The sequence below is a fragment of the Bos indicus genome, chromosome 27, assembly GCF_029378745.1.
Source record: "Bos indicus isolate NIAB-ARS_2022 breed Sahiwal x Tharparkar chromosome 27, NIAB-ARS_B.indTharparkar_mat_pri_1.0, whole genome shotgun sequence".
In the NCBI taxonomy this organism is placed as follows: Eukaryota; Metazoa; Chordata; class Mammalia; order Artiodactyla; family Bovidae; genus Bos; species Bos indicus.
Genome location: NC_091786.1, coordinates 26,296,908 through 26,440,235, shown reverse-complemented (window position 1 = coordinate 26,440,235; position 143,328 = coordinate 26,296,908). Strand labels below are relative to the sequence as shown.

The 143,328-nt window shown below is 43.3% G+C and overlaps 4 protein-coding genes and 1 long non-coding RNA gene across 11 annotated transcripts; 3 read left to right on the top strand and 2 right to left on the bottom strand.

Annotated features, from left to right (window-relative positions):
- Positions 1–39,101: 39,101 nt before the first annotated feature.
- On the bottom strand, positions 39,102–60,821 carry DCTN6 (dynactin subunit 6). 3 transcript variants are annotated; one of them, XR_011564417.1, is made up of 8 exons: positions 60,696–60,821; positions 55,952–56,016; positions 46,025–46,130; positions 44,583–44,671; positions 43,193–43,240; positions 41,480–41,622; positions 40,193–40,285; positions 39,102–39,587 (listed from the first exon to the last, which is right to left on the bottom strand). XR_011564417.1 is itself a non-coding variant. In XM_070781330.1 (8 exons), the coding sequence occupies exons 1-7, from the start codon at positions 60,716–60,718 to the stop codon at positions 40,274–40,276; spliced, it is 486 nt and encodes a 161-aa protein (XP_070637431.1). In that variant the 5' UTR covers positions 60,719–60,821; the 3' UTR covers positions 39,102–39,587; positions 40,247–40,273. The 3 variants fall into 3 exon arrangements, 2 of the variants coding, with proteins under 2 accessions (XP_070637431.1, XP_019809132.1); XM_070781330.1 differs by having other exon boundaries at positions 40,247–40,285; XM_019953573.2 differs by lacking the exon at positions 40,193–40,285.
- On the top strand, positions 60,646–62,797 carry LOC109553518 (uncharacterized). 3 transcript variants are annotated; one of them, XR_002180057.2, is made up of 4 exons: positions 60,646–60,778; positions 61,159–61,315; positions 61,446–61,608; positions 62,457–62,797. It is a non-coding gene; the product is annotated as an uncharacterized lncRNA (long non-coding RNA). The 3 variants fall into 3 exon arrangements; XR_011564418.1 differs by having other exon boundaries at positions 61,443–61,608; XR_011564419.1 differs by having other exon boundaries at positions 60,671–60,778; positions 61,190–61,315.
- Positions 62,798–65,674: 2,877 nt separating this feature from the next.
- MBOAT4 (membrane bound O-acyltransferase domain containing 4) lies at positions 65,675–75,255 on the top strand. The gene is made up of 3 exons (XM_019953344.2): positions 65,675–65,845; positions 69,777–70,001; positions 73,779–75,255. Exons 1-3 carry the CDS (start codon positions 65,724–65,726, stop codon positions 74,740–74,742), a joined length of 1,311 nt encoding a protein of 436 aa, XP_019808903.2. The 5' UTR covers positions 65,675–65,723; the 3' UTR covers positions 74,743–75,255.
- Positions 75,256–89,012: 13,757 nt separating this feature from the next.
- Positions 89,013–100,886, bottom strand: LEPROTL1 (leptin receptor overlapping transcript like 1). Of its 2 annotated transcripts, XM_070781329.1 has the most exons (5): positions 100,755–100,854; positions 96,344–96,463; positions 94,734–94,809; positions 92,341–92,527; positions 89,013–91,358 (listed from the first exon to the last, which is right to left on the bottom strand). In XM_070781329.1, the coding sequence occupies exons 1-5, from the start codon at positions 100,768–100,770 to the stop codon at positions 91,242–91,244; spliced, it is 516 nt and encodes a 171-aa protein (XP_070637430.1). In that variant the 5' UTR covers positions 100,771–100,854; the 3' UTR covers positions 89,013–91,241. The 2 variants fall into 2 exon arrangements, with proteins under 2 accessions (XP_070637430.1, XP_019809050.1); XM_019953491.2 differs by lacking the exon at positions 96,344–96,463 and having other exon boundaries at positions 100,755–100,886.
- Positions 100,129–132,286, top strand: SARAF (store-operated calcium entry associated regulatory factor). 2 transcript variants are annotated; one of them, XM_019953520.2, is made up of 6 exons: positions 107,279–107,475; positions 119,965–120,143; positions 123,607–124,024; positions 125,874–126,003; positions 130,107–130,258; positions 131,472–132,286. In XM_019953520.2, the coding sequence occupies exons 1-6, from the start codon at positions 107,373–107,375 to the stop codon at positions 131,495–131,497; spliced, it is 1,008 nt and encodes a 335-aa protein (XP_019809079.2). In that variant the 5' UTR covers positions 107,279–107,372; the 3' UTR covers positions 131,498–132,286. The 2 variants fall into 2 exon arrangements, with proteins under 2 accessions (XP_070637429.1, XP_019809079.2); XM_070781328.1 differs by lacking the exons at positions 107,279–107,475; positions 123,607–124,024; positions 125,874–126,003; positions 130,107–130,258; positions 131,472–132,286 and adding an exon at positions 100,129–101,330 and having other exon boundaries at positions 119,965–120,106.
- The last annotated feature ends 11,042 nt before the right edge of the window (positions 132,287–143,328 follow it).

Here is a 143,328-nt window from a genome sequence, read left to right as displayed (position 1 = left end):
TCTCTCTCTCTCTTTCTGTTTTGCTATTTGCTTGCCTCGTGACTTTCCTGAACTAATTCTATAGAGTTTGTATTTTTGGTCATGTGTGGCCACTGAATTCTTTGCTCATTTAGCTTAGTGGTCAGCTAGTAATTGGATATTTTCTTAAATTCCCTGAACCAACATACACCAAAAGCAAAAATAAATAAGTGGGACTATATCAAACTAAAACATTTCTGCACAGCAAAGGAAACCATCAGCAAAATGAAAATGCAACATACTGAACAAGAGAAAATGTTTGCAAATTGTATATCTGATAAGGCACTAATGTCCAAAATATATAAAGAATTCATGCACCTCAATAGCAAAAAATAAGCCATCTGATTAAAAAATGGACAGAAGACCTGAAACAATATTTTTCCAAAAACTACACACAGTTTGCCAATAGATATGACATGAGAGATGCCCTCCATCATGCATCATCAGGGAGACACAAATCAAAACCCACTGTGACGTCACCTCACATGTGTTAGGATGGCTATTATCCAAAAGATGAGAAATAGCAAGCGTTGGTGAGGATGTGGAGCAAAGGGGACGCTTGTGCACAGTTGGTGAGGGTGTAGAGTGATGCAGCCACTAGAGTATGGAGTTTCCTCCAAAAAAAAAACAAAACAGCACTACCATATAATCCAACAATTCCACTTTGGTATGCCTTTAAAGAAAATGAAAACACTATTTCAGAAAGATATATGCATTCCCATGTTTACAGCAGCATTATTTGCAACAGCCAAATAATCTTAGGGTCCATTGATAGAGAAACTGTGTTCTATGTATATAATGAAATATTATTCAGCCATAAAAGAAGGACATCTTGCCATTTGTGACCACATGGATGGACTCTGAAGCACTATGCTGAGTGAAATAAATCAGACAGACAAAGACAGATACCATACGATCTCACTTATATTTGGAAAAGATTGGTGGTTGCTAGAGGTGAGGGGTAGAGAATGGGGGAAATGAGTAAACTGTTTGGGGTTTTTTGTTTGTTTGTTTAGTTTATTTGTTGATATAAATTGAATGAGAAAAGAATTCAGAATCCCACTCCTGGGCATATATCCAAAGAAAACCATAATCCCAAAAGATACATGCACTCCAATATTCATTGCAGCACTAAAGACATGGAAGCAACCTAAATGTGCATCAACAGAGGAATGGATAAAAACATGCAGTACATGCGGAATATTACTCAAGCATACAGTGGAGTATTACTCAAGCATTAAGAAGAATGAAATAAAGCCATTTACAGCAACATGGATGGATCCACAAACTGTCATAGTGAGTGAAGCAAGTCAGACAGGGAAGGACAGATATAGAACAATATCACTTATTGTGGAATCTAATAAAAATCATGTAAGTGAACTTAATTACGAAACAGAAACTGATTCACAGACATCAAAATCAAACTTAGGGTTACCAAAGGGGAAAAGTGGGGAGAAGCGATAAGTTAGGAGGTTGGGCTTAACATATACACACTGCTATACATAAAATAGATAATAGAGACTTACTGTATAGCACAGGGAACGCTACTCAATAATCTGTAGTAACCTACATGGGATAAGAATGTGAAAATATATATATATATATATGTATATAAAAGATTCACTTTACTGTACACCTGAAATTAATGCAACATTGTAAGTCAACTATACTCTAATTAAGTTTTAAAAGTTTTTTATTAAAATTTTCTTATTTGCTTTGATTTAAGGCTATATATATTCATATTTCATATATTACAGGTCATTTATTATAGACACACAAAGAATTCGGGAGCAGTTTGGTTGGGTTATTCTAGCTGAGGGTTTCTTATTTCGGTCAGATGTCAACTGGGACTGCAGTCATTTGCAAGCTTGGCTGGGGCTAGAGGATTCTCTTTCTTTTATATTCAGCTCTACTGAGGTATAATTCGTATACAAAAAGCGGAACATAATTAATGTACACGGCTTGGTGAGAGGATTCACTTTCACTGTGGCTCATACACTGAACCAAGTTGGTGCCAGCTGGCAGCTGGGAGCCCCAGTTCCTCTCTCTGTGGACCCCTCCTTGGGGCTGCTGGAGTGTCCCGACAACATGGTAGATGGACCTCCCTAGAAATCCAGGAGACCATGGTGAAATCTGCAGTACCATTCATGATCTAGCCTCGAAGGCCACATGAAGTCATTTCTGCCATATTCTCCTGGCCCACAGGACCAGCTGTGACTCCCCGTGGGAAGGGACCACACAAGGGCTAGGATTACGGGGCCATGGCTAGCACGTTGCCCTGTGGATGGGCTCAGTTCCTGGTCCCACGACTGTGCCAGCGCCACATCCTCTCTTAACCTCCTAGGTCTTGAGTGCTGTGGGGGTAGTTTTCTAGAGTCGCCCTGGCTCCTCAGGACTGCACCTTCCTAGGTGTCTTCAAGAGTTCTGAGAACTGTGCTTACTGTCAGCAAACACTGACCCCCATCATTGAGCTAACGCCAGGATGACTTACCTGCTTGCTTCTCTAAGGGCTTTTAATAGACAGAAACGAGTTAATGGCCTAGTACCTCATCTGTCTGTTACACTTTAGATAGGCAACATGGAAGTGTGATTTTTTTAATTAATTAATTTATTTTAATTGGAGGCTAATTGCTTCAAAATATTGTAGTGGGGAATAGTGATTTTTTTAAAGAAAAAAACACAGTATTTTTATTTAATTCTTCAATAACCACAGTTGCTTAATAATGGTATGTGTGTGCTTATTGGGCACTGAATGGTTTCTCAAAGCCCAGAGTCAAGTTTAATATTTCCTGTTCCATGTTGACTTTTACATAGTAATTTTATTTTTAAATAAAAGAAAAAAACTGATGAACACTTTGCTTTAAATATGGTACCATTACTAGCAATATTCCAAAGAATATCTCATATATTCTTTTTTTATTGGAATATAATTGCTTTACAATGTTGTGTTAGTTTCTGCCGTACAACAGCGTGAATCAGCTCTAAGTATACATATATCCTCTTCCTCTTGAGCCTCCCTCTCACCCCCATCCCACCTGTCTAGGTCACCACAGCGCACCGAGTTGAGAGGAGCTCCTGCGCTAAGATAGCTAGCTTCCTACAAGCTTATAGATGGTAGTGTATATATATGTCAATGCTGCTCTCTCAGTTCCCCCCTTCTTCCCCCCATGTAAGTAAGAAAGAGAAAAACAAATATCCTACATCAACACATATATATGGAATCTAGAAAGAACTTATTTGCAGGGTAGGCATAGAGGTGCAGATGTAGGGAACAGACTCATACATACATCCCTATTCACGTGTGCGAGTGGAATTGCTGGGCATACACATTTTCACTCTTAACAGACAACACTGCTCTCCATAGTCACTGTACTCATTTATGCTCTTGCCAGCCCAGAAGAGTTCCCCTTTTCTCTACATCCTTGTAAACTTAATAGTATTAAACTTCCCAATTTCTGCCAATCTTATGGGTGTAAGTACATCTCATTTATAAAAAATTATGGCAAAACACAGTTAAATTTTTACCTGGATCTCACTTTTAATTTCAACTTTAAAGGAGATAATTATAGATTCACATACATTTATAAAAAAGTAAAAGAGAGATCCCTTGTTTAATGAATTTTTATATATGAATATAACCACCACTGAAATCAATATATAAAATATTTCCAACACCTCAGAAGGCTCCCTTGTGTGCTCGCCCATCAATACTCCATCAAAGGCAAGTTATAGTGGTTTACCTTTTTATTTCATGGTAATAATATAGAGTATTCATTAAAAAAGGGGGGAGTTGGATCCAGTGAGGTTGAGAACCCTTGGGTCTAGAAAAACTTCCTATAGCTGGTGGGTTAGTCAGGAGACGCTCTTCCCACCCTCAACTTATCCCAGTGTCTGTCCTAGACTGAGTTTGGCATGGTACCCAGATAAGCACCACATTCAAAGAGAATGATTTTTTTTTATAAGAATTGATGATGGTCTTGGAACCCCACCACGACCGTCATGCTGTTTCTCATTTTTGTAGCTATTGTGCGTTTGGTAGCTCAGTCGGTAAAGAATCTGCCTGCAACGGAGACACGGGTTCAATTCCTGGGTCGGGAAGATCCCCTGCAGAAGGAAATGGCAATTCACTCCAGTATTCTTGCCTGGAAAAAATCCCACGGACAGAGGAGATTGGTGGGCTACAGTCCATGGGGTTGCAAAAGTCGGACACAACTTAGCAATTAAACCACCATATGGGAGAGGAGCCAGAGGAGGAACACTACCCCAAGAAGCCCATCTTAGAACACCAAGCAGAAACTGGGCGCCATGTGAGAGTGGAGTGACGCCCAGGCGCGGGGCTGGGACCAGCCGTGTTCTCAGTGTCATGGTTTAGCAGTGACTGGTCACTTCTGATTACAGAGAGAAGGCAATGAAGAGTTTCTGGGAGTGAACATGTCGACTGTGCGTAGAGAGTTCTGCTGGACACTTTGTGTTGATTTTCTCATGGGATTCTCACAACTATAAAGCAGGAGTCACCTCTCTTTTTCTCTGGGTAAAAAATAAGAGCAGTTCTTTTGAATCAGGCAGACAGGGATTGCATCCTGGCTCTGCCGGTGAAACAGCCGTGTCCTCAGCCGCATCAGCCACCTTCCCCAAGACACAGGCCTTGTCCACTCGCTGAGCTGTCTCCCATCTCAGACTGGATAACACAGGTGAGAGCTTTTACTCCATGAAGTGAATATATGTAATATCACCACTCACTGATAAATATTTAAAACGCAGCTTGAAAAAAGTTAAAGTGTTACTTGCTCAGTCGTGTCCAACTCTTTGAGACCCCATGGACTGTAGCCTGCCAGGCTCCTCTGTTTATGGGATTTCCTAGGCAAGAATACTGGAGTAGGTTGTTATGCCCTCCTCCAGGGGTTTTTCCCAACCCAGGGATTGAACTGGGGTCTCCTGCATTGCAGGTGGATTCTTTACCATCTGAGGGAAGCCCAAAACATGGCTTGCTAGAGGTCTCATAAGGGTGTCATGGCTTCTGTGAGCAGGACCCCCGGCTTCAGAAAGGAAAGAAAGCCTTCAGAGTCAGAAGCAACATGGGGCTACCCCAGCCCTGTCCTCTTCCTGGCCCTGTTCTTCACCAACACAGCGTAGACGTGAAAATAAACACTCCTTGCTTAGTAGAACTGCCACATGGGCCACCCCACCCTGGCTGAGGAGAAAGCCTGCTGCCAATCAGCATCTTAACACTCCAGGCTGAGCTACACTTGGGGAGCCTGGTGCCCCCTGCCTGTGGGGCCAACTAGCTCTGATTAGGTGTCCCTGATGGGGAGACAGCGTGCCTGCAGTGGAGAATTGTTCAGAGTCAAACAGAAAAAAGTGGTGAACGGAGCTTCCTTGCCTCTGCTCGTGACTCTCCCCCTCCTGCTCTGCCTGCTTCCCAGTGCACTCTCTGGTGGCGCCAGGCCCCTGCTCACTCTCCACTGGCTCACATCACTCTTCCCTCTGTGCCCTCAGAGCCTTCTCCTCATCACAGCACTCGCTCCACAGTGAATTCTTCTCTCCTACAAAACTAGCCCTTAACCAGGCCCTCAGACTTTCACGCTGGCCCTCTGAGTTCACTGATAAAGGCACTAACTCTGGGCACACGTGTCTGCTGCAGGATTTGCCTCGTTACACGTGAACCAGATGTCAGCTTAGGCTCGTCCCTCACTGGCACCTCTGGGCAGTGCACAACTCGCACAGCTGTGCAGGGAAGCCCTGGCATCAGCTGCTGTGCTTTACTTGCTGTGCACTTCCCACTGCCTGCCATTCGGCTTGTCTCAGTGAACATTCATTGACTGAATACGTGCATAAATCGATGACCTACTGAGGGGCACTACCAGGTTGATCTCAATGAACATCCATTGACTGAATACGTGCATAAATCGATTACCTACTGAGGGACACTACCAGGCTTGCCAGTCCACTCACTCTCACAAGCACGGTTTTGAACCTACTCTCCTCTCCTCAGATCTCCTCACTCAGGAAGTGATCTCGCTTCTACCATACAGAGACACAGATATGGCTGGGACAGCAACAGCCACCTCTTCTTCCCAACACCAAGTGAAAGCCTGTCTTTTCCTTTCTCGTCCTCTCGTTGTGGCAAGGATGACAACCCTCCCATGAAAGCGAAGTCCTTCAGTCCTGCCTTGAATCTTGGCCAAGAGCCCTCTGGAGGAACATAAATCTTCTCTCTCCTGTTTTCAGCCTTTGGCTTCTGGATCTTTCCTATTGATTTCATAACGCACACAAGTAATTTCCAATAAGAACAAAACAACAGGCACACACGCATACCTTTGCTACGTTATCTCCACTCACGGTCTCACAAGTCAAACGGCTGGGTCACATTCTGCACACTGGCTGCCAGGAGCCCACCCACGTACAGTGACAGAAAGTTTGAGATCTGAGTGTGGCTCTTGGACTGGGAAGTACCTCCAAAGCAACTGCTTTGCAGAGGAAAATCCAAGTTCCTTGGTTTGGAGTAGGAAGCCTAGCAATATCTGATTCTATTCTGTTTTTCTGTTTTCTCTCCTGCCTCCCTTCCCCATACACATACTCACGCCCCATAACCAATGTACCACTATAGCTGGCCTCTCTATGACTACAGGTCTCTCTCTATAGGTGCTGTTCACATTCTAGAATGTTCTTCCTCCTTTACCACCCGAACATTATCAAGAGACTAACTCAGATGTCATATCTTCTTGAGTGGAAAATAAACTGGATTTTAAGTTTCATTTCGCTGAGTTTTATCAACTCAGTTGTCATTGTGGTCATACTTTATCATTTCTGCTGGGCATGTAGGTATGTCTCACAAATATGAAACATGCATGGTAAACTGCTATTAGTCACCACAAATTCCCATGAACTAGCATTCCTAAACCCTGACAGTACAATTACTATTGACAGCAATATAGAAGATACATAAACTGTTTCAAGAATCCATTTAGGTTGGGGCTTCCCTGGCAATCCAGTGGTTAAGACTGAGCTTCCAGTGCAGGGACCACAGGTTCCATTCCCGGCAGGGAACTAAGATACCACATGCTGCAGAGCTCTGCTGAAAAAATAAATTTTTTTTTAAGTTTAAAGAAAAGTAAAGTTAGGTTGTATGAAAAAAGAGATGCTTTTGACCAGACTGATAGTTGCAAGTTATTGCTAGCTGGGCGTGCTGCTACCTAGATAAAGACTACATTTCCTAGCCTTCCTTGCAGCTAGATGTGGCCACAGGACTAGGTCCCTGCCCTGGAATGTGAATAAAAGGGTAGGTGCAACTTCTGTGTTTGCTGCTTGAAAGGAAATTGCCCACCCTCCTCTTTTTCTCTTTTCCTTTCTTAGGTTGAAGCATGGATATGGTTATGACCCAGCAGTGACTGTGCAATTAAGGATAATATCCTACCAGTCCATCCTAAAGGAAATCAGTCCTGAATATTCATTGGAAGGACTGATGTTGAAGCTGAAGCTCCAATACTTTGGCCACCTGATGCGAAGAACTGACTCACTGGAAAAGACCCTGATGCTGGGAAAGATTGAAGGCAGGAGGAGAAGGGGATGACAGAGGATGAGATGGCTGGATGGCATCACTGACTCAAAGGACATGAGTTTGAGTGAACTCCGGTAGTTGGTGATGGAGAGGGAGGCCTGGCGTGCTGCAGTCCATGGGGTCGCAAAGAGTTGGACATGACTGAGCGACTGAACTGAACTAAGGATAATATCCTACAGATGATGACACACAACAGGATGAGAAGAAGCCAGAACCCCAGCTGACCCACCAATCTGGACCACTGTGGTCTCTGGTGTGAGAAATAAATAAATTTAATTTAAGCCACTGTGTATGTGTATGTAGACAGATGTCTCTTTAACATAGCAGCTTAACCCTATGTTGCTTTCTGAGGTGGAGTAGGCAGAGAGCTTCTCCAAAGCAGAGATGAAATCTCTGTCATCTTTTTATCTCCAGCCCCCAGCAAAGCACCTAATTAAAACAACAAAAACAACAAAAATTCAATAAGCCTTTCCTGATTAATTGAATGGATGCCTGGACTGGTAAGAACTAAGGCCATAAAAAGTGAATTGGATTAAATCTGAAGGGCCTGGGATGTCCTGGTTAGGAATTGGGACTTTACACGGCCCATATTAAGGGTCCATGGAAAGTTTTCAGAGAAAAAGAATTTCACGTGTCTGTCGTCTCAGAATCGTGTTAGCTGGCGACACCTGCTGGCCACTTGGAACCCTGCACCTAGCGCAGGCTGCGACTCCAGGGAAGAAGAGATTAAGCAGTTGTCAAACACTGTTTAAAGTTACAAATGGGAAGACAGCAACCTTGTGATAAGTAAGAAAAATTTGGAACTGCTCTGGGCCAGTCATTGTGATGGGTCCTGTAGGAGGGAGGCAGCAAATTTTAGACATGGTTCTTGGTGTGGAAATTTTAGGTGCTTTTTTTTTTAAAACGTTTCTGTCCTTTACTCTTGATAAGCTTCTAAAAAATACCTGTTCAACAGCTGGTCCAACTGACACAACAGCTGGCCCAGACAGGGCGACACCTGAAGAGTCTGATGGCCCGGCTGGACCCCCTCTTTGAGTGGTGACTCGCCTGGCTGGAGCCCAACAGGAGCTTTTCTGCACATAAAACTACAAGTCATCCACCAGCTGCAACAAGACACCAGCCAAACAAGGGTGGAGGTTCTGCGCCCAGAGGCCAGCATGCCGTTTCCTGAGGACCTGCGCATAGAGGAAGAGGCTGGTTACAGTCAGGCCTGGGAGGAGCCCCTAATGGGGAGACAGGGACAAGGAACCTCACGACCCCCAGAGAAATGGAGAAGGGGTTATGGAGAAGATGCAGCAGGGTGCCCAGTCACAGCCCCCGCTGGGAAGGAAGGACAACAGCCGACTGCTTAGTAAAATGGTCTGTTCTTGTCGGGGTGGGGAAGCCTCTTGTGCCCTTTCCTGCCTCCTGTCTTTCTTTCTTGTCTATTTGCATTGGCTTATGCTTTTCTCAGGCTTCCCTTGTGGCTCAGCTGGTAAAGAATCCGCCTGCAAGGCAGGAGATCTGGGTTCAGTCCCTGGGTCAGGAAGATCCCCTGGAGAAGGACATGGCAACCCACTCCAGTATTCTTGCCTGGAGAATGCCATGGACAGAGGAGCCTGGCGGGCTACAGTAAATGGGATTGCAGAGTCGGACACAACTGAGCGACTAATACACACACACACACATGCTTTTCTCATTTCTATTAAAGGAGTAAGTTAGTTGAGCCAGCTTGTGATTTTGATTAAAAAAACAAACAAACAAACAAGGAACCACAACCAAACCAAACAAAAAGCCCACACTGTAATAAGAGATGATCCGTTTTCTCAGATGAGACAGTACACTGAGGTCTTTGGCTGGACCCACAGGGGAGATTTTTCTCAGTTTTGTTTTGAGAGAAGATGTTCTAGTCCTAAAAACCAGTCTGATCACCCCTAAGGGACACCGTGCGGCCCCTGCAACGGTCCTTTGCCCTTTAACTTCTGCCTCCAGGAAGGACACTCAGAGAAACTTTCTGACCCCTTTTAGCAACTGGATAAGACCATGCATTTCTCTGTGACAATATACCTGAGTTTTAAAAGTTTTTTCAATTTCATATTTTTGTAAGCCATTACAGATTTCTAACACAACATATAACTAAACTTCAGATGAATGCCCAGATAAAAAGTGCTTTGGGAATCACAGGAAGGGAGATGGATATAAGATGATGAGGCCTTTAGGAGGCGGTCTGTGCGTGGAGGAGAGCGGGCATTTGGTTAAGCCTTGGAGGGAAAACAGTTAATAGTAGGCTCCTACCCATTCCTATCCCTTCTCCCACCCTTTCCTTAAAACTCTTCTCCTGGCCTCTGCAAATGACAAAAGAACTCGTTTTTGAGATGATTTTTAAAACCCTTGATGAACTGGTAACTGACCACCCCCACTCCCCACGCAAGTCTGTCTAACCAGGCACCAGCGTTCTCTCCACCAGTCTCCATCGGACAGCCCAGCTGCATGAGTGTCTAAACTAAAGGGACTCAGCATTCCTGGAAGCAGGAGTCCCTGTCTGGACTGTGCAGAGTTGGCTTTTTGGGAGGGAGGGGTAGTATGGGGTGGGAGGATTCCTACAATGAATTAAATTACAAAAAGCAGGCAGCTGCAGCAGGAAGGGGCCTGAGTTTTCTGCCAAAGGATTGGAACCTGTTTTGACGGCTACGCATCCCTCGTGCACGGAAAAGGTGCTTTTCTGAGTCCTTGTTCCCAGCGGCTGGCCCTCGCTCACCAGGCCAGGCCTCCAGACCTGTTCAGGAAGTGAAGCTAGGATGAAGGCTTCCCAGTCAGTGTCCGGTTCCTTTTGCGTCATCCCAGACTGTTCCTGGGCTGGACTCTCTGGACCTCTCTGAGGTTGCTTCATCAGGTTGGCCAGACCTTTGGCCCATCGCTGGCTCTGTGACCCCACTTCTGGCCTTGTCCCTCACCTCCCTCCTCACCGCAGCAAGAGGCTCCTCACTGCATGCTGGCAACGTCCTGATGCAGAAGACCGGCGGACCCAACCAAGAATGTTCAGAGTGACCGGTAATGAGGCTGGCCCGTTACTGTCTAGAGCAAAGTGTCAATTTCTGCCTTGGGGCCAGTGAGCACTGGGGTTGAGGGACGGCTGGGTGGCTTGGGGTTGGGTGGGAGGCCCTGTCAGCTTTCCAAGCTCGGAGCAATGAGGCTGCAGAGCTGAGAAGGGAGAGTATCTGTACCTACACCTAGCTCTGCCCTGGGGGCGGGCGGGGTGGGGTGCTCCGCAGCCCCAACCTCACCCTGATGCACACTCAGAAGGTCAGGAAGGTGAAGGAGACGATCACACCCGAATGGGAGGCTGCTGGGCTTGGAGCCTGGTGACCAGCCACTCCACTCCCGCATTCCATACCCACATCGACTCCGAGGTAACAGACATTGGTCGTGCGAAGCCACTCAGTTCTGAGGTTGCACAGCAATTGATGAGCAACACAGAAAGCGACACTGGGACCTTCAGAGGACGTGAAGGCCCCTCTGGGGAGGTGTGGCCCGCCTGTCTGCAGTGAACCCCAGGAGCTCTCTCCTCCCACAAACCGCACCCTCCTTCCAGGTTTCATTCACAGTAGTCCAGGGTGACTGTTTTCTCTTGCCACTCTGACCCCATAGTTCAGAGGTCCCCAGCCTCCGGGATGCAATGCCTGGTGATCTGAGGTGGAGTTGATGTTATAATTAAGTGCATGATAAATGCAATGCCCTTGAATCATCCCGAAACCACTCTCCCTACTCCCGGTCCGTGGAAAAATTGTCTTCCACAAAACCAACCTCTGGTGCCAAAAAGGTTGGGGACCACTGTCATAATCGTAGGAAAAGTCATCAAGCCCCTTTAAGACTCTGCTCTCCAGCACCACCCCTCCCCCAGCCCTAAGAGAGGAATCCCTCACCACATACCTGCCTCATGATCTCCTGGAACCTTCTAGCCCCTTAAAGACAATGACTCCATGGACCCCTGAGACGTCACCAGGTCTCGCGTGCTGAAAGTTATCGACAGCATCCCACTCACACTTTGCTCACCAACCTTGAGCTTCAGCCTCTTATCTGAGGAGAACCTCTCCATCAGCAATCAGCTTTTACAGCAGATACAGCACCTGTCTTTTAAAGGAGGTTTTGTGACAATATTTTCCTTAGGAGAGTAATCTAAGATGATTTTGGAAAAAGTGAAAAATCCATACAGCGATCGCTGTTAAGGTGTGCGTGTGTTATCCAAGCAAATTCACTACAAATAGTGAATAAGAAATGAAGCGCCGAAGTAATTTATTTTGTCATAGCCAGAGCTTGGAAATGAACTGCTTTGCACCCTCGAGGCTTTGTGTAATTAAAGCATTTCCTGGCAAACAACAGCTTGGGTCTTCTAGAAATATTCTGGACGCAGATGTGAGGGAGGAACGGGATCTTTGTGGGCCTGTTTCTGCCTGACCAGAAAGAAACGGCCGTGAGGTGGGGAGGATTGTGGAGAAAGTAAATAACACGAAACACCTGCGGCCAGTGGGACCTTTGCTCACTGCCTGACGCCTGTGACCCCCAGCTCTCGCCCGCCCACCCATCCCCAGATATCTCACTGCCCCCACAGGGGAACCACGACCCCTTCCCCACTCAAGTGCCCGAGCTCTGCCTACACCCACCACCCTCTGAGACCACAGCCTGCTGGAATTAGTTTGCAAGCGCTGCTGTAAATAATGCCATCACCTGGGTGCCTTAAAAGAACAGAAATGTATTCTCTTACTGTTCCGGAGACTCGAGGTCCAAACTGAAGGTATCGGCAGGGCTCGTTCCTTCCTGGGGGCTCTGAGGAGCATCATCCCTTGCCTTTCTCCTGGTGGCCGCCACTGGCCCCTGGCGTTCCTTGGCTTCTAGATATGTCCCTCCAACCTGTCTCCACCCTCACGTGGCATTCTCCTTCCGTGTGTGTGTGCCTCCACGTGGCCTTCTTTCAAGGACTCCAGTGATTGGACTGGACTCCCACCTTAATCCTTAATGAGCATGACCTCATTTTACCATATTACATGAGCAAAGACTCTACCTTGAAATAGCATCGTGTTCTGGGGCTCCAGGTGAATCTAATTTGGGAAGGATGCTACCCTGTACATTAACGTTCAAACAGTCCACATTTTAATCATCAGTCTTGACAGCCCCTGAGTTATACCCATTGGATTACAAATCCTCCATCGTAAGAAATAAAGGCAAGGGAAGAGATCACGAAAAGAAAGGCTTGACACCCAAACTCTGCTGAGATATGTTGGATTAAACAAGTTTTCTGGAGGCCCCAGGAAGACCTGGATGAGGATTTTGAGGTCTTCCTTGTTGCTTGGAGATAGTAGGGGAGCAGTTCTTTGCAGGAGGAAAGTTTCTAAAATATGGAAAATGAAAGCAAATCTCCTGGAATCATAAGGGTGGACCACAGCTACCTTAGGCAAGAAAACAATGCATGACTGTTACACAACCTGTAACATTGTCTTTAAGAAGAATTTTAAGGACGTGGGAAAATGCTTACACTGTAACGCAAAACAAAAAAGACAGGACTCAGAACTGCACCGCAGCACGAGCTCGACTACACAAAGAGGAAACGTTTCCAGAAAATAAGGATGGTGCCAACTGTGAGGTGGGGAGGTGAGCTAGAGACCTATTGCCTTTTATTTCACACACTTCCGTGTTGCCTGAATATTTTTTCCCGAAACTTGGATGCAAGTGCTCAAAAGATATATAAACTTCCAGTTATATGATAAATAAGTACCTGGGATATAAAGTATGATTCATATAATTAACCCTGCTGTTATGTTATATATGAAAATTTGTTCTATATGAACATTTTTAAGAGAGTATATCCTGAGTTCTCATCACCAGGAAAATATTTTTCTTTTCTTTTGTATCTATATGAGTTGATGGATGTTCACTAAATTTACTGTGATAATCATTTCGTGATGTGAGTCAAATCATGATGCTGTACACTTTAAACTTATTTAGTGTTGCATGTCAATTATATCTCAATAAAACTGGAAGAAAAAATAAACTTTAAATTTGAAAATGGGTTTAGATTTACAGAAAAGTTGTAAAGATAATTCAGAGAGTTCCCATATATCCAGTACTCAGTTTCCTCTATTGTTAACATCTTGCATTTGTTACAACTAAGGAACAACTTTAGTTAACCAATGTCAACTTTTTTTGGCTTCGTGGCATGTGAGTATCTTAGTTCCCCCACTAGGGATTGAACTCACACCCTCTGCGATGGAAACACAGAGTCTTAAGCACAAGACCACCAGGGAATCCCACCAATATCTATTCTTTCATGGGATTTTTAAAGTGTTTCATCTAATACCTTTTTCCTGTTCCAGCAGGAGCCCGTCCAGGACATTAGAGACCGTGTCTCCCTGGGCTCCTTTAGACCATGACACTTTCTTAGGCTTTCCTTGTTTTTGGTGAGCTTGACAGTTTTGAGGAGTTCTGGTCAGATAATTTGTAGAAGGTCCCTCACTTTGGGTTTATGTTTTCCCTCACGATTAGATTGCAGTTATGAATTTGGGGGGAAAAGACCACAAAAGTTAAGTGTCATTCTCATCACGTCACAGCACAGAACAGATTACTTTAAAAAAAATTACTTGGTTTGTTTTTATTTGTTTTGGCCACACTGTGTGGCCTGCAGAATCTTAGTTCCCCGACCAGGGATGGAACAAGGGCCACGGCAGCGACAGGGCCGAATCTTAATGCCAGACCCCCAGACAACTCCCTACGTTACTTTCTGAATGAAACATACAATAAAATATAAATACGGATCACGCTACAAAAATAGCAGTGTCTGACTCTGAGTGCAGATTATGGGGGTCTTCTTAATATCTTTCTTTACAGTCTTATATAAAAAGCATAAAGTATGTTTCATAATTGGAAAAAGAATTAACAACATCAGAAATCCAAGTGCAAACATCCAGGGAGGGCAGCAGAGGGGCTTGGCCGTGGGGACAGGGCAGAAGGGTAGGAGGCGGGCCGGGTCTGGTGCGGGAACAGATGTCAGCGTGACGGGGAACATGCCAGGCCGGCTGCTGGGAGCAGTCAAGATTACTAATGGCAGGACAGAAAGTAACAGCAACAAAAGGAGATGAGGGCCGGGGCTGGGAAGACAGTGCTAATGAGAACACTGAGAAGCATTCCAGGCAAAAGGGTCACCCAAAAATGTAAGCAAGCCTGGAGCTAAGATTAGTTATGGCCAAATAAGTCTTGTAGGATTCAGGGGGTGCAGGCCTCTGGGTGAAGGCTCGGGCACCTCTGCGTCTCCGAATCCGGCAACGCAATGCTTTGTGTAAATACTGACTTTTTAGGGAAGACAGAAAGGAGCCTCTTTCTTTTTCCACTGCAGGGATTAAGGAAAGTTTATTGATTTTTAAACAGGCTGTTTCTAATCTGGGCTTATTTTAGATCTAATAAGACTGTTATCATTATTTTTTAATTGGGTACAGAGAAGGGAATTCGACGTCAATCCGTGGGTAAAGTATTTTTAATTGCTTTGGAAGACGTTACGTTAAAACTGAGATTGTAGGTCACACGCAAGTCCGAGGGCACTGGTCCCACAAAGATACTCTACTGGAAGTGGTTATGTCTCCCCAACTTTTTGGTCCAGCATTAAAGTGACTGGGCAGATGGGTTGGCATGCATATAATGGTGCAAATGACCATCACTTCCGGAGAAAGTGGCCTTCCAAGTATGCTTGGCAAACTCCTATTCCTTCTTCTGAAACCCAAATCAAGTGTTGTGTGACACCTCAAATTCTCTTAGGCTTCACAATATATCTCAGGTGGTAAAAATCACCTCCTTTTCTACCTCACAAATTATTCCAAGAGACAAGTGAGCCGGTTTTCATGAAAGTGGTTCGGAATCCAAAACGCACCAGCATTTGCTGGTGATGTTATTGTAAAGATATCTGCAGGGAATTCCCTGGTGGTCCTGCGTTCTCACTGGCAAGGGCATGGGTTCAGTCCCTGGTCAAACACCGTAGTGTTCACTGTAGCACTATGTACAATAGCCGGGGCATGGAAGCAACCTAAATGTCCATCCACAGAGGAATGGATAAAGAATACATGGTACCTGCACACAATGGAATATTACTCGGCCATAAAGAAGAACAACAGAATGCCATTTACAGCAACACAGGCGGAACTGGAGATTGTCATACTGAATGAAGTAAGTTAGACACAGAAAGACAAATATGATATCGCTTATATGTGTAATCTGAAAAAAAAGTGGGTACAAATGAAATTATTTACAAAACAGAAGTAGAATCATGGATGTAGAAAATAAACTTATGGTTACCAGGGGGTAAGGGAGGTGGGGAGAGATAAATTGACAGATTGGGATTGACAGATACACACTACTATATTTTTATGTAATAAGATAACTAGTAAGAACTTGCTGTATAGCACAAGGGACTCTACTCTGTTATGGCCTGTTATTCTTTAGAAAAGAATCTAAAAGTGTGGATATATGTGTATATATAACTGACTTACTTTGTTGTACACCCGAAACTAATACAACATTGTAAATCAACTATACTCCAATTAAAATTTTAAAAAAAAATCCCAGGTTGGAGAACTAAGATCCTACAAGCCACATGGTGCAGCCTAAATAAATTTTAAAAATCCTTAAATAAAAATATCTGCAAGTTAACGATATGTGCCCATAGGTAGGTAGCTGCACCTCGATGCAAAGATGCATCTGGGAGGGAGAAAGTTGACCAATGTCAACGATGGATAACACTACATATTTGAACCCGGCTGGACGTGTGGCTTGCATCCCGTCTTCCTGATTCCTTCCACCGACTGCTCAGAGCTGGGACCACTGACTTCTCTGATGCTCACCCTTCAGTGCAGTTTCCTGAGTCAGTGCTCAGGCAGGCAGGAATTAGAGTTTAAGCGCCTCCCCCCCGCCCCCAATTCCCATGGGTTTAGGGACCCTTGGCCTCCAAATGACCCCCCAGTTTCCATCTTGGTTCCACTGTGCTTGATGGCCAGTCCCATGGAGAGGGGTCTGGCCAGTCCTGGAGCCTCAGAGAAGCCCAGGCTTCACCAGCACCGGAAAGGGCTTCTGTGCGGCTGCTGACGGCTTTTCCTGAGAGGTGGAATTCATCTAAGGTACAGGCTAGGCTCAGGTTCGCCTGAGCCCTGGATTTCCTGGGCTGCTTCCCCCTCTCCAGGTGGGAACTTGCTGCCACCAGAGACCTAAAGGGGCTTTCTGAGCTGACCCTCTGTGGTCGGCCACTCCCTCACTCCCCTGTTCCACGTGCTGGGCCCAGGTGGACCCCCTCCTCCCCACCTTCTTTTGCCAAAGAAGTGCCCTATGTAGGCACTGGTCCTAGGTTTTAACAACTTTCTTTACTAATTTGTTGTTTGGCTCTAGAAATATTCAGGTGTGATCTCTCCCATTACACTCTCCAAATCGCCAAACTTCCACCAATAATTGAATAGTGTCCTGCTGTAATTCAGAATCTCTGCTCTCATTTCAGATATACTGAGGACCCACATAACAATAACAATCAGATAGTGACTGTTTCATTGCTATATTAAAAATGGATAACCAACAAGGACCTATTGGATAACACAGGGAACTCTGCTCAATCATGTGTGCAGCCTGGATGGGAGAGGGGTTTGGGGAAGAAGGGACACATGTCTCTGTATGGCTGAGTTCCTCTGCTGTTCACTGCAAAATCAAAAGTTTGAAGTTTGAAAGACAAATACTGACTGTTGAAGAGCACCCCCGCCCCGTGACAGCGCCCCCTCCCTGCGAGGCGTGTCATCTTCTCTTTACCCGTGAGGACACTGAGCCCAAGAGGCTAGCCCGGGGCGGACAGCTGGCGGGTGACAGAGTTGGGATTCCACCCAGAGCCGTCTGGACCCAAAGCCTGTGGTGGTGGCTGTGTGTGACCCAGATGAGCAGCTGATTCAGGTGTATAAACTGCCGTGGGACAGACAGAAACACAGCTGAGTTCCTGCGACGGACACAGGTGGTGACACGTATTTTGAAGCATGTATTACATTTCCATGTTATGTGTTATTTTCCTCCTCTGGAAAACCCATGTCCATGGGTCCAAAGGGCCCATGTCCATCCTCTCCTGTCTCCTCTGGCAACACTTTGCCTTTTGTATCGAAAGCATCCTGAGAGGAGCTGTGGGAAATTGAAAGAACAGTCAGATGTAGTTTCTGTCTTCAAAAGGTCTTAATAAAGGAGATAAATGGGAAATTAAGTGAGTGCTGAATGAAACTTTAAGCTAGTCCCTTTTCTGTTTCCTTTTGGCTGCCTAGAAACGGCACTGACTCCATTTATTCTGCGGAATATCTCAAATTGGAGAAGGGCTTTGAATTCAACAGCTTTGAATTCAACAGCCAATGGCTGCGTTTTAGGAGTACAATTTTTGTGTGTGCTTTAAGGGGCAAGGATAAGACTTGAAGGGTGCAGGGAGGGGTGTGATACTGTCCATTGCCATGAAAGGTAGTTGCAGTCTGCCCGGGGACTCGGAAAGGGTAATCGGTTTTACATTTGGTCACCCTGGAAGCCATTCCACTTCCCAGTTCCTCCAGCCTGCCTTAGAATTATTATTGGGTTCAGTTAGCAAAGCTTTATTGATGGCCCACTATGAAGCAGACAGAGTGTGGGGGAAAACAGGGTGTTAAAGTTGAGAGGGGCACAGTCTCTGACCTGGATGGGTTTATCAGTGAGATAGGACAGATTTGTAGGTAAAAGATGGTTGGCTCAGTGCGGAGGTCAGGATGAGGTGCTAGGAGAGTCCAGGGAAGGGATCTAGCCCAGTGTCAACGTGTGGTGTAGTATGCTCTGTGTGTGTGTGTGTGTGTGTGAACATATGTGTCTATCTCTGTGTTTGTCTATATGTATATCTGTATGTTTTGTAAAAATTAAGTAGAAACCTCAATTTCTTTTCTTTTTTTTCCAACTTTTTTTTTGGCTGTGCTACACAGCATGTGGGATTTTATTTCCCTGACCAGGGCAAACTAGTGCCCTCTGCAGTGAAAAGCGGAGTCTTTTTTTTTTTAATATAAATTCATTTATTTTAATTGGAGGTTAATTACTTTACAATATTGTATTGGTTTTGCCATATGTCAACATGAATCTGCCACAGGTATACACATGTTCCCCATCCCGAACCCCCCTCCCACCTCCCTCCCTGTACCATCCCTCTGGGTCGTCCCAGTGCACCAGCCCCAAGCAACCAGTATCATGCATCGAACTTGGACTCTTAACCGCTGGACTGTCAAGGAAGTCCCCTCGATTTATTTTAAATGGAGTTGGGAGAACGGAAGGGGGAGCTCTCAGGCCCTGTGATGACCGCAGAGCCCACCAGGAAGCAGAAAGACTCCTTTCCTGGCAAGCTCTCAGCCAATGGAAAGCCACAGACTCTGTGTTTACTCCAGCTCTCCTCTTCCTCTGCCCCCACGCCCCCCTTCCCACCCCTGCCACCAGAAAAGGGATCTCTTTCCCCTGACTCACCATGGCTCAGACCCCTAGTTGCAATTGTGAGGGTGCAAGAAATTCTCATCTACTCTGCCAGGTTCTTCTGGCTGGTCTAAGAATAAAATGCACATGAGACAGATTAACAAGAGACAATCAAACCAAATTTCAATAATATGTATTCATGGAGGAGACCCAGGAAAACTCAGCAAGTCATGAAAATGGGGCCAAGCCCTCACCTTGAACAGCCAAAGGCAAAAGAGGCTGTTGGGGGTGTGGTTTAGGACTTCAAAGGGGAGGAGGGCAATTCCCAAGGAGATGGAAATGCAAATGTTTGGTAAACAAACGTCTGTCTGCTGGGGCTGCGGAGACGCTGGGACCCAGATTGGACCCTGATCTCTAGGGGTTTTCCCTACCACTCTGGTCCGTACTTTCTGCTGAAGTCTCTGGGGCAGCTCTATTCCGGGAACAGACATCTCTATGCAAATTCTTTTAGGCAGTTAGTGGGAAGGTCAAAGTTTCTGAGTTTTTTGGGCCTTGATTGTTTCCAGCTTGAAATAATCCCCAAGACTGAGAGGCATGTTGTCTGTGATAGTCGCTCACTCGTGTCCGATTCTTTGAGACTCCATGGACTGTAGCCCACCAGGCTCCTCTGTCCATGGAATTCTCCAGACAAGGATACTGGAGTGGGTAGTCATCCCCTTCTCTAGGGGATCTTCCCAACTCAGGGATTGAACCCGGGTCTCCTGTATTGCAGGCAGATTCTTTGCCATCTGAGCCACCAGGGAAGCCCTAGGGTGGCAAGTTTTGCTCCCCTCCACAATTCTCTGCTGATCCATCTTTCTTGGAGAAATGACAGGCAGTCTGTTTGTTTTAGGTCAACAAGGTATACACACCTTCCTGAAGACAAGACTCCTGACCTAAATCTTGAAAGGAGATTCCAATCAAAGAGAAGGGCAGAGCCAGTACAGAGGTGATGGATGACAAGTTGAGACCCATCAACTGGAATGGGAGGTGAGAGGGGACAGGGGTTAGGACTGGGGGGCCCATAGTTGTTGGCTGAAGTAGACGAGTGAATCCTGTAATGCACTGGGCCCCGGGAAGCAGAGGAAAGACAAGGTTAGATTAGCCCCTTGGAGCATTGCTCTGGTGGCCACCTGGGGACCAGAGCAATGAGGGTGGAGGTGGGACACTGAACTTAGTCATCAAAGGAAACAGTCCAGGAGAGAGGCCACCAGGGCCTGAATTCCAGGAGGGGACAAAGCAGTGGACAGAAGGTCCCACACTATCCTGCTGTCCCACAACCCAAGTGACACTTCTGTCTCCTCCTCACCACCCTCTGTCCTCCCTGCCCCCCTGCCAGCTGTTCCCCAGCCTTCTGATGAGTCAGCCTTTGCAAGGCTCCCCTTAAACAGCAAGGAAGCCAGAAGTAGGAGAGGAGAGGAGACGGATCAGAGATGGAGCAGAGCCCCCCAGGCTTTCCTACCCCGAGTTCATATCCGATCACCACGTAATGTCATTTGCTCTTTGCAGTTGATTAAGACCATTACTTCTCTATTGGCTTAATTGAATTGCTCATCTAGACACGTATGAGGGGTTGTTGTAGTGTTAGTGATTCTAGTTTTTATTCTCCCTCCTTCCCTTGCCCTCCTCTGCCAGGCTCCGGGTTGTCCAGGTAAAGACTGACCGTTCCCCGGGGGTGGTGTCTAATGGCTCCCAAACAGGCTTCCACTGTGAGAGTTTCCACATTGAGAGCTTCTTCTTTGCTTTTAGAAATCACTTCAATAAGTACCCACCAGATTAGATTCTTATGCAGACAGTATCTGTTGTGGGGATGGAAGAGAATACAAACATAACAAGACTGTTAGGAAACGGATCTGTGGCTTTCCAGCTTTCTTACTCTCGTGGAATCAAAAGCACAGGCACTTTTGAGCACCTGGCCTGTTGAAAGCACCGCCCTTGGGAGTGGGGTTGGTGGTGGATGAGGGGACAACCTAACCGGGAGGTTAGGTCCAAAGGCCCATGGAGCACAGGGAGCTGCGGTGGACTCTGCCCAAGGGACTGGGGCTTCTTGTGTCTAAACTGAGTTTTTAAACGCTAAGTGGGTGTTTGGCAGGCAGAGCCAAGCGCATTTAGAGCTGAGGAGACAGCGTGACCAGTGGGATGGGGGGATTGGGGAGTGACCAGAATGCAGCTGGTATAGTCGCCTGCAGAGGCCCTGGCACACCACACACTGGAGTTCAGTTCAGTTCAGTCACTCAGTCGTGACCGACTCTTTGCAACCCCATGAATCGCAGCATGCCAGGCCTCCCTCTCCAACTCCCAGAGTTCACTCAAACTCACGTCCATTGAGTCAGTGATCCATCCAGCCATCTCATCCTCTGTCGTCCCCTTTTCCTCCTGCCCCCAATCCCTCCCAGCATCAGAGTCTTTTCTAATGAGTCAACTCTTCCCATGAGGTGGCCAAAGTACTGGAGTTTCAGTTTTAGCATCATTCCTTCCAAAGAAATCCCAGGGCTGATCTCCTTCAGAATGGACTGGTTGGATCTCCTGGCAGTCCAAGGGACTCTCAGGAGTCTTCTCCAACACCACAGTTCAAAAGTATCAATTTTTCGGTGCTCAGCTTTCTTCACACTCCAACTCTCACATCCATACATGACCACTGGAAAAACCATAGCCTTGACTAGACGGACCTTTGTTGGCAAAGTAATGTCTCTGCTTTTGAATATGCTATCTAGGCTGGTAATAACTTTCCTTCTAAGGAGTAAGTGTCTTTTAATTTCATGGCTGCAGTCACCATCTGCAGTGATTTTGGAGCCCCAAAAAATAAAGTCTGACACTATTTCCACAGTTTCCCCATCTATTTGGGCTTTACTAAAGTACAAGCAACTGGAAGTAGTTGAATGTGTGTAGAAGTGGTGGATTGTGTGTTTTCGGAAAAATAACTAGAGAGACATGAAGAGAGGGGAGTGATGAAAAGCAGTTTGGAAGCTTTTAGAGGATGCAGGTGATGAAGCCTGCTTCAGGAGATGGGATGGAGAGAAAGGGACAGTGTCTTGAAATATTTAGGATGTAGAATTGAGCTCTGTTGGCTGCTTACGGTGTAGGAAGGAGTAAGGCATGACAGAAGTTTGCTGGTTTGGGGGAGTAGGTCCCTACCATGCACTTGGATACCTGAGGAGAGGCTAAGATAAACTAGTCATGTTAGGTGAATCGAAGGATGTTTCTCTGGTGGCTTCAACAGTAAAGAATCTGCCTGCAATGTGAGACACCAGGGTTCAATCCCTGGGTTAGGAAGGTCCCCTGGAGAAAGAAATGGCAACCCACTCCAGTATTCTTGCCTGGAGAATCCCATGGATGGAGGAGCCTGGTGGGCTACAGTCCATGAGGTTGCAAAGAGTCGGACACGGCTGAGCGACTAACACTTTACAGTGTCGGGTGAATCTCAGGATGGAATTGCCTACAGATTTGGCAGAAGGGAAAAGGAAGAGCTCAAGGAGGACATGTGGAGAGAGGCTTATTCTTCGCGCCCAGGTGGACTCTGCTGGGTCTCCTAACGCCTGCAGTGCTGCCACTCATGCCAACCGCTGTATGAACTGGCACTGAGTCAAGTGGGACTCACTCCAGACCCCCACCCGTGAGGCACTTCTGGGAGGCTGGTCGGATGAGAGCGCACGCTGAAGGCAGTACTAGAGGGCCATTCAGTGGAACCTGCTAGAAGGCAGCTGGAGCTTGGATACCAGGAGAGACCCAGGTTGGAAATCCAGGCTGCAAACAATTACCAAATGAGGCAGCTGAGACCAGGGGTGTGTGTGAAATCACTCAAGTAGAGCTCCCAGACAGAAACCCAAGGAACAGCAGCGTTTAGGGAGAAGCTGGGGAGGTGGTAGCCATGGAAACTGCGGTGTGAAGAGGACAAGGGGAGAGCAGAGGCTGGGAATCGGCCGCAGGGTGGACCAGGCTGGTTAAAGGGCGTTTCACCAGTGAAGCCAACGAGGGGAGACCAGCAGAGTGGGAGCAAGCAGAACAGGGCAGGATGGGGCGGAGAGGAGGGTGAGGGGTGGTGGTTAGCCCAAGTGACCAGGACTCTTGTGCCCCTGCCTGTGCACTAACTTCTTTTCCAGGCCCAGCTTAGTTTGCTCTGGGCCCATCCTTCCCGGCTCTTGACCCTTGGGGGCTCCAGCCTCTGGGATCAGAGGTAAAGCAAGGAGGGTGTATAGCCTCCCTTTACTTGTCTCTGGATAAGAGCTTCTGGACCACTGGGCCAATTCCACTCTTTCTTGTTTTGCACTGAAAGAAAAAAAAAAATCAGTGTAGATACCACGCAGTGATATTTCCAAGCATGGCTTTGATCTTGAGGTGGAAACATTCCAGGAGAAAAACAAGAAAAAAGCTTCTTAACAATCTGCTGCTTGTTGGCTGAGAGACTGGGTGTTGGGCTGATTGGTGGAGGTCTCAACGCTCAGCAGTCAGGGAAAAAGGCTCTCCCATGGCCATCAGAGGACCTGAGTGGCGTGTTCTGAACCCGACCGCCCGCTACTGCCTTCTCGGCTAAGCACCTCTAACAACTACCATATGTTAGCTGGAGATTTTACTTAAACAACAATCCTGATAATGCCATAGAAGGCTTGTGTACCTAGGTTCACATCACAAGCATGTTTTGTTTCTTTTTTAAAAAGATTTCCTTTTTGGATGTGAACCATTTTTAAAAGTCTTTATGGAATTTTACAACACTGTTTCTGTTTTATGTTTTGGTTTTTTTTTTTTGGCTCCGAGGCATGTGGGATCTTACCTCCCCAACCAGGGATCAAAACTGCACCTCCTGCATTGGAAGGAGAAGTCTTAACCACTGGACCACCAGGGAAGACCCTGAAATCATGTTCTCTATGTGCAAACAAATTTAAAATACATTTGTATGAAGTTTGTAATTCACTTCTGAAGATTTTAATGTGGGGTTGTACTGGGGGATGGTTAGAGAATTTAATAATGATGGAAAGACTCCACAAGTCAAATTATTCTCTTAAATTTTCTGCTTTGCATAATCACAATGTAAATAATGTATATGTTCGTATTAATGCTCATTTCTTTGGTTAAATAAAAATTCCAGTGGACAGGAGGCAGCTTTTATAGATTCTTAACTATGAATGAAGTGAGATAGGGTAGTTTTTAGCCTGATAAAAATCCAGGAAAATTACATTCATTTTGGTGCATTGGAAGCAAATACAGTTTTTTGAGAAAAAGTAGAAAGGTATTGGGGTTTCTCTAGTGGCTCAGTGGTAAAGAATCCTCCTGCCAATGCAGGAGACATGGGTTTGATCTCTGGATGGGGAAGATTTGCAGGGGAAGGAAATGACAACTTATTCCAGTAGTCTTGCCTGGGAAATCCCATGGACAGAGGAGCCTGGCAGTCCCTGGGGTCACAAAAGAGTCAGACACAACTTAGTGACTAAAACAACAAAGACGCATTGAACCCACACATTTTCTTTTCAGGAAATGAGTATTTTTTAATTGGTCAATGATGCAAACTGTCCATGTCCACATTCCCTTCTTTATCTTTTCAATTCCGAATATATTCCCTCTGCTGTTCCTCCTCTCACCTCCAATCTTGTTAATCTCATTAAGATAGACTTACTAAATGATAATAGCCGATGATGGTTTCTGATAGGTGAGGAGGTGCGAATGAATACAGAGATGAAGGGACATCCAACCAGTGTGACTGAAGGAGGAGGACTCATATATGGGAAAATCTAGAGGATCTCATTTTGACAGTATTATTTTGACAGCTCATTCTCCTCTTTCGCGTTTTTTTTTTTCCTTCTGGACTGAACTTGAATCATTGGGGTCATTCTTGTTTGGATGCAGTTCAGTTCTCATTTACTTACTGAGCACATATGCGTCATGCACTGTGCTAGATGCCTGGGGAGAGGGCAGGCTTTTACAAACCACCTTCTGGTATCATCTCAGGTGAATCTCAGGATGGACTCTAAGGATCTGGCAGAAGGCAAACGGAAGAGCTAAAGGAGGGCAATATGAAGGGAGACTTGGCCTTCGTGCCCAGGTGGAATCTGCTAGTTTTCCCCTGGTGCCGGCGACAGCCTGCTGTACAAAGTGGGACACTCTCTCCAGGCTTCAACGCAAGACATTTCTGGGAGACCTGCAGGGACTGCGCTGGGGCCATCGGCTATACAAGCTGGTCCTTGAGGGCAGCGTCTTAGATCCAGATGAAGGATAACAGAAAAGTCCCATTTGGTTCAATTCTCTGTCTCTCTGACCTGCACTGGAAATACCGTTTGAGAGTCTCCCAGTTGAAACCTTCCATTATCGGTGATGGGGAAAATGGAAATTACTCTCCCCCCGACTTTTTAAGGGCTTCCCAGGTGGTGCTAGTGGAAAAACACGCCTGCCAACGCAGGAGACATAAAAGATGAGGTTCAATCCTTGGGTCAGGAAGATCCCCTGGAATAGGAAAAGGCAACCTGCTCCAGTATTCTTGCCTGGAAAGTCCCATGGACAGAGGAGCCTGGTGGACTACAGTCCATGGGGTTGCAAAGAGTTGGACACAACTGAGCACACGCATTTATTTGGTTGCTCCGGTCTCAGTTGCGGCACACAGGATCTTCGTTGCAGCTTGGGGATCTTTAGTTGTGGCATGTGGGAACTAGTTCCCTGACTGCATTGAACACGGGCCCCCTGCCTTGGGAGCTCGGAGTCTTAGCCACTGGATCACCAGGAAAGTCCTTTTTTCTTGTGTGTCATGGCTACCAAGAATCACGGAAATGTTTTTCAAACCAAAATACTGGGGACCTTATTGTCTCCAAACTTTCTAGTCAGAGATGGAAGAGCTAAATGTATGGGAAAAGCACATTGCTAATTTAATCATTCCTTTTTATTTGCTGAAACGCAAGGTTCAGATGATCCTGATTCAGAAGAGGGAGTTTGGTGTGGGGCTGTACCAGAAGACTCCAACCCAATGACATTTTGTTCCAGAATTATTTTAAAGCCTTAAAAATGAATGTAGCTGCAATTTCATGTGGCGAAACAAAATGGGTATTTGAGGGAATTCCCTGGCGATCCAGAGGTTGGGATCTGCGCTTTCACTGCCAATGGCGCAGGTTCAATCCCTGGCCGGGGAAATGAAATTCTGCAAGCTGCACAACACAGCCAAAAGGAAAAACAGGAAAATCTAAATTAAAAAATAAATAAAATGGGAATTTGAGAACAGAAATGTAATATTGGTTATGAATCATGATAACACTGGCCACCATTTATTAGCCCTTACCATGTTTCAGGTTTCCTGATAGGTGCCTTATAAACTTGCCCTCGAAGCCCAGGCTGATCGTCAGAGATTAGCTGGTTCTTGAGGTCAGGTTTTCTTCTTCTCCTCATTTTCCCGCTTGTCCTGTTCACATCTGCTTTGTTAATCTTAACGTGAACACATCTTTATCTTAACCCACTTCAAATTTCTTTTGGAAAAAGGCAACATCCTGATGAATGAAATACATTTTTAGAATGACTTTTTTAGAGTGATTGATTGATTTCAGTTTGATTCAAATGCTAAAGAATTTATGGCTTTACCGAAAGACAACCGCCATTCTTGTTCAATTATTCTGCTCATTTCTACTTTGTAAACAGTGTTCTTTTATGCAAACAAAGTTGGAAAGCCTGGATCTGGGCCCTGCAGGGGCAAAGGCCTTTCCTCTGTTACTAAGTGTACACTAGGGTCCTCAGCTTAGTTCAACTTACAATCTTTCGACTTTAGGATGGTGTGAAAGTGATACTCAGCAAGTAGAAATCGTACTTCGAATTCTGAATTTTCATCTTTTCCTGGACTAGCGGCCTGCTCCCTGGTGATGCTGGGTGGCGGGAGCGAGCCTCTGCTCCTGGTGAGCCCTGTGATCGCGTGGGTGAACAATTAGTACACTGACAATCATTCTAGACCCACAGGGCCGCCCTGTTTTCCTTTTTCGGTACAGCGTTCAGCCAATGACATGAGAAGCTTTGTGATACAGGATTTTGCCCAACTGTAAGCAAATGTAAGTGTTCTGAGTGTGTTTAATGTCTGATTCTTTGAAACACCATGGACTGTAGCCTGCCAGGCTCCTCTGTCCATGAGAATTCTCCAGGCAAGAATACTGGAGTGGGTTGCCATGCCCTCCTCCAGGGGATCTTCCCAACCCAGGGATGGAGCCCAGGACTCCCTCATTGCAAGCAGATTCTTGACCAACCAAGTCACCAGGGAAGCTCGACTAAGCACACAAGTTAAAGTATTCTGAGCATGTTTAATGTAGGCCAGGCTAACATATGATGTTCTGTAGGTTACATGCATTTTTCAACTTATGATGGGAGTATCAGCAAGTAACCCCACTGCAAGTTGAAGAAGATCTGTATTGTCTGGTGGGGCTTCAGAGGGAGGCTCTGGCATTTCCACACCTGCCTGTGCATCATAATCAACAGGTGGGGTGGATTGTGGTCTAGAATGAAGCTCACTCTCCTTTATAATACGAATAATGTGTCTTCACATATACATAATCTTTACACTTGTACTTCATGGACAATCTATATGTGTGTGCCTGTAAGTACAGTTATGTAGCTGATCATTTCTCTGTTTCACTTCTTCCTGAGTTGCCCTCCATAATTATGCAAAATACTTGTGCACAGTAACCTAACTAAAATAGAAACTATTCAAAGAGAATTCAGATTTCCAGAGAGGGTGGCTGCCCAGTGAGTGACAAGGACTCTTAACGAGGACTCCAGGAGGATCGGCCACACCTTCACTCGAGGGCAGGAGCCTTCTCTGGCTGGGAGCTCCCTCCTGTGACTCTGGCAGTGGTGAAGCGGGGACGGATGCTCCCTCTGGGGCTGGGGTCCCGTTGTCTGCCCCACGCATGCTGCCTTTGGGAGAGGCAGGGAAGGGACATCAGGTCAGGTCATGGCTCAAAAATCCATGCTGTTGACTTACAGACCCTTTCAGGAACTTCCAGGTACCTTAAAGCGAACTGCACATCAAAGCAAGTGGCCCTTAGACTCTGAGGGGAGGCAGCTCAGGATCCCTAAATGGAGCTCTGTTATCAAAAGGGCCCTTACACGGTGAGGTGCTGAGGTAAAACCAGTGCGTTCTGACTTGCTGTTGGCGTGTTTGTGTTTTAACACTTTGGTGAGTTCTTGTTCTGACCTGGAGAAGCTAGGAGTAAGATGGGGGGATGGACCTTAAAGTGATGGAAGGATTTTCATTCATTTTCTGATAATCCTACTGCCTGCCTTGCCTGGGAAAATGCTTCTTTGCAGTGTCTAGTAGTACAAAATAAAACCAAATAGTCTTTGTGTATTTACACTGGGGCTTCAGTTATTTAAAAACATGGATAGGAAAAAAATTAGCAGAAAATATAATTAAATAGTACCAGTGATTTCCTCATGTTGAGGTGGGTATCTTTTTTTCCCCAAGTTTTGTACTAAATGGGGCATATTTATAATGAAACTGAAATATGGGGTGGGGGACCACCCTGTTTTGCAATTTATGCTACAAATTTTGTCTGAAAATTCCACCAAATGGAGTATCTTCAAACCTGGGGGAAGTGTGTCACCTGGAAAGCTTTTAATCTTCAGAGACTGCGAGGTCTAGAATGGGGGTGCTGATGTACAGCCCAGGTAGAGGACCCTTGAGCTTAAAACAGATAGTGTAGGGGGTCCCTGGAGAAAGAGAACCAGGAATGGCTTTCTCAACATAAGAGAAGTCATTTTGGGCTCTAAGCCTAGCCACAGTGTTTGCCTTAACGTGGCTCAGTAATTAACGATGCTAAGGGAACAAGGAATACAGGAACCGAGAAAAGGCAGTCAAACAATAGTGAAATGATAAAGCAGAGTCCTAGCTCTTTCTCAAGGGATATACATAATATTGATTTATGTCTGAGTTCTGCAGGAACTAAGGCTCCTTTCCATGTGGAAGCCAGAAAGTGCTGACTCGACCCTCCTGATTTCAATCAACTAAAGCTTGGCCTCTGTCGATCTTTGCCCCATTCGATACTGAATTTTCTATTCTATGCTGAATTTTCCTCTGCTCAAAGACCTTCATGAGTATGTATGTGCCTTTAGCTTAAGACCTCCCCAGTTTTGCTCTTCAGAGAGAGACTGCTTTGGGAAAGATCCCTAGTGTTCTTACTTGCTGCAAGTAATACTAAATCCCTCCTTCTACTGATTAATCTGAAAGAGGTGAATCCCAACTTGTAGAACCACATATATATTTTATTTCACAAATCCTCTCCCATTTCCAAGAATGCTATGAGTTCTGTGTATATGAGTTCTGTGCTTGGTTTTGCTTTCTGGCCTGATGCCTGTCAAGAGAAAAACCCAGTTTTTAGGTAACAAGCTAATGGTTTCCAGACTCCCTCATTAATCTGGGTATGACCCTCCTGTGAAGGCCATGACAGCAAGACTCTGGCTGGAATCAGAAGCTGAAGGGAGTGTCAGCAGCCACCCACTACTGTGAATGGATAACAGGGCGTGGGTCCCCTGGGTGCCTTGGATTGAACAGATTCCCCAGGGTGGTTTCCACATCCTTTATTAACCTACCAGATACTGGAAAATAGTCAGTTAATTTTCAAAGCAATATTCATTTAAATTCATAAAAAAAACACACATACACACAAAACTCATAGCACTCTTGGAAATGGGAGAGGATTTGTGAAATAAAATATATATGTGGTTCTGTAGGTTGGGATTCACCTCTTTCAGACTGATAAAAATAAACAGGCTAACCATGACAACTTTTAAGCTAAATATTCAAGGAGGCAGTGGTAAAGAATCCACTTGCAATGCAGGAGACGCGAGTTTGATCCCTGGGTCAGTAAGATCCCCTGGAGAAAGAAATGGCAACTCACTCCAGCATTCTGGGAAATCCCACGGACAGAGGAGCCTGGTGGGCTACAGTTCATGGGGTTGCAAAGAGTTGGCCACGAGCAAGTTCTGGGAGATGGTGAAGGACAGGGAAGTCCGGTGTGCTGTCGTCCATGAGGTCGCAAAGAGTCAGACACTGAGCAACCGAACAGAAACACTAGCAACTAAACGACGACGTCTTTTCGGCTAGCGGGTGTGAGGGTGGGCTTGGCAGTGATGGTGATGCTGGCCAGGATCTGAAACTGTAACAGGAGAAGTGACGTAAGTCACTCAAGGCTTGGTTTGCAATAAAGATAACATAGTGGAGATTTTGATCTAAAAGTAAAATCAGTGAGTTTTCTCTCTTAATTATCTTCTCCACAGGACATGAGGGTGTTTCATTTCAGATTCTAGAGACTCGGATAAATGAAAAGTTCCTGAAAGTCAGGTAGACAGACAAGCAAATTGATTTTCAGTTGACTGGAGTATTAGACACAGACCAGATGTCCCTTGGCCTCTGCTCGCCTTTCCTGAGAGTTGTCTCTGCTCAGAGCCAGGGGCAGTCACACTTGGTCCACAGGATCCGGCCTTCCTGGCTAGAGTTGGATGGGACTAGCAGTGGGACTAAGAGTCTCAGTCCTGAGAGTTTTGCACTGGGGCTGTGAGATGCTATTTAGTCATCACCGCAGGGCAGTGAACGGAGGACTGGAAACTAGGGAGCGAGGGCAGGCACGCGGTCAGGGGCCCGCATCTGCAGTGGTGGTTGCTTTGCTCAGGGACCAGCCAAGCGGACAATTAGAGAGAGAACGAAAGCGAGGGGCGACGGCTGCCGGCTTTCTGGGCCAGTCCTCTGTGGGTCCCAAGGCAGGCTGGATGCCCTTGGATTCCATCAGCCACCTCGAGAGCCTTCCATAAAGGCCTTTTTGCTTAAACTAGTTTGAAGTGATGTCTTTACTTTGTGACCCAAAAAGTGTTGACTAGAAAAAATGGTAACCAAAGCAAAATGCGTAACTTAATCAGAACTAATAGTGAGAAAGAAACGTCAACAGAAGCAGACATTAAGAATGTATTAGTCATTTTTCCCTGATGAAAACTTTAAAGCAGTCATTTTTAGCTTTGGGGGGTGTTAATGGTTAGAATTCTTTAAGAAACTCATGAAAGTTACAGACCCTCTCTTCAGAAAAAAACCCCACATTTTGCATATAATCCATGGACCACAGATTAAGTAGGTTAGGTAATTAGGGTTTTGATTTGAGCCTTAATAAATGGGGCTTACAGACATGTTATTTTCATTATATCTCCCAATTATATTATAAGCTTCTTTGTAAAGGATAAAAGATTTGTTTCTCTGTAAATTTAGTTTATTAGCAGATGGCTCAAATGGTACTGTTCAATAAAGTTATTAGTATCTGTTAAACTACTGGATATATATTTTATCAAAATACTTTATAATAGGACTTCCTTGGAGGTCCAATGGTTAAGACTTGCTTCCAATGCAGGGGCTGCAGGTTTGATCCTTGGTCAGGAAACTAAGATCCCACATGACATGGGACACAGCCAAAAAAACACCAAAAAAAATCCCCCAAACTTTGCAATATTGAAAAATACTTTTTCAATTACTAAAATACTTTTTGCATACAAACCATGATTTGTACCCCGAACATCATTAGTCATCAATGAAATACAAACTCAAACCATAAGACACCACTACTTCACATCCACTAGAATGGTTAAAATAAAACAGACAAATATTACCAAGTGTTAGTGAGGATGCAGAAAAACTGGAGTCCTTGTTTGTTGCTGGTAGGAATGTAAATTGTGCAACCACTGTGGAAAACATTTTGGCAGTTCCTCAAAAAGCACAGGACTTCTCTGGTGGCACAGTGGGTAAGAATCCTCCTGCCAATGCAGGGGACACGGGTTCGATCCCTGGTCTGGGAAGATTCTACAGGCCACAGAGCAGCTAAGCCCTCAAGCCACAACTAATAAGCCCCTGTGCTGCAGCTACTGAAGCCCACGTGTCCAGAGCCCAAGCTCTGCAACTGGAGAAAACTCAAGTGCAGCAGCAAAGAGCCAGCACAGCCAAAAATAAATAAATAAAGCAGTGTGTACATGTCAATAAATAAATAAATAAATAAAGCAGTGTGTACATGCTGATCTCAGGCAAAATTTTTTTTTTTTTCAGGCAAAATTTTTAAAAAGAACCTATAAGATCTCTAAAAAAAAATAAAGCTAAATGTAGTTACCACATGACCCAACAATTCCACGTCCACTTCCAGGTATGAATAAGAGAAATTAAAACTTGTCACACAGAAAACATGTGCATAAATACTCATACCAGCATTATTTATAATACCTCCCCCCCAAAAATTGCAACAACCCAAATGTCCATCAACAGATAAATGGATAAACAAAATGAGGTATTATCTGTATGCTGGAATATTATTCAGCCATAAAAAGGAATGAAGTATCAATATACGATATAACTTACATGACCCTTGAAAACATTATGCTAAATTAAAGAAGCCAGTCACTGAAGATCACATATTATATGATTTCATTTATGTAAAATGTCTAGACCAGGCAAATCATAGAGGCTGAAAACAGATTAGTGGTGGCCATAGTTAAGGAGGAAGCACTGCTAATGAGTATGGGATTTTCTTTTTGTAGGATAAATTATGCCTCAAACTGCTCTAGAAAAATCTTCATTGGGGATCTCAAAAGCAGCTCTAACTCAGGAGTCCAACACTAAATTCTTGATCTTTCACATCAATCTTGTCTTCTTTCTATGCTCTGTGGAGCTCAGAATGGACCACAATGCATCTGCTTAAGCAAAGTGGAAACCCCTGGGGCATGCTTGGCATCTTGTCTCTGCCCTGCCTGCCTCCCCCCAGCAAGGTTTAGTTCATCCCCGAATCTTTTCATTTTTATCTCATAAATCTCTCCTTAGTCTTTCCTCTTGTCCATACCTTTATTGTTACATACCAAGCCTACATACAAACATCTCTTGCTAACAAAATTTCCTTCTGGTCTACTCACTCTTACCCCTCTTCAACCTACCACCCACGCAGTAGCTGACAGGGCCGGGTTGCTCAGTAGATGGACCAGGCTCGTGCTGGTCCCACAAAGCAGGCCACAAAAAACTGAGGCAGGAAGCCTGCCGTGTCGTGCCTGCTGTCTGTGGCACACAGTGGGCGCTGATCCAGGACCTTGCTTCAGACGTAAACTAAGAGCCCCTCCAGGTGGAGGCTTCCCAGGTGGCACAGTGGTAAAAGAACCCGCCAGCCGGTGCAGGAGACGCAAGAGACACGGGTTCAACCCCTGGTCGGGAAGATCCCCTGGAGTAGGAAATAGCAACCCACTCCAGTATTCTTGCTTGGAGAATTCCATGGAAGGTGGAGCCTGGTGGGCTACCGTCCATGGGATCACAAACAGTCAGATTACATACTGACCACAAGCATGCAGACCCCAGATTGGATGGAAACAGAAGACTGATGATTAAGATTCCCAAAACATCATCCTGTTATCTCACCACCAACCAATCAGAAGAATGTCTATGAGTTGATCACAAACCTGTAATCCTCACTCCTAATGCTGCCTTAAAAAAAAAAAAAACCTTTGCTCCAAAGCATCAGGGAGTTCAGGTCTTTTGAGCATGAGTTGTCCATTCTCCTGGATTTGTGTCCAGCAAATAAATGCTATACTTACCTTCACCACACACACACACACAAACATTGAGACAACTTTCTTGAAAAATTTTGTATCGGTTAGGATACAAAATTCCTGCAGGTAATAGAAACCCCAGCTAAGACAGTGAGGAAATGTATTATCTCTCCTAACAAGTTCAAGGTTAGGTAGGCCCTAAGGTAGGCTCAGCCATGTCTTGAAGTGCCTATGTTTTTCCTATCTTTCCATTCTGCTGCCTCCCCTCATGGTGGTAAGGTGGCCGTCAGGAGCAAACATGCAGCCTATTCCCCTAAACACATCCTGTGGTAGAAGAAAAATCTCCTTCCCAACTATAAGTTCTTCCCTGAGCTTGAATTGAGCGAATCTAAGCTACATGTGCACTTGTGGGCCAAGGAAAGGCCAAAAACTTGTTGGCATGGACTGACTGAGGCTTACTTGTGGATTAGGTGGACAGCTGAACAAAATTTGAGAATCTGCGGAGAAGGAGGAAGAGGAGACAGATGCTTGCCCCTGATCTAATATGGCTGTTCTTCTATACAAAGCTTGAAATACAGGGAAGGGGCCTTTGTATACTGCAGAAAGAGGAAGGTAATTTAAGCAAAGCAGTCATACTACAGTATGACTTCCCCCCCTTATTTCAATATTCAAAACCCAAACGCATTTGATTTTCTGTCACCCGGCACAAACTAACTTTAATAATTTGTTTATAATAAAGTAAAGAGCTTTCTAATTTTTCTTATTACATTATGACAAAGTTAAAATGTAAAAGCTGGTGTATGCGATCAGGGGTGGGTCATTCTTTTCCCAATTAAAAAATATACTAAACATGATGGCAGAGCTTCACTGACTACAGGAGTAAATAAAAAGTCACAGTCTTTTCTTCTGGGCTGTAAGCATTTAAGCAATATATTGATATATCACACACCTACAATTATGCCAGCCTTAAGTGAAACGGAAACATACTTCAGGCACAGTTACAGGATAAGTTGAAAGATCTGAAACCATCTCTTCAGATAATGGGCTTGGGCACATTATATGTAGTTAAGTTATAAAATCTACTGTATTAAAAATTAAGCACGTCTAACCCAGAAATAAGGACTTTCGTGTAATCTTTATAAAAACGAGGCTGATTTAGAAAAGTACTTACGTCACTAGCAAGCACTGAGGCCTAGGTAATTCACGTTCCTGTACCTGTGTGCGGTTGGCAGCTGCTCGTTATGTCATACTGTGGAACCTCCCTGCCCCTGTGTCGTCAGGATCTGTCGATGGCCAGTTAAAGAGAAAAGTAAGTTGAAGAGAAAAGCAAGTTAAAATGGGGAACCACAAAATTATAATAAATGTCCTTATAACTTTTTAACTTAAAACATATACAAGTTCATTCACCCATCATTCCTTTGATATCAGGCTAAGACCTCGTCTCTGAACGGGGTCTCCTGATTGGGGTGCGCATAAGATATCCATTAGCACAGCAGGTAGCCTTGTCAATTTTAGTTTCAGCGCAGTGAGGACTCAAGACACTTGTGGAGCAAACCAAGGGCAGAATTCTAGATTTTGCCCTTTCCTCCCGCCCAAGCTTTCACATCTGTTCTGTCCACACTTGATTCCACAGCATCTTTTTTTTTCCTGATAGCAGGTCTTTCTCAAGCATTCAACGTAATCTCAGAGAGATTACGACTCTCTTCACACTCATATTTGTTTGATTTTGGTAACACTGCATGAAATCATGTAATTACTGAGTACAACTTGCATAAACAAGTTTGGGAACAAGTGACTGACTTTGAAAAGCATACGATGCCAGGAAAAACGTGACTAGCCCATCAGGAACTGGCCTACTTACTAGCTGTAAAAAGTTTGTGGGCCTTCCTCACCATTTTTCAGAAAGAACAGAGACTGGTTCAAATGTCTGAACCACAGGAAAGCAGAGTCGGTTTAAGAAACAGAACATCTAAGTTCAGAGACTTAGCCCTCACACTCACATGAAGTTAGTGCAGACACTCTTCTGGAAGGGATGTTAACAAAGATCTGGCCAATCTTCCTTTGCTATTAATAGGTCCCTAGTGGGACCAGCAACGCTTCTCTGAGCCCCCATCTGGATGTGTGCAGTGGGACTGGTTCTGCCCCTGGTAAATACTCTAAAATATAAAATATACCTATCTTCCTTTGAAGGAGGCAGGCGAGGAACTGTTCCTAGTTTACGTTTAATAAAACACTTAAGTCTAAAGTAGCCTTAATATAGGTTGGATTACTAAGGATAATAAAATTCTCTAGGAGAACCCATCTACTAGCCAAAAGGGGGGAAAAAATGATCCTGTTTCTGGTGCCCTCTTGTGATAAAACAGCAGGTCTACAGTGGGATTATAAACCTTTAAGATTAAATTATTTTCATTTACCTTCATTAGGAGTTGAACACTAAGAATTAGACAGCAAAATGATAAAACAGGTGGTGCTTGAGGATAAGCCATGAAATTAGAAGTATTTCCTCTCTACCCTCTTAATGTCTAAAATGAAATTGTATTACTTTTAGAAGTAAAAACAATGAAAATACCACCACAATTTACCACCACACTTAATTAGTAATAATAAGCAGAAGCAGTTTAAAGTTCTAGATAGAATGACTTGTAGTCTTAACCTTAATCCCTCTTTGAGTAATTCTTATTGAATCCAGTGGGAAGACCAAATCTTTTATGTTCCTATTGTTTTGTCTCAGGCTGTTTAAAAACTTTGAGAGACAAAAACCAAGCAAGACAAATCCACAGCTGTTTTCCTACTAGCATTTAGGAAGCTCACCAAGTTATAGAATCTCTATCTTAAAAGGTTTAACTAGCCTTCCTAATGGCAGCATTGAGTGGGGTAAAAGTTATGCACTCTGGAGCTGAAATGCCATTGACTAGGGGAGTGACTATTGGAGAAGGAAATGGCAAGCCACTCCAGTGTTCTTGCCTGGAGAATCCCAGGGACGGGGGAGCCTGGTGGGCTGCCGTCTATGGGGTCGCACAGAGTCGGACACGACTGAAGCGACTTAGCAGCAGCAGCAGCAGCTGAGTGACTCTGGTTACTAAACCTCTCTGCACCTCAATTTCCTCATCTGTAAAATGTTGTTATAACATTACCTCCCTGATGATTAGGAATATTAAGTTAACGTCTAGTTAGTTATATGTAAACTGCTTTAAACAGTGCCTAACATGTAATAGGTTCTATACAAGTTTAACAAATACAGGCAAATTTTTTAAATGTCAGTGAGTTTACTAAGTATATATTTTAGCATTATGAACAGTTTTCATATTATTTTCAACATGCTCTCATTCAGCACCCTTATCCTTTAAGATTTTTTATTAATACTTCCTACTTAGCCTAGACAAGTTGAGTTAGTATTAGTCGCTCAGTCATGTCTGACTCTTTGTGACCCCGTGGGGTGTGCCCGCCAGGCCCCTCTGTCCATGGAATTCTCCAGGCAAGAATACTGGAGTGGGTGGCCATACCCTTCTCCAGGGGATGTTCCCCACCCAGGAATCATCTGGGTCTTTTGCATTACAGGCGGTTTCTTTACTGTCTGAGCCACCAGGGCAGTCCAGACAGGTTAAACAGAGGCTTAATGAAATGCAGGCTAAACTTAGGACAAGTAATCTAAATGTCTAAGAGGACAAGGTTTATATGAGGTAAGGAGATGAAGATCTTGAACAGGGAATTCCCAGCTGGTCCAGTGGTGGGGACTCCATGCTTTCACTGCAGAGGGCCTGAGCTCACTCCCTGGTCGGGAAACTGGGATCCCGCAGGACGTGAGGCCGAAACAAACAGAAAAGAAACCTTGACTGATGTCATGTGTGTGCCCATCTTAGACAGCAGCCCTTCCTAAAGCTCCCCACAGCGTAGGGGTCCCTAACAGATGCTGACGGTGCACCAGGAGGATCCGGGTGGAAATGATGTGTGTTTGTGGATGCCGGCAGTTTTAGAAGATGAATACCGACTCTTGGATGTTCCAAGAACATCAGTTCTTGGCTCCTTCAAAAGGTGGAGCCTGATGACCCCCTTGAGTGTGAGATGGACTTAGTGACCTGCTTCTAACAGATAAAATGAAGCGCAAGTGGTGGTGTGTAATGTTGGAGACGAGGTCTTTCCTCGCTTGCATCTGCAGGCAGCTGAGGGCAGAGGACACCTCTGGTCACTGAACGGCTGACATCTCTTGGATTCAGCGCCTCCCCTCCATGGGTTAACACTGTGTTCACGCTGTCACATTCTCTTTCTCTGTATTCCTGGTAAACCGACATTTTCTGTTAACATTTTCTTTCCTCAAATGAGTTAATGGCAATTAAAAGCCGCAGTGTACCTGATAAACGCTGAGGCTCTTCTCACATGAGTCAATAGTCTGACTCTCTGGGGATATCTTATTACCAAGTCCTCAGGAGGGATCCCGCGGCTGTCTTCACATACTACTTGCATAGTTTGGAGCACAGGGCAGTTATGAGCACATCAGAGCTTATCTAGATATAATATTCAGAACTGGCACATCATTTCAAGGGTAGTTTTGTAATTTCTGCTCTTTTATGTAGAAATTTTTGTGATCAACAACATCCTAAGGCGATCACCAGGGCTTGAAAAATGAATAGACAGAAGTTATCAAAAACAGTACATTTATGTGATGTTCTTCTCTTCTCAAACCACTATGTGTAGCAGTATACTTTTCTAACTTGAGTCATGAATATTCTTATCAAAATAAAGTCATTCACATTTGGAACAAAGGCTAATTTGTACCAGTCAGTTTTGGAAATTCAGAAATAATTTTTTACCATCCACAATTAATCTTGTGATAACTTATAATGGATAAGAATATGAAAAAGAATACACATACATGTATAACTGAATCATTCTGCTGTGCATGGGAAACTAACACAACATTCTCAACTGTATTTCAATTAAAAAAATGTTTCAAGAGAAAATATTTTAGCATTTAATGTCTTACTATTAATCAACATCTACTAATTCAAAAGTTACTATGTTCCATTAATGGATGCACTTGAATTATTAAAAAAAACCTTGGAATTACAATAAAATTCTCAATATTTTGCCCATTATGTAATCAGGTAAACAGAATCATGCCAAAGTTGATAATTATTAATTAGTAATATGCGCCAAAATAATTTCATATATTTATAAATACATCAAAATCTCTTCTAGTTTCATTGTCCTCAGAAACCTAAGAATATCACTCAATGGTCATTTACTTGTCATTTTCATTAGACACCATTCTTTTTGACTTCATATTCTACTGAATACATCTTTCCCCGATTACTTATGTTTTACTAAAAAGAAAAAAAAAATATTCTTGGGAACATAATGAAATCTAAATTAATTCAATAGCTGCTGAAATTTCACCTGAAATTTTAGACAGCCACAAATTCACAAAAGGCAAATGTAAACACATTAGCTTTAATATTTAACTAGTATACAATAAAAATTAAAAGAGCTATTTTGGGAAAGTTGATGCAAGTAGAAAAACTGATTAAAGTAAAGGTCCTGTCATCAACATTTTTATTTAGTTTAGTATTTGTTAGAATATAAATACATAACAATATGTTCTTTTTTAACATGAGTAGTCTTTTACATAACTAAAAGTCATGGCCAACATTTTATATAACATAAAACATAGAACAAAAAAATCTGTAAATTATCAGAATGGGACAAGGACATCAGAAAATAATACATTTTATATAAATTATAGAGGACAGTTACAATGCAAATCTATTACTTTCTTCTCTAATTCAATTTTACAAGATAAAGTCAACAGGTGTTTCGTGGACTGTTATGAATGCACAAACATGTGGCTTTTTCAAAAGACACCAGTCAAAAAAGAAAAGACATTGGTCAAACACAAATATTATCTTGATGTCATCTATTGTTCTTAGTTCTTAACTGGAGTTGAGCTTCCTTTCATGGTCTTCTTTAGGTGATGGTAGTTTGGCAAGATTTTCATCAGGAAATCCAGCTGTAGTGTCTGGGGCTAAAAAGATAGGAGAATTTTAAGAACTGGCCAGCAGGAAGCAAAGTTGAGAGCACCAGGTAGAAAGGATTATCACTACGTCACGGATTACAGGTGATTTTCACCGATCTCTGTTTTTTGGACTGAGGCATGCCGAATCAGCTCCCTGACCAGGGACTGAACCTGTGCCCCCTGCAGTGGATCCCATTCACTGACTTAATTTTGCTTCCCTGCTTTTTCAGTTTACAATGAACATAAATTAAGTTTGGTAATAAGAAAAAGCCAAAAACTTTTGCATGTAAAAATGTATGTTTATCAGTTTTCAACCTTGCTTTTTGTAGATTTCATCTTGGCCTCTAAGAAGTGAAAGAGTTTCAATTACAGTAGACGTCATGAGTACACTGCTTTCTATATGACAGAGCACACAGCTACGACACTCATCTGATCTTCACTCTTCATACGTCAGCTTTGCTCACACTTGGCCTCACTGTAAAATTCACTTGGGGTACTTTTAGGCCCTTTGTCCTAACCACTTTGGTTCAAAAAGTCTGGGGATCATTTGTAGCAAGGACCTCTATGTGATCCTCATAATTGGTAAAACATGGAAAACAGTGTTGCGTACATACCATTACGTATTAAACTTCAGATATTCTTGCTCACTTAGTTCTAATCTCCCTTACCCCAACTCCAGCTTCATCTCTCCCTCTTCAATCATTTTGCTGTTATGCAGAAAGATAGTGAAAAAATACTAGATTTGTTCTTATTTCTTTTTTGGTCCAAAGAATAGTAATACTTGCTTATAATAATAAAAGCCAAAGATTACAGAATTAGAATAACCCAGAAAGAACTGGCATTTTAATTTCTGATAAAATATGGCTAAGAATCAAAAGTGCTAAATGTCTTGCAAACATTTCTTTGGGGGAGGGGAAGGAGGCTGCGTAACTAAGGAAATATACTGACTGTGCCAAGCAGTAAGGTTAAAACTTCAATCAGAATGCCTTCTGTCCAAAGGAAGCCCCAAATGCTCTATCAATACTTATCTCCTACTCTAACATCAAACTCCAAATGCATATTTGCCATTATTCTTGGTTATTAGGAGGGGACAATTCCTCATAAGCCAGGAAAATATCTAAATATACTTGCATATTCACAAGCTGCATTTATTTTCAGGCCAACTATGTCAGCAAACCGATAGGTGGACCCAAGCTGGGTGTAAAGTAATTTGGTAGGTTCATTTCTTACCCCTGAAGGTTGGTATTTTAGGAGCAAATCAGTGTAGTTCGTAAGGCTTGGAGATGCACCTTCAGTGAAAACACGTAAGACTAGGAGAAACATCCCTGGATGTTCTCTTCCCACAGTCAATATGTCCCTGTCATCTTTGGACGTATTTCTGATATTAACTTACTGCTGCTACTGCTGCTGCTAAGTCGCTTCAGTTGTGCTGGACTCTGTGTGACCCCACAGACGGCAGCCCACCAAGCTCCGCCGTCCCTGGGATTCTCCAGGCAAGAACACTGGAGTGGGTTGCCATTTCCTTCTCCAATGCATGAAAGTGAAAAGTGAAAGTGAAGTCGCTCAGTCGTGCTTGACTCTTGCCCAATGGACTGTAGCCTACCAGGCTCCTCCGCCCATGGGATTTTCCAGGCAAGAGTCCTGGAGTGGGGTGCCACTGCCTTCTCTGGATATTAACTTAAGGACTCAATAATTCTGTTGAGTCAACAAATAAATTGTAGTTTTAGGAATGTTCCTCTGATGCTTTATTTTTTTTTATTTATTATTTTTTTTTTGATGCTTTATTTTAATCACTTGCTTTTAAAATAACAGACTCGCTGCCCCATTAAAACATTTATGTGGTATTTTGGGAAAATTAGCAGCCCTAGAAAGGACGCTACCGACTAAAGAGGTTCTAGCACCTGTGGCCGTTCAGTCTGCACCCGACGCAGGCAGTCTCCACCATAGATCACTGTGTTCTCAGGGATGACTTCAAACGTGTTCAGGTTGCAACAGGCCCCGATGATACAACCACTCGTCAGTATCACATTTCTGCCCACATACGCTGCAGGAAAGACACACAGAGAGCGACTACAGAGGACAGTCGGTGACGAGAACACTGTTTTCCTCCTGAGATGATGCAAGCATAAAAATACAAACTGTCCTTAAGAAACATATTAAAAGAAGTACTTCAGTCCAGAGTTTGTACAGCAGAGAGGCACGAGGCAGGCTAGTATTAAGTGGATTCAAAACAGAGCTCCGTTGTGATCTGTGTGACCTGTACACGCTCTCAGCGAGTTTATCTCTAAAATGGAGCCCATCCTACTTCACAATGGGCTGTAAGGAATAAATGAGATAATAAATGTCAAGTGTTGAGCACAGGTCTGACACACGGTCAGCATACGATAAATAAAAAATGACATTGATACTCATCATCATCATAACTGGCAATCCAAGTTAAATAAAAACCACTGCGTAGGTTAACAACAAGTCTTACTATTTTAAAAAAGCTCTTCTTTCATGCCATCCAAGACTAAGAAAGGAAAGGCACTATTCTAAAGAGGTCTTGGCCAATGCAGGTTTGTTGTATGAAGCAGGGCACTCAAAGCCGGTAGGGAGAGAGGTAGGTGGGGAGTTCAGAATGGGGGGACACATGTGCGCCCATGGCTGATCCATGGCGATGTATGGCAAAAACCACCACAATGTTGTAAAGTAATTATCCTCCAATTAAAATAAATTAATTAAAAAAAAATAAAGAGGTCTTGGGCTTCCCTGGTGGCTCAGTGGTAAAGAACCCACCTGCCAATGTAGGAGACATGAGTTCCATTCCTAATCTGGGAAGATCCCACATGCTGCAGAACAGCTAAGTCCACGCTCCACAACTATCGAGCCTGAGCTCTAGAGCCCAGGAGCTACAACTACTGAGCCCACGAGCCCTAGAGCCTGTGCCCCAACAAGGGAAGTCACTGCAACGAGAAGCCCAAGTACCTCAACTTGAGAAAAGCCCTCGAAGCAACAAAGACCCAGCACAGCCAAAAATAAATAAAAATTTTAAAAATGAATAAAATGACTGTATTTGTCCTCTTAAATAGATAACATTATTTAGAAAAATAGACAAGTCTTATCATTCCGGTTCTTTCTGGACAAGCTCTTGGAGTCACTTCCCAGCAGTGGTGGCAATTCAGGAGACCCCTTGCCTAGCCCCTCCTATGATAAGTAGCTTACATATGTTTCTAATGGGCTAGGGGAAAGCAGTCCTGAAATTAAAGAAAGCAAACTAGTAGAGAAACTGGTTTTTTTCCTTTAATGCAACAACAACATGAATCAACTAAATTACCATTGACACTAGTTTTTAGTAGAAATCGTTTCCAAATCTTTCACCTGAAGGTTTAATTCAATCCTGATTTAAACATACACAGTTAGAAATTTAATTTAGTGGATAAAAAACATGATTAGATGAGGTTCCTTAAAGGCAAATAATTTGTCTCACGGCTATGCTAGCCCACTCCCAACCATGCCTGCCGTCCTTCCAAGCACGTGGCTTCGTTGTGGTTTGCACTTAGGCTGTTTTTCAGAACACCACAGAGAGAGAGGAGGTAATCACTTCTCACAATATAGTTCCAAACGTAGCTTACCTTTTGACTCGATAACATTATTATCTCCTATTTTCATGGCTTGGCAGTCTGTAAGCCAGAGTTAAGCACACATTGTGAACGTGTTCATCTTTTTCTTTCTGATTCACTCTCCTCGTCCTGCAGTGGGGCGGACCGAAGCCTGAGAGGGCCCGCAGGCTGGGCTGACCAGAACCCCCTGCCCAGGGCAGCAGGCAAGTACAGTTTAATTCTTTAAACAGAAATATCTCGAAGGATAAATAAATGACTTCTGTATTTTTAAAGAAATGAGTACCTTATATCCCAATTTTATGAGTATTTTCATAACTGTTTTAAGAAACATATTTTCATAATTGTTTTAAAAAAATTAAAACTGTCTAACACCCAATCACATAAGGGCAGCACTGTTAACAGCCTGACATATCTTTACATTGTAAAGATATATAATTCCCTTTATATAACTGGAAATCAAACTGTATAAAATAAAACTCTATAACCTTTTGTAGCTTATTTTATTCAGTTCACCTACCTTTGCAAGCCTTATTCCATACCATCAGAATATTTAAAAACATAATTTTATGTGACTCCTTAATGGTTCTAATGGTCTATCTTATAAATGAAGCTTAATTCATTTAAATATTTTGCTATTGTTAAACCTTTAGTTTTTTCCTTGAAGTATTAATAGTTTCTCTTATAAAATAATGTTTTGCTCACACTATGAAAAGATTTTACTCACATTATGAAAAGATTTTACTCTTTTTAGAGCATGAAATCAGCAAAGGCACTGGTAACACTCAGGAGAAAAACATCAAAGAATGAAATATTTCCAGCCCATCCACCATTTCCTTGTATCAGACAACAACACACTGTCAACATTTTAAAACTATACAGAAATCACAAATGGGCAGAGCTGTGGCTCTTAAATCAGGACTGAAGCCAAGATTACTCTGCTTCGTGTCCAGTGCCACTCAGTCGCTGACGGACAAGACAATCACTGACTGTCCGTCACCCGCTGACAAGACGCAGCAACATGGGAAGACGGCTCCTAAAGGTGAGTGCGTGTGTGTGCACGCATGCACACCTGAGAACAGCATGCTTCCTTCACTCTCTGAAGTTACTCAATGAAGGAGAGGGAATAATTTTTTTTTGATATACTGTAAATAAGTCTTTTCAAGAGATGGATGGCCTAGTCCTAAAAATATAATTCATACATTTATTTATATATATACATAATATATGTCACATGTATAATTAAATGATCTATTATATATAAAGTGTATGTATGTGTGTATATATATACACACACACACACATATAAAGTATTTGATAGATAAACTATGACAATTTCTACAGAGGAGATTGGGTACTGAAAGACAGTTGGGAATGATTTCTCTTAAATTATTGCAAAGGATACAACAGCCAACTTCAAACACATTATTGGTGCCAATGATCATAGGTTTGGGTTCTGGATCTTCTGCATCAGGAGTGATATTATCAGGGTGACTATAAAAAGAAAAGAGAAATTATCAAAAAGTCAATAATGCAATAAGCAATTCTCCTGTTACAGAATTTGGGTTCATTCTCTCAATTGGACCTCTATCAAGCTTGATATATGTAATGACATTAAGTAACTTCTTAATCCAAGAGAATTATTTATCCTCTATGCTGGAGAAGACTTGATTCTGAATTGAAAAAGAACTACTGCAATGTAAAGAAATCACAGGTGCGTATAGAAGGTCAGTCTTCCTTTGTTTATTTTTTAAACTCAAAGCCCAGGGGACCTTTCCCAAGACAAGGTAGAAAAGAAGCTGGCTGGGACTTTCAGCTTGTTAAATTGGAATCAAAATCATGCCTAACTTGAAAATTTTCCATTCCTAATAACCATTCAAGATTGTGAAATGTAAACAGATATTCATGTAAAATAATCATTTTATGCTGTTACGTGGTTAGCTGAAACATTTGTAACAAAAAAATGTTTGCAGTCTAAGAGAAGGAAGCCATTTAAAATTGGTGCTTTATCTCTGACAGCTGAGTTACTGCAGAATATAGCTGTTGTTAATTGACTTAAAGGTGCCAAAATATATTTTAAAAAGAAACTGCTTAATATAGTAAGAAACTCCCAAAGCCTAAGTAAGCATTAAGACAAATCAATCTCTTTATCACAGTTAAATATTTTCCCAAGGTCTTTACTACAAATTCCATACACTGTTGCTATAAATTAGGTATAAGCTTGAATTTCCTGCCAAAATTTTATCTAGCTTTACAGATGCTTGTAAAAATTTCATAGGTATTACAGTCTAGTTGACTAAGATCATACATATTCTAATAGCTTATAATTTTTTTTAATCTTTAAAGTTGAAACATTGCCTCTAGGACCTCCAGTTTTTCAAATATAATTGTGAGTGTTATCCCCACAAGGCACACAAAAATATACATCAGACTGAAGTTCACGTGTCCTGGTATGAGTAATAACATGGCAGTCAGGATCAAGCCATCCCATCAGAAGACGACTCGAGGCTGGGAGCACAGCGCAGGGCCACTGGGGTGTCCTCAGGAGACGCCTCCTTACGGGACAGAAGAGGCTGGCACGTGGAAGGGAAGAGGACCAGACCCAGACTCGGGGATTCCAGTCACCCACCTATGAGCTGCTTCACCCTGGACAAGCCTCCACCCCTCTGGTCTGCAGCGTCCTCACTTACTAACTGCTTGTGTTGAAAAAGATCCTTAGTGTCTTCCTGGTTCTCAGACAGTGGGCTTTCCAGATGTCAGCTGTAAAAGGTCCCTACAGATGGCTGACATGAACGGAGACTCTCTCTGCGGCAGCTCATTCAGAGCATGTGTAAGGGTGCTACTCACGCATTTATGATGAGCGCCTGCTCCTCTATTAGGTTGCCTTCGCCGATCACTATTGGACCGGCTTCTGCGATGATTCGTGCTTTAGGGTGGATCACTGTCCTGGGTCCTGTTAAACAGATGGGAAAGAAATTACTTGTGGAGGCCGAGCTTCTAAGGAGGCTCTTGGGAGGAACGTTTCCTAACGCGGGTACCAGGTATCCCAGAGGGCACGTTACAAAGGCTATCACTGTAGTTTGGGCCAAATCTCCAGCCCAGGAGAGGGGACACAGCACAGGGCTTTGGAGCCGGACAGTCCGGCTCACCCTCTGCTGTGAAGTCTCTGTTATCTCAGTGGTGAAATGGGGGTGGTGATAATACCAGTCCTGCAGGGTTGTTGTAAGAATTAGATGAAACACTGTTTGTAGACAATGATATTTTGGCACAGAGTTGGCAATAAAAGTTAATTCCTTTCCTTCTCTTCCCTCCTAAAGGTAAGGCTCTCCTTGCTTACAACACTGGTGCTTGCTTATGCTGGTGAACCACATAACACTTTCTCATGCTGGTGTATTACAGGATTAGTCCTTTTATTCAGGGAACATGATGAAATATGGGTGGAATGAGAGTTAGAAAACATGGAGACTAACCTGACCTTTGTTACACTGTCACCATCCTTATTATAAGCCTACTCAGTGGAAGAAGGCAGAGCCCTTGAGTCTGGTCGAGGATACGATTTTAACCAGTTGAAAAGGATAAAGGGAGGCAGAGGAAGGAGCCAAGCGTGGTTAATGGAGTCTGGCAGTGGGAGAGCTGAGCTGAGGCAGTGACTCCAGCCTCACGCTGCGGGGCAGGAAGGGCCCTCATCGCATCCCTTCACCACCGGGGTGGAGGAGGCCCTGCACGGCCTAAAGAAGGCCGTCGGTTCCGGACTGTACCATTCCCTTCCTCCGCTCGACTGACCCAAAGGCCTAGCATTTGGCTGATAGTGAAGCCACTGATGAGAAAGCATCACCTCACCGCAGGCACTCCCTCCCAACCTGCCCCACCAACGCAGATCAAGGCCGTCCTTATCTGTAGACACGGGGACAGGAAGTTTTGCTTTGTACAGGATGCAACTGACTCCGACAGCACGACAGGGTGGGCAGAAGCGCTGGCACGAGGTAGGGAGGGAGGCAGGCAGACGACACTGCCCATCAAATTCAGCACTCAACTGCTTCAGTCGACTGCACTAATCAACTGTTAATTTACTCAACAATCACTATCTGCCAGTGACAGGCAAGACGCAGGGCTGCGTGTTACAGGGAAACAAAAAGGAACGGGTGCTACTGTTGCCCTCTGGAGCTTTGTTTGTCTTGAAAATCGGGAAGACTTAACACGCTCACTCAGAAATGTATTAAAATAAATAAGGAGGTGTTCCTGGTGCCCAGAGAACTGGAAAGACTCTCAGGACAGCTTATTTTTTTCCCCAACAAGAAGAGCTGGGGACTGATAACAGAGGGTGGGGCCCAACATGGGGTGCGGGGTCAGGGGACACATAGAGGGTGGCTTTGTTCTTTGTGGCACCTCTGGCTCCCTAAATCCTCAGTTGCTAAAGTAAAACTTTCCTGGCAAATGCTCCTGTTTAGGATAGGAGATTTCAGAATAGAAGATGGGGTCACTCAGATCCCTGGGAAACTTCTCAAGGTGGCCATGACTGTGACCACGGGTGCCTTTTTCCTTTGGTTAAAAAATATACACACATACACGTAATTATAAACATATACACACACATATACATAATTATAAATACACACATACATACACATAATTTTAAATACACACACATATATAATTATAAATATACCTATATATAATCATAAATATAACACACATACACATAATTATAAATATACATACACACATACACATAATTATAAAAGGAATACCTGCTTACCCCAAAAAACTCAATCAAAGTCAAAAGTGAAAGATCCTCTCTCCTCCTGCTGATCTCATTCCCTGGAGGTAACTATTCTTAAAAGTTTGGAGTATTACTCCAGACTTGAGTACTAGTGTATATTTAAAATCTGTAAATATGACTGTATATAAAATATATTTCCCTAGAAAGTTAGAAGATAAGTTCAACTTGAAGGAGAAAAAATATGAATTTTACATACTAAAATATGAATTTCAAAAACTAAGGAATGGTACTTATTCTGCAACTTGCTTTTTCACCTAAAAAGTTATCATGATTTTTTTCCACATAAACTGTTGAATATTATTTCACATTATATTAATATACCATGATTTATTTAACCAACCCCTTAATATAAGGCATTTAGAAGAATTACCACTTCTGGCGAGAGGTGCTAAAACAATGTTGAAACAAACACTGGATTCCTTTGAAATGAGAAACTTCTTATAGGTCCTTCCAGCTGTGTGAAGCAATTTAAAGCTGTGGTTTGCACAATACCATATTTATATTTTATGTCAAGATATTCTATGATAAAGGGACACGATCTTTCTATTTTCGGTTCTTTATAATTAAAGCCCCAGCCAGCAACCACATCCCTTGTCTAGAAAGTCCAGGCTCTGGCCTTTATTACTGAAAGGCTGTGTGCTTAGCCTCTCAAATGCTTCAGTTTTCTCATCTATAAAAAGATGAAGTCTATGATAGCCTATCTCACCAGGTTGAAGTGTGGATTATATTTGGAAAGGAGATCATGGGGTCTGGCCCATAGTTCTTCAAAATGGGAGGTTCATCACTATCTGACACTAAGAGCTAAGAACTTTATCAGAGTAAACAAAATAACTCTTTCTGGTCTGAGAAACAGAAGAAAAGGGACTGCTTTATTCCCCTGATACTCAGGTAACAGGGTGAAACCTCCTTTTAAACAGGGAAGAAATTCTTCACCTTACTGTAAGACAGTGAAACAGATTAATAAAAATTTTCCATACTGGCATTAAAAATCTGACAGGAGGAAGAGGTCGTCCTGGCTATGACAGAAAGCAGATCCTTTACCACAGCTAGATTAGTACCCAGGGGCACAAGATATTCTGCTGGTCCTCAGGCTGCAGCTTTTGACAACAAGCAGTCTTGCAAAAAGCTACGTGAGAAAAGGCTGATAAGACAAAGGTTACACTGGGACCTGTGCTTCTTTAAAAGTTCCTCTAAAGTACAGGTTTGAAAACAACTGATATTTTCATGTTTTCCCTTTTAAAAATAATGTTGGCGCTGTGTTAGCCAGGTATTTTATTATTATTATTTCTTATCATTCTTAACAAGAGGGTTAGTAAATAACTGGAAAACTGGTTCTAAGTCTCAGGGCCTTCCCTGGGATAGAAAGCACTACAGGAGACCAGTGAGCAGATTCCATGAGACGTTTAAGAAAACACCTCCACCTGGTGGTCACACTGCCAAACTACAAGTCCTGGAGTTCTGAAGTGACTTGAAAGGTGAAACTCTTGCTCAGTCCCTAAGCTGTGTCCAACTCCTAGTGACCCCAGGCACTGCAGGATGCCACACTCCTCTGTCCTTCGCTCTCTTCTGGAGTTTGCTCAAACTCATATCCAGTGAGTCGGTGATGCCATCTAACAGTCACATCCTCTGCCACTCCGTTATCCTTTTGCCTTCAATCTTTCCCAGCATCACAGTCTTTTCCAATGAGTCAGCTTTCCTCATCAGGTGGCCAAAGTATTAGAGCTTCAGCCTCAGCGTCAGTCCTCCAATGAATATTCAGGGTTGATTTCCTTTAGGATTGACAGGTTTGATCTCCTTGCTGTCCAAGGGATTCTCAAGAGTCTTCTCTAGCACCACAGTTCAAAAGCATCAAATCTTCAGCACTCAGCCTTATGGTCCAACTCACATCTGTATGCCTACTGGAAAAACCACAGCTTTGAATATATGGACCTTTGTCAGCAAAGTGATGTCTCTGATTCTTAATACACTGTCTAGGTTTATCATAGCTTTTCTTCTAAGGAGCAAGCATCTTTTAATTTCATGGCTGCAGTCACTGCCTGCACTGATTTTGGAGCCCAAAGAAATAAAATCTGTCACTGCTTCCACTTTCTCCCCTTCTATTTGCCATGAAGTGATGGTACCAGATGCCGTGATCTTAGTTTTTTTTAATGTTAAGTTTCAAGCCAGCTTTTTCACTCTCCTCTTTCACTCTCAACAACAGGCTCTCTCCTCTTCATTTTCTGCCAATAGAGTGGTATCATCTACATATCTGAGATTGCTGATATTTCTCCCAGCAAACCTGATTCCAGCTTGTGCTTCATCCAGCCTGGCATTTTGCATGATGTACTCTGCACAGAAGTTAAATAAGCAGGGTGACAATATACAGCCTTGACATACTCCTTTCCCAATTTGGAACCAGTCCGTTGTTCCATGTCTGGTTCTAACTGTTGCTTCTTGACCCACATACAGGTTTCTCAGGAGACAGGTAAGGTGATCTGGTCTCCTGTCTCTTAAGAATTTTCCACAGTTTGTTGTGATCCACATGGTCAAAGGCTTTAGCATAGTCAATGAAGCAGAAGTAGATATTTTTCTGAACTCCCTTGCTTTTTCCATGAGCAATGAATGTTGGCAATGCGATCTATTCTGAATTGTGAAGAAAGAGCAAGGTCATGGGTGACAAACTAAATAGCTCCCCTTAACCTCTTGAAGAGCTTTTTTGGGGCAGAGATTAGAGAGGTTAGTTTTTAAACATGAACTGCCATATCAGATCAGATCAGATCAGCCGCTCAGTCGTGTCCGACTCTTTGCGACCCCATGAATCGCAGCACGCCAGGCCTCCCTGTCCATCACCAACTCCTGGAGTTCACTCAGACTCACGTGCATCGAGTCAGTGATGCCATCCAGCCATCTCATCCTCTGTCATCCCCTTCTCCTCCTGCCCCCAATCCCTCCCAGCATCAGAGTCTTTTCCAATGAGTCAACTCTTCGCATGAGGTTGTGACTGCTAAGACTTAAGTTTGGTGAACTTCTTAAAGGAAACGTCTGACCAGGTGCTTTGTCTCTGCACAGCGCTGGAGGCTGGCCCCAGAAAGCCTGATTGCCCAGCACTAGTGCAAGACGCGGGCAGCAACCTCTCGCTGAAACGTGAGCACAGTCTGCTCCACACTTTTCTGCACGCAAGTGGCACTTTCACCTAGGACGGGTCTGAATTCAAACCAAGTTGAAGGGTCTTGGGGTTAAAATGCTTTAAAAATAAAAATCTGTCACCATGGAAAGTTTTTGTTAAAAGGCTGTCGTGAACTTTCTGGAGCTCTTTCTGGCAGGGTAGTTTGTGTATTTTCTTACCAAATGTGCTGAAACCCTATTTGGCTTATCTCCTTGTTTGGATAAACGTGTCTAGAGTTGGAGCTGCCTTACTGGCTGATGAATTATTTTTCTAAATGGTTGGCTGGGCTTGACGCAACCTAGCCAGAAAGACATTCCTTGCATCGTATTTCCATTCCCTTCAGTTGGTAAAGGGTATTTTTCCTTTCTATCTTTGCCACAGAAAGCAATCTTTGTGGACATTTTCATATGTCAATAAATAGTTCCAAAAGCCACAAGGTCTCTTGAAAATGAAAACAATTCCTTTGGCCTACAAGACGAAGTACTTTTAACAACTGTTTTATATTCGATGCATTTCTCAAGTCAAAGCCACTGTTTTGCCTTATTGAAAAAGATTTCCATATAATGTTGTACATATGAAACTTATGTAATATTATAAACCAATGTGACCTCAATTTTAAAAAATTTCCACAATAAAAGGGAAGCTTTTGATCTGTATTAAAAACTCTAATGCAAAGAACAACAACGTGGGGCAAAGTGCTTCCATCACAAAGCTGTGTCCCTGCAGGCGCTCTGCCTTCACACCAGGAGTCCCCAAGTGTCGTCCTAACCCCAGGAGTCTGCCTCCAGGCTGCAACAGGACCGCAGGACTGTGCACGGACGCACCTTTCTAAGATGGGTTTCAGCTTTTAAAACAAAATTTTCAGAAAATAACGCAAAACCCATGAATCAAGGCAGTCTAATTAAAAGCAGGCTTAAAAAAAAAAAAAAGCAGGCTTGATAGTAAATAAGATGAAACCTTATTTACCCAAATTATAATTAACGAGAGAACTGTTATTTTTCCTAAGCTCTGTTTCCTAACAGACTCTAATGAAAGGGGTCAGGTTCCGTCAGTGCCACAGACATAGGGTTTCTGATTAAGGAATACACTTCAAAGCTTCAGACTAGTTTCTTTGATAAACCAAATACTTGATTTTCTAGGAAAACAGAAAATGTAATGTTCTACTAACTGAAACACAGCAAGGTAAAACTGACGAGGGGATGCAAAGTTATGTAAAACATCGTGAAATCTCCATATCTATACTGTAACAGGAGAAGACTTACATTAGCTATTCTGATAAATTAAGCAAAAACAAAACCAGCCATAAGTTGAAAAACAACAGCCCATCGACAAAGGGATGGATAAAGAAGATGGGATACATATACATAATGGAATATTCCTCAGCCATCATAAAGAATGAAATAGTGCCATTTGCAGCAACATGGATGGCCCTAGAGATGATCATACTATGTGAAGTAAGTCAGAGAGAAAAACAAATACCATATAATGTGATACGTGGAATCTAAAAAAATGAACTTATTTACAAAACAGAAATGGAGTCACAGATACAGAAAACATGGTCACCAGGGAGGAAGGGAGGGAGGGATAAATGGGGAGATTAGGATTGATATATACACACAACTATACATAAAATAGGTAGCCAGTAAGGACCTACTGTATAGGACAGGAAACTCTACTCAATACTCTGTAGTGACCTGTGTGGGAAAAGACTCTAAAAAACGGGGGGTATATGTACATGTGTAACTGATTCACTTTGCTGTACAGCAGAAACTAACAACACACATTATAAATCAACTGTACATCAATGAAATTTTTTAATAAATAAAAAATAAAAGTTTCCCTAAGAAAATTCCACACCCCTCCCCCCCCAAAAAAGAAGGAAAAAGAACACGGCAGGGAGAGTGAGTTTTCATCAGGTAACTTATCTCTACTCTCTGCTCTGATTTAACTTTATATCTACCAAGAGCTTTTTTTAATCTGAGATATTATATCAGAAAAAGCAATTAACAGTACCAAAAGATTAGAGATTATTTTACACCAAATACAAAAGTGATAGAAATGACTATCTAAGTATCAGTTCTGGAAAATTTCCATATTTATATATACAATTAAGAATCAGAAACAGGCACAATGAAAATGAGATAAGAAATATGGAGCATGGAACACTGGGTAACTGGGTTATACCAGAGTGATACACTGGGTATCACTCTGAATCTTTTCCTTAGTTTTGAAAATTGAGGTGTTTCTGTAAAGTGAGAACATTTTCTGATTTTAAAAACCTGGGTCAAAAATAAACCCAACAAAATATTAACTTAGATCCATTCAATGATGAAATTAAAGTCACTAGTTAAAAAAAAAGATTATTATCATTTCTTATGCTACAATCCATCTCTGAAAATCTGTACTGAACAATAATTTTATATTTTAACCACCAGAGTGGTTCATGATCACCTGATCAGCTTATATGGAAAGCAGATTTAAATACCACATTTCTTTACATAATTTCAACGTTCAAGGAAGGCAGGAGGATAAGAGGGATAAAGAAGAGGGAAGAGCACCAAGACAAGAAAGACAGAGGGAAAACAGGAAAGTGAGTGCTGATTCCTGAAACCCCCAGGCCGCAGTCCTACGCAGCGGTCCAGCTCTCCCTGGCACAGGATAAAGCCTTTACTGCTTTTCTAGGGAAGCTTCTGCAAGGACAGAACCTGTTATTTCAAATCTGAAACACACACACAAACATATATGTATACTTGTGTGTACACTTATGCCTGTAGAGATATCCAGACTATCTATGTGTCTACTACACAGTAGATACTGAACACATTGTTTAAAGTAGGGAAGAAGTAGAAATGAGAGGGAAATATCATTACTTTAGTCTTGCTAAGTCGATTCAGTCGTGTCCGACTCTGTGCGACCCCACAGATGGCAGCCCACCTGGCTCCCCGGTCCCTGGGATTCTCCAGGCAAGAACACTGGAGTGGGCTGCCATTTCCTACTCCATATTTTTTTTTTTATTTTAGTCTTACTTTCCTTCTAATTACAGAGTACCCTGCGAATTAATATTAGGTGTTATCCCTCGAATCATGATGAAAACCATAAAAATACTAGAATAAAAATGCAGAGGAAGAGAAACATGTGGCTAATTTCTCCTCACAAAAAGTCTGCAAGTGGTTTAAAAGTTAACACAGGACTGAAAAGAAACAGAGTCACCTTCTAAACTTTGAAATTCTGTCCATTTAAAATAATTAATTAGATCCAACCTGGGCAAAGCCCTAATTATGCTCCATAATACTGGCACAATCGTAACTAGTTTTATAAGACATGATCCTGAAGTGGCTTAGACTTACTAAAATTACAGAAATTCTTTTTTCTTTTGTAGTTCCTGTTAGTGTAAGGGAACAAGGCACAGTTTCTCTCTGAAAGTGCACTTAGTTTCCTGAAAGCTCTACTCTGGTAACACTCAGTGGCTAGTAAATATGCGCGCACGTTAATAAAGCTACCAGGGTACCATGTCCAGTGAAACGTATGGAAAAGATCTAGTGGCTAAAACGTGCATTTGGGGGAACTCAATCATGTTCATATGAGCAAGTTGCTGTTTAGTCGCTAAGTCGTGTCCAACTCTTTTGCGACCCTACAGACTGCAGCCCACCAGGCGCCTCGGTTCATGGATTTCCCAGGCAAGAATAAAAAAGGGTTGCCATTTCCTTCTCCAAGGGATCTTCCCCACCCAGGGGCTGAACCCACATCTCCTGCAATACAGGCAGATTCTTTACCACGGAGCCAGCAGCGAAGCCCATGCTGCCACATGTTAAATTTTTCATTTCATTTTAAACGCTGGACTTTACCTCTAGAGCAAGGCTACACTGATTTTACAGTGCAGCTAGCCAACATTTATTGAGTGCTTACTACATGTCAGGTATTGGGCCATGACTTTCATAAATATTCTCTTATTTAATCCTTCAAAAAGCTTTGAGGAAGGCACTCTTATTTTGCATGTGACAAAAGCTGCTTCCACTGAATATCCATTCTTCCCTTTTTCTATGTAAGAGAATCCAATACGGGGGCTGCAATGTGTCCGGTTTAGACTACATCTCCCAGCATTCTCCGTAGCTAGACGTGTCCTTGAGATCAGGCCCAAGGCAAAGAGTGTTGTGGAACCTTCAGGAAGACTACCTAAGGGGAGCGGACTCCACTGGGAGGCGCACCCTTTAGTTTCCACTCCTCTCCTTTCTGACCCAGGACACTCCTGGTGCTCCAGCCATCACGCCCTGGCCTGTGAGGCGCAGCTCCCGGACAACCAACTGACAGGACGTGAACTGCCTACCCTTAGGCTTTTTATACGAGAGAGTAACTTCCGTGTGTTAAGCCACCACTACAAGCTGCTGACCCTAATTCTGATACACGCAATTACACAGAAGGGGAAAATGACAGACTAAGTGATATGCCTGAGGTAATCCAGCAGATAAAGAGCAAGGATGCTAACCCCAGGTCCATCAGACTCTGTGGTTTACACTCTTAGAAGAGTGTAAGCTCTGCTATATTCACTGCTGGGTCCAGAGTGCAAGCACAGGTGTGAGCATAGGGCCTGGCACACAGTAGGTACTCAGATGTCTCTCGAATAAATTACTTTATTATACTGCCTTAGTCTATCAGATGGGAGTTTAAACATAGACTCCATCACACTAAATTATTTGAGAAATATTAAACACTTAGAGAAATACATTGCTTTGTCAATAAAATTAGGAGCTCAGTCAAACATAGAAAATAATACCTAATGAACTGTAAAGCACAGAAATAAACTAAATAACACCAATTCTTGAGAGACAACACTTATAGGCTATTCTCTTACCTATAGTGACATCACCTCTGATTTCGCTCTCTACACACACAACTGCTCCAGGTGCGATCTTCACGCTGCAGGAAGAAAAAAGGAACATGCATCATGGGTAAGGTTTAAAAATATTGTTATAGGAGCTATCCTGGCACTGCAATGATAGAATGGTTAAAACAAATTGATGGAAAAATGAAAAGTAAACTGTAAGATTTAATATATTATAAACTTCTCAGGTGATACACCATCCATCAACCTAAAATCATTTATCACGTGTTCTTAAAATGCTTGAGAAGAAAAGAGGCACTGGACTCTTTTAATACCAACATTGTTTTTAAACAGCAAAAAGCTCAAAACAATCTAGGTATTCATTAGTAGGGACCTGGTTAATGCGTTATGGTATAGTACGAACTAATATACAGCATAAAAAAGAAGGAACAATCCTGTGTGTAAAGAGTCCGGATGACCTCCAAGCTACATTGCTAAGTCAAAAAAATTGAAGCCAGGGACTAGAATCAGAGGCTCCAGCATACAAGGACAGAGGGGAACATTAGGGTAATTGCTGTGCATTGGTCTTAGAGAGCAAAGACAGAGGACTTCAAAGGGAAGATTTCTAGGAAAAAAGAAAAAAAACTGAAAGATTATGTGATGAGCACTTGGGGAAAAAGTTAGGAGGCATCTGACATTATCTGTTGAAAGATTTGAAAAACATCAGTATGTAGAAAAGAAAATGAAAAATGGAAGTTATTTGGTTAAATTTTAGATGAAGTCAGTTTGAGGTACCCATGGAGAAAGACCCAGTATATCTAGATCTGGGGCTATGAGAGAGCGCTAGACCAGAAATATAGCTGAGCGTCAGCTGAGTACAAACTCTTTAACATGTTTCTCCATCATTCATATTCCAGAATCCACCCAATTATTCCCTAATATAAATGCAGAGTAACACCAAAAATAAATATTAAAAAAAATCACCACTTCCATACTGATGTGGAAAACTTAAAAAAGACATGTACGGATTTTTCTTCTGTAAATTTAAGTGAACAAATCTTCCTCTCACAAAGTATTTTTAAGGCTCTAAGTAAAAAGAATATCCATCAGAACTAAGAATCTGGCTAAGAATCTGGCTGCCAATGCAGGGGACATGGGTTCGATTCCTGGTCTGGGACAATTCCACATTGCTGTCGTTGTCATTAAATTGTGTCCAATTCTTTGACTCCATGGACTGCAGCATGCCAGGCTTCCCTGTCCTTCACTATCTCCCACAGTTTGCTCAAACACATATCCACTGAGTCAGTGATGCTATCCAACCATCTCATCCTCTGCTGCCCCCTTCTCTTCTTGTCCTCAACCTTTCCCAGCACAGGCTCTTTGCCAAGGAGTCCGTTCTTTGCCTCAGGTGGCCAAAGTACTGGAGCTTCAGCTCCAGCATCATTCTTCCAATGAATATTCAGGGTTGATTTCCTTTAGGATTGACTCGTTTTTTATCTCCTTGGGGTCCAAGGGACTCTGAAGAGTCTTCTCCAGCACCACAGTTTGAAAACATCAATTCTTTGGTGCTCAGTCTTCCTTATGGTCCAACTCCCACATCCATACATGACTACTGGAAAAAACAGTAACCTTGGCTATACAGACCTTTGTTGACAAAGTGGTATCTCTGCTTTTTAACATGCTGTCTAGGTTTGTCATAGCTTTCCTCCCAAGGAGCAAGCATCTCTGAAATTAAAAGGTTCCACGTGCCATGGAGCAGTTAAGCCTATGCACCACAACCACCCAGCCTAGAGCCGATGCCCTGCAACAAGAGAAGCCGCTGCAACGAGAAGCCCACACCTCGCAACTGGAGAGCAGCCCCCATTCACTGCAACCAGAGAAAGTCCCCACACAGCAATGAAGACCCAGAATAGCCAAAAATAAGTAAGTTAAAAAAAAATACTGATAAAATAAAAAACTTATAATCCTTAAATCTATCTTTAAGAAATGTCCAGAGGAGACACAGCTATGTCTGTCTCCACCATTTTCACAGGCACTGACTCTCTACAAGGCACAAAATAATACAATTTAAAAATGATCCATCTGGGTTACTACATGTCACTTGTCTGCTGAAATCACAGAAAATATATAACCTTTCCATTGAATAGAAGGAAAAACTTTAGGTCCTGTAGACTGCATCCTATGCAGACACCACTGCCATTACACTGCAGACACAGGGATGGACTAGAAAACAGAAAATGCTCCAAACCTCTCATTTTCTAGATGGGGAAATTGAAGCCCAGGGCCTTGAAACTTCTTGAAGCAAAGTTCATTCCCGGGACATCACTGTCCTAGTATTATTGAAACACAAGTCCATGTAACTCACAGCGAGGCCAAACAATACTAAAACGTCAGTTTGGAGCAGAGAAAGGTTTACTGTAGAGCCAGGCAAGGAGATGGGTAGCTTATGCCTTAAAACCCCCAAACTCCCTGAAAGCCTTCAGCAAAGCCCTTTTCTAGGAATTGGGGTGGGGGCATGGTTAGTTGTTACCAAACATCCTGGTGTCAGATCCTTTGTTCTTGAGGTTGGTTCATGGTCAGGTAACGATGTTCCTGTAAAACTCTACCAAATAAATGTTATTCTCTGTTCTGACAAGGCCCAGGTCCCAAGGCACCACTGTCACCCTCCAAAGTCCAGGTCCTGGCTAAGAAGAGGCAGATATCCATCAGATATCCATCCGTCCCCAGACTCTGCCTAGCCGTCATTGCTGAAGGAGACAGGCGCCCAGGACCCCAGTGACTCTCAGGCTCCTCAAGCCACCCTTAGGGCAGAGGCTGGGTCCTGCAGACTGCATCCTATGCAGACACCACTGTTATTATGCTGCAGACACAGGGATGGGGGAGAGGTTCGCAGCCGCTCAAGACCTGAGCCTGGCCAGTGGGAGGCCTTGGCCAAGGCTCTGAAGCCCTGCAGGACACAGCCCCCAAGTATTCCCAGGATCTGCCTCTTACCGGACTCTCTGCCTGAGGCCTGAAGACCACCACTCTGCTGACAGAGGGAACCACTAACTGTCTCACTGACAGCTGGCAGCTTGTGGGAGGGGCCCACTGCAGCACCCATGGATGGCTGAGCAGGACCGCTAAGGGTTGCTCACCGACAGTTGGTTGCTTACGGCAGAAGCCCAGTAACTGCTACCTGCCTTCCCAGGTGGTTTGCTGGTAAACAATCTGCCTGCCAACGCAGGAGATGCAAAAGAAGCAGGTTCAATCCCTGGGTTGGGAGGACCGCACCCCCTCCAAAAGATGGCATGGCAACCCACTCCAGTATTCTTGCCTGAAAAATTTCATAGATAGAGGAGCCTGGGGGGCTGCAGTCCATGGGGTCACAAAGAGTTGGGCAACTGTTATCTGGTAAAGGGGCGGGGCTTAAAGGTGTACAGCAACAGTCCATGCTAAGGTTTGTGCTCAGCCACACTCTAAAAAACACAAACATCAATCATCCCTTTTTTGTTAGCTGGAAGTTTCCTGGAAACAGCCTGTCACTTTGGACAGTTTCCTGTGTCAGCTGAATGATTTTGCCCTTGAAAATGGTGATAAATGTATCACCATTTATAAACACTTTTTCTCCGATCCTTTTCCCTTCAGGTGGGTTTGTGTGTAAAAAAAGCAATCTTATTAAGCTGTGGACAAATAAATTAACCTCTATAAAACAGCTCATTTTACACATGATTTCCGATCCTAGTTTTCCATTCCCTCAGCCTCCTTCTTGCTATTTCTTTTTTTAATGAAAAAAGCATTATCTAATATTTAACTTATACTGGGCAAGTGAGAACGGAAGAGACTCAAAAGTGCCCTGTCTTCAGTTTTATGCCCAAGGAAGACGCCCCAGGTTGCGTGCGTCAGTCAGCATATTTCTTTGTGAGGCAGGAATAATAAAACTCAGGAGTGAAGGGGCGGAGCCGGGAGCAGACAGCCGAGGGAAGACTTAGCCGAAGTCCTAACTAATAAAATATCAACAGTAACCTCATCTCCACAGTACTCTCCTATATACTGTGCATAATATTCCTAGCATATCTGTTCCTCTTTAGCTTATGCAAAAGATTACAATTATCTGCCTAAATGGATGAAAAACCTAAATGTTAATTTACGGCCGCCCCCAAAACGAGGCTTGTCGGTGTTCATTTTCTAAAAAAGTCAGCAGAGGGTGCTCAACTTTGCTGCTTTGGGAAACGGTTTAACTGAAGCTTGTCTTGCATCCCAGCTGTCCCTTTCCACCGACAGCGCCCAGCAGCCCCGAGGCCCGTCCCCACGCGTTTACCAAGCAGCTAGCTTTGGCCCAGGCGCGGGCCCCGCTTTGAGTCTGTCTGCACATACACGGAGCGCCCCCGACGCACAGGGAGGGTTTGGGGGACCGTGGGTGATGGCGACACAGGACAGCTACAAGGGTTCGGAGCGCCGCGGGAAACGGGAGGGTCCCTCCGTGTCCCAGGCGACGGGGACGCCCTGCATCCCCAGCAGGCCCGCCCGAGACAGCGCGGGCGCGTGGCGGAGGGCCAGCGAGGCCACGGAGGGACCACGAACCAGGACCTTCCCCTAACCCATTCCGCATCCTTTCCCGGCCCTCGCTACCCCCAACCCGTCGCCTCCTCCCTCCGCGAACGCCAGGTCTGGGCCTTAGGAACCATCTGGGCCGGGCGCCTGGAATAAGACACCACCTAAGTCCCCACCACTGGCAACCAAGAGCAGATTCCACCCCTGCGGGGAGGAGAGGACAGGACCTCAGACAGCGACCCACCTCTTTTGAGTCTTCTCCGCCATGGTTTCAGCTCCTGTCTCTAGCTGGATCGACACAACCGCCTGGCCACAGCGATGATCTCTGTAGGTGATTGTGGAGCCTGGCAGGACGGGGAAGGGGCGCAGCCTTGGCGCTGCTCGCGTGGGCGGGGGCGGGGCCGGCTCGCGTTGGAGGTTTCAGTTCTGCGTGAGCCGGCTCCAGCCAGGCGGCGGTGTTTGGCCGCGATCTGATTGTTAGTGCAGTAAAAGGTTGGGCGGACTCGGATTTAAAACAGCCGTTAAGTCAAATCCAACGCAAGTCACTGTGACCTCACTAAGCCCCACTGTTCATTCTCAGTTAAGTTCCTTAAGGATCCTCCTGCTAAACCTGGGCTCTTTTCCCTTTCAATGTGAGTTGGTTCTCCACCCCTACTCCCCACCCCCACCCCGTAAGTTAAGTACCCTCTACCTGATGTCTTTCTCAGGTTAATCTCTAATTCTGCCCTTCTTGCCAAGCTTCACACCTGATTATTCGAATGCCCACTTGACCTGGATGCTGCGAGGTCTTATGAAACCTAAAATGTGCAGAACAGAGCTTTGGTGGCACAGTGGTAAAGAATCTGCCTGCCAATGCAGGAGTGGGTGAGTGAAAGTCGCTCAGTGCTGTCTGACTCTTTGTGACCCCATGGACTGTAGCTTGCCAGCCTCCTCTGTCCATGGAATTCTCCAGGCCAGAATACTGGAGTGGGTAACCATTCCCTTTTTGCAGCAGGCTCAGGTTCAATCTCTGGGATGGAGAGATCCCCTGGAGAAGGAAGGACTCTTGCCTGAAAAATTCCATGGACAGAGAAGCCCTCAAGCTGCAGTCCGTGGGGTCCCAAAGAGTTGGACACCTCTGGAGCACCTGAGCTCGCACGCATTTCTCTCTAAAGAATGTAAGTTGGTCCTCTGATCTCTGTCTCAATAAAGGAATCCACCATTCACCCAGTTGCTCAAGACAGAAACTCAGGTCATCCTTGATTGTCTTCACCTGTCCATATATAATTGACCAACAACTTCTGCTGGTCCTGGGCTTCCCTTGTGGCTCAGCTGGTAAAGAATCCACCTACAATTCAAGAGACCTGGGTTCCATCCCTGGGTTGGGAAGATCCCCTAGAGAACGGAAATGGTAGCCACTCCAGTATTCTGGCCTGGAGAATTCCATGGACTGTATAGTCCATGGGGTCACAAACAGTTGGACACGACTGAGTGACTTTCACCTCTGCCGGTCCTATGCTTACAGTTTGCATCATTTGCTATCTCTAAATCTCCCTCTGTAGTCTGCGCCTTCTACCCTTGACCTCTAAAATCACATTTCCATCCAAGCTATTCTTCTGTAGCTAAAATCAACCTTTTAAAAACCAAATTTAGTTTTTTTTTTTTTTTACTTCTTTTTCCTTTTAAAATTGCCATTACCTCTGGGCTTGATCCAGCCCCTGCCCACTTCTCTCTTCTTTAATTTCATGTTCCTTTTTCTCTTCTTTGAAACAGAGCAGGACCCTATGATCCTTACCCCAATGTCCTCTGCCTGCCTTTTGTCTGTTGAAATCTCAGTCAAAACTTATTAGTTTAATCAGAGAAATGAGAAAATGTGGAAACAAAGGGTAGCGGTCAAAGGAGACCAAATACTAATGATGTACTCATTAAGCATAGTCAGGGAACTTTAGTTCCTTCTCAAGGGCTATGGATAATATTCTGAGCCATATGCTGTGAGCTGTCTTATAGACACCGAAACCCCCACCAGGTGGAAGACGCTAACTACACGATGACCAGACTGTAGCCGTGACATAAGCTGCCACAGTTTCAAGAACTGGCCTCAAAGAAATGTAAACAACTGACCCTGGAACTGAAGATTAACTATATTTAAAACAATCAAGATGAAGCTGGTCAGACCACCAGTGACCAACTTGAAGATGATCGTAAGAGCGGACTGTGCTGTTTCTGCATGTAGCCCCCTCCCTCAGTCTATAAAAGCTCTTGCCCCTCTGGTTGTCAGTGGAGGGGGAACCACCTTTGGACAGACATCTGTCCTCCCCCACCCCCGTTGCCAGCATCCGAAATAAAGCAAACTTTCCTTTCCACCAACCTGGCCTGTTTATTGGCTTTTGAGTGGCGAGGACCTGGACCCGAACTTTCGGTAACATAATCACACTTTGATTCTCCAAGAAGCCAGTTTGAATTCAAACCCAAACTGCTTCCACCCGCCCTCTACCCCCACCACTCTTCTGACTGTTTAAGTCTCATGTTCAATGTATTAGTCAGGGTTCAGCCACAGAAACAAAAGCATTAGGAGATAATATAAGAAGAGGCTTATTGCAGGGAATGGTTAACGTGATCGTGGGGGTTGGTTAGGCAGGTAAGAAATCTGCAGGGCGCATTGCAACACTCATACATGGAGCGCAGCCACTGTCTATACAGGTAGAATTTCTTCAGGGAAGCTCCAGCTCTGCCCCTAAGGCCTTTTAACTGATGCAGGATCTTAGTTCCCTGACCAGGGATCGAAGCCGTGTCCCCTGCAGTTGAAGCACAGAATCCTAACCCTTGGACCATCAGGGAATTCCCACTTTGGCCCTACTCTTTACTCAACACTGGCCACAATACCTGACACGTGGTTGATACTTAAAAAAAAACTTGAATAAATATATGGATGAATTTAGAACATCCTGTTGTCTCCAAGCAGGTAAACACCTATTCACTTTTAAGCAATGTCTAAATTAATTTAAAAGACTTCCATGGCATGAGTAACAGCCGGGGTTCTCCAGAGAAACAGAAGTGGTAGAAGATAATATAGACACACACACATTTATTTTAAGGTATTGGCTTACTTGATCAGACTGGAAACTCAGGGAAAAGTTGATATTGCAATCTCATACCCAAAACCTAAATGTGGGAATTCAAGCAAGGTTTCTTTGAGGCAGGATTTCTTTTTGGGGGGAGAACCTCGGTCTTTGCTCTTCAGACCTTGAACTGATTGGATGAGGCCCGCCCACATTTTGGATGGTGATTTGTTTTACTCAAAGTCTATTGATTTAAACATTAATATCACCTTAAAAATACCTCTGCTGCAATATTTAAACTGGTGTTTGACCAAAGAGCTGGGCAGTGAAGCCTGGGTTGATGCAAAATTAATTGCAAGAGCATGCTTATAAGAAGGACAATTTTATCAATATTAGGTACAGTATCTAGGACCTATAAGCTTTTGAGAAATCTATAAATTATTTGAGACCTGAAAGTAAAATGTGCTGATTCCAAAATTCAAGAAGAAAAGTACAAGTAGGTATTAATAAATATTTAATTCAATGACAAAAAGCATAACTTTTCCCTATTAAAATAAGTGCAGCTCAATTCTTCTGAACCTAGCAACTATATTCAGTGGGGGCTGTGGTTGCATTTTAATATGTTTAATATGATGTGAGCTTATTCATTGCTTAGGGAGCCCTTTTCTCCCATTAATTGCTCTACTGTTTGTCTAGGGTTTTGTGCCATCTGTGGCCTGGAAAAAACTATCCATCTGGGAACATCCTTCCAGAGCCAATTTAAGCATTCCCCCTTCTCTACTTCCCTTGCATTTGAAAAATTCCTTATCTCTGTAGATGATTGCTTCTTTATTTATTCACTGCAGTATGCCAGTGATGTACTGCATCAATAGTTCCTTAATGAAAGTATTTGTTGCCTCTTCCTTCTTCCTAGTCAATTCAGAGCTACTGGAGGGCAGGAGCCATATCGTATTCATCGTTCTATCCCAAGAGCTTAGCACAGGTCTCTCATAAATTGGCAGCCCAATGGTGCTCATCATTTTTATTAATCAGTTGGTTTACCTTCAACTACATCTAACCAACCAGTTTATCCTCCGTGCTTTTATATACAGTATCTAATCTTCATAACAATCCTCTTGAAGACAAGAGAACAATTTTGCTGAATAACTGGCATTATTGTATCTACTTTTAAAATGAAGGCTTTCAGTCTCAGAGAGGTAAAGTGATTTGCTCAGAGTTCCTCAGCTAACAGGAGGCTTCCTTTCATGCTTTCTCTACTGTGAAGAGCTGTATCTCACTAACAGGTGGTCCTTGCCTTTAAGATTTTTTTTTCCTTAAGATGATATTATATCAGGCTATACTTTCCTGTCTCTTATTTAAGGCTGCTTGCTCTTGCATGTACCTTCAGAGATGAAAAACAGCTGGTTAGGGACAGCGCGGTGATGCTTGGCTCGGTAGATGGACCTCAACTCGCCATGAGGCTTCTTATTCTTGTCTTACTTTTAAGCAGTGTCTCTTGGATTGCTTTTCCACACCCTAAAGAAAAGCTTCTCTTTAAATATTCCTCTCCACATGTTTTCTTCCTTAAAGACTTTCGAATTTTAACAAGCACTTATTGAACATATCATACACACCCAGCACTGTTCTCAGTGCAGGCAATACAGCAATAAACAAAACAAAGTTCCTCCCCTGTAGAGCTCCGAGGGAGACGGGCAATAAACTAATCTAGAAATAGATATACAAGGGCTGGTGACCAGTACTATAAAAAAGAATAGAGCAGAAGGAAATAGTATAAGGAGCGCAGGGAGGAAATGGTTGGGAGAGTCTTCCTAGTCTTTGAGAACCTGCCTCCCTTTCTCACAGCTCATGTTCTTGCTCTCCCTTCCTAATCCAGTGAGTGAACTGTCCTCAATGGGAAAATGAGATTTTTCATTTACTTAGTGAAAAGAATATGACAGTCAGATGACTGGAAAGGCAAATACTGCAGTATGTAAACAAAACCAGAACTTCTGAAAGCAATGCTTTTGTGCATGTCCTTGTTAAGTGATATAATACCAAATATGTTTTGGTTTCTATAGTGAGTTCCCTTTATCAGAAAGCCAACTTTTTATACTGCTTATCTCCAGTGCTTTTGTTTGCCTTTTGCTCACCCTTCCTAAACCATATAAAAAGATCAGAGAACCTGGTTGAGACTTCTCTTTCAGGAAAGCATCAGTTAAGGACTCTAGGAAGGATAGCGTCTTTTGTTCCAGTTCATGATGGATTGGCTCCAGCTGTTCTTCCTTGATCCTGTATCACTTTATCAAGGAGCTGCTTTTCCTTTTGCACTTCTGTTTAATCATCTCTGTGTTATGGATTCATTTTCCACTCAGGCCAGGTAGGTTTGATGGCTAATTTTGCTCTTATGTTTAGGTTGGAGTGCACATGTGAATATTAAATATTAATTACACTGGTCATTTTTAAGTTATCATCATATCATCACTGCCACTGATTATTGATTGCTTGATTATGCATATGTCTAATAGAGTGAATCAGAATTGGAAATTGAAATCATGTCTGCCCTGACTCAGCTAAGTTTGATAAGTTCACATTAAAAGGGAAAAGGGTGAAAATAAACCAGGGAGAGATGAATGTTGGGGTGACACAGATTTCCTCAAATGGATGCATCTATAAATCAACCATGCACTCCAGATGTTCTTGAACAGTCTTAGTTTCATGGAATTCTATGATATTCAATAAAATTAAATTTTATTAAACATAATTTTTTAAGTGCCTTTGTATGATTTCCCAGAGAAATGAAATAAGTCAAAAACAATTTTCTTAGATTAGTTTTTTCTCAACCTGGGATCTAGTGATTATTGTCACTAGAGATTTGATGGGCTTCTCTGATAGCTCAGTTGGTACAGAATCTACTTGCAACACAGGAGACCCCGATTTGATTTGTGGGTCGGGAAGATCCACTGAAGAAGGGATAGGCTACCCACTCCACTGTTGTTCGGCTTCCCTCATGGCTCAGCTGGTAAAGAATCGACTGCAATGAGGGAGACCTGGGTTCGATCCCTGGGTTGGGAAGATCCCCTGGAGAAGGGACAGGCTACCAACTCTATTATTCTGGCCTGGAGAATTCCATGGACTGTATAGTCCACGGGGTTGCAACAAGTCGGACATGACTGAGTCACTTTCACTTCACATCAGAGATTTGATAATGATTAAAATGATTTTTTATAACCAATCAACTTGATACATTAGAGACAGTCCCTATTTTGTAAAAAAGTTTTATGAAAAAAAAAGTTTTATGGTATATCCTTTTGCAAAGTTAAAATCCATTGCCAAAGTTCTACCTCCTAATAATTCACTTATTTCTGAAATGTGGATTTTTACATGTTGGGGGTTCTTATGTAAAATCTGGCTATATCTAACAATCAGGCAGGCTGAGTTTGATTACACTGTGGTAGACTATTACATGTACACAGCTAGTTGGGGGCTCTTTACCTTTGTTTCAGAGATGAAGGAAACAGTTGTAAAAAAAAAAAAGTTTCCTATTGAGGAAGAATCACTAACAATAAAGCAAAATGAATGCAAGAATAAGGGTTAATTCCCATAGGTTAAGATTTCTGGCTTTGGAGTCAGCTTAATGAGCCCTGGGCCCTCTCTTCCTGAGTGTTCTTGTATATGTGAATAAACTTGGTCTTTATCTGTAAAATGGAAATAACAATAATAATAATATCATCCTCATGGGGTTATTTTAAGGGTTAAATAAAGAAATTTCTTATAAAGGGATTATTGGCCCAATGCCCAGAATAAAATAAGCACTAAAAAAAAAAAATCATGCATCTTGCATTGTACACGTGTAGACAATTTCTTTCTTTTTTTAAATTGTTTTCTAATTGGAGTGTAATTGCTTTACAGTGCTGTCTTTGTTTCTGCTGTACCACAGCATGAATCAACTCTAAGTATACATACATCCCCTCCCTTTCGGACCTCCCTCCCTCTCCCAAACCCACACCGTCCCATGCCCTCTCGGTCGTCACAGAGCACTGAGCTGAGCGCCCTGCGCTATTCAGCAGATTCCCAGCAGCCGCCTGTTTCACACATGGTGGTGTGAATATGTCAGGGCTACCCTCTCAGTTCGTCCCACCCTCCCCACCCCGCTGCGTCTGCAAGTCCATTCTCTACGCCCGAGTCTCTATTCCTACCCTGCAAATGGGCTCATCTGTACTGTTTATCTAGATTCCAAGTGCATGTATTAATAAACAATATCTGTGTTTCTTTTTCTGACTTAACAGTGCTTACAAATCCCCAGGGCAGTTGCTTCAGGTTTCATTTGTGCTACATAAGGAATAAGTGTTTTCCCTTATTTTTCGATGGCAAGGGAGCAAAGGCTTAAACCACAGTGTTCAAAGCCCTACACATAGGCTCAACAAGCGGTTCAGGAAGGGCCAGGGCCTGTGGAATGGAGCCTCTCATACTGAGGAACCTACATCTCCCTCAAGAAAGGAAGACATCTTTGCAAAGGCGTGTCTGTCCCAAGCACACGAGCCAAGGAGCCTCGATCCACACCCTGGGGCATATTCATTCATTTTTCCTGTCCCTGACTTCTCAGTCCCTGTTTCAGATGGTTTCTTCTGACCTTTTTGTTCAGATTTATAAACTTGGCACCAACTAAAAGGAAAAACCAAACAAACCTCCATATACTGTGGCAAGAAGAGCTAAATCTTCATTATGTGGAATCTCCAGGGCCTCGACTGGTCCTCGAGTCGTCCACTGGCTTCCGAGGGAGACAAGCTCCCAAACCATCGATGTTGATGTGGGTATTTACAACATTATAAAAAGTGCTAAGTCATGAGGCCAAAAAGTGCAGCAGGGTGGATTAAGGGTAGACATAATGACAAAATCACATGATATCATTACCTAATCTAAAAGAATGATACAAAGGAAGTTATTTACAAAACAGAAAAACTCACAGGCACAGAAAACAAACTTATGATTACCAAAGGAGATAGCTGGGGGTGGGAGAGGAGAGATAAATTAGAAGTTTGGAAGTGACATATACACACTACTATATATAAAATCGGAGAAGGCAATGGCACCCCACTCCAGTCCTCTTGCCTGGAAAATCCCATGGACAGAGGAGCCTGGTAGGCTGCAGTCCATGGGGTTGCTATGAGTTGGACACGACTGAGCGACTTCACTTTCACTTTTCACTTTCATGCATTGGAGAAGGAAATGGCAACCCCCTCCAGTGTTCTTGCCTGGAGAATCCCAGGGACAGGGGAGCCTGGTGGGCTGCCGTCTGTGGGGTCGCACAGAGTCGGACACGACTGGAGCGACTTAGCAGCAGCATCATATATAAAATAGATACACAACAAAGACCTACTGTATAGCACAGGGAACTGTATTCAATATCTTGTAACAACCTATAATGGAAAAAATCTGAAAAAGGATATATGTGTGTGTTTAACTGAATCACTTTGCTGTACACCTGAAACATTGAAAGTCAACTATACTTCAATAAATTAAAAAACAAAACAAAATATTATACTGATGGTAGCAGCTTTACTCGAATAAGGATGTACTGTAAGATTTTATTCGTATGAATTTAGAGAGTAGGCTAAACTATGTATACAGATGACAAAAATTATTAAATGATACACAAAGACTTTGTCATTGAATTTTCAAACACTTATTATAGCGAGGCATTGGACTTCCCTGGCAGTCCAGTGGTTAATGCTCCCAATACAGGGTGCATGGGTTCAGTCCCTCACGCCTTTGCAATGGGTTGGGGAACTAAGATCTCACATGTCACGTGGCAATAATAATAATAACAATAAATTTTAAAAGGGAGCCACTGAGCCTATCCCTCCCCTCAACCTTCCCTCTGAAGGCCAGGGCAGTGTGACTATGTCAAAGGGAAGAGACCCATCTGGCTGAGATGACATCTGGAGCCCTCCTAGATCCTCAAGCCTAGATTCCCAGAGCTTTTAGGTCACACAGCAGGCACAGGGCTGTGTGTGGCCCTACCGGGAAACATTACAGACCTGTCCCCACAGGACTGTTGGGGACAAGTGTTCTCACTGCTATGGTGGACATCAAAGAGGGGTGACCAGGCAGGAATCACGGTTCGCCTCCCAAGGAAGTAGTTCACAAATCCACCCTGCCCTACCTCCCGCATTTCTCTCCTATACCGCTGTGACTTCTTTAGGGGTGGAGTGGGGTCCACCTCCATCGGGCTTCCCAGGTGGTTGCTACGGGGACTGACTGCACTGCTTGGAGGCGGGCTCAAGGCCAGGCTGTCGTCTGTGTTCCAGGTACCTGTTCCTCCTGGCGGGAGGCGGTGCCCTGGCCGTGGCTGCTATGGGTGCCTTCGCTGTGCTGGTCTTCATCCCCGCCCTGTGCACGGTGGTCCTCATCCACTCGCTTGGCCCCCAGGATGTCCACAGGCCGACCTTCCTCTTTCAGATGACCTGGCAGACGCTGTGCCACCTGGGTCTGCACTATACGGAGTATTATCTGCAAGAAGCTCCTTCTACAAGGTAAAGCAGCCCATTCCTGCACTGGTACCAAGCCACCAGGGTTTGCTTCCACCCAGATGGTGGAGAGGACCTGGGCATTGAGTTTGAATCCGAATTCTTCCATATCTCAGCAGCGTGATCTTGAGTGAATCAGTCAACCTCTCTCAGCCTTCATGTCTTTTTCTGAAATAAAGGATGTGTGTGTGTGTGTGTGTGTGTGTGTGTGTGTGTGTGTTGGGGGATAACAACGCCTATCTTGCAAGCTTCTTAGGTTAGAGGTAATGAATATACCGTAAGTCCGCTACCCATGAACGAACTCTACTCCAAGAGTGTGCTCGTAAGTCCAATTTGTTCAAAAGTCCAACAAAGTTAGACTAGGTACCCAACTAACACAATCAGCTATATATACTGAAATAGGTTTATAATACTTCTCACACAAACAGTACATAAAAAACAAAAAAATAAAGAAAACATTTTTAATATTATGGTACAGTACCTTGAAAAGTACAGCCCCTGGCACACAGGGGCTGACACTGAGCACACAGGCAAGTAGAGTTCCTGCCAGGAGGAGGGAGAGGAGGTGGGAGATGGTAGAGCGGAAGGATCGTCAGCAACAGGAGATGGAGGGCGAGCTGCAGTTTCACGAACACCTGATGTTAATGGAATGTATGTCCATGTCTGAAAGTGTGCAACTTAAAGGTTCATATGTAGGGGAGTTACTGTATAAACCTATTCTAGTAAGGGGCTTCCCTCGTAGCTCAGTCAGTCAAAGAACATGTCTGCAATGCAGGAGACCTGGGTTTGATTCCTAGTTCGGGAAGATCCCCTGGAGAAGGAAATGGCAACCCACTCCAGTATTCTTGCCTGGACTGTAGCCTGGGGTTGAAAGAGTCGCACACAAATTAGCGATTAAACCACCACCATTCTAGCACAGTACTGTATAGCTGATTCTGTTAGTTGAGTACTTAGGCTAACTCTGTTGGACTTAGCGAACAACTTGGACTCACAAATGCTCTCTCTGAACAGAACTTGTTCGTATGTAGAAGACTTACTGTAAGTGTAAATGTATGACTGCTAGCCTAGTAACTACCATGAGCTTCCTACGTAGCACGGTGCCTGGCACCAGCTGTAATTATCATTGTGCCCGAGAAAGAGGGTGAACCAGGAGTCCCAGGCCCCCGCCTGCAGGTGACTAAGCAGAGGACACACACCTCAGTGCAGGTGGTTTAGTAGACACCCAGCTGGCAGCCTCCCTGCTGTTTTCCGGTAAGATAGGGAAGGGCCAAACTGACTGTCAGCCTCTGCTGAATTTCCACACACCTGCTCCGCAAGAGTTTTACTTTCACTGAGACACAACTCTCCATCCCCTAGAAGAAGAGAAGTCACCCAATCCAGGAAAGAAAATCAGGTGCCAAGCAAAGTCTAGGGATGTGTTTTCCTGAACCAGTGAGATCAGCAGGATTAGAGGGAAGCAGGCACCTCTGCCATCCTGAGGGCTGTTGCTCCCGGCTCCACGGTCTCGTGGTGAACTAGAGTGGTGACCTATCGAGGGGAGAGTCACCTCTCTGATTCTAGCTGCCGTTGGCTCCTGCACTTTGCCATCCCTCTGCACCCAGGATCCTTTTCTTTATTCTATTTTCACCAAAGGCTCCAGGGCTTGCTTCTCTGAGGAGAAGGCACGATGGTGGGTGGGTAGGGAGTGGGGAGTCCCGACTGGGATGTGGTGACCTAGGGCTACCTGGGGGGCCTGGAGGAGCAAGTCGAACAGGATCTGGCTGGATGGGAAGGAGGCTGAGCCAGAGCTGAAGTGGGAAGATGCATTTGTTTGCTCTGGCCCTCATACAGAGGGCTGTGGACAGGTGGCTTCAACAACAGACATTTTATTTCCTCTGGAGGCTGAAGCCCAAGGTCAAGGTGTTGGCAGGTTCAGCTTCTCCTGAGGCCTCTCTCCTTGGCTTGTAGATGCTTCTCCCTGTGCTTTCCCACAGTCTTCCCTCTCGGCGGGTCTGTGTCCTGATCTCTTCTAAGGAGACCAGTCACCTTGGACTAGGGTCCACCCTCACGACCTCATCTTACCTTAATTACCTCCTTGAAGGCCCTAGCTCCAAATACACACATCGTAGGACCTCCAGTGGTCCAGTGGTTAAGACTCCATGCTCCCAATGCAGGGAACTCGGGTTCCATCCCTGGTTGGGGAACTAAGATCCCACGTGCCACGCAGTGCAGCCAAAACCAAACCAAAACCAAAACGAATAAATGGAAAAAAAAAAAAAAAAACACCCAACATTCTGAGGTGCTGGAGGTTAAGAGTCCAACATATGAATTGAGGGTGGGGTGGACATGTTCAGCCCTTAACAGAAGGTGAGTGAACAGGGGTTAGTGGCCGGTTTGCTTACTGTTTGATAAGTCAAGTAAGGTCAGTTGTCCTTTAGTTCTCAGACACAGAAACAGCATTGGTTGGGAAACAGAACCATTTTCTCCTCATAGGACAGCAATCCTGATTGTCGAGCGTGTCACTGTAATTGTCATTAATTTTCTCCTTGACAGTCCTGCCAGCAGGATCTTCTCTACTGTGAGGGCGAAGCAGGAAGAGCTCAGGTGGCTGGTCAGGAACACGCCTCGAATTGCTAATGACTCAGCGAACACCCTGAACCTCTAGCATGACTCCCTGTTCCTCAGCTCAGATCCCAAAGCCTGCAGAATCTTTCATTTAAAAAAATTTTTAAATTGGAGGATAACTGCTTTACAATGTTGTGTTGGTTTCTGCCGTACAACAACTCAAACCAGTCAAAACTATATATATGAAAAGTGAAAAGTATTAGTTGTTCAGCCATGTCTGACTCATTGCAACCTCATGGACTATAGTCCACCGGGCTCCTCTGTCCATGGGATTCTCCATATACATCCTACCTCTTGAGACTCCTTCCCACCCACACCCCCCTAACCTACTCCTCTAGGTCGTCACAGAGCACCAGGCTGAGCTCCCTGTGTTAGAGCTTCCCACTAGCGATTGGTTTCACACGTGGTAGTGTATATAAGTCAATGCTATTCTCTCAATTGATCCCACCCTCTCCTCTCCACACTGGGTCTACAAGACCATCCTCTATGTCTGTGACTCTATTCCTGCCCTGCAAATAGGCTCATCGATACCATTTTTCTATATTCCATAGACATGCGTTAATATACAGTATTTATTTTTCTCTTTCGGACTCACTTCACTCTGTATAACAAAGCCTGCAGAATCTTACAGTCCAGATCTTCAGCTTCCTAGACTCTCTTCATTCCTAAGGTTCTGTTTCTTCTGTGGCAAATTTCTCCCAGGTCCCTGATCCTAATCTTAATAAGCCACTCTCAGAGATAACATATTCAATGTTTCCCCCATAATATTCCTTGTTTTTCTTTTATTTGCCTCTCTGACTAAGGATTCATCTCTCCATTTATCCTTCCATCCTGCTCAGAGGATCCTGTGGCTCTGAATTAAGCCAAGAGTCTTTGGGGCAGCACTGCAGGGTACTAGATTGGTCTTACATGCTTTTTAAAAAATTAAAAAAAAAAAAAAAATGTTTGGTCACCCCTCCCCCCATGGCATGTGGGATCTTAGTTCCCTGAAGAGGGATTGAACCCATGACCCCTGCATTGGAAAGTGGAGTCTTAACCTCTGGATCTCCAGGAGAGTCTCAGATTGATCTCAATTGTCTAGAGCCACCCATTTCCCCAGAGATCTTGTTTGAGCAATTGGATGGGGCTAAAATAAACTATGGAATGTTTTACTTTAAAAAAAATATATATCTCTTTCAGGTTCTGCATCACTCTCTCTTCGCTCATGCTCTTGACCCAGAAGATCACATCTCTGTCTCTGGATATTCGTGAGGGGAAGGTGGTAGCACCATCAGGACGCATCCCTAACAAGAATTCTTTGCCTGAGCATCTGCATGCGGCTCTTCCCTATCTCAGCTACTTGCTCTTCTTCCCTGCCCTCCTAGGAGGCCCGCTGTGTTCCTTTCAGAGGTTTCAGGCTCGAGTTGAAGGGTCCAGCAGTTTGTGGTCCAGGCACTCTTTCTGGGCTCTGACCTGGAGGGCGCTGCAGATCCTGGGACTGGAGAGTCTGAAGGTGATCGTCAGCGGGGTGGTGGGCGTGGGGGCAGGACTTGGAGGCTGCAGGCAGCTGCAGTGCGTCTTCGTCCTGTGGTCCACGGCCGGGCTCTTCAAACTCACCTACTACTCCCACTGGCTCCTGGATGACGCCCTCCTCCGCGCGGCCGGCTTTGGATCTGAGTTAGGTCGCAGCCCGGGTGAGGAGGGACTCCTCCCCGATGCGGACATTTGGACGCTGGAAACGACCCACAGGATAGCCCTGTTCGCCAGGAAGTGGAACCAGAGCACAGCTCGGTGGCTCCGACGCCTGGTTTTCCAGCAGCGCAGGACCTGGCCCTTGTTGCAGACATTCCTCTTCTCGGCCTGGTGGCACGGTCTCCACCCGGGACAGGTGTTTGGTTTCCTCTGCTGGGCTGTCATGGTGGAAGCCGACTACCTGATTCACGCCTTCGCCAGCGTGTTCATCAGCTCCTGGCCCATGCGGCTGCTCTACAGAGCCCTGGCCTGGGCCCACACCCAGCTCATCATCGCCTACATAATGCTGGCCGTGGAGGCCCGGAGCCTCTCCTCTCTCTGGCTGCTGTGGAATTCTTACAGCAGTGTCTTTCCCACAGTGTACTGTATTTTGCTTCTCCTGTTAGCAAAGAGAAAGCATAAATGCAACTGACATCTTTCCCATCCCTCCTCTCATATGCCCACGAAACAGACGTTAGAAAGTACCAGATGGCACCTGTGTGCATGTATTTGCACTTTTCCATGATAAAAGTTGTTGTTTTTTTTTTAAGTAATGGATGTATATACCTGATGTCTTGACATGGAAATCTGTCTATCTACTTTAATGATCTATTATTGATGCTGATACTGAGGATCCAGAAAGGAAAAAGACATAATTTCGTCCCTTAGGGGTTACAGTTTATGTGTGGAAGGAAAGTTTAGGTTTAATATGATACATAAAAATATAAGGCACTTTAATGTTTATACATGGAATCTAGAAAAATGGTATGATGAACCTATTGCAGGGCAGGAATAGAGACTCGGACATAGAGAATGGACTTCTGGGCACAGAGAGGGAAGGAATGGGTGGGATGGATTGACAGAGTAGCACTGAAACATATACATTACCATATGTAAACTAGATAGTATGGGAAGTTGCTAGATAACACAGGGAGCTCAATCCAGTGCTCCGTAACAACCTAGAGGGATGGGGTGGTGGGGTGGGAGGGAGGTTCAAGAGACAGCAGTTCAGTTCAGTTCAGTCTCTCAGTCGTGTCTAAGTTTGCCACCGCATGGACCGAAGCACGCCAGGCTTCCCTGTCCATCACAAACTCCCGGACCTTGCTCAAACTCATGTCCATCGAGTCAGTGATGCCATCCAACCATCTCATCCTCTGTTGTCACCTTCTCCTCCCGCGTTCTATCTTTCCCAGCATTGGGTCTTTTCCAGTGAGTCAATTCTTTGCATCAGGTGGCCGAAGTATTGGAGTTTCAGCTTCAGCATCAGTCCTTCCAATGAATATACCGGATTGATTTCCTTTAGGATGGACTGGTTTGATCTCTTTGCCCTCCAAAGAACTCTCAAGATTCTTCTCCAGCAGCACAGTCAGAAGGCATCAATTCTTTGGCACTCAGCCTATTTTATTATCCAGCTATCACATCCATATGTGACTACCAGAAAAACCATAGTTTGACTAGACGGACCTTTGTCGGCAAAGTAATGTCTCTGCTTTTAAATATGCTGTCTAGGTTGGTTATAGCTTTTAGCAAGTGTCTTTTAATTTCATGGCTGCAATCACCATCTGCAGTGATTTTGGAGCTCAAGAAAATAAAGCCTCTCACTGTTTCCATTGTTTCCCTGTCTATTTGCCATGAAGTGATGGGACTGGATGCCTGATCTTCGTTTTTTGAATGTTGAGTTTTAAGCCAGCTTTTTCACTCTACTCTTTCACTTTCATCAAGAGGCTCTTTAGTTCCTTTACGCTTTCTGCCATAAGGGTGGTGTCATCTGCATATCTGAGGTTATTTATATTTCTCCCTGCAATCTTGATTTCAGCTTGTGCTTTATCAAGTCCAGCATTTTGCATGATGTACTCTGCATATGAGTTAAATAAGCAAGGTGACAACATATAACCTTCACATACTCCTTTCTCAATTTGGAACCAGTCTATTGTTCCATGTCTTTCACTTTCATCAGGAGGCTCTTTAGTTCTTCTTCACTTTCTGCCATAGGATGGAGTCATCCGCATATCTGAGGTTATACAGCTACATGTATACATATAGCTGATTCAATTTGTTGTACAGCAAAAACTAACACAACATAGTAAAGTAATTATCTTCCAATTAAACCTAAATTTTAAAAAATATAAGGTGCTGTGAACAAAGTAGAAAATGGCATCTACAGATGGTCTCCAACTTACAATGGTTCAGCTTATGACTTTGCAACTTAACAATAGTGCAAAAGCAGTACATATGCAGTGGAAATCATCCTTGGAATTTTTATCTTTTCCTGGCTAGTGATTTATGGTATAAGGCTCTCCTGGGGTGCTGGGCAGGGCAGCCACAGCTCCCAGTCAGTCACAGGATCATAAGTAACTTGAAACTTCCCTGGTGGTCCAGTGGTTAAGACTTTGAACTTCTAAAGCAGGGGCATGGATCTGATCCTTGATCAGGGAACTAAGATCCTACGTGCCGTGCGGCACAGCCAAAAAAAAACAAAACCACCAAGAATTTGAAAAATTTGGTCTAAAAATGGCAAGGCTGATATTATCTCAGAGAGATATGTTAATAAACTGAGAATCCAGCAGACTAGATAGATAATCACTTACATAATTAAATACTTAAAATTATTTAAATTCTTAAATACAAAACTGATTCATGAAATATATCCCATGAAGAGACTGATAACAAGAAGTAAACACTATTTTAGTACAACTTTGAGGGTCTGGTCCTTTTTCTTGGTATATAACTTCCTCTGTTTCTTCTTCTGTTAGGATTTAAAATATACTGAGAGAAAGAGGTCAGGACCTCCAAGTTCCAGCGAGCAATGTCATTTTAACTAGCATTTTCCTAGCACTACCACAACTGTGGGCCACCTGGATTATTATCTAATTTATTTTTTTTTCTTCAAATCAACTTTAACTTACCTTACTTTTAAAAACTTTGTTTCCGAGTAGTAGCATTGGCAAAAATTGGCTTTGGTATACTAATTTTATTCTCCTTCCGAGCTCACTAAAAGAAACACATCCTTGCTTGAGTGAGAAATGTTTGTGTACTGCTTAAAATCATCTGCTTATCCCAGGATTATGTTTGTCCCACCAAAGAAAGAATTATACAGGTATCTAAGCTTCTAATACAGAAAATTTTCATCCTCAAAATATAAAATTGCAAAAAGCTTTTAATGTCTAAAATATAACAAAGGTAATACTAAGAAGCTATAATATATATACACACATGCTGCTGCTGCTGCTGCTAAGTCGCTTCAGTTGTGTCCGACTCTGTGCGACCCCATAGACGGCAGCCCACCAGGCTCCGCCGTCCCTGGGATTCTCCAGGCAAGAACACTGGAGTGGGTTGCCATTTCCTTTTCCAATGCATGGAAGTGAAAAGTGAAAGTGAAGTCACTCGTCCTGTCCGACTCTTAGCGACTCCATGGACTGCAGCCTACCAGGCTCCTCAGTCCATGGGATTTTCCAGGCAAGAGCACTGGAGTGGGTTGCCATTGTCTTCTCCATATACATGCATAGATCACTTAGAAAGTTATGTCAATATCACTTGCCATCATTAAGGCAAACAAACAGCCCCTGATCTCAGCATACAGGACTTAGTGCAACAAGCGTTAAGTACCTTAAACAGATGGGATGAATGTGTTGTGGCCTTGACCGGCGTGGTTCTATATTTTCTCTCACTACACTCAATACCCCAGAGGAGACAACGTGGACAAATGGGGTTTCCAGCATGGGGAACAGTCAAGGAGGATACAGTAGATAGCCTAGGGGGTGTTATTACAAAGGAAAATAGGGACTTTCCCAATGGCTTAGCGGTAAAGAATCCACTGGCCAATGCAAGAGACACAGATTTGATCCCTGATGTGGGAAGATCCCACATGGAACAACTAAGCCTGGGAGCTGCAACTAGTAAGCCCACGGGCTGCAGCTATGGAAGCCCGAGAGGCCTAGAGCCTGTGCTCCGCAACAAGAGAAGCCACTGCAACAAGAAGCCTGGGCACCAAACAACTAGAGAATAGCCCTCGCTCACGGCAAAAGGCTGTGCAGCAACGAAGACTTAGCACAGCCAAAAATAAGTACATAAAATGATTTTAAAAAGGAAAATAAATACAGTATTGCTGTATAAATTTGATAGCCTATTACAACTTTTAACTTCATTTAAATTTTTGAATCATCTACCTGTTGCATTTATCAAACCATACAGTAATAATATACAGAAATGCCACTGATAATACACAATAAAAATTATTCGAAGTGGTGCAACAAATCTAAGACCATCACAAGCACTGAAATGGCAATCTTAAGGATTAATCCAGAGAAACAAGTGGGATGGTGGTGCTGGTGGTCTCATAAACTCGGAGAAACATTAATCATTGCAGCATTATTTATTATAGAGAAAAATATTTAGCATGAGGAAAATGGTTAAGCAAATTATGATGGCCTCTTTCAGAGCTATTAAAAATAAATGCTTTTTCTAGAGGTACCTCTGGGGAGCTGGCTACGTGGATGCATGTGTTCTCCAGGTTATGAAAACCCTTCAAGCTATACACTTAATATCCATGCAACACACATACATACACACACACACCCCCAAAGATACACACCAAAAAAAGATCCATGCAAGTTTCTGTATATATGCTACACTTTAACAATTTTAAGTGAGTGCTCTTAATAATTAGGGAAATGTATATGAGAGAATGTTCAGCTTTAAAATGAGTTGGTTAATGAAGTATTTTAAATTGCAACTTGGTCTCCCCAAATCTCTCTCCCTTTCTCCTAGGGATCATTTCTGCTCCTCTGATTGGTTACAACCAGAATATTTGCTTCCTTCTTTTCTATTTCCATTTCTGCTCCTTTGATTGGTTACAACCAGGACATTTGCTTCCTTCTTTTTCTGTTTCCATCTACCAGGAAGGGTTTCATTTAGCTGGAGAGTATAAAGAAAAAAAGAAAAAAAAAGACATTTAAAAAAGAACAATGCAATTTGAGAGAATTACTCTAAGGAGACACAGACCCTGGAACTGTCTGTCTGCAGGGGAGATCCTTGGGATCCCCAGAAGGGCAGAGAAAAGAGACTGTGTCTTCTCTCCCTTCCTCGTTCCCTTTGTTAGGACTCAGCTCTTTCAGTACAGGATCCTTGGCAACTTTAGTTTCTCTTTCCTTGAGTTGCTGATTATCACTCCCAAGACCCTGCTCACAGACTCCCAAATGCCCTTGACTGATAGCACCTGCTCATTCTTCTCGTTATTGACCTCATGGCTCTGACCTTGCTGCCAGAACTGGATTTTTTTTTCCCTCTTGCTTGCTCTAGAAGTGGTCCCCAGGCCACCCCTACTTTCTATCTCTTTCTGGCTTGTACGTTGACCAATCATGCTTATCCTCTACAAATGCAAGGAAATGGCCAGTAGCCTCTGCCCTGTGGGCAGCAGCCCTGGTCAAATGAATTAGATTCTGTGGGACAAATACTAGAGTCAGCCCCTGGAGGGCATACACTTCCTGACCGCTGGTCTCCCACCTTTTGTGTGTGTGTTAGTCATTCAGTCATGTTCGACACTTCGCGACCCCATGGACTGTAGCCGGATAGGTTCCTCTGTCCGTGGGATTCTCCAGGCAAGAATACTGGAGTGGGTTGCCATTCCCTTCTCCAGGGGATGTTCTTGACCCAGAGATCAAACCCAGGTCTCTGCACTGGCAGGTGGATTCTTTACCGTCTGAGCTTTACCAGGGAAGCTTTGGCCTCCTACCTTGGTATCCACCAAATTACTCTAAAGGGTCTGGGAGGAGCCCTGACAGATCCTTCCCACAGCCCTCCAGAGGGGACCTCATCTTGTTGTTTGAAAGCATCATCCTGTGAGATTCTGGTGATTAAGAAATCCCTAAAAAGGGGATAAGCCGTAACTGAAAAGCTCAGAATTCTCGTGTTGACACAATCAATAAACAACCTGTAACAATGAGTAGGAGAGGGTTTTATTTGAACCAGGCTGAGGACTAGCTCAGGAGAGCAGTCTCCAGTGAGGAAAAAAGTGGTCTGGAGAAGCATGGTTTTCACTATAGTTTTATATCGTGTCAAAACGTAGAGCCTACGTCAAACACGACCTTTCTTCAAGGTTTCAACAGATGGTTACAGATTAGCACGTACACAGTGAGTCAGCAGGACCCTGGCTCTGGGAAGGCAAGCTTATCTTCAAAGGAGTGGAACGCTGCCATCACAGGAAGGGGAGTTTATAAGGGCAAAACCCACAAGGCTACAGTTAGATGAAATTTTATTAAGAATTACAATTGGAACTGGCAAAAACTAAGGATACTTGTTGAGTAAGAACTGATTGGGGCCCTAAATGGTTGCATAGTTACAAGGGGGAGGACTCGAGACCACAAGGTTGCAGCTGGCAGGTGTTGTTCTGAAGACAGCTCGTGGTGTCCTTGGGTTGGAACGGTTTAAAGAAAGTTCATGTTCTCAGAGAGGCAGAGAGGTGTCCGAAATCAGATTCCCAGTGGCCACCATTTTTATACACCCAAACTGTGATTACTCAATTACAATTTCAATTTGTCATCCCAAATTGAAATCTTAATTAAGAAAATATTTAACAAAAATAAACTACAAACTTTGCTTTCCTAAGAGGACCAAGGAACTATAGATGCTATTATTTGTCTAATGAAATAACACTGCCTTAGTAAATATTCCATGAAACCTTGAGGCCACCTCTAGCCCTATTGTTTTGGATCTGCTGGGCTCACAGGGCAGTCCCATCCCCCTGATGCATGTGCGGCCATGCTCTCGCGCTGGCATTCTTTTAATCTGTCGGCAGATGCCATGACCAAAAGGCAGCCAGTGGCTCTAAATGGGCAACCAGGTTTAGTAATCCACCTACTGTTCAATGTCTCCAAAGGTGATGATCCGATCTTGCTTTTTTCTATCCATGTAGCTTTATAAAGCAAACTGTAGGATTCACACATGCACGTCCAGCCTGTTGATCCGTCAATCTTTGACTCATCAATTCCATGAGAATTATGGAAAAGGAGGCCCAGATGGAAAGTGTTGAGAAGTATGTCCTGGCGAGAATTTGGAGATCTTGAAAGTCAAGTTCTACCTCTGCCCAAAGGATGCAACTCAGCCCATGTGACCAACACCTTGCAGGCAATGAACTCTTTTCCTGGTTACCTGAGAGACCCTGGCAGCCAACCCGTCAACTCTGGGTGAAGGGGAGTGGATCAAACAGTGAGGAACAGGTTGATGGTGAAGCAGGTTCAATGGCTGTGAAAGAACACATTTGACAATTGTATTCATGGGAGCATGGTAGAGACCAACAGATTATGGGCATGGGCATTGTAACGACGAATTGCTAGAAAAGAATAAATGGCAATCATGAGTAATTATCCTGAATAAAATGTCAACTATTAGACTAACAGATTCAAGTCACTTCCAACAGATTCTTCATGTTTTTATAAATTAGCAGATGGTACAGAAACTTGGTTTCCTCTAATCTCTGGGTTCAGCACTGAAGGTGAAGGGGCAATGATTATTTTTGATATGAACTTTCTCAACTGTCCCTATTTCCCAAACAATAAAACTATGCAAAAAAAATGAACACAGGCTTCACCGAAGAACAGACACTTCATTTTTGGCTATTAGGTAACATGCTGTTATTCATAATAACACCAGATTCAGAGTACTTAAATAAAAAAAGAAATTAAAGTACAGGATAAGAGGGTTAGGGACAGAAGAGAAATAAGGGAAGAGTGGTCAAAAGAAGGGTGCTGGTCTGTTTCTGAATTTTACTTCCCTACTCTTGAGATTGGGCTTCCCTGGTAGCTCAGACAGTAAAGAATCTATCTGCAACGTGGGAGACCAGGTGCCTGGGCTGGGAAGATCCCCCGGAGAAGGGAATGGCTATCCACTCCATTCTGGTCTGGAGAATTCCATGGACAGAGAAGCCTGGCAGGCTACAGTCCACAGGGTCACAAAGAGTCGGACACGACTGAGTGAATTTCATCCGCACTCTTGAGATCAGGCTTGGCCACCCACTCCAGGCTCTGGTCAGTGGGTGTGTGGAGCATGTGTGCCCCCAGGAAGAAGTTCTAAGAACCCCCATGTGGGTCTCCATGTTTAGTCTCTTCTGCCAAGAGGTGTCAGCTCAGTCTCCCAAGAGAAGATGCCAGAGGAGAGCCAGCCGTGATGGACATGTGTGTGTGAAAGTCACTCAGTCATATCCAACTCTTTGCAACCCCATGGACTGTAGCCTGCCAGGTTCCTCTGTCCATGGATTTCTCCAGGCAAGAATACTGGAGTAGGTAGCCGTTCCCTTCTCCAGGGGATCTTCCCAACCCAGGGATCAAGCCTGGGTCTCTTGAATTGCAGGCAGATTCTTTACCATCTGAGCCACCAGGGAAGCCTGAGAATACTGGAGTGGGTAGCTTATTCCTTCTCCAGGGGATCTTTCTGACCCAGGAATCAAAGTGGGGTCTTCATGCATTGCAGGCAGATTCTTTACCAGCTGAGCTACCAGGGAAGCCTGTTATGGACATGTAGTGAGTAAGAAATAAACCTTTGTCGTGTTTCACCCTGAGATTTGGGCAGTTGTTGCTTCTTGCAGCAAGTTGAACCTACCCTGACTGCTACAGGAGGATTTCCCAACACCTCTGGTCCCAGTTCCAAGATCAACTATTAATTTCCCTAGTGGCTCAGATGGTAAAGAATCTGCCTGCAATGCATGAGACCTGGGTTCAATCCCTGGGTTGGGAAGATCCCCTGGAGAAAGGAATGGCAACCCACTCCAGTATTTTTGCCTGGAGAATTCCATGGACAGAGGAGCCTGGTGGGCTACAGTCCATGGGGTCACAAAGAGTCGGAAATGACTGAGCTACTAACAACGTGACCGCACAACATTAATGAATACGCCAATAGGCAAATCAAGGTTTTTCTGATGTAGAATGCATGATGTTCTGATGATACCAAATCCCAACATTTTAGTATCTTCATGGATAGAAGTAGGGGAAACTGGTGTTTGACATTATCAATAAATTTTTAATTCATTTTAACAGCGCTTGTTCAGGGCGATGGAAGAAGCAACATTTTGATGAGCTTCCTGGCCACATGAAACAAAATCTTCCCTCTTGGATTAAAAGGGTTGAAAGGATCATGTGGTCAATTATGAGTAACCCTATCTTCTCTAGGGGCCAAGCTGCATTTGCGTTGATTGTTGTGTTTTGGAGGTGGGGTCTGGACTCAGGCAAGGGGACCTTGTCCAAGAATCCCTCCCATCTAGGGGAGGTAAGATGGTGCTGGCAACTTGGGACAGGTCAGCGCCAGGGAGGTAGGACTCGGGGCAGCCTCCAAACAAGCCCATGGGCAATAGACTCTAGAAGCCAGAGTCCAATGCCCAGTTGTATGGTTGGTTTGTTTTTGTGGGGGGTAGGGGTGGGGGAGGGGAGGGTGTATAGTAATCCTCTCTTCCTCAGGCCTTCAGTAAAAAATTATGTAAAGTTACAGCTGGGCTTTTGATGTGCTTTGCAGGATCCTATCCATGGTTGTGAAAGTGAAAGTGAAACTCACTCAGCCGTGTCCAGCTCTTTCCAACTCCATGGACTACACAGTCCATGGAACTCTCCAGGCCGGAGTACTGGAGTGGGCAGCCGTTCTCTTCTCCAGGGGGATCTTCCCAGCCCAGGGATAGAAGCCAGGTCTCCTGCACTGCTGGCAGATTCTTCACCAGCTGAGCCACAAGAGAAGGGGACAAAGGTCCACGGTTGGGGTGCAGGATTTCGGGAGAAATTTGCAGTTTGCAAAGCAATTAGAAGATGGTAAATGGTGGCTGCAGAGAAGTGGAAGCCAGCCCAGGTTGGCTGAGGTATGAGTGACAACCAAGACAAGTTTATGCAACATAGAAGAATTCCTAGAATTTCTAGGAATACTTTGGAAGAGGAAAAACATAAAAGTAAGAATGTTAACTGTCACATAGGCTGGAGGCTTGAATGGTTACTTATGAGCTTGTTTAGGATTCTCTAGCCTGGAAAATCCCATGGACCGAAGAGCCTGCAAGGCTGCAGTCCATGGGGTCGCTAAGAGTCGGACACGACTGAGTGAATTCACTTTCACTTTTCACTTTCATGCATTGGAGAAGGAAATGGCAACCCACTCGTGTTCTTGCCTGGAGAATCCCAGGGACGGAGGGGGCCTGGTGGGCTGCTGTCTATGGGGTCGCACAGAGTCAGACACGACTGAAACAACTTAGCAGCAGCAGCCCCTCAGTTTCTGCCTACTTCCTCTATAATCACAGTCACTTTATAGATACAATGTAGTAGAGAACTTCAAGATACTTTCTTCTGTTTGTTGTCACTTCACCTTCCTTTTTTAAGGGAGAATATGTTTTTTAGGGCTTCCCTGGTTGCTCAGTGGTAAAGAACTCACCTGCCAATGCAGGAGACATGCATTCAACCCCTGGGTCAGGAAGATCCACTGGAGAAGGAAATGGCAACCCACTCCAGTATTCTTGCCTGGGAAATCCCATGCACAGAGGAGCCTGGTAGGCTACAGTCCATGGGGTTGCAAAAGAGTGATTAACAATTTCTAAAATTTTTAAAAATTGACGTATGGTTGACTTATGGTATTGTATTAATTAGTTTCAGGTGTACTGCTATATATACTTTTTCAGATTCTTTTCCCATACAGGTTATTAAAAAATACTGAATACTGAATATTGTCCCCTGTGCTATATGGTAGGATCATGTTGTTTATTTTACCTATAGTACCATGTATATGTTACTTCCAGTTTCCTATTCGCCTTCCTTTTCATTTACTTTGTGGTTTTGATGTCTGGTTCCAAACATCTATGGAATGAGTAAGTGCTGATGGTGGCCATGTATCGTTCCAGGTGGGAATCTAAGCATCTCATGGGATGGGGTATGCTTCTCCCCTCCTTTCCACCCATGCAGACAGCAGGTTCTAGGTTCAGTCTCAGGACAGGATGCCACAGGGAGAGAACATATTGCAGAAAAAGTTTATCAATAGTAAGTTTACTGTATTCACCGTATCTTTGAGTCAAATCTATTGTTATAGTTAGAAGAGCCTTGAGGAAAAATAGTTCTCCAGCGTTCAGTCCTGGGGAATCCTAATTGGGTTTGGGTGCGAGAAATGTAAAATGTTCTGTGACTTGACTTCATCAACCTGATTTTGTACGACACTTGGCAAGACCTTCTGGGCCAATGGATGGCTCCAGTACTTGGAACTGTAAGCATGGAGGTCTTTTTGTTTTGTCAACTGTTCCCCTGAAGGTAAATTCTGTGAATCTGTCTTCTTCCATTGGGCTCTCCTCAACTGCTTGGTTATCCCTGCCTGGGTGCTCCCCTTTGAGACCCCTGGGTGGAACGTCTGCCACTCTGGAGTGAGCATTCTGCCTAAGGGTAGGTGCAGTGTGTTCATTGCCAAAAAAGATGTGCTGCCAAGCAGGGTCTCCTGGTGGCTGGCCTCCTGGACTTGGATGTTCCTGTTCTCCCTACTGCAGGATGCGGGTTCTTCCCACCCTAGAGGGTGTGAGACGGGGATGGGTGTGTGTCTGGTGTAGGTGGACCTGCTGGCCTGGCTGCTTGTGCTGCAGCACCCCACATAAATCCCCTTGTGACTTTCCTCTCTGTACGCTGCCCAAACCTGTCCTGGCCCCGGGTTCCACCACTTGCAGTGGTACCGGGCCTCCCCAGCAGGACTGCCACCTATTAGGGTAGTGTTCACCCACGCACCTGCCACCCATGTTTCAGGCGACAGCTTCTCTCTTCAACTCAATCCCCGATGGTTTCATTTTCTCAGGGATTTCTTAGCTTCACGTCCACCATGACTTCCCCTTCTTGCTTTAAAAACGTTTAGCAATGTATTTTTTTAAAAAATGTGTACCACATCTCAGTTCCAAGACAGGAGCGGAGGGGGCGGTAGGATCACATGTCCTTATCCACCGGAAGCACGTGTCACAGCAGCTGGCAGGGTCTATTAGAGTCAACAGATCTCCTGATTTCCCCAAAGTACTGTGGCACTGACAGGGAACAAGGAGGTTAACAGTGTGTCTGCAAATAGATTATCTAAAGAGACTGGATTTTCAGTTTGTCTCCTTGTGTGAGAAGGAACTGCTTATCAGTACAGAGAACTGCTATGAGAAACAGTAAAAACGGCTAACGCTGAACAAGCACAGCTGCTGTGAGCCCTCCTCGTGTCATCCTTGAACCCCACAAGCACCCTATGAAGTAACTACTATGATCACCCTCCTTTTATGGATGTGGATATGAGACCCAGAAAGGAGAAAAACCACACTTGTGTGACGTATCTAGTGTAAGAGCTTGGGGCCAGGCAGTCTGACTCCAGAGCCCAGTGTAACCTTGAGGACAAGACATGTGCTACCATGTCACCCCTCAAGGAACTGACAAACCAGTTACAAGGTCAAAGGGTCAAGAGTACCGTCTTGTCTGGTAAAGGTTTTAAACAAGGCAGATGATGATATCCTTAGGTTACCCATCGATGTAACGAACCAGTGGTTGGGACATGGTGTCCACCTCTGCCGTTTACTTTTCACACCCTCCCTCATTACATCTCTTTCACCCCAAGCCCCTGACATGCACAACTGACAATCTGGTAGTCACCCTTGACTCTTCGTTCCCCCGCACAAATTCATCAGCGGATCTGCTTGATCATTTACTAAGTCTCACCACCTCTCACATCGACATTGTATGTGGGACCCAGAGATCAGGGTCAGAATCAAGAAGCCCTGCAATCACCGCTGCTGCTGTGCCTGCCGCCTTCTGCACCCCAGGGAGCTGAGGAACCACGGCCAGGACACTGCCCTGGAGACCCGCTCCACGACCCTGCCTGCAGCAGCAGACCGGCCAGAGCAGGACAGGAAACTCCCTCCAGCTCAGCTTTGCTTCCCTAACCGTTTCTTCCGGTGAACCCACACACTCCTTTGGCGTGCATAGGATCAGCTTCCTGTGGTCCATTTTTGCGTCTTAGCTCAGTAGACTCCTAGCTCCAAGAGGGACCCCGTGCCCTCATCTTTTCATGTTCCCCAAGAGTATCTAGAATGCAGTCCTTTAGTTCATAGGTTTCACTGGGAACAAAGAACTTTTCCAGGATTGAGCTTTTTTTGGGGGGGCCACAAATTGTCTTGTGGGATCTTAGTTCCCTGACCAGGGACTGAACTTGAACCCAGGCCCTGCAGTGAAAGCGCAGAGTCCTCACCGCTGGACTGCCAGGGAATTCTCAAACCAAGCTTTTCTTAATCATTAGGAGACTAACATCCTTCTTCACTGCCATACTCATAATTTGGTTTTAGAGCTGATTCTTACCTATGTTTTGGAGCACGATGAAAATAAGGAAAAATCTATCCAACTTAGTTTAATTCCAAGAAATTGTTCAGCTGTGAACAGTTTTAGAAACAATCTTCAAATGTTCAATGTAAGTATACCTAGCTTTCAGGAAAACATCTGCCCATTTTGGAGGTTCACAAGTCTACACAAGTTCATTGACACTTATTCCACACTACAGTTACATAATATTAAATATTAAATTGATTTGACAAGAGAAAAAGACATTTCTGATATTAAATGCCAAACCATAAATCTAAATTATAAAGTACTGTTGTTTAGTCGCGAAGTAGTGTACGACTCTTTGTGATCCCATGGACTATAGCCCATCACACTCCTCTGTCCATGGGATTTCCAAGGCAAGAATACTGGAGTGGGGTGCCATTTCCTATTCCAGGGGATCTTCCTGACCAAGGCTTCGAACCCTGCCTTGCAGGTGGATTCTTTACTGATGAGTCACTGGGGAAGCCCTATAAAGTACTGGGTTGGCCCAAAAGTTCATTCATTTTTTTGGTAACATCTTATGGAAAATCCAAAATGAAACTTTTTGGTCAACCTAATATTAATGCTCTTACAAATACATACGCGAATACTTGTTTGTTCTATAAAATTTTATTCTATTTGATGGTTCCTATGGCTATAAACTGTGACAGTTTTTCTTTTACAGTATTAGCCATTCTACTGAAATTAAAAATTCATGAGTTCTCTTTTTAGTACTGCCTCTAAATACACAAAAGAAAACAGAACTATAATTGAAAGAGGAATGTTTTATGGTCTTCATTATTTGATTTCCCCAAAATCATATTAAAGCAGACTCTAAGACCTTATAATTTGAATTTTTTTAAACATAATGAGATTGTAAGTAGGACAATTGGGGCAAGATTCTTTTTAAGATTCATTTTTGATAAAAGAGAACACTACTTTTCTCTGTTCACACTGTACCACACAGATCAATTTTTTTTTAACATTTACCTGTTTGAAATGTTTGCAAAAAGCAAAATGCTCTAATGACAAACAATAATAAATTATAATAAAACGTGAAGTCATAAAAGAGTTCTGAAAATTAAGAACAAGTACAACCTTAACATTAGATGGTCAGTAGCCTTGTTATGTCAACAAAACCTTCTACAGCGTTTTTTAAAAGGTTAGGTCAAAGTTCTACTCCTCCAAATTACCAGTCCTTTGATTACAGCTCAATATCATATGGCTTCACTGTAGTATTACTACAGTTTCACTTTTATTTTGGAAGTGAAACTTCTGCAAGATTAACAACTAATGTCCTCCCTGTTTTATAGCACATTCTTAAAATGGATAATGCACTTCAGCAACTGAAGTGTGTTGTACGTTTTCATTTCAAAAACACCCACAAACTAAAGCGGATATTTAAAATCTTTATTGTTTCATCATCAAAAGTTCTCTTTCCATAGAAGAATGGCAATGCAGGGTCAGTGCACATTCTATGGAAAATTCAGCCCTCAAGTAATTTTAGCCTAGAAATCAGAGACAGCACTATGTCAAGCTAGTGTGCAAGGTCAAAGACACAATGCTGCCAGGGTGATTATTATACAGAAGAAATCCGCAGCTGCTAGAAAAAGAGTCTACGGCCAAGGAAATAAGACAGTAGCAGTGCACCGCACTGACACTCTAGAACAGAAAACAGGGAAGGACCAGAGACTGTACTTTTGGCAAAAAGAAAAACTCGAGTAGATCACAGGCACTGAGTTCCCAACTCTACCTCCAGCTGCCTGCTCCGTGAGCAGCTGTCCCTTTGTCTTTAGGCCTACCTCGTGACACCGCAAGCCGCCCTCAGCTTGTGTGCAGATGCGACAGCCACACGCCGGCATTTCATCCTGCTGCCCATCTCACGGCTCAAAGTAAAAACTTGGGTTGGGCAAAGAAGCCTTGAGGCATCTCTAGTAGAAAGTTGAATAAACCCACAATCTGTTCCCATTTTTTTTGAGAAATCAACTTTATAGAATGAAATAGTTGTTGTGATTACTGTTTCATCTGAAGCCAAAACAGATTTTTAAGTAAGTATACTGAATAAACATACGAAATAGTTGTTGTGATTACTGTTTCATCTGAAGCCAAAACAGATTTTTAAGTAAGTATACTGAATAAACATACAAACAAATGTCCTTAACAAAATACTGTCAGACCTGGACTATTTTCAAAACTCCTGAAACAAACACTGATCATTGCGGGAGAGGTGAGTGACCACGACAACTTGATCATGCCTGGTTACTGGGAATCTGGGGGTCAGGTTTGCCTCTCAAGCTGCCACACAGCTGGACTGGGCTGCTTTGCATGAATTCACACAATCAAGGCCATTTATAAAAGGAAACAGTGTATCTCTGAGGGTGAAAGAAAAAAAATGTTGAGAAGTACACAGGAAACTCGTCTTAAGTATTGTAAAAACACGTATGCTACAACCTTAGGGAATAAGTACTACCATTCCCATGTTCTAGATCTTAAGGTGTTAATATATGACTGGCAAGACTAAGAAGTCACTTTAATCACCTCAAGGCCTTCTGTGTGGGGCAGGGACACTCTGAATGTATGGCAGAGCACTCACCTCTAATTTAAGGTGTTACTAAACTGAATGGGAAAACACACTTTACTGAATACATACAGTGTATAAAGTCAGTCACAAGGAGGAAGCAGGAGGAGGTATTCTAGTACGTAGGGTGCAAACATACTTCCAGTGTCAGTACAGTTCCCCGTGTGTCCCTTTACCCACGCAAAACATGAAAGCCTGAAAGATCAAAAATTTCACTTACAAATAGAAACAGGATTTTTAAAAAATGGAATTTCAACCTCGTTTCTTCCTGCCATGCAACTCACTCTAACTATAATAAACATAAATAAAAACCATGTCTCAAAAATCTGTTTTTACACCCTTACCTTTAACCCTAAGTTCTTCTAGCAACTGAGAATAAAAGCACTCCTTTGCAACAATTCCATAAAATAATTTTCAATTCACAAAACACCTGCTTTCTGGCAAAACCAGCAACTATTATGGAGGGCACGGCATTAACACTTGGCCCCTCTGAGGTATAAATGCAGCTAGATTTGCATTGAGTATATAGTCTATAAGGTATGCTAATGGTCTGCATGTTTGCATAAAATTGGGAGTGATGTCATCCTGACTGAATGAAAAATTTATTTTTATAACTATGTGTAGTAATGGAGGTTAAACAATTTTAAGGGAAAAAAATGTATTTAGCCCAGTAGTAGCCAGCAGAACTCTAATGCCTAACCAATGCAAATGGTTATTACATTAAAAAATGTTTAACATTGCATATTGATTAAAAAAAAAAAACTGAACAGGAAAAACACATAAATATTTTAAAATCAGCAGGACACCACAAAAAGCATACTAGAGATAAGTGTGAAATCAGTCAAGCTCCTCCAAAAGAGAAAATCCTTTTAATCCTTCAGCAAGTCTCTGTGAAAATAGTATGCTTACAATACAAGTGAGAAGGGAGCACCTGGAACACCCCCGAGAGGCCTGCTCCACTGCTCAGCATCACTGCCCTGTCTCTTGTGTGCGCGGACGGCCGAGAAATGACAAGAAGTCCATGTGACAAGAGTTCAGTGATTCCTTTCACCACTGCTGCCAGCTGAAGTCATCGTTGCTTCCAAAGACCAAGAAAAAGCCCAGGATAGTTGCAAAGATGACAGTGTTTCCTGTGAGGACGAGTGCACAAGCTCCCCACTCGATCTACAGATGTAAGACAGAAATGCTCAGTTAACAGACATGAAAAACAACAAGGAAATGAAAAGCGATCAAGGCTCCAGTTGTACGCCAACCACGATCCAAAACAAAGACGACTTGTAATAATGACTCTGACACTGCTGAACACATAATGGCTGTTCCTGTAGACCTGGCTATTCTTGCAGACCTGTGATTCCTTTAAAGAGACAGAAAGGCATGGAAAATAATCATTTTTGAAAAGCAAGCTTGACTTCTGGGTTATGAAGAGGCAGCATAGAATTCTATGATTTTCTGTTTTCAGAGAAGTTTGCTTCAAATCTTCCTTAGAATCTAAAAATTTCACCTAGAGAGCAGACTATAAGCATCAGAGATGCACATGTGCTCGTGTATGGTCTATTAGAGAGGCAGGGGGAGTCACTGCCCTGTGTGTGTGGAAGGGTGGCCAGCCTGTCTTCTTTGCTATCTCCATCTTCCCAGACACGGAGGAGCGAATCTGACTGGTGAGTCAGGGAGGTCTCTTCTATTCTTTGGTACCTTCCCACCTGCAGAGATTTCCTCAGGTCTTCAATGTTGTAAGCTGTACAGGGTAGGCCTGGGGTTGTGCAGCACTGGGCGAGTCCATGCCCCCAACTGTTACCTATCTATTTAAGTTCTTGGCCGCACCATGTGGCATGTGGGATCCTAGTTCCCTGACCAGGCGTTGAACCTGGGCCCCTGTATTGGGAGCATGGAGTCTTAACCACTGGACCACCAGGAAGTCCCCATGTGCCCAATTCTGAGAGTGAAGTACTGGCATGCCAACCGCTGCTGCCAATGCATTTCAGTATTTTTACCAATTAACAACAACAAAAGTAAGATTTTTCTCTCTCATCTTCTAGGTTCCTATGTCTCTCATCTCTTTTTCATGTTATTTAACAGACTTTTTTCCCTGAGAAAAACTGAACATAGTCTACTGCAAAATTGTGAGTAGGAGAATGCTGTCACTTACCAAATTTGCTCTGGCAAATACGATAGGGAGGCCAAAAGCTGAGACCACAATGCCTGTTGTAAGAAATATGGCGAGTTCCTTACAGGCGTTACTCATAGCATCCGTATCGTCCACTAGTCTTCTCGCTATGCAGTATGGAATAGGTGAAAGGATATAGAAGAACAGAACAAAGAGGGGCCAGTATTGGCTAGAAAAGGAAAAATAAGTTAATGTAGTTTTTGCTGTCTTTGTCATTTTCCTACACACAGAATATACTCTTTTTTAAAAATAAGGACCAAAGTATACTGCAAGGTACAAATATGACATTGTTTAAATATAAGCTATAAGCTGAACACTGAAAAAGAGAAACATTTTGAGTCACAGTATTCCTAAAGTCAACTACGATACACTGATTAAATATTTCTTAAATGAAAAGAAAATGCTTTATGATTTTTAACAGTTGGAATTAAGGCCCCAAATTAAAAATATTTTTAGGTTATAAATAAAAAGGCATATGAAAAATGGCATTGTTAACACAGTACTTTTAAAATTCAAGATTCATAACCTTGACTTCTAAAATCCTGCTTTGGCATGAAGCTGGAACACCCCCAAACTTTCCTTAGTTCACTAGGAACTCCCAAAATACTGCATACAGAAAATGAACTGAAAGTTAATACTGAAGACTTTCAATCAGAATGTCAACTTTATCACAATAAAAATCATCTAGCTATTGTATCGTGCCATGTCCTTTCCTGGTTTGGATGACATAAAACACTTATGTAAGATATTACCACTGGGAGAAGATGGGTGAAGGGTGCCAGAACTCCTCTGTGCTATTTTTGCAGCTTCTTGACAGTCCATCATCATTTCAAAATAAAATGTTAAAATAAAATAGATGGCTTTAAAACTGCCATAAAATACATATCATAATGGAGATTTGCTTGTACTTAGAGGCTCATGATAAGCAAAGATTTATCTATGTGTTTCTCCTAAAAATCTTCTGCTGAATATTTTGAGAATGACAACAAAAAATTACAAATGGGCATAAGTTTAAGGGAAAACATATGCAAAAAATACAAAATGACAGTAAGTGAAAAATCCAGGTTACCTGTGTCTTCCCTGTCTTCTCTTTCCCAGTTCTACTGGTGTGGGTCTTTCCAGATTCCCATATGGATAAACTTTAGAGATATGAATGAATCACTGCACTTTTAAATTTAATAAGATAGCCTGTTTAACAGATTAGCAACCACAGCCCTTTCTTGTCCCTTATAAGACGACCCGGTATTTGCATCAGTGGATGTACTAATTTATCATTTTTCTTTTGATAGACCTTTAGGATGCTTCCAGTTTTCCTGTTGTTGTTGGTATTATAAACAAGGCCGCCATGAATATCCATACTCTCCCGACACACATATCTTTGTAAACATCTTCAAATAGATTTGTATGAGTTAATTCTAAGAAGTGGAAGGATACATTTTGAGAGCTACAGGCAAACTGGTCACCCAGGACTTGCACCTGTTTGAACTTCCACCCAGAGTACGTGACAATGCTTGTCTGTCCTATCTTTTACCTTTGCCCATTGATTTCATGTAACTTACAAAAGTTTTTGTGTTATTTATTTATGGCTGTGCCGGGTCTTCCTCGCTGTGCACAGGCTTTCTCCAGTAGTGGCAATCGGGGGCCACTCTCTAGTGCCATGGCTTCTCTGGTGGAGCACAGGCTCAACAGTCGTGGCACACGGGCTTAGTTGCTTTGCAGCATGTGGGATCTTCCTGGATCAGGGATTATCTCCTGCATTGGCAGGAGGATTCTTTATCACTGAGCCACTAGGGAAGTCCTAATTTTGAGTGAGGTTGAGTATATTTTCATGTTCTTATTAGCAAACGGCAGTCCTTTTTACGTATTTGTTGTTCGCTTTTCTATTGTGCTGTCTGTATTTTTCTTAGTAATTTAGCCTATGAATTTAAAAAATTCTGTCTTATAGAGTAATTGTTTACATAACTTTTTTCTTTGTCAGTTGCTCTTGACTCTGCTTACAGTTTTTTGTTTGTGTTGAAAAAGACATTTTACATTTTCTTGTCTATAACTTAATCAATTGGTTCTCCAGATGAAGCAGTAGTGATGGGTTAGCATTTCACTATCTGGCCATTAAAAGCTCAGCAGTAGTCAAAGAACAACAGCCAAAGTCTTTTCTACAAAATGCTGCTGTCCTAAAATACTTTCAAACAAATTTTAAGTGAAGACTTAAAAGTTTATCCTTAACAAATGACCATTTCTCAGGTTTACTTCTATTGCAGTAAAAAAAAAAAAAAAAAAAGTGTTTTAACTTTAAAGGTAGGGCTTCCCTGGTGGCTCAGTGGGTAAAAGTAGAAAAATGTTACACTTAAACACAAAAAGACAAAAATGTTACATACTTGTATATTGGGAGGGCACATCCAAGCATTAAAAACATCAGTCCAATTGCTCCTCCAAAGGACAAGCTAATCAAAGCTGCAGAGTAAATAAAAAGTCAAACAGAAACAGCAATTAAATCAACATTTATTTTTATTAACATTACTATTAGCAGTCAGAATATTCCCTGAAATCCCAGAAGCAAAAAGCAGGACAAAACACAACAAAAAAGCAAAGGTATTAGTGACTCATCTTCAAAAGCTAGAGTTATCTTGTCTTGGAATAAGCTATTTGAGGCATCTTCAAAGCAAAATACGGTGATACTGATTTTCAAAGCCCTGACAGATGGCCGGCACATTATCACATTCCCAAATTAATGGTCCCATGTCAAAGGAGTCCCATCCCAGTCTGCAAGATCAATGCTTCTCCAGCCTTTAGTATGGTATTTGTTGTCTAGTTACTAAGTTGTGTCCAACTCTTTGTGACCCCATGGACTGTAGCCCGCCAGGCTTCTGTCTGTGGGATTCTCCAGGCAACAACACTGGAGTGAGTTGCCATTCTCTTCTCCAGGGGATCTTCCCCACCAAGGGACTGAACCCAAGTCTCCTGATTGCAGACTCCTTACTGCTGAGGCATGGGGGAAGCCCAGTGTGATATGACATTTACTCCACAGATCTCTACAGTTTTCAAAAGCAGTCTGTGGAGAAACTCTGCAATCAGCTTTACTGGACTTTAGAGGCCTCATCTATGGGAAAACTTCTCCTGATCAGCGACTGCTTCTTGCACATTCACCCCTGGCATGTACAGATGAAAAGTGTTTAAGGGTACCAGTAATCAATAATCTCAATTAATTTTGCTATAGATCTTTAAATAGCTTGCAAAACTACAGCCAGATTTCTTTCCCTAAGCTGCTACACATCAGAAAATATTCAGGATTACAGGTACAATCCTTCAGTTGTATCACCATTTTAAGATGTCATCACAAGCCATAGATGCATTCTGTAGGCGAAATAGTTTCTGAGGTCACACACAAACAACACCCACACACCCTGATACAAAGCATATATTTTAGAAAGTGTTTTCACATATATCAGTGAGTAGAAACAATGTTCTTGAAAAAGTATAGTTAATCAACAGTCTAGAATTAAGCAAAGAAATAAATGATCAGTTTGAGCTCCACATAACCTCTATTTCCACAACTAATAGTGGCTAAAAGAATAACTTTCTTTTTTTGTCCAACGATGCAGTCTATTAACCTTAACAGAAACATTAAAATTCAAAAGAGCTGTCAAAAGTCTACAAGTTAGCAAGACAAGACTCAACATACATAAACCAAAATTAACACTTAAGGGGTTAAATGCTGCTCAGAATTAGATATACTTCTCTGAATTAAAATGGTCATAATCAAGGACACCCACAGACATGGGAGCTGAGCAGATTTAGTTTTCATTCCGATCACTGATGTAGGTCATGTCAATCCTGAACACATTTACTTCGTCCTTAATGCCATTAGATTTTCAGTTGCACAAGGAAAACAAAAATAAAAATATCTGCACTTTAATTTGTGGCAAAGGAGGAGCTTTAAGTTTCCAAGGGAATGCGACGTCAACAGTGAGGTAAATACCGAGCTTACCATGTTTTGTCCAGTTCAAGACAGGTCCTCGGAAGCTGGTCTTGCTTGCTTGTGAGGACACGCATTCACCCCAGGCTGCACCCCTTGGCCTCTGCATCTGTACTGGCCTTCTTTCCCCTCCTGGAAGTCAGCGGCTCTCTCAACCACAGGCCCTTTGCATATGCTATCCTTTCTACCTCAGATACTTTTTCATTCACTCATTTCATTCAAGAAATGTCTACAGAGAGCCAAATACCTAACAGGTGCTGGGGTGGTGTTAACGAACAAGGCAAGGCTGTGAACAACTTAGGAGCTTGCATTCTTATCCCAGCTCTGGCCTCTTTCCGCCACATGAGCTCCTGCTTTTCCTTTAGATCTCAGCCCAGTTACCTCTGAATCAGTGAAGTTTTCGAAAAGCCCCTGACTAGACCCATTCCCCCTATTACGTTTATTTATTCCTTCACTCTGCAAATATCTACTTAGTGCCTCCTGAGCACTGCACACTGTTCTTAACACTGGAGACAGGGCAAAGAAAAGAAGTTAAAACTCTTGCCCTCATGCTTATGTTCTAGTGGGAGAATAAATTGATTTTTTTTTTAAAGTAAACAAATGTCAAACGTTATTTAAAAAAAACAAAACAAAAACCAAGGGCGTAAGAGTGCTATTCTAGATATATCGGCCTGGAAGCCATCTCTGATGAGCAGACATCTGGACAGAGATCTATGTGAAATGAAGAAGTGAATCAACCTTGTGGCTATGCGGGGGGACATTTCAGGCTGGGGCACACATGCGGAGGCCCTCTTTGCTCTGGCGTGCCTCCCCTGTGATCATTTATCACAGCAGCTAGGTTTTTGGTTTGTTCTCAGAAAAAATATAATTTTATGTGTCATCATCAATTAATAATTTCCTTAAACTGAAGTGTAAAATACATGCTTGGTAAACAAAGATTAGTAGAGTAACCGATTTTGAATACATTTAAGCTATCGAATTACCATGACATTTGGACAACCAGACATGAAAATAGTTCAGTATAAATGTTTATGCAATGCTATACAGATTTGTTTCTCTTTCCTTCTAAACTGTTCACACCAAGAGAGCAGAGAACAGAGGTTTTCTACTGATTCTCAGGCCTCAGCTCTTAACGCTCCATAATAATTATGTGTGGAATGAACGAAAGGAGGCTGAAGGAAAAGAGACAGGGTGGGGAGATGGAAAAAAGAAGACAGAAGAGAGCCCAGTGCAGCTGAGCAGAAACAGTTGCAAGTGAGAGTCAAGAGGCAGTGGGGCCCAGCTCCTATCAGCCACTTACTATCTGACTATGAAAGTCATCTGAGCGTCAGTTCTTTCTTCTATAAAATAAGGGTTGGACTAGATCTAAAATGCAAATAATTCTCTGAACACTAAGATACTTGTTACAAGACATGCTGAAGAAGTAAAAAAAATAAAAATAAACAAAACCAACTCTGCTTTTTGAAAGGTAACTGCCTAACAGCTCAGTTCATAACTATACTAACACCTTATGTATACAAAAGCCATTTATACAGACTATAGCTTACAAACCTGGCGGAAACAGAGAGACCACACAGATGTCACAAAACCCACATGTTAAAGCTAACATTCTTTACCCTCTTATTCAGAAGTTATTTATTTGATTTTTGTGACAATTGTTGTATAATGAAACCTTTTATTTTAAAGAATCACCTATGCTCACTTATACATATATATTTCAATAGGCAATTCATGTACCCAGAACAAAGTTAAGTGAAAAGTAACCTTCCTTTCCTGGACGCAATTACTGTTATCTGTATCGTATGAGCACAAAATTTTGTAAGCTTATTTTGATTCCCATATTGAAAATGATGAGAAACAGGAGGAGAGCTGCGGACAAGAACTGCCCTCTGATTGGAGGGAAGAAACTGGAAAAAAAAATTCCAGTTAAATCAGGCATAAAAAATCTCAAAAAGCATACCAGATTTGTGATAATCTTGGCCAGGAGATTAGTAACCTTAGAACTTGGTTGCTGTGGTTAACACTGTTCTATGATAGAGAAAAATTACTTATATTCTTATCATCAAAAAAGAGTCTAAATTCTTTTTAGTGTGCTCTTAAAAAGTTAATGATGACTTATTAGAAAAAACAAACAAGGAACTTTCGAGATAAGATTCGGGTATCAAAAGATTACTTTGTGTGACATCTTACTTCCGGGTCATACTGGATAAGATAAATACCAATGGGGTTAGATAAACTGCTCAAAAAGAGTTCTCAAAAGTGTAAAGTTCCTCCAGTCTTAGGAATCAACAACCAGGTTGATGTATATACAAATCTTGCCATCTATGTATAAACGGTTGTCCTAGATGACAGATCAACAAGGCAAAATTTTACACTGTAATTAAGTGATGCAACATTCAGAAGGCAAAGCTTAGATGAGTCTGGTTTCTACTCCCAAAGCCTCCAGGTTAGGGGTGGAACAGGCCAATTATCAACTCTCAAGACACTGGGTGTGGTTTCTGTGATTACAAAAAGATTGGAATAGGAGAAGGGACCTGAACTGGGAGTTACCAGAAAAATCCAATATGTAACAAAGTAATAGACAAATGGATTCCCTGGTGGCTCAGACTGTAAAGAGTCTGTAAACAATGGCCCTGGATTGGGAAGATCCCCTGGAGAAGGAAATGGCAATTCACTCCAGGACTACTGCCTGGAGAATCCCATGGACAGAGGAGCCTGGTAGGCTACAGTTCATGGGGTCACAAAGAGTCAGACACGACTGAGCAACTTCACTTAATAGACAAATGACTTGAGAAGTATCCTGGATTCAATCAAGTATCCACTTGCAATGCAGGAGACCTGGGTTCGATCCCTGGGCTGGGAAGATCCCCCAGAGAGGGGGACCACAACCCACTCCAGTGTTCTGGCCTGGAGAATTCCATGGACTGTATAGTCCACGGGATCACAAAGAGTTGGACTGAGTGACTTTCACTAACATAAAGATAGGTCAACAGGAAGAAAACATCCTGATAACAATCACAACAATCAGAAAACTGTACTGAAACCAAAGTGTAAGTACAATTCCGTTTGAGATACTTTCTGCTGATTAATACTCACCTCCCCATAATTATAAAGTTATTTTCTTGGGAGAGAGACTCCTATATTAATTGACAGTACAGAAATGGGGAAGAACTGGGAAACTGACAACATCCTAAAAATCACAACATTTCTACCATGACTACCTTTCACACAGGTATTTTAAAAGGTGTGTTATAGTTCAAAAGGAGACAGGAAAGTTATCCCAGCTGCTCAACTGACAAAGTTTTCTACCGGAAATGTTTCCAGACATTATAAATAAACAAGAAACAGTAAACATGTGACTCTGGGGAAGAAGCTCAGCAAAAGCTGTCCTTGAAGAAAATAAAAAAACACAGAAAACACACTGTTACTGAAGTTCTTCACTTCCTGCTTGCCTGCCCTTCAAACAAAGCCGCAGGTCAGGAAATCAATGTAATTCGTTGTCAAGAATTAAGTTGAAAACATTGTTGATGGTTATTCGCTTCTAACCTAACAAAACTACCAAACAGCTGGAGAAAAAAAAAAAATGCAACATTTTTTTTAAAGGAAATAGACAAATAAAACGAGAACTTTTTCATTGAGTTTTAATAAAAAACCCTTTTACCTTAAAAAAAAAAACAAACCCTAACTTAAAAACATTGAAATGTGAAAAAGCCTCAAGGTCCAACTGTGGAGAGGGGAGGGAAAAGGAGCCCTTTGGGGTCGCTCACGGGCTTTACATAGTCAAACCAACACCACAAATCAAAACGCATCCGTTTTAGGAGCGTGAAGCTTAGAGTTTGGGTCCTGACGCGGATGTGATCGCCAAGGTTTGGGAAAGAACCATCCTAAAGCCCTTCCAGCGCATTCCTGGGGGCTCGGTTCGGCTCAGCATCCGAAAAGATCGCACTTGTGCCTTTAAATGGGGAATGACACCGATTTTCCATAACTGGCATCTCTGGCGGCCTCCTCAACCCCCTCAAAACCACACAGTGCAAAACCCTCGGCTGCAAACTCCTGCAAAACGCGTGTCTGTGGAGCCGAGCGGCTGGCTGCGGGACTCCGAACGCCCGGCGGGTCCACTTCAATTCTTCGCACCGGGGGGCGACGGGCGGGAGCTAGGCGGCCGAGCTCAGCACCGGGCGGGGGCTGACGCGGGAGCCGCCGACCCTGCCCAGTCCTTTCCGGGAGGCCGCCGCGCCCACCGCGGCCCGGAGGCCGGAGGCTGGGGTCGCGGTCGGGGGGAGCCGGGAGTCAGCCGCCAACGCAGGGAGCCCCGCGGCGCGCGCCGGGTCCCTGGAGACGGCGTGTGGGCCCCGCGTGGGCCCCCCGTCCCCTCTCTCGGAGCGGCGGCCCAGCCCGCCCGGGCTCAGCGCCCCAGGCCCACCTTTGATGCCGGCCATGGTGGTGACGTCGCTCCTGCCTCCGGGACCCGAGGCGGCGGCGGCGGCCTGGAGACCGTAGACGCGCGGCGGCGGCGGCCAGACAACACCCGGAAGTGCGCGACGCAGCACTTCCGCCGGCGGCTCACGCTCGCGCGGGGGCGCGGGGGGCGCGGGGGGCGCGCCGGACTGGGGACCGTGGGTCCAGGCCCCTTCCTCCTCAGCTGCGCTGTTGTGGGATTATCGCTCTCCAAGGCTTTCCGACCCCGTCTCGGTTCAGGGGCAGTGGAAACACCAGCTTCATCCCGAAGCCCCCAACGGGCATCCCGCAACCTCCCACATCCTTTGAGGAGAAAGAACGCGACTGGAAGCCGTCCCCTTGGGACGCGTGGTGTGATGCCTCTGGGGGAGTCCTTTAGCGTTCTTCAGAGGGCACCCAGTTCTTTTCCCCCTCCATCCTGTAATAAAGGAGCTGTAAGGCCAGTTGGGTGGCCTGCAATTGGCTCCTCACTTTCTGACACAGAACCGGGGTTCTGGTGAGACCCACCTCCCGAAGTAGGAGCGGCGGAACCCAGTAACAGGTGGGATTTAATACAAATACAAACGGGATTTAATACAAATCCAAGCTCTTGGGAATCTGTGAGAGTCGGTTTTGTTTTTGTAACAGGGCTAGGAGAAAAGGAGAAAGCAGAGGTACAAATACATTTAGTTAAGTCGTCCTGCAAAGCGATTGAACATTTACCATGTATGAAGTGATGAAAAACTAGATACAGTTTCTGTCCTCAAGGAACTTGCAGTTTAGTGACACAGACACGAAAAGGTGTAAAATTACAACGAGGACAGTTGTTAGCAAAGTGAATAACTACTCCAATGAAAGTCTGATTTAGATCCATCAGATAACTATTTCCCTGAGGGACAACAGCAGGATGGACAGGTGGGTAAGTAGGAGAGAAAAGGGAAAAGCCATACTGGGGAGAAGATAGTGTTTGCAGGGGTGGGGAAGGGAAAGAGCACATTTGAAAATCCTTTGGGGGCACAAGCCCTGGTGGCTGAGTAAAGTGCATCTTCCCTAATTTGCTCTTGTGAATACAAAAGGGTTGGCATTGCAGACATTTGTTCTTCATGACATTAGTGGGCAACTGGAATTATTCTTCAGATTAGAAGGGTCTATATTCTTTTGCATCCGTGGTCATGAAGAAATCCTAAGTGAATATGCTCTGATTTTTCCCATGAGACCCAGTGTTTCCAGCTTTAAAAAAAAAGAAAAAGCACTACCCTAAGGACTATTTTTTTGAGGACTATTTTTTTGAACAATAGATGTTGTTTAGAGTCAGTTGAGACCTTAAAAACAGTATTTCCAAGTGTTGTATTTCAAAGACCACTTACAACAGAATTCTTTGGGATGCTTCTTAAAAAGGCACGTTCCTAAGCTCCACTCCAGACATTCTGGCTCAGAACTTTTGTGGGCAGAGCCCAGAAATCTGAAATTTTAACCAGCATTCCAAAGGATTCCTATGCAAAGTAAAGCTTGAAAATAATTGTCTGAAGAAGGTGGAATGTCAGTTTTCTTGTCGTCAGTTTTCCAAGCGAATCCTAAGCATTAATAGGGCTTCCCTGGTGGCTCAGATGGTAAAGAATCTGCCTGCAATGCCGGAGGCCTGGGTTCATCCCTGGGTGAGAAGATGCCCTGGAGGAGGGAACGGCTACCCTCTCCAGTATTCTTGCCTGGAGAGTTACATGGACATAGAGGAGCCTGGCATGCTACAGTCCATGGGGTCACAAAGAGTTGGACAGGACTGAGAGACTTTCACACTTCACTTCAAGCATTAATATTACATCCTTTGAATGTTCTCTAAATATTCTTACATAAATTCCTAGTTCAAAAACTTTTCCTTCAGATAGCTTCCTATCTTCCAAAGTCAACTTGCAAAGATGGGGATGAGAGGAAGAGAGCTATTTTTTGTCGAGTAGCTGCTATAAACATTTATCTGTTGCTTTAAACACTGATCTAATTTAATCCTCTCCACACTTTTGTAAACTTGGGATTCTTAACTCTTACAGATCAAGTCAGAGACATCTCAGAGAAGTTTAAAAAAATTTTTTATTATAGAAAAAATTTAATATATAAAAAAGTAATCAGAAGTGTAATGAACTCCCATGTACCGTCAGCTGCCTTCAACAATTAACGCACAATGTTGTTTTATCTATATTCACATCCACTTTCCTTTACCTCCCACAGTATTTTTCCCCATGTTATTTTGAAGAAAATTCCAGATATTTTAATAGCTCAATATGTTTTGAAAATGATTCTTAACAAAAAATACATTTATCACACCTAAAGAATAATTCTTTAATATTTTTATATATCTAGTCAGTGCTTACATTTCCATACCTCATAAGTGTCTCTTATAGTTTATTTGAATCAAAGTCCAAATCGATTTCATGTATTGCTATTGCTATGTCAGAGATGTTTTTAAAAACTGCTTTTTATCTCATAGCTCTCAGTTGAATGGTAACTCTTCAGAACCTTTCCTGGACATCCTCTTTATTTTAGCATTTCACTTCATATTACCCTGTTTTCTTCTTGAAGGCACTTATTATTTATCTGAACTATATTATTTGTTGGCTGTCTCTCCCACTAGAATGTAAATTAGTACAGTCCTTTATGTTTTGTTTACTACTGTCTAGAAGTGTACATGGCCTTTAATGGGACCTCAAATAACAGAAATTCTCTTAAGGTAATTAGTGACCTCTACATTGCAAAATCCAAAGGTCACTTTGTGACCCAACCTTTCAACAACAGTGGATGCTTGGTGATCATTCTTTTCTCTCAACTACCACACCACTACTCTCGTTTGTTTCTTATATCTCACCAGACATTACTTTTCAGACTCTTTCCTGGATCTTATGCTAGAAGTTCAAATGTTAGTATTCTCTTAATTTGGTCCTGGGCCTGTGTCTTTGTTGGGCTTCCCTGGTGGCTCACACAGTAAATAATCTGCCTGCAGTGTAGGAGACCCGGGTTCAATCCCTGGGCCGGGAAGATCCCCTGGACAAGGGAATGGCACTGCACTCCAGTATTCTTGCCTGGACAATTCCATGGATAGAGGAGCCCAGCAGACTACAGTCCATGGGGTCGCAAAGAGTTGGAAACGACTGAGCAACCAACACACTTGCACTGTCTTTGCTATATCGAAATGCTCTCCCTATGAATTGGATCTCTTCCTGTGACATTAAATACTGTTTTCATTTTGATAATATAAGTACACAGTTCACCTTAGCTTGGAGATTTAGACTTGTCTGTCCAAGTGTCTATTTAACATGTCTATCTGGGTTCCTAACAGTCACCTCAAACCTACCATGTGGAGAGACATGATTCTAAGGGCACGAGCTCCCTGTGTCCCCCTTTTCTGACAAAGCAATAAAGCTGTCCTTTTCTACTTCACCCCCACCCCCCCACCACGCAAAAAAAAGCCTAACATGCAGAGACCAGAATTGTCTATTATCTTTATTCCAGTCCTGCTTGGTCCTACTCCATGCTACCACTGTTATGCCTCCTCTTGTTCCTTTCTTTCCCAAACCTACTTTCCTTCCGTCGAACTTCCTTTGTTTACCTCTCCCACCCTCCAAGTTTTGTTTTATTCGCTGTATATCCCCAGTGCCTAGAACGCTGCCTTGCAGGTACTGTTAGATACTAGTAGGTGCTAAATATATGAAGGTACTCATCAAATTAGTGAGGGATGTGCCTCAAAACACAAAGCTAGGGCTTTTGCATCTGCTGTTCCCCACATGGTGAAGATATTCATATTTTCTCATCATTCACAGCTCAAAGCTTCAAAATCACTTCCTCAGCAAGGCTCTCCCTCAAGTTGCCTCCCAGGTCTCTAGTGCTGTTGTTAAGTGTCCGACTCTTTTGTGAGCCCATGGACTGTAGCCTGCCACGATCCTCTGTCCATGGGATTTCCCAGGGAAGAATACTGGAGTGGGTTGCCATGTCCTCCTCCAGGGGATCTTCCTGACCTAGGGATTAAACCCCGGTCTCCTGTATTGGCAGGAGATTCTTTACTGCTGAGCCACCAGGGAAGTCCCAGTCTCTATTGCATTACTGTTTTATTTTCATCAATGCACTATCACTGTTATCTTTGTTTATTAATTATTTAATTCTGTTTGTTCTATTTCTTATCAGTGTAAACTCTATGAGAACAGGGACTTTGTCTGCGTCCTCTAAGCCTAAAACAGCATCAGATACATATTAGGCGCTCAACCTATGTTTGTTGAATGAATGAATGGAGAGAAACCCAGGCCTCTCAAACCTCAAAGATAATGCCTATGCACATAACTGTTTTCTCTGGCTGGTTTTTTATTTAGGTGGTAGTTTCTCCTCCAGATATCTTGTAAATTCCCACTGCCTCCACATAGAAGGAAATATGTAAAAGTTCTGAGCTTTGGAAACCAGACTATATTTCCACGCCACCTCTGTCTCAAATCCACTCTGTATTTAGCAAACAGTAATGGTGTCACACTCATTGTAAAAGACCCTGATTCTGGGAAAGATTGAAGGCAGGAGGAGAAAGGGATGACAGAGGACTGAATGGTTAGATGGCATCACCGACTTGATAGACATGAGCTTGGGCAAGCTTTGGGAGTTGGTGATGGACAGTAAGCATGGTGTGCTGAAGTCCATGTGGTCTCAAAGAATCGGACACGACTGAGCCACTGAACTGAACTGAACTGAATGGTGTCACAAAGAGTTGGACTGTGCGACTAACACTTCAGTTCAGTTCAGTGGCTCAGTCGTGTCTGACTCTTTGGGACCCCATGAATCGCAGCACCCCAGGCCTCCCTGTCCATCACCAACTCCCGGAGTTCACTCAGACTCATGTCCATCGAGTTGGTGATGCCATCCAGCCGTCTCATCCTCTGTCGTCCCCTTCTCCTCCTGCCCCCAATCCCTCCCAACATCAGAATCTTTTCCAGTGAGTCAGCTCTTCGCATGAGGTGGCCAAAGTATTGGAGTTTCAGCTTTAGCATCAGTCCTTCCAATGAACACCCAGGACTGATCTCCTTTAGGGTGGACTGGTTGGATCTCCTTGCAGTCCAAGGGACTCTGAAGGGTCTTCTCCAACACCACAGTTCAAAATCATCAATTCTTCAGCGCTCAGCTTTCTTCACCGTCCAACTCTCACATCTATACATGACCACTGGAAAAACCATAGCCTTGACTAGACGGACCTTTGTTGGCAAAGTAATGTCTCTGCTTTTGAATATGCTATCTAGGTTGGTCATAATTTTCCTTCCAAGGAGTAAGCTTCTTTTAATTTCATGGCTGCAATCACCAACTGCAGTGATTTTGGAGCCCAGAAAAATAAAGTCAACCACTGTTTCCCCATCTATTTGCCATGAAGTGATGGGACCAGATGCCATGATCTTCGTTTTCTGAATGTTGAGCTTTAAGCCAACTTTCACTCTCCTCTTTCACTTTCATCAAGAGGCTTTTTAGTTCTTCACTTTCTGCCATAGGGTGGTGTCATCTGCATATCTGAAGTTATTGATATTTCTCCCAGCAATCTTGCTTCCAGCTTGTGCTTCTTCCAGCCCAGCGTTTCTCAGGATGTACTCTGCATAGAAGTTAAATAAGCAGGGTGACAATATACAGCCTTGACGTACTCCTTTTCCTATTTGGAACCAGTCTGTTGTTCCATGTCCAGTTCTAACTGTTGCTTCCTGACCTGCATACAGATTTCTCAAGAGGCAGGTCAGGTGGTCTGGTATTCCCATCTGTTTCAGAATTTTCCACAGTTAATGGAACACAAATCTTGTGCCAGATATCATGCTAGGGGCTGAAGATATAAAGTTGAGTAAGGCACAGTAATGTCTGTCGGGAAGGTTATTGAGGTTTTATAAATACATAATTGACGACAGTTAGACTTTGCCTGGGGCTTCCCTAGTAGCTCAGCTGGTAAAAGAATCTGCCTGCCATGCAGGAGTCTCGGGTTCCATTCCCGGATAGGGAAGATCTCCTGGAGAAGGGATAAGCTACCCACTCCAGTATTCTTGGGCTTCCCTGGTGGCTCAGACGGAAAAGAATCCGCCTGTAATGCGGGAGACCTGGGTTTGATCCCTGGGTTGGGAAGATCCCCTGGAGGAGGGCACGGCAACCCACTCCAGTATTCTTGCTTGAAGAATCCCCACGGACAGAGAAACCTGGCAGGCTACAGTCAAAACAGACTCGAAAAGAGTCGGACACGACTGAGCGACTAAGCATAGCAGAACCCAAAGACTTTGCCTAATAATGGTTTCATTCTTCAACCACAGCACCTTTGCGCTAAACCCTCAGGTGGCGGGCTGTCATCCCGGCTCACAGCCTGTGCGCCCGCCCTTGGCTCCGCCCCTACGGCGGCGCCTCACTCACAGCGGCGGCCACTCGGGTCCTCACACGCGGCGCAGCGGCAGTGACGTCAGAGTGGCGCACGGGCTGTTCCTGCGGCAGCGGCTCTGCGGCAGATCTGCCTTTCTCGGCGGCCCGAGCCACCGGCTTCAGTGCGTAGCGGCGCGTAGACACCTGCAGCCCCGGTTCTGGGCCGCGAGTGCCCGGCTGCCGCGCGCCATCTTCGTCTAGCGCCATGGCGGCGGCCGGCGGGCCGGCAGCGGCCGGACGCTGCGCTCTGTCCAGCCTCCTTTTGCTCCTGCTGGTCGTGGGCACAGCCCAGTGCTGGGACGAGCGCGGTGAGTGCCGCTCACACTCCCCCTTTCCCGCTGCCTTCAGCCAGCGGAGGACCATCTTCGCTCGCCGCCCCTTGAGCCCTTCTGCCGTAGTTTCTCCTTTCCGTCCTCCTGCCTGTCCTGCTTGCGCTTCCCCGACGTCCTCCCGGACGGGTGGACTGTGGGGAGGGGGCGGGACGGGTCGATCCTGGCGTGGTTACCATTCCCTTCTCTCCTCCTTGGACTCCCGGAATTGGCCCACCTTCTTTCTCGGCCAGCCCTTGTCCCCCGAGTCTGGCTGGCAAGCTCGACCCTCGCCTGCGCGTCCTGCTTTGTTGTCGACTGTCTGACGTCGTCGTCGCTGGCTCTTGTCTTGGCTGCCTGTTGCTATACCTGGCGGTTGCCACAGCACCCGCAGTGTCTGAGTCACACTTAGTGGACAGGCCGCAAACCTTCGAGGTAGATTGTTGTTGTTGTTGTTCAGTCGCTCAGTAGTGTCTGACTCTTTGCGAACCCATGGACTGAAGCACGCCAGGCTTCCCTGTTCTTCCATCTCCCGGAGTTTACTCAAGCTCATGTCCATTGAGTCGATGTTGCATCCAACCAGCTCATCCTCTGTTGCCCCTTCTCCTCCTGCCTTCAGTCTTTCCCAGTATCAGGGTCGTTTTCGTTGAGTCGATTCTTTGCTTCAGATGACCAGAGTATTGAAGCTTCAGCATCAGTCCTTCGGGTGAATATTCAGGGTTGATTTCCTTTAGGATGGACTGGTTTGATCTCCTTGCTGTCCAGGGGGCTCTCAAGGTTAGCAGAGACGTAGACTGTACTATATATGTGAGGACAACTCATGCTGCTGCTTCTGACTATTACAGTGAAGTCCATTGCGTTACATAAGCTTTTCTCATTGAATTAAAAAAAATATACATTATTTTGGTGATGATACATAATAAGTGATTTTTAAGAAAAAGTTGTTTTATATCACTGTGTTATTAGAATTTTCTAACGACATTTTATGGGAATGGTAATATCCCATATAATTAATATGTATGTGTGTATATATACAGTCCCATCACTTCATGGGAAATAGATGGGGAAACAGTGGAAACAGTGTCTGACTTTATTTTTCTGGGCTCCAAAATCACTGCAGGTGGTGACTGCAGCCATGAAATTAAAAGACGCTTACTCCTTGGAAGGAAAGTTATGACCAACCTAGATAGCATATTAAAAAGCAGAGACATTACTTTGCCAACAAAAGTCCAGCTAGTCAAGGCTATGGTTTTTCCAGTGGTCATGTATGGATGTGAAAGTTGCACTGTGAAGAAGGCTGAGCTCGGAAGAAATGATGCTTTTGAACTGTGGTGTTGGAGAAGACTCCTGAGAGTCCCTTGGACTGCAAGATCCAACCAGTCCTTTCTGAAGGAGATCAGCCCTGGGATTTCTTTGGAAGGAATGATGCTAAATCTGAAACTCCAGTACTTTGGCCACCTCATGCGAAGAGTTGACTCATTGGAAAAGACTCTGATGCTGGGAGGGATTGGGGGCAAGAGGAGAAGGGGACGACAGAGGATGAGATGGCTGGATGGCATCACTGACTCGATGGACATGAGTCTGAGTGAACTCCGGGAGTTGGTGATGGACAGGGAGGCCTGGCGTGCTGCGATTCATGGGGTCACAAAGAGTCAGACATGACTGAGCGACTGATCTGATCTGATCTGATATATACAGACAGACAGTTTTTCCAATTAGTAAGTGATGCATGCTGTTAAATTGGAGTGATGTAAAAAATGATTTTCAAACAATGAACATATCACTTATGCTTTGCAGAGTAAAGATGTTAAAGCATGGAAAGTGTACCAGTATTGCAATAGTGATTTGATGATGGGAAATGACTGTTTTTGAACCTAAGCAACAGATTTATTTTTTTAGCTTCTTATTTCTATTTTTAAATGCTAAAAAGAGAAGATGTTATTTGTAAATACTTGACTTTGATTACTCCTTTGATGTTGATGTTTTACTAGAAAGTCAAGTTGGATTTAAATGTACATTTTACCTATGTATTTCTAGAAAGTTTTATATAGATAGGAGACTTTGATCAGAATTATAATTTATAAACTGGATTAAAACATTAATTAGTTGAACCTTCAATCCTTTCTTAAATAAAGAAGTGAGGTTTACAGATGAGTCAAGGGAATGAAAAAAAGGAACCAAATTTAAATCAATGGTGAACTGCTTCCTGGTAGCTCTTAGTCTGCCTGCTCTATAAAACTATTGTTCTGGAACAAAAGGCACTGAAATATTTTCAGAGTAAACAGTCTTAACTACTTGGCCTTCACTCTCTTTTGAGGAACTGTTTGTCTTTTGTTTGACTTTGCATGCATGCACTTTGTCCTTAGCTAACACAAAGTAATAATGTGCCCAGAAAAGAAAAATTGTACCCGTTCTAAAGAGAATACCTAAAATTTTAAAAAATTCTTTATTGGGCTACATTGTATTTGTTATTCTTCTGGGTGTTGGATACATAGCAGTGAATAAACAGTGTTTTGCCCTGAAGGAGTTTACATCTGTTGACAAATAGACAATAAACAAATCAGGTAAGAAAAAGTGTTGTATTGTAAGTAGTGGAATGTGTATGTGTACTCAGTTGCTCAGTCGTGTCTGACTCTGCAACACCATGGACTGTGGATTCCCAGGTTCCTCTGTCCGTGGAATTTTCCAGACAAGAATACCGGAGTGGGTTGCTACTTCCTGACCCAAGGCATCGAACTTGCATCTCCTGCATTGGCAGGCAGGTTCTTTACCACTAGCGCCACCAGGGAAGCCTGAACAGTGGTGTGGACGTTGATAAAAATAGGATAAGGAGGACAGAGTGTGTAGGTAGAAGCAGGGAGTTTGAAAATATACATTAGTCAGGGATGAAATCACATTTAAGGTGATAATTGATGAGAAATCTGAATGGACGGGTGTGCTATGACCTGTGTTTTATTTTATTCTACTCTATTCTATCTAGTTGTATCAGGAGGAACCCTTGGAGAAGGGTTAGGCTACCCACTCCATTATTCATGGGCTTCCTGGTGTCTCAGATGATAAAGAATCTTCCTGCAATGTGGAAGACCTAGGTTCCATCGCTAGGTTGGGAAGATCCCCTGGAGGGGAGGGCATGGCAATCCACTTCAGTATTCTTACCTGGAGAATCCCCATGAACAGAGGAGCCTGGCAGGCTACAATCCATGGGATCACAAAGAATAGGACACAACTGAGCAACTAAGCACACACCACACACATGTGTGTGTGTGAACTTACATAGATATCTAATATGACCTATATTTTAGAGGCTCATTCTGCCTGCTCCTTGGAAAACCATAGCGGGTGAGGGTGTGGGGGAAGCTGGGAGACCAGTGAAATTTCGAGAAAGGTGATGGTTTGGGCCAGGGGAGAAGCAGTAGTTGATGAGAGTGGTTGGCTTCTCACTTGTTTTGAATGTAGAAATGACAAGATAATTCTGCTGGATTAGACATAGGGGTGGAAGGAAGAGAAAAGACAAAGATGACTTAATGGTTTTTGGTCTGAGTGGCTAGAAGGACGGAATTACCATTTCCTGAGATGGGGGATTGTGGGAGAATCAGGTTTGAGGGAGTTTGGTTTTGTTCATCTTAAGCTTGAGACCTCCTATGAGTAAATTTCGATTTGTGAGTCTGGATTTCAGGGAACTCTGTGTGACCCTTGACTGATGTGGAGTAAGGTTGTGAGCATTTTGTTCTTAGACCTTGTCTTATTTCAAGCTTCTGTAACAAAATAGCATAGACTGGGAGCAGTATTTATTCCTCAATTTCTGGAGGCTGAGGAGTCCAAGATCAAGGTGCCAGCATATTTGGTGTCTGGTGAAGGAACCAGAGATCAAATTGCCAACATCTGTTGGATCATGGAAAAAGCAAGAGAGTTCCAGAAAAACATCTATTTCTGCTTTATTGACTATGCCAAAGCCTTTGACTCTGTGGATCACAATAAACTGGCAAATTCTGAAAGAGATGGGAATACCAGACCACCTGACCTGCCTCTTGAGAAATCTGTATGCAGGTCAGGAAGCAACAGTTAGAACTGGACATGGAACAACAGACTGGTTCCAAATAGGAAAAGGAGTACGTCAAGGCTATATATTGTCACCCTGCTTATTTAACTTCTATGCAGAGTACATCATGAGAAACGCTGGACTGGATGAAGCACAAGCTGGAATCAAATTGCCAGAGAAATATCAATAACCTCAGATATGCAGATGACACCACCCTTATGGCAGAAAGTGAAGAGGAACTCAAAAGCCTCTTGATGAAAGTGAAAGAGGAGAGTGAAAAAGTTGGCTTAAAGCTCAACATTCAGAAAACGAAGATCATGGCATCTGATCCCATCACTTCATGGGAAATAGATGGGGAAACAGTGGAAACAGTGTCTGACTTTATTTTTCTGGGCTCCAAAATCACTGCAGATGGTGACTAGCCATGAAATTAAAAGACGCTTACTCCTTGGAAGGAAAGTTATGACCAACCTAGATAGCATATTGAAAAGCAGAGACATTACTTTGCCAACAAAGGTTCGTCTAGTCAAGGCTATGGTTTTTCCAGTGGTCATGTATGGATGTGAGAGTTGCACTGTGAAGAAGGCGGAGTGCCGAAGAAATGATGCTTTTGAACTGTGGTGTTGGAGAAGACACCTGAGAGTCCCTTGGACTGCAAGGAGATCCAACCAGTCCTTTCTGAAGGAGATCAGCCCTGGGATTTCTTTGGAAGGAATGATGCTAAAGCTGAAACTCCAGTACTTTGGCCACCTGATGTGAAGAGTTGACTCATTGGAAAAGACTCTGATGCTGGGAGGGATTGGGGCAGGAGGAGAAGGGGATGACAGACGATGAGATGGCTGAATGGCATCACTGACTCAACGGACATGAGTTTGAGTGAACTCCGGGGGTTGGTGATGGACAGGGAGGCCTGGCATGCTGAAATTCATGGGGTCGCAAAGAGCTGGACACGACTCAGCGTCTGAACTGAACTGAATTGAAGCCCCTCTTCCTGCTCTGCAGATGGCTGTCTTGTTCTCACATTACAGAGCGGGGGTGGGGAGATGGGGGAGCCCTGGTCTCTTCCTATTTTTACAAGGGCACCGATCCCATCACTGGGGCTCAATACTCATGACCTCATATAAAACTAATTGCCCGTCAAAGGCCCTGTCTCCAAATGCCATCTGTTGGGGATTAGGGCTTCACATACAAATTTTGGGGGACACAAAACGTAGCAACGTTTAGGATCTCTAGGAGGAAAGATGCTGTGGAGTTATGGTAATGAAAACCCATAGGTATGCGTGTGCATGCTAAGTTGCTTCAGTCGTGTCAACTCTGTGCCACGCTATGGACTGCAGCCGGCCAGGCTCCTCTGTTCATGGGGATTTTCCAGGCAAGAATGCTGGAGTGGGTTGCTGTGCCCTCCTCCAGGGGATCCTCCCAACCTAGGGATCGAACCTGCTGCATCTCTTACATCTGCATTGGCAGGATAGTTTTTTTTTTCTTTTCTTTTTTTTTTTTTTTACCACTAGTGCCACCTGTGGAGAAGGCAGTGGCACCCCACTCCAGTACTCTTGCCTGGAGAATCCTGTGGACGGAGGAGCCTGGTGGGCTGCAGTCCGTGGGGTCGCTAAGAGTCGGACACAACTGAGCGACTTCACTTTCACTTTTCACTTTCATGCATTGGAGAAGGAAATGGCAACCCACTCCAGTGTTCTTGCCTGGAGAATCCCAGGGACGGGGGAGCCTGGTGGGCTGCTGTCTCTGGGGTGGCACAGAGTCGAACACGACTGAAGCAACTAAGCAGCAGCTGCAGCAGCAGCAGCTGTAGCAGCAGTATGGGTTTAATATACAATATTTTATTTTAGTGTAATTCTGAGAAATTTAGATCTTTGGCTCACGTGGAATTAAGTTTTTGTATAGTCTTAGGTGGATTTTATTCTGGGGCTTCCCTGATGGCTCAAATGGTAGAGTCTGCTTGCAGTGTAGGAGACCTGGGTTCAGTCCCTGGGTCAGAAAGATCCCCTGGAGAAGGGAATGGCAACCCACTCTGGTATCCTTGCCTGGAGATTTCCATAGACAAAGAGCCTGGTGGGCTACAGTCCATGGGATCACAAAGAATCAGACATGATTGAATGAAAATTTCTATTTCTCTTTCTGTAGGTGGGTTTTATTCTAATTGTATAGTCAGTTATGACAAAACATTTATTAAAGAAGGCATCCTTTTTCTACTAAATTAAAAAGCCCACTTTATCTTGTATTGACTTTCCACATTTATCTGGATTTATTTCTAGACTTTCTTTTGTTTCACAATTCACTAGTCTATTTCTGTTACTGTTATTTTGATTATTTTAAGTTTATAGTAAGCTTTATCACCTAGTAAAGCAATGCCTTCTTTTTTTTTTTTTATTGATGTATTGACTGACAATGTTTGTTTTAGGTGTCCACATATGTTTGGTATTTTTTTTTAGATTGTTTTCCATTTAAAGTTGTTACAAAATAATGACTGTATTTCCTTGTGCTGTGTAGTCTATCCTTTTAGCTTATTTAAGCAAAGTATTTTTCAGAAAATTTTTTGGCTATTTATAGACATTAATTTTCCAAAAGCCTTTAACATAATTTCTTTCTAGTTCCAAGGAAGCCCAGTTGGAAGTGCCTTAAATTTATTTAGGTTTTATTTATATATATATTTTCTTATATAGATCACATATTGACCTTAAGTTTGTTTCTAGATATTTTATGAATGTATATAGTAATTATATATATATGTATAGTATATATATATAATTTGTCATATAAAAATATAGTAATTTGTCAGTAATTTGAGAAAGGCTTTAAATTTTCATCTGTAATTAGACATTACAGTTATAAGAAGAGCTTTGGCCTTTTGGTTATCTGACAAAATATCCAACCGTCTTGTCAAATTCTCCTAATATAACAGAGTTGTCTTTGGGAAGTTCTCTTGGATTTTGTAGGTTCAACAGCTCTAAATAAAATGTTATTTTTTCTATTCTCTGTACCAAACATGACAGACAGTGTTTGATGGTTATTCAGAAGCTGTTTTCTTCTTTCTTCTCCTTGTCTTTCTCCATGTACATATTGAAAAAGTCAAATACTCATTTTACTTGAATCTCTTGACACTAAGTGATCTTGTCAATCTACTGGAGGAATTCTGGGGGAAGTATCTTTAAGTTTTGATGGAAAATTATTAATCTTATTTCTCTGTTTTCTTTCAACCCTCTCTTTTTTAAAATGATGAAATACTTTAATATCAATTACAGGCCATAAGTAAATCCTTCAGTATAAACCTTTTTTATATGAACTTTTCCCTATATAGTAAAACTAACATTTTCCTAAGTCACTTCAGTCGTGTCTGACTCTGTATGACCCCAGAGACGGCAGCCCACCAGGCTCCCCCATCCCTGGGATTCTCCAGGCAAGAGTACTGGAGTGGGATGCCATTGCCTTCTCCAAAACTAACATTACATCTAACAAAATTAAGCCTAATTTCTTAATATCAACTGATTACTTATTCCATATTCAGATACCACAGTTGTCCCTAAAATGTCTAAGCTAGTTTGTTCAAACCTGGGCCCAGTCTAGGACCATGCATCGCATATGATTGAATTATCCCTTAAGTCTTTTGAAAATGTGGAAGGGTCTCTTTTTTTCCATGCCCCTGCTTTGCTGAAGGGATTGGGCCAGTTGTTCTTCAGAATATCCTACCTTCTAGATTCTGTTTTCTCATGGCATTGTTTTAGCTAGTAAACTGAGTGCTAGGTTCCAAGGATTGATTGGATTCGTATTAAATACTTGGGCAGGTTACATCACTGGAGATGGTGTAATACAATCTGTTCTACCTTTGGCAGTGCTAAGTTTGACTAGAGGATTACAGTGGTTCTGTTTCTCCCTTGTGAAGTTACATTTCCCCCTCTTGTGACTGGAAAGCACTTGTGTAATGTTACTTGGCACCATACCAATATCCATTTGCTTAATGATTTTAAAACTAGTTAGTCCGAATCGGAATCTGTTTCTTTAGTGGGTTGTAAAATGATGATTTTTCTATTCCCTCTGCTTTTATTAACTGATATTCTTCAGTAAAGTTGAGATTATCTATTGTTTCAGATTATAGTTCTGGCTAGAGAGTCAGGATAAACATTTAATTTAAAATCTTTAATTACTAGTTTTCAAGTTAAGGAGGTGATTGATTGGTACTCACTTTAAGTATAGACAAATGAGTTTTTGGCTTTCTCTTTGAGTATTATTATGGATTCTTGGGTTTTTATAGATTGAACATGATTTGCCAAGTACAGTCACTGTCTTGCTGGTCCGTCTTACTTTTGGTGTCTTAAGATCTTTCTAATCCCAGGATCATAAACATATTCTGTTGTGCTTTCTTCCAGTATTTTAATTGGTTATATGTTTTATGGTGATTGTAAAACTGTCAGGGATTAATTTTTATATGTTGTGCTCAGGATGATCAATTTTCCTAATCCTGTGATAGTGTTACTATAGGCTTAACAGGTTTAATTGGGGCTTCTCTGGTGGCTCAATTGGTAAAGAATCTGCCTGCAATGCAAGAGACCCATGTTCGCTCTCTGGGTGGGGAGATCCTCTGGAGAAGGAATGGCAATCCACTCCAGTATTCTGGCCTGGAGAATCCCATGGACAGAGGAGCCTGGTGGGCTATAGCCATGGGGTCACAAAGAGTGGGACATGACTTAGTGACTAAACCACCATATAGGTTTGATTACATAAATTTTGTTAGCTTTAGTCCAGTTTTCCTTTCTTTGTTACTGGTTTTTGGCTGTCTTTTTACTATTGTTTTATATGTTATTATTTTATATTATTTTTAGTTTTGTTTTGTTAACAGAATATGGCCAATAAGTCTCAGTTCAGTTTAGTCGCTCAGTCATGTCTGACTCTTTTCGACCCCATGAATCGCAGCACGCCAGGCCTCCCTGTCCATCACCAACTCCCAGAGTTCACTCAGACTCACATCCATCGAGTCAGTGATGCCATCCAGCCATCTCATCTCTGTTGTCCCCTTCTCCTCCTGCCCACAATCCATCCCAGCATCAGAGTCTTTTCCAATGAGTCAACTCTTCTCATGAAGTGGCCAAAGTATTGGAGTTTCAGCCTCAGCATCAGTCCTTCCAATGAACTCCCAGGACTGATCTCCTTTAGAATGTACTGGTTGGATCTCCTTGCAGTCCAAGGGACTCTCAAGAGTCTTCTCCAACACCACAGTTCAAAAGCATCAATTCTTCAGCGCTCAGCCTTCTTCACAGTCCAACTCTCACAGCCATACATGACCACAGGAAAAACCATAGCCTTGACTAGATGGACCTTTGTTGGCAAAGTAATGTCTCTGCTTTCTAATTTATTAATTTTTTTTGGTAAATAAGTATAAATAGGATATGTATTTGCTGATGTCAGGGAATATCTATGATTAGGTGGAAAATCATGGGAAGACTCATGTGCACTGTATGATTCAATTATATAAAAATAAACAAGAATCAAAACAGCCTCTGTACATGTATCTGTTTGTGTGATCAAGAAGCTACTTGCCAGGTTGCTAGTTTTGGTTATCATAGAAATATAAAGTTGGAGGAAGAGTGGATCTCTCATTTTAAAGGGAAAATGAGTTACTTTTAGACTTTAAAAAACTATAAAATACATATATATATTTCACAACTATGTATGAGCTGGGGAGCTGATCTAGGGATGTAGCTTCGTCTCAAGTTTCCATAGACTGCTATTCAAGAGCTGCCATTTCCTGTTCCTTTAAGGATTCCATTATGTGCGTCAGGTTGGTTCTCCGTTTTCTCTCCTGCTGGTTTGGCATTTGGCTTATACTTAGGACCCTGGTGGCTCAGAGGTTAAAGTGCCTGCCTGGAATGTGGAAGAGGCGGGTTCTATCCCTGGAAGATCCCCTGGAGAAGGGAATGGCACCCCACTCCAATACTCTTGCCTGGAGAATCCCATGGAGGGAGGAGCCTGGTAGGTTACAGTCCATGGGGTCACAAAGAGTCGGACACAACTGAGCGACTTCACTTTCACTTTCACTTTAGGACTAACTACTAGTCCAGGGCTTCCCTCATAGCTCAATTGGTAAAGAATCCACCTGCAGTGCAGGAGACCCCAGTTCAATTCCTGGGTTGAGAAGATCCACTGGAGAAGGGATAGACTACCCACTCCAGTATTCTTGGGCTTCCCTTTTGGCTCAGCTGGTAGAGAATCTGCCTGCAATGCGGGAGACTTGGGAAAGGCTACCCACTCCAGTATTCTGGCCTGGAGAATTCCATGGACTGTATATTATAGTCCATGGGGGTCACAAAGAATTGGGCACCACTGAGCGACTTTCACTTTCACTAGTCTGCTTTCACCTTCCAGAATTCTGTTGCCATCTCCTTTTCTGTTTTTCTTCACCTTGTTTATTCACATCATCAAGACAATTTGTTTATTGTACTTTCGGTGGCATTTGAGAGGCAGCACATTCTGCTAATTTGACAGGTTGATTATAGGGAATTGGGTGCTAACAAAATGGTAGAAAGTGATGCCTGCTTCATCTGTCGGAGAAGGCAATGGCACCCCACTCCAGTACTCTTGCCTGGAAAATCCCAAGGACAGAGGAGCCTGGTAGGCTGCAGTCCACGGGGTCGCTAAGAGTCGGACACGACTGATCGACTTCACTTTCACTTTTCACTTTCATGCATTGGAGAAGGAAATGGCAACCCACTCCAGTGTTCTCGCCTGGAGAATCCCAGGGACGGGGGAGCCTGGTGGGCTGCCGTCTATGGGGTCGCACAGAGTTGGACACAACTGAAGTGACTTAGCAGCAGCAGCAGCAGCTTCATCTGTAGCAGTGAACAATAGGTGGCTTCCATCAAGCCTCCTGGCATCCACAAAGCTAATTATGAGGCAGTGGACAGCGTCAGAAAAACCCTGAGCCCCGTGCCCGTCTGCTAGCCAGAGCGTGGTCTGAGGTGAAGCTCTGCCCTTCTCCGGGACTCTTGCTTGAGTTCCCCCGGTTGACAGAACCAAGATCACTTTCAGAAACTGTAGCTTTAAGAGGTTTTAGGAGTCTTTTAGCTTTGTAAGAAGTTAGTACCAGTTTGAGGGAAAAATGGATGTTGAGTGAACCAGTCCACAGTCTCTTACATCATAATCCGAGGATGATAAGTAGGAAGATTTTTCATTTTCCAGTAACACTACTAATTTATGTACATCAATGCTGGACTTAATTTCCTTGTTTTGACGTCTTCTTTTTAAACTGCTTTATCAGTGTGATTTTTAATTTGTAAGATAATGTAACTGTTTCTAACCTTTTAAAATTTTGAAATATTTAAAATATTTAAATGCACAGAAGTATACTAGGAAAATCCCATATCCTCACCAGCCAGTTTTATTGAATCTTCACATTTTACTGTATTTGCAGCAAGTTTCTTCCCAACTGCAAAGTAATAAAACATTAGAGATAGAGAGCTGAAGTCTCTTATCTCCCTCTCTCCTCAGAGATACTCTGCTATTTAGTCATTCCTATGTGGTTTTCATTGGAGAAGGCAATGGCACCCACTCCAGTACTCTTGCCTGGAAAATCCCATGGACGGAGAAGCCTGGTGGGCTGTGACTGAGCTTCACTTTCACTTTTCCTTTCATGCATTGGAGAAGGAAATGGCAACCCACTCCAGTGTTCTTGCCTGGAGAATACCAGGGATGGGGGAGCCTGGTGGGCTGCCATCTATGGGGTCGCACAGAGTCGGACACGACTGAAGCGACTTAGCAGCAGCAGCAGCAGCATGTGGTTTTCATATATTATTATATACATATATAGACTTTAACAGTAAGTAGTGCTGTGTTGCCAGTTTTCAAGGTTCATGTAAAGCTATCCTGCTAAACATTCTACAACGTACATTTTGCTTGAGATGTTTTACTGTTTCTATTGTGATACATGTATTCTTGTTCACTCATTTTAACTGCTGTAGATTTTGGGACTTGGCCAAAATTGTATTAAACCATTTACCTGTTGACAGACATTCAAGTCATTAAATATGCGCCAGGAGCATTCGTGTACAATTTTTGCTTTTTAAATTAACCGTCGATGTTGTCATACAGTAGAACAATTACTGTACTACTGTAGTACATTATTTCAGGGTAATGTACTTTTGCCTCTGATTTGCAAAACTTATGTAGAACTTACGATAGAGAAGCTGTTTCGGGGGCATGCATCCTGAAATGAAGGGAGGCCTCAGAGGTGTGACTTTCTGAATTTTGTGCGAAAGACCTGAAGGATGTTGTGATGGCTTTGGGATTTGGGAAACTCCTTCGTCTACTCTTCCGTGGTCATCCTCAAAAGGCAGGAAAGACTGACTTTTGAAAGTATTTCCCACCACAGGAGTTTGACTAGAATGAATCTTTTATAGAACAAGATCTTTACCATCTGTTTATCTGTGTCCTTACTGTTTCAGACAGAATACTGTTGCGGGACATAAAAGCACTCACCCTCTACTATGACCGCTATACCACTTCCCGGAGGTTGGAGCCCATCCCACAGTTGAAATGCGTGGGAGGTACAGCTGGATGCGACTCTTACACCCCTAAAGTCATACAGTGTCAGAACAGAGGCTGGGATGGTTACGATGTACAGGTAATACTCTTATGTCGATGCCAGTCTAAATTGAATTTTTTTCATAAAACTGTTTATTGAGATGTTGTTCAGTATTTTTGGGAAGCACATATAGAAAAATCTAAGGTTACACTAAAATATATAAATATAAATCAGTCATCCATTCTCTGGAAGAAAGCTTCTACAAAAGACATGAACTGCTTTTAAAGCCTGGAAATAATCATTGTAATTTTTATGCCATAACTTTTTTCTAAGTCATTAGTAAGTTCTTAAAACTTTTCATATACTTGGAGGGTAGGGGGATGATTTCTTCTGGTTGTTACTTTTCTGTCATTCCTCAAAGAATACCAACCTACTCTTAAAAAATAACAGTGATTATTAAGGCATTGTATATGGTAAGTAGTGTGGTTACATGTGTCGCTATTATGCTTCAAATTTTTAATTTTTTTAAAGTTGTTTTTGAACTGAGGATGGTTGCTTCTGAATGAAAACATTTCACTGGGCTTTGTTTATTGTCTTTAAGTCTCAGGTATTTTGCTCTTAGGCTCGACCATCTCCTTGAAGTTCCAAAATTTACTGTCCTTTAGAAATGGAATAGACTTTATTAACTGAATTCAGTTTAAATCAATACTACTAGATTCTCCTTTGTATCCTATCTGCTTTCAGAAGGACATAAGATGGTTGGTCATCTGGCAAGAAACTTGTGTTGACAGTTTACTGTTCCGTCAGAGTGATAGTCTTATTTGATATAATCTTTAGCCAAGTTTATGCAATTCAGGGAGAGGGTTCTTATTTGCTTGGTGATACTTGCTTCACAATACTTTTTTATAGTCTTGCTCACTGAACCATGGAATCTTCAGGTTAAAGCTGAAATTATTTTTGTATTACTTTTCAGTCTTGATGGAAAAAAGATACTATCAGTAAAGTCATTCACTAAATGTATATTAAATAGTATAATACAAAAATGAATGATGGAGTCACAACCCCCGAGCTCTCTTCCTAGTAGAAAAGATGAGACAAGCGCTCACATTACATCTAGGTGCCAGCAAAGCATTGTAAAGTCATGTGTTGTTGTGGGGGTTGTGAAAGACTTCAAGAGGAAATCTATGATGTACTGTGTTAGTAAGGAATGATAAGATTTTTAGAGCTGAAGAGATGGAGAAGGGAGTAAATGGCAGAGCAAAGAAATCTAGAGGCCATCATACATTGACTTATGTTTAGTAGCAGGAGAGAGCCTTGTTTAACTCTCAGAGTTTAAATATAATAATTAAAAGCCACTTTTAGTATATGATATTAAGGAAATGACAATTAACATGAAATACCAATAGAGATTGAGTTTGTCTTATTTACCTAAATCAACAAGCTTTTAAATCTTCCTCCAAATAAAATTATTTAAAAAATGGAATAGTGGTAGCAACAACAGTACAATAGAAAAATTATATATTATATTATCTAAATTAAAAATTTTTAGTCTTCCAGAAAGTGAAAAGGATGTATGCAAAAGGAGAAAGCTTTTGCAGTCATATATCTGATTGGGAACTTGTGTCCAGAGCATGTGAAGAACTGTTACAACTCAGAAGACAGATAACCAAATTTAAAAGTGGATTAAGGCATTTAAGTAGACATTTCTCTAAAGAAGATATATAGATGGTCAATAAACATATGAAAAAAAATGTTCCACATCATTAGCTGTCAGGGAAATAGAAGTTAAAACCTCAATAAAACACCAGTTCATACCCAACAGGATGCCTGCCATCAAAAAGACATGATAACAAATGTCAGTGAGGATGTGAGACTCATACACTGTTGTTGGGCATGTGAATTGGTATAGCTACTCTGAAACACTGGCGGTTTCTCCAAAGTTTAAAACCTAGAGTTACTGTATGCCCCAGTCATTCCACACCTAGGTGTTCACCCAAGAGAACTGGAAACGTGCGTCCACACAGAAATGTACGAAATGTTTGCCGCAGCATTATTCACAAAAGCCAGAAAGTAGAAACAGCCCAGATGCCCATCGGTGATGAACGAAGAAACAAAGTGTGGTATTTCCATAGGATGGAGTATTTTTGAGCCACAAAAAGGAATGAAGTGCTGATTCATGCTACATGTGTGAACCTTAAAAACATTCTGTCCAGTGAAAGAAGCCAGGCACGTGGGATACACAGTGTATGTTTCCATTTCTGTGAAATGCTCAGAGTAGGGGAGTCCTTGCAGCCAGATGGGCGGTTGCCGAAAGTTGTGGGGAAATGGAGTGACTGACTGCTCATGGAGATGAGATTTCTTTTGGGGGTGATGAGACTATTCCAAAATTGGTTGTGGTGATAGCTGCACAGCTCTGTGAATATACTACAATCCAATGAAATGGGTGAATGTATAGTATGTGAATTATATATGAATAAAGCTGTCACAATGTATCTGAAGTTTGAGAGAGGAAGATACTGTCCTAAAAAAGAGAAGCAACAGAACCAGTCATATCTATTTTAGCGTACCTTTTAAAAAAAGTTGTTAGAGAAGCTTTTAGCTGGAAATAGTTACAAAATTCAAACTAGGCCTGGACTTTTTTTTTTTTAAGCTGGAAATTTTTGAGGCTAGCATAGATTCTTTTTGCGTTTTTCTAAGTATCTTTAGAAAAAGCTTTAAGCAATTGCTTCTTGGATTGGAGCTTGGGAATGGTAGTGCATGGTTTTTATAGAATTTGTATGGAAAGTTTTTCTCTGAAGGTTATATACTATTTCTAATGCTGTATGGAGCTACCAGATACTCGTATATGATGCTAATTATTGAAACTTAATGTTTAAAAAAGCCTCTATTTTTAAAGAAAACTTCTTCAGCAACAGTGATTAGAAAGTCGACATTTAAAAAAATTTGCTTAAAATTTGTAAATTAGGGAAGGCTTAATATGTACAAAAGAATTCTTCACATCTGTATTTAAGAAATAAGGAATAAATGAGCAGTCCTGTACCCACCACCTAGCTTCAGTATATCGTGAACATCACCAATATCTTTGAAGCCCCTGGTTTGCCCTCCCCCAGCACAGAAATACTCATTCTGAATTTTGTTAATTATTCTCTCGCTTCATTTTGTTGTCTGGCTTCCCTGGTAGCTCAGTTGGTAAAGAATCCGCCTGCAATGCAGGAGACCCCAGTTTGATTCCTGGGTTGGGAAGATCTGCTGGAGAAGGTATAGGCTACCCGCTCCAGTGTTCTTGGGCTTCACTTGTGACTCAGCTGGTAAAGAATCCACCTGCAATGCGGGAGACCTGAGTTCGATCTCTGGGTTGGGAAGATCTCCTGAAGAACGGAAAGGCTACTCACGCCAGTATTCTCACCCAGAGAATTCCATGGGGTCCATGGAGAAGTCCATGGGGTCTCAGAGTCGGACACGACTGTGAGACTTTCGCTTACTCATACAGCTCAAATAATGTATATTGAGTGAAAAAAAAATCTTATGGTTCTAATAACCCATTTCTACTTTTTCTTTACAGTGGGAATGTAAGACTGATTTAGATGTCGCATACAAATTTGGAAAAACTGTGGTGAGCTGCGAAGGCTATGAATCCTCTGAAGACCAGTATGTACTTAGAGGTTCCTGTGGCTTGGAGTATCAGTTAGATTACACGGAACTTGGCCTGAAGAAACTGAGCGAGTCTGGAAAAGAGCATGGCTTTAACTCATTCTCCCACTATGATAGTAAGCTGTACTCCCCAGAGTCTTCTAGCCTTGGTGGGGTGGTCACCATCGTGCTGCTGCTTGCTGTTGCCTTTGGAGTTTATAAATTCTTCCTCAGTGATGGTCATGAGTCACCTCCACCATATTCTGAGGATCCTCCGTATTCCCATCGTTACCAGAGATTCAGCAGCTCGGCCGGGCCTCCTCCTGCAGGCTTCAAGTCTGAGTTCACAGGTATGTTTCCCTAGGCAATGGCAGTAAGTAAGGTAGGAGTCAGGCAGTGAATCCTGTGCGGGTTTCTGAAGTAGAAAAATGCTCACCAAAACAGATTCGTCTTCTTATTTTTTACTTTTGACTTCTTTTACCGCTTCGGTTTTCTCATTTAAGTCACTTGTGATTACTATTTTAAGGATGCGTGATTAAATTATAAATTATCTAGTCAGACTTACTAGATTTGGTAATAACCTTAAACTCTGTTTCATACCATACACAAAATTTTATTCATTAAATATTACAGAGTTCAACATAAAAGGTACAACAGTTAGTTTCCAGAAGGAAACATAGGAAAATATTTGTCACGCTAGGCAAAAATGTCTTTGAGTACAAAAAATGCCAGCAAAAAAGAAAAGATGGATAAACTAGATTAATTTAAATTAAGAATGTCTAGTCATCTAAAAACAACTTTGAGAGAGTGAAAAGGCAAGCCAGAGACTGGGAGAAGGTATTTGTAAAACGTATTTCCAACAAAGGATGTGTGTCTACAATAAAGAACTCCCATAAATCAGAGAAAAAGACAACTGAATTTTTTAGTGGACAAAAGATTGGAACAGCTCCTCTTTTAAAAAATTACTATAGTAAAAGAAGATGTCCAGATGTCCAGTAAAAATTTGAAAAGGTTCTTAGCATCATTCATCTTCAGGAAAATGCAGATTAAAACCTGAGTTCTCAATTAACCACCATTTAATCATAGTGGCTGACAATAAAAGGGCAGACTACCAAGTAATGGCAAGTCTGTAGTTAACTGGAACTTGCTGGAAGAGGTTGAGATGATAAAGCACTATGGAAAACTGTCAGTATCTGTTGAGACCAGACACACGTCACCCAGTGACCCAGGAGTTTCATTCCGAGATGCACACCTGAGAGAAATGCACACATGTGTGCACAGAAAGATGTGCACGGGAATGCTCAAGGCAGTTTATTCGCAGCAGCCAAAAACTAGAAACAGAAAGTCTGTAAACATTAGGATAAGACAAATTGTTTTTTTTTTTCTTACGCATTAGAATACTGTAGAAAAATTTAGAAAAAACAAAACTGATACATGCAGTGGTGAAGGTCGACTCTCATGGACATAATATATAGCAGACACAGAAGAATATCTCTGTATGATTTATAAAAAGTTCAAGACAGGGTAAAACCGAAGTGTAGTGAAAGAAGTCAGAGTCGGCTTTTCTCTGACGTGGGAGTTGTCATGAGGGAGGCTCTGGGAGCTGGAAAGGTTTTACTGACATGGGGAGTGGTTACACGCATGGGTAGTGTATGCAAACACGTAGGATTAGCTGTAAGAGCTGTACACATAGGGTTAGTGCCTTCTTTTACAGATATCATACAGCAGTTTAAGAAAACCTTCCTCTGAACAGAAGATATTTTTTGGGTCTCTTTTAAGACCTGACTTCCCTACTAACAAATACCCTCCACTTGGATTCCTCCACTAGACACTCAGGTACAGCTCTCACCTGGCGCTCCTGGAGACGCCCACAAGGTAGAAGGGAAGTTACTCTGACACGTGTGGTCGTCTTCCAGTAACTAATCTGGAGCAGGGCGGATGTGACCTTTCAGGAAGAAACCACCTTCCACTGTCCTAAAACACATCTCTCCTCCTCCATGTATGTGGGAAAGTGAGGCACTCCTTAGTTATAACAATGTTTTATGAGTACATTTTTTGAATATAACTTGTTTATAAGTTGAGACCAAAGTATTATTAAATCAGCCAGATGAAGCAATTGAAATGTTGTATTTTACCTTTAGTTTTGCAGGCGATGATTTGTTTAAGAGAGGATACATAAGAAATCATTTTTATTTCCAGGACCGCATGGTGCAACTGCTGGTTTTGGCAGTGCTTTCACTGGACAACAAGGACATGAACATTCAGGACCTGGGTTCTGGACTGGCTTGGGCACCGGAGGGATATTAGGATATTTGTTTGGCAGCAACAGGTAGGCTTTGCATTTATCTTATCTGCTCTTTAATTCAGCCTTTCTTTCAGTTCAGATCAGTCGCTCAGTCGTGTCTGACTCTTTGCGACCCCATGAATTGCAGCACGCCAGGCCTCCCTGTCCATCACCAACTCCCGGATTCACCCAAACTCATGTTCATCGAGTCGGTGATCCATCCAGCCATCTCATCCTCTGGCATCCACTTCTCCTCCTGCCCCCAATCCCTCCCAGCATCAGAGTCTTTTCTAATGGGTCAACTCTTCACATGAGGTGGCCAAAGTATTGGAGTTTCAGCTTTAACATCAGTCCTTCCAATGAACACCCAGGACTGATCTTCAGAATGGACTGGTTGGATATCCTTGCAGTCCAAGGGACTCTCAAGATTGTCTTCTCCAATACCATAGTTCAAAAGAATCAGTTCTTCAGCGCTCAGCTTTCTTCACAGTCCAACTCTTACATCCATACATGATCACTGGAAAAACCATAGCCTTGGCTAGACGGACCTTTGTTGGCAAGTAATGTCTCTGCTTTTGAATATGCTATCTAGGTTGGTTATAACTTTCCTTTCAAGGAGTAAACATCTTTTAATTTCATGGCTGCAGTCACTATCTGCAGTGATTTTGGAGCCCCCCAAAATAAAGTCAGACACTGTTTCCACTGTTTCCCCATCTATTTGCCAAGAAGTGAGGGGACCAGATGTCATGATCTTTGTTTTCTGAATATTGAGCTTTAAGCCAACTTTTTCACTCTCCTCTTTCACTTTCATCAAGAGGCTTTTTAGCTCCTCTTCACTTTCTGCCATAAGGGTGGTGTCAGCATATCTGAGGTTATTGATATTTGTCCCGGCAATCTTGATTCCAGCTTGTGCTTCCTCCAGCCCAGTGTTTCTCGTGATGTACTCTACATAGAAGTTAAATAAGCAGGGTGACAGTATACAGCCTTGACGTACTCCTTTTCCTATTTGGAACTAGTCTGTTGTTCCATGTCCAGTTCTAACTGTTGCTTCCTGACCTGCATACGGATTTCTCAAGAGGCAGGTCAGGTGGTCTGGTATTCCCATCTCTTGAAGAATTTTCCACAGTTTATTTTGATCCACAGAGTCAAAGGCTTTGGCATAGTCAATAAAGCAGAAATAGATGTTTTTCTGGAACTCTCTTGCCTTTTCGATGACCCAGCGGATGTTGGCAATTTGATCTCTGGTTCCTCTGCCTTTTCTAAAACCAGCTTGAACATCTGGAAGTTCACAGTTCACATATGGCTGATGCCTGGCTTGGAGAATTTTGAGCATTACTTTACTAGTGTGTGAGATGAGTGCAATTGTTTGGTAGTTTGAACATTCTTTGGGATTGGAATGAAAACTGACCTTTTCCAGTCCTGTGGCCACTGCTGAGTTTTCCAAATTTGCTGGCATATTGAGTGCAGCACTTTCACAGCATCATCTTTCAGGATTTGAAATAGCTCAACTGGAATTCCATCACCTCCACTAGCTTTGTTCATAGTGATGCTTTCTAAGGCCCACTTGACTTCACATTCCAGGATGCCTGGCTCTAGGTGAGTGATCATACCATCGTGATTATCTTGGTCGTGAAGATCTTTTATGTACAGTTCTTCTGTGTATTCTTGCCACCTCTTCTTAATATCTTGTGCTTCTGTTAGGGCTCTACCATTTCTGTCCTTTGTCGAGCCCATCTTTGCATGAAATGTTCCCTTGGTATCTCTAATTTTCTTGAAGAGATCCCTAGTCTTTCCCATTCTGTTGTTTTCCTCTATTTCTTTGCATTGATCGCTGAAGAAGGCTTTCTTATTTCTCCTTGCTATTCTTTGGAAGTCTGCATTCAGATGCTTATATCTTTCCTTTCTCCTTTGCTTTTCACTTCTCTTCTTTTCACAGCTATTTGTAAGGCCTCCCCAGACAGCCATTTTGCTTTTTTGCATTTCTTTTCCATGGGGATGGTCTTGATCCCTGTCTCCTGTACAATGTCACAAACCTCAGTCCATAGTTCATCAGGCACTCTATCTATCAGATCTAGTCCCTTAAATCTATTTCTCACTTTCACTGTATAATCATAAGGAGTTTGATTTAGGTCACACCTGAGTGGTCTAGTGTTTTTTCCTACTTTATTCAATTTAAGTCTGAATTTGGCAATAAGGAGTTCATGATCTGAGCCACAGTCAGCTCCTGGTCTTGTTTTTGCTGACTGTATAGAGCTTTTCCATCTTTGGCTGCAGAGAATATAATCAATCTGATTTCGGTGTTGACCATCTGGTGATGTCCAAGTATAGAGTCTTCTCTTGTGTTGTTGGAAGAGGGTGTTTGCTATAACCAGTGCGTTCTCTTGGCAAAACTATTAGCCTTTGCCCTGCTTCATTCCGTATTCCAAGGCCAAATTTGCCTGTTACCCGACGTGTTTCTTGACTTCCTACTTTTGCATTTGTCACCTGTAATGAAAAGGACATCGTTTTTGGGTGTTAATTCTAAACGGTCTTGTAGGTCTTCATAGAACCGTTCAACTTCAGCTTCTTCAGCATTACTGGTTGGGGCATAGACTTGGATTACTGTGATATTGAATGGTTTGCCTTGGAAACGAACAGAGATCATTCTGTTGTTTTTGAGTTTGCATTCAAGTACTGCATTTCGGACTCTTGTTGACCATGATGGCTACTCCATTTCTTCTAAGGGATTCCTGCCCGCAGTAGTAGATATAATGGTCATCTGAGTTAAATTTGCCCATTCCGGTTCATTTTAGTTCGCTGAATCTTAGAATGTCGACGTTCACTCTTGCCATCTCCTGTTTGACCACTTCCAATTTGCCTTGGTTCATGGACCTAACATTCCAGGTTCCTATGCAATATTGCTGTTCACAGCATCGGACCTTGCTTCTGTCACCAGTCACATCCACAGCTGGGTATTGTTTTTGCTTTGTCTCCATCCCTTCATTCTTTCTGGAGTTATTTCTCCACTGATCTCCAGTAGCAATTTGGGCACCTACCGACCCGGGGAGTTCCTCTTTCAGTGACGTATCGTTCTGCCTTTTCATACTGTTCATGGGGTTCTCAAGGCAAGAATACTGAAGTGGTTTGCCATTCCCTTCTCCAGTGGACCACATTCTGCCTTTCTTTAGAGGCTTCTTTGTCTTGTAAATTTGACTGGATTTGTTAAGGAAGTAAATTCTGATGACATTAGCCTGTTAAATCAGATTCTCTGGGGGTGGGGAAGGAATGCTGTCTCTTCTTTGATCAGTGTTATATGTCTTGTTTTCTTTCCCATGTCATGCTTACAGATTTGAGATAGGAGAAAGATGTTGACATCTGAGAAGGCAGGAAAGAATGCAGCATTTGGGGCACAGCTGGCATTCTGGTTAGTTGAAGAATGATAGAAGCAAGGGTCAAAAGAGCTGGGGACCCATTTTTTTAATGTCTTCAGTGTTAACTGTAGTTTAAGTTTATAGTGTATTTGAGTGTGAATTCAGAAAGGAGCCTTTATTTGCGTCATTTTCTTCCTTCATAGCAAGGACCATAACAAGGGCAGAAATATGAAACAGTATTTATTTCATGTTAATCCTCATATGGTGGGCTTCCCTGGTGGCTCAGTGATAAGGAATCCCCCTTCCAATGCAGGAGACATGGGTTCGATCCTGGGTTGGGAACATCCCCTGGAGAAGGGAATGGCAACCCACTCCAGTATTCTTGCCTGGAGAATCCCATGGACAGAGGGGCCTGGAGGACTGCAGTCCATGGGGTCGCAAAGTGAAACAGTGAAAAGTGAAAGTTGCTCAGTCGTGTCCAACTCTTTGCGACCCCATGGACTATATATAGTACATGGAATTCTCCAGGCCAGAGCACTGGAGTGGGTAGCCTATCCCTTCTCCAGAGGATCTTCCTGACCCAGGAATTGAACCGGACTCTGCTGCATTGCAGGCAGATTTTTTACCAAAGAGTTGAACACAACTTATCGACTAAATAACAACAACAAATCCTCATGTACCAGAATCACTGTGGAAAAAAGTACTCGATAAAAATTGTTTCCTGATAGTTTAGGAACAGGAAGGGATTTAAAAATCACAGTCACAAGGAAAATGCCTGCCCTGCTTTTTTCTTTTCAGAGCAGCAACCCCCTTTTCAGACTCGTGGTACCCGTCCTATCCTCCGTCATATACCAGCACGTGGAATAGCCGGGCTTACTCACCGCTTCGGGGAGGCCCCGGAAGCTCTTCAGCATGTTCAAGCTCAGAGCCAAGAACCAGAACAGCATCAGGTAAGAGCAAAAATCAGTAAGTTCCTGTTCAGTAGAGTACAGAAGTAATTTGGACCTTACGATGATTATATATTTAGCAGTTATGGTTTATGTGGTATACCTGCCAGAAATTTTAATTGCATAATTAATTGAGATAAAAATACAATTCAGATTCATTCTTTCCTTCCACTTCTCTTCTTTAAAACTCAAACAAGAATTTGGTTTAGAGACTCACTTCTACTGCTAGTCAGGGTTTAAGTTAAACCTGAACATTGGTATTCATCTATGTTTAATTCTGTTAAATCTCTAGGGGTCCTTTAAGCTCTAAAGTGGGAATTTTCTAGGTAGAAGGCTGAACATTTCAATTAATTAAAGCTTAATAAAAATGTATTGAGCCATTCTTCAATTTACATTATTGTCAAAAATATGTTTATTGCAGTTGCTAAGAGGAAATCCTGTAAAGAAGCAGAGATGAGATATATATAAAAATTAGTTGGGGTTAAGCATCCAGCTAATTAGCAGAGAATGGGGGTAGTGGATGATGAAGCAGTAGTAGATTGCTATGGGTTGGGTTTTTCTTCTCTTAGTAGAGGGTAGAAGTTACAGAACAGTGAATAATTCTTGAAATTAGGAGAATAGAAAACTCATTCTTTGCAGAAACAAGAATTGTAAGAAACAATATATATCAACTAGAAAGAAATTTTTCTTCTTACATGAAGAAAATCATAAACATTAGCAAATAACTTACAGGACAGTCTGAAAAAGGATGAGAACAGATGGAGACACTCGTGGTCTTGTAACGTGTTAGTGTGTGTGTGTGCATGCGCGTCTGCGTGTTGACTAACATTTACCATCAGAAGTCCACAGCCCTCCCCCAGGTTGCTTCTGTTTACCACTGGAGTCAGGAGAGGCAGCAGGGCCTGACCTAGGCCCCAGGGGCCTCTCTGCTGTTTGGCTTAGACTTTGAGACTCCGCCCCCAGAGAACACATCTTTGGTTTCCTGATTAAAAGTTATTCCCAGCAACCATGATGCTGATGGTAGGACTGGAAGGGCTGCTGGGGGCCAGGGCGGATGCTCTGTGTCCTGCACAGCCCTGGACCATAGCCTGCTTCTCTTCTCCCCTCATGTCTCTTACTCATTTGCTGACAGTAAATGTGTATTATTGTTGTCATTTTATAAGCAGTTCTAGTGCATTTAAGAAAACTAATATGAAATTTGCTCTTCTCCTTCTAGGATATGGTGGAACCAGAAGACGATAAGAAAGTTAAAAGTTGGGGTCAAACACTGGACGCAGAAGTTCTGATGTTTCATCACTTTCTCTTATAAAATGTGCTCCCTCCTAACAGCTGGGGAAAGGGAATATGCAAAAGTTCTGTGGTGTTTTGTCCTGTATGGCTTTCTGTATTCTGTTATTTGAGGCTAAGAATTGACATATGACAGAACGCTTCTGTAGACAACTGTATGTTTGTGTAACACGCAGATGTGTGTTATATTTGAAAGTGATGACTCCTGTGAAATGCTAGGAATGTATCGTGTAATTTCTAAAACCTGTGATGCCGTAAGAATAAGAGCGAAGGCTTTATACCAGTAGACGCTGAGTCAGAAATTTTCAGTTTTAGGTGGTCTTAGTAGTTGATTCATTATATCATAGAAATGATAACAAGCTGTGTGGTATGTCTTATTGAGTGTTTGCTGTGCTCCAAACATTTAAACCAAGCTTTGGACTGCTAATTATACTTTCCTGTATGTTTTGATCACTTCTGAGCTCAGGAGCTTTGAATCTGTCAGTGGTGGGTGGGGTTCTGGTAGATGAGAATTACATTTTTTTTTTTAAGGAAAAGGTAGAAAATAAGTATCTAGAAGGTTGTCATGAATGACTGTGCTGACAAAAATGCCTGAAACCTCCATATTCATTTTTTAAAGAAGGAAAGTTCAAGTGCTTCAAAGTTTTCTAATAGCAGAAGCATGCAGTTTTCTGTGGAATCTCAAATGTTGTGTAGCAGTCTCTTTCAATCTTACATTAAAATGACAGAAAAAGTAAAAACAAAGGGTTTTGTTCTTTCTATCAGCCTCGACACAAGTTGGTGTTACTTTTTTCCCAAAGGAAAAGGGATTCACGCAGAAGTCCTCTCTCCCTAAACAGTATTTTCCTGTGGTCGTCTTGCCTTAGCTACCCATCACACAGAAAACGTCAGTTCAGGAATTCCCAGTTATACTCATTAAACATCATTATTTTGCTATGGAAGACAAGAACAGATTTGTGTTGTTACTATCACTACATATGCTACTAATTCTTAAAAATTTTTTTTTCTTTTATTGAGATAATAGTTGATGTACAGTATAGTGACTCACACTTTTTAAAGGTTAAACTTCCCTTATTTTTTGTTGTTCAGTTGCTCAGTCTTGTCCGACTCTTTGTGACTCCATGGACGGCAGCATTCCAGGCTTCCCTGTCCATCACCAACTCCCAAAGAGTGCTCAAACTCATGTCCCTCGAGTCAGTGATGCCATCCAACCATCTCATCCTCTGTTGTCCCCTTCTCCTCCTGCCGTCAATCTTGCCCAGCATTGGGGTCTTTTCTAATGAGTCGCCTCTTCACATCAGGCGGCCTACTACTAATTTTTATATCTACAGTACTCATTGTACCTTAACCAGTGGGTTTCAGGATTCTTGCTTTTTAAAAATTCCTCCAGGCTTCTTGCTTCCTTGAAAATCATAGATTGGATAACTTTGGAAAGCAATGCCAGGTTGTATTTTTTCTGACATAGAATGGCTCATGGTGTCTCCTAATCAAAAACTGTTAAGAAGTCACCTGTCATGGCACAGAGAATCTAAAACTTCAAAATGTGTATTGGCAGCATTGGTTGCCACTGCCTGCTGCTTCTGTTAAGTCGCTTCAGTCGCGTCCAACTCTGTGCGACCCCATAGACGGCAGCCCACCAGGCAGCTTTTCCTAAATTCTTTTTTTCTTTTCATCACTAGAGGGCAGTAATGCTCTGCTATACAAAGTTAGCGGGCAGTGCTGTCTCTGCTGCTGCTAAGTCACTTCAGTCGTATCCAACTCTATGTGACCCCATAGACGGCAGCCTACCAGGCTCCTCCGTCGCAGGGATTCTCCAGGCAAGAACACTGGAGTGGGTTGCCATTTCCTTCTCCAATGCATGAGAGGGAAAAGTGAAAGTGAAGTCGCTCAGTCGTGTCCGACTCTTCGCGACCCCATGGACTGCAGCCTACCAGGCTCCTCCATCCATGGGATTTTCCAGGCAAGAGTACTGGAGTGACGTCTCTACTTTGAATATTTTGTGGGCTGTAAACCTGCTGTAGACCTTTTAGGGAGATAAGCTTCTCCCAGCCTGCTACCAGAATATAAGGGTTGCTTATATTACAGTTTTTCACACAAGATGCTTCTGACCTATAAGAACCAGAGACACTGGTCTCCCATTTTCAGTCACATAGGACTTAATTCTTTGCTATACAAGAAAGTAAATCCACATTTGGATGATGTCTCATCTTTTTCACTGTTGCCACTCAGATTCAAGTCACCATCATTTGTCATTCAGTGAGGTCTATGCTGATGGCTTGCATCCATTAGGATAGACCGGTAACAAACAATCCCCAAGTCTGACTAGCTTAAATCAAACAAGTAGGGGTTTCTGCTCATCACAGTTACTCAGGGGTTCTGGTTGATTGGAGCCTCCTTCTGGCATGTTCTGCTGTGGCTGTCACAAGGGAAGGGTGTGTGGAGAATCACACACTATTCTTAAATGGCCAGATTTCCTCAAATTAATGAACACCTGTTCAAGAACATCAGAAACATCTATTGACTAAAGTTTTTGAGTTCCAATAGGACAAGCTTTTTAAAAATAAGACACCTCATTTAGCGTCACTTAAAAATATACAAAAGAAAAGTGAAAGTATCAGTCACTCAGTTGTGTCCGACTCTACAACCCCATGGACTATAGTTCACCAGGCTCCTCTGTCCATGGAATTCTCCAGGCAAGAATACTGGAGTGGGTAGCCATTCCCATCTCCAGAGGATCTTCCCAATCCAGGGATGGAACTCAAGTCTCCCTCATTGCAAGCAGATTCTTTACCTGAGCCCTGGTCTGAGTCACTGCTGCTGCTGCCGCTAAGTCACTTGTCTTGTCAGTGTCTTGTGTGTCTCGACACACAAGTGTCTCGACAGTGTCTTGTGTGTCTCGACACACAAGTGTCTCGACAGTGTCTTGTCGACCCTGTGCGACCCCATAGACGGCAGCCCACCAGGCTCCCCCATCCCTGGGATTCTCCAGGCAAGAACACTGGAGTGGGTTGCCATTGCCTTCTCCCGTCTGAGTCACTCGGTTCAGTTCAGTCGCTCAGTCGTGTCCGACTCTTTGCGACCCCGTGAATCGCAGCACGCCAGGCCTCCCTGTCCATCACCAACTCCCGGACTTCACTCAGACTCACGTCCATCGAGTCAGTGATGCCATCCACCCATCTCATCCTCTATCGTCCCCTTCTCCTCCTGCCCCCAATCCCTCCCAGCATCAGAGTCTTTTCCAATGAGTCAACTCTTCGCATGAGGTGGCCAAAGTACTGGAGTTTCAGCTTTAGCATCATTCCTTCCAAAGAAATCCCAGGGCTGATCTCCTTCAGAATGGACTGGTTGGATCTCCTTGCAGTCCAAGGGACTCTCAAGAGTCTTCTCCAATACCACAGTTCAAAAGCATCAATTCTTTGGCACTCAGCCTTCTTCACAGTCCAACTCTCACATCCATACATGACCACAGGAAAAACCATAGCCTTGACTAGCTGGACCTTTGTTGGCAAAGTAATGTCTCTGCTTTTGAATATGCTATCTAGGTTGGACATAACTTTCCTTCCAAGGAGTAAGCTTCTTTTAATTACATGGCTGCAGTCACCAGGGAAGCCCAAAAATATATGAGCATCATCTAAAGTATGAATTCCAACCTCCATTTAAAGAAACTGAAGTATAGTTGATTTATAATATTGTGTTAGTTTCAGGTATACAACAAGCTGATTCAGATATATATATGTGTGTGTGTGTTTATTTTTCATTGTAGGTTATTACAAGGTATTAAGTATCAGTTCAGTTCAGTCGCTCAGTCGTGTCCGACTCTTTGTGACCCCATGAATCACAGCACGCCAGGCCTCCCTGTCCATCACCAACTCCCGGAGTTCACTCAGACTCACGTCCGTGGTCCCCTGTGTTATGCAGTAAATCCTTGTTGCTATGTAATCTCCATTTGATAAAATTTTCATCAGTATCTTGAGACAACTGTCCTGTGTATTCTTCCCTATCTACTAGTTTTGTCTGACAATCCCCTACCATGCGCTGACCCAGCTCACTGTACGGCCCCTGGGGAGAAGGTCCAGTCCTGGGGCCTTCTCTCCTGTCTGCAGTGCCTTCTGTTCTGGGTCCTTCACTTCTTTCTGCCTGTGGCCACTCCTCTTTCCTTTCATGCTGTGAAAGGGTGGGCCTTGGGGGAGTGTAACGAGCCTGTGCTGGTAGGACTGCACAAGATGTAGTGAGAGGAAGAGGACAGGTGACGGGACCACGCTTCTGGCTGCACCTCCACCTTCTCCACTGCCAACCGCCACTGTCAGCCGCTGGTCCCAGCACAGGGGAGTGGCATCCTTTTTCAATCCTTCAGTATTTTTTGTCCCTAATGTGCCCCGCTCCCCTGACTCATGTTGGGGTGACGACTGACTCTCCGAACTGCAGCTGTGGGAGGGAACGAGACGGGGAGCAGGCAGGAAGCCCCAGAGGCTGCGTCACTGGTGTCGCAAGCCACGCCCCAGGCCAGGAATGTGACTGGTCCTCTGGTCCCATCCCGTTAGAAGGTCAGATATCCAAAGTCAATGCCTTATTTTTTCAAACCTTGGGTCAGGGTTTTGTTCCCTCTGATCAGAGGAAGAGAAAAGTGGACTTACAGCTGGCAAATCAACCGATTATGATGCTGCTCATGAACCATAACTAATCTTAGCTCTTAAACAACATCTGGGTTCCTCTTCTTGAAAGTGTCTCAAATGTGACTTTTCTTTACCAGATATGGTGTAGGGGAAACAGGAATGAGAATCTCTGCCTTGGTATATACTATATCCACCTTCCTTAGTTCAATTTCCTCCCCATCCCAGGCGCTAGGATGTTTTCTTGCAAGTGATGTCACGGAAATTTTGTGAAGAGAAGTGTGGAACATCTGGATGCCTTGTTCTCTCTCCCATGTCAGGTGTCGGCAGAGATCAAAGCAGCAAATTCAGCCTCTGTGGTCCGTTTTAGATTTCTCGTGAATAGTTATTCATTTTAAAATGTATTACAAAAAAAAATGTATTACAGAATATATCAAGTATGAGAAAAGTATGGAGAAAAGTTTATCAAATATCCTTGTATCTACCATCCAAATGACAAAATTTTGTCATATCTATTTCAGATCTCTCAATCTATCCATCTAATAGATATTATAATCTATTATATATATGTATTCAATCTATCGGAGAAGGCAATGGCACCCCGCTCCAGTACTCTTGCCTGGAAAATCCCATGGATGGAGGAGCCTGGTAGGCTGCAGTCCATGGGGTCGCTGAGGGTCGGACACAACTGAGAGACTTCACTTCCATGCATTTGAGAAGGAAATGGCAACCCACTCCAGTGTTCTTGCCTGGAGAATCCCAGGGACAGGGGAGCCTGGTGGGCTGCCGTCTATGGGGTCACATTGAGTTGGACACGACTGAAGTGACTTAGCAGCAGCAGAGACAGCACTGCCCACTAACTTTGTATAGCGGAGCATTACTGCCCTCTAGTGATGAAAAGAAAAAAATTTAGGGTGGGCTGCCGTATATGGGGTCGCACAGAGTTGGACACGACTGAAGCAACTTAGCAGCAGCAGCAGCATTCAATCTATATGTATATATTATATACATAACTATTATTAATATATAGGATATTATAGTATTGATTTCATTTGCTGTGCCAAAGCTTTCAAGTTTGACTAGGTCCAATTATTTATTTTTGTTTTTTGTTTCCTTTACCTGAGGAGACAGATCCAAAGAAATATTAAGACCGATGTCAAAGAGAGTACAATCTATATTTTCTTCTAGTTTTATGGTTTCAGGTGTTACATTTAGGACTTTATATTGAGTTTCTTTTGTACATGGCATGAGAAAATATTCTAATTTCATTCTTTTACATGTAGTCCAGTTTTCCCAACATTATTTATGGAATAGACTGTCTTTTCCTCATTGTATATTCTTGCCTCCCTTGTAGATTAATTGATCATATATGCATGGGTTTATTTCTGGGCTCTCTATTTTATTCCTATGATTATTTATTTTTATGCTTGAAAAACTCAATCCCCTTCAAAAACCCTTCCAAGGCCTCATGCATTATGTGTTGAACTGTATGAACTTGCCATGATTGTAGGTCAAAAATCATAAAAAATTGGTAATTTTGTAAGGTTCCATTTAATACTTGCTTCAGAGTATAAGTTCTATTTTGAAATTATGAGAGGAAGAAATAGCAGAAGGATGAAATTTTGATAAAGAATATAGATGAGGGCTCTGTCTCTGGGGACAGACAGAAAAGTCCCCAAGTATTGAATTTGTGCCCCCTTAATCCTTCAATTTCTGGGCATTTCTTCAATTTTATTGTAATTTAGTTACAGTATTTTAACATGACCTAGTTTAAAGTTTTATCAGAAAGTTGCAGAAAGATTATATATTGCAGTGTGTTGGATTGGCTTATGTATTCGAAATGGTAAAAATCCTGTTTTGGAAGTGATCATTAGGAACAGGAGCTGGCCAGCTTGCTAGTTAGTTGGCCAAGACCTCATTAGTGAGCTCGCAAGGTGGCCTGCCGAGTGATGGGGACAAAGAATCGAGAGTGAATTTACATACTTCTCCATCTGATCTTGTTAACACCAGAGAGCTGATTAATAATTGTGGAGAGAATAAAGGTCCTGCCAGGTGGCCCACGGGGAGCAGTACCTAATTAGAACCAACATCCCTTGCCAAACAGACAGCTAGTGCTGTAGGGCTGGTGAATAACCTTCTGACACCAGGTGCTGGAGTCTAGCCGAGCTCCTGTCACTTGCTCTGTAATTTGACTGTGTGATTCACCGACACAAGAGAAGTGGCTCCACGGAGGTAAACCCTCCCACACTTGAGCCCCTCACATGCTGTCAGACTCCTTTTGAATTCCCTCCTCTTTCAGAGACTGGCAATTAGGTAATCTCTCTGACTCAGTTTTTATGATTAAGGTAAATTAGAAAATTGTGTGCGTGCTCAGTCATTCAGCTGTGTCTGACTCTTTGCGACCCCATGGATTGTAGCCCGCCAGGTTCCTCTGTCTATGGAATTTTCCAGGCAAGAATACTGGAGTGGGTTGCCATTCCCTTCTCCAGGGGATCTTCCTGACCCAGGAATCAAACCTGAGTCTCTTGGGTTTCCTGCATTGGCATGTGGATTCTTTACCACTGTGCTACCTGCGAAACCCAATTAGTGACAATTAAATCTGCTATGGAAGAGACTGAGTTAGTATATTCAGTACTGTGGTGTTGGAGAAGACTCTTGAAAGTCCCTTGGACTGCAAGGAGATCCAACCAGTCCATTCTAAAGGAGATCAGTCCTGGGTATTCTTTGGAAGCAGTGATGCTAAAGCTGAAACTCCAGTACTTTGGCCACCTCATGAGAAGAGTTGACTCATTGGAAAAGACTGATGCTGGGAGGGATAGGGGGCAGGAGGAGAAGGGGACGACAGAGGATGAGGTGGCTGGATGGCATCACTGACTCGATGGACGTGAGTCTGAGTGAACTCCGGGAGTTGGTGATGGACAGGGAGGCCTGGCATGCTGCGATTCATGGGGTCGCAAAAAGTCGGACGCAACTGAGCGACTGAACTGAACTGAATATGATCTCCGGACTTCCAGTAGTTAAGAGACCAGTAACCAGTTAACACACCACACCTCCACTGCAGGGGGGATGGGTTCGATCCCTGGTCAGGGAACTAAGATCCCTCGTGTTGTGCAGCACGGCCAAAAAAATAGAAAAAATAAAATTACCTCAAGACTTGGGCCCATCTATCTTCGTGGCTGGCAGGATTTAGTATATATTCCTGCCCTCAAATGGAATGGGGGCTGAATGTTGATTCAAATGACAGGGTGCGTATTACCACATCTCCCAGAAGACAATGGCTCATAACTTTCTCTTAAATTCTTCTTTTAAAAAATTACATAAGTCATCAGCGATAACTTCCATGATAAACAAAAGAAAAAACCAGAGTCGGTTGCCCACGATCACTCAGATGTGGCCTGATGAGCACCTTGGGTGGACAGTGTGACCCTGAGTGGAGAGAAGATTCAGTTCAGAGTACATGGAGAAAAATGATTTTCATTAAGGGAAAGGCACTTCCTCTATGTAATAGAGAAAGAAGATAGTAGTTGCGAATAGAGGTTTGGTGGCTGAAATATGAGGGACCTGGCACGGAGCGCTCTGTAGTCCTCAGGAATAAGCACCAGCTGACAATGGAGAGAAGGAGGAAGTCAGAGTTTCAGTGGAGGGGAGAGGTAAGAAATCATAAAACATGGGAGAGGGGCTTAGCAGAGAAGGAAGCAGGAAGGAGCAGGAAGATTTGCTCCATCGTTGAGCGTAAGTTCGGGCTTGGTCACTATGAATTAGACCTGGTAGCATCCTGCCTAGTTGGAGGTTTTCTCCAGCAATAACTTCAGGTTGAGGCTCAGAGACGGTAGATGGTCTCGGATCCATGCGTAGTTAGGGTTTTGCTTTGGAAGGAGCAGATCAAGGAACGGAAGGTGTTTGCAAATTCAGTGTTGGACCCTGCAACTGCAGCTGGATGAGGAGGGACACGACTGATAAAATGTTAGGAAGTGTCGGTGTGTTGGCGACATTGATGAGGTCAAAGAACTCTGGTCTTGGGATGGGAGGAACTTGAGCAAATGATGTGAAGGCAAAGGTTATGGTAAGAGATTGAGCTTTGAATTAGTGCCTTTAACTCATCTCCCTCCCTCCCTCCCTCCATTGCTTCCTCAGGTCCTTCCTTTTACTGAGAAGCTCAGTGGAAGAGGAAGCATAGTTCTTCTGGAGTGATTGGAAAGGCTCAACGAGGTGAGATTTGAGCTGGCCTTGGAAAGATTTGTGGGGCTTCCCAGGTAGCTCAGTTGGTAAAGAATCCGCTTGTAATGCAGAAGACCCTGGTTCGATTTCTGGGTCAGGAAGAGCCACTGGAGAAGGGATAGGCTACCCACTCCAGTATTCTTGGTCTTCCCTTGTGGCTCAGCTGGTAAGGAATCCACCTGCAATGCGGGAGACCTGGGTTCGATCCCTGGGTTGGGAAGATCCCCTGAAGTACGGAAAGGTTACCAACTCCAGTATTCTGACAGTGCATGGGGTCACAAAGAGTCGGACACGACTGAGCAACTTTCACTTTCACTTTCTGGAAAGACTTGTAGAAGCAAAGAAGGTGCAAGTTATGTGGAGCTGTAATTTTGGTGAACGTATCTAAGAGTGAAAATTCACATTTGCTTTCCTTTGCAATGAATAGCTTTCTTCAGTCATTGCTGATTTAGAGGAACATAACTAGTTTGTTAAGTCTGTCAAGTGTGTGTGTGTGTGTGTGTGTGTGTGTGTGTGTGTCTGTACAGGATCTTGACATTTTAATTCAGTGACTTCCGTTTGTCATTTTATCAGGTACTTTGCCTTTAGGGGACTGAGTCATTCTAGGCAAATCTAAAAAAGAATGTGTGATAAATTACCAAATTCCTACTGCTAAAGTTTCAAGACAAGAAAGTTCCTGTGGGCTGATCAGCACATTCTTCCCAGTCTATTTCTCTTTCTTTCTCTATCTCTCTGTACAGGTATCATTATCTGTGCATTTAGTTATGTTTTGCACTATTTACTGAGGGCTTACTATGTTCTGGGCTTCCCTTGTGGCTCAGCTGGTACAGAATCCGCCTGCAATGTGGGAGACCTGGGTTCAATCTCTGGGTTGGGAAGATCCCCTGGAGAAGGGAAAGGCTACCCACTCCAAGAATTCCACGGACGGATAGTCCATGGGGTCACAAAGAGACGGACACGACTGAGTGACTCTCACTTTCACTTCACTACCATGTTCTAGTCCCATGATATGTACTTTCATTAGCTCATTTAATCCTCATGACAACTCTAGGAGGCAAGCATTATTATCAGCCCCATTTTTTACACAGGAAACTGAGACTTAGAGAGGTTAAGTGGTTTGCTTTCATTCAGCTACCTGGTAGAGCTGAGTGTCAAATACAGCCTACAGACTAACCAGAGCTTGAGTAACTTAATTCTATGCTAGGCGCGTGCACATACATGTGTGTGCTATGGGTTGTGCATGCGCGCTAAGTCTCTTCAGTGGTGTCCGACTCTTTGCGATCCTATGGACTGTAGCTGTAGCCCACCAGGCTCCTCTGTCCATGGGACTCTCCAGGCAAAAAGACTGGAACTCACGTCTTTTGTCTCTCGCATAGGTAGGTGGGTTCTTTACCACTAGCACCACTTCACACACACATTTAACAATTGAGATAAAATTCACATACATACATTCACCATTTTAACCATTTTAATGTGTACTATTCAGCGGCTTTTAGTCTCTTCACAAGGCTTTGTGACCATCACCACTGTCTGACTCTGACCACTTCATCCTTGCAAAAATTAGAGTCACTTCCTGTCTTCCCTTCCCACTAGCTTTCTGCAACCATCAATTGTCCTTCTGTTTCTGTGAATTTCTCTGTTCTAGACGTTTCATTTGGGCTTCCCCGGTGGCTCAGATGGTAAAGAATCCACCTGCAGTGCGGGAGACCTGGATTTGATTCTGAGTTGGGAAGATTCCCAGGAGGAGGGCATGGCAACCCACTCCAGGATTTTTGCCTGGAGAATCCCATGGACAGAGGAGCCTGGTGGGCTACAGTCCCAGGGGTGGCAAAGAGTCAGACACAACTGAGCGACTAAGCACACGCAGACGTTTCATAAAGATAGAATATGTGGTCTTTTGTGCCTGGCTTCTTTCGTTTGTTTTCAAGGCTTATCATGTAGCACGATCAGCACTTCATGCCTTTTTATGGCAGAATAATATTCCGTGGTATGGGTATGCCACATTTGTTTATCCATTCATTAGTTAATGATATTTGATTGAAAATTTCGGCTATTATAATAACTTCTCTAAATAATGCTGCTCTAAACACTGTACAGTTTTTATTTCAACATACATTTTTTTCAACTCTCTTAGGTAGCGTCTGGGCTTCCCTGGTGGCTCAGATGGTAGGTAATACCTAGGAGTAGTTACGCTGGTTGTATGGTGACTCTAACTTTTTGAAGAGCCACCAAACTGTTTTCCATAGTGGCTGCACCATTTTATATTTGTACCTATAATGTATGCTGCTGCGTCACTTCAGTCGTGTCTGACTCTGTGCGACCCCATAGATGGCAGCCCACCAGGCTCCCCCGTCCCTGGGATTCTCCAGGCAAGAACACTGGAGTGGGTTGCCATTTCCTTCTCCAATGCATGAAAGTGAAAAGTGAAAGTGAAGCCGCTCAGTCGTGTCCAACTCTTAGCGACCCCATGGACTGCAGCACCGGGCTCCTTCGTCCATGGGATTGTCCAGGCAAGAGCACTGGAGTAGGGTGCCATTGCCTTCTCTGACAATGTATGAGGGTTCCAGTTTTTTAAAATTACATCAGGCCTACTGGGTGTGAAGTGGCATCTCAGTGTGGTTTTGAGTTGCATTTACTTAATGACTGATGAAACTGAATTTTTTACTTCATTATTGTAGTCAAGCTTCTGTTGACTAAAAAAAGATGTACAACTTGAGAGTTGTGAGTTAAGTTTTATTTGGGGCAAGATGAGGACTGCAGCCCGAGAGGCAGCAGCTCAGATAGCTCTGAGAGCCTGCTCCAAAGCGGCAGTGGGGGAAAGTCAATATATAAGGTTTTGGTGAAGGGGGAGTTCAATACCATGAAACACTCATTTTACAAAAGGTTTTTTTGTTAGTCATGAGGATCTGATGTCACTATGAAGGGATTTAGTGCTTCTCTAGATATGAGGAGATACAA

Excerpts from the sequence above, each read along its gene's own strand:
- DCTN6 (XM_019953573.2), bottom strand. The coding sequence starts at position 60,718 with ATGGCGGAGAAGACTCAAAAGAG. Across the intron at positions 56,017-60,695 it reads GCGGAGAAGACTCAAAAGAG|CGTGAAGATCGCACCTGGAG; the intron begins GTGGGTCGCTGT and ends TTCTTCCTGCAG. Across the intron at positions 46,131-55,951 it reads CAGAGGTGATGTCACTATAG|GACCCAGGACAGTGATCCAC; the intron begins GTAAGAGAATAG and ends TCTGTTTAACAG.
- MBOAT4 (XM_019953344.2), top strand. The coding sequence starts at position 65,724 with ATGATGGATTGGCTCCAGCTGTTCTTCCTTGATCCTGTATCACTTTAT. Across the intron at positions 65,846-69,776 it reads TCATTTTCCACTCAGGCCAG|GTACCTGTTCCTCCTGGCGG; the intron begins GTAGGTTTGATG and ends TCTGTGTTCCAG. Across the intron at positions 70,002-73,778 it reads CAAGAAGCTCCTTCTACAAG|GTTCTGCATCACTCTCTCTT; the intron begins GTAAAGCAGCCC and ends TATCTCTTTCAG.
- LEPROTL1 (XM_070781329.1), bottom strand. Across the intron at positions 94,810-96,343 it reads CTTGAACTGGACAAAACATG|CTTTGATTAGCTTGTCCTTT; the intron begins GTAAGCTCGGTA and ends TTTACTCTGCAG. Across the intron at positions 91,359-92,340 it reads TATTTGCCAGAGCAAATTTG|ATCGAGTGGGGAGCTTGTGC; the intron begins GTAAGTGACAGC and ends TTACATCTGTAG.
- SARAF (XM_019953520.2), top strand. The coding sequence starts at position 107,373 with ATGGCGGCGGCCGGCGGGCCGGCAGCGGCCGGACGCTGCGCTCTGTCC. Across the intron at positions 107,476-119,964 it reads CCAGTGCTGGGACGAGCGCG|ACAGAATACTGTTGCGGGAC; the intron begins GTGAGTGCCGCT and ends TTACTGTTTCAG. Across the intron at positions 124,025-125,873 it reads CTTCAAGTCTGAGTTCACAG|GACCGCATGGTGCAACTGCT; the intron begins GTATGTTTCCCT and ends TTTTATTTCCAG.